The sequence below is a fragment of the Vipera ursinii genome (genome assembly GCF_947247035.1).
Source record: "Vipera ursinii genome assembly, chromosome: 6".
Classification (NCBI taxonomy): domain Eukaryota; kingdom Metazoa; phylum Chordata; class Lepidosauria; order Squamata; family Viperidae; genus Vipera; species Vipera ursinii.
This window is the reverse complement of record NC_139515.1, coordinates 41,246,539-41,390,717: the sequence shown is the minus strand read 5'-3', so window position 1 is coordinate 41,390,717 and position 144,179 is coordinate 41,246,539. Positions and strand designations below refer to the sequence as shown.

Genomic DNA, 144,179 nt, shown 5'->3' with positions numbered 1-144,179 from the left:
TCTCTTCTCGCAAGAGGCTATATGATTTCAAACACCAAACATTTCTTTCCAAACTGAGGATCTCCTTGTACGTAGTCACATCATGTTTGAAGCCAGCATGTATATTTTCTATTGCGTGTTTTGGAATTGCCCACAATGGTATCTTGCAACTTAACTTATGTCTATACTTCTTCCAAACTCTCAGCAATGCCTGTCTTAAAATATGCACCCTAAACACGTTGTCTACCTTCTTATCATACAACAAATATGCATGCCAGCCAAACAACAAATCATGGCCCTCAAGATTTAATAACCTCCCTTGCGTCAAATTAATCCAATCACTTATTCCTACTAATGCAGCAGCTTCATAATATAATTTAAAATTAGGCAATTTAAGGCCACCTCTCTCACGAGTATCCTGCATAATTTTAAGTTTAACTCGTGGCTTTTTCCCTGCCCAGACAAACTTATTGATACCTCGCTGCCATTCCTCCAAATTAGAATCTTTCTTAAGAATCGGTATCATTTGAAATAAAAATAAAAATTTAGGCAGGACATTCATTTTTACTGCTGCAATCCGTCCCAACAAAGACAATTGCAATTTTTCCCAACTCTCCAATTCTTTTTGAATTTTCCCCCATAGTTTTTCATAATTATTTTTATATAGCTTTGTATTAGAGGGCGACAAAATCACCCCCAAATATTTAACCCTTTTAACAATCTCAAATCCAGTTAGTCCTTCTAAGAGAGCCTTTTGCAAAGCTGTCATATTTCTGGCCAAAATTTTGGTTTTCTGTGTATTAACTTTAAATCCAGAAACCTTCCCATATTGTGTTATTATCTCCATCAGGTCCACAACAGAGTTCTCTGGCTGGGTCACTGTAACAACCAGATCGTCTGCGAATGCTCTCAATCTGTAGTCCTGATCTCCAATTTGTATCCCCTTAATTTTTTCCGAATTCCGAATTTTAACCAATAATATCTCTAATGTTAACACAAATAACAAGGGCGATAACGGACACCCTTGCCTTGTGCCCTTCTCAATATTACATACTTCTGTCAAGCTATTATTAACTATAATTCGGGCAGTTTGTTTTTGATATAATGCCCTAATCGGTTGTAAAAAATTTTCCCCAAAATCCATTTTGTCTAAAACTTTCAACAAAAATTTCCAATTCAATTGATCAAAAGCTTTTTCAGCATCTAAAAAAATTAGCACCGCAGCGATCTGGTTGTTCCTTTCCAAAAACTCTAACACATCAACTATATGCCTCACATTATTTTTCATTTGCCTACCACTAATAAACCCCGTTTGATCCCCATGAATCACCTGTTGCAGAACCCTCATCAGTCTATTAGCCAAAACCTTAGCAAATATCTTGTAATCTGTATTTAAAAGCGATATCGGTCTATAATTTTTAACTTGAGTAGCATCTTGGTCTTCCTTCGGAATCAAAGAAATAAAAGCTCTTCTCCAAGACGGTGGCACCTTTCCACCCCTCTGGATTGTCTGGAACAGTTCCTTTAACGGTTTTATCATCTCTAATTGTAAATTTTTGTAATAGGCCGCAGTCAAGCCATCCGTACCTGGTGCTTTATCCACCTTCAATTCCTTAATTGCTGTGAAAATTTCTTCTTCTGTAATCAGTTGATTAATCCCCTCTTTTTGTACTTGCGTAAGAACCGGGATGCTAGCATTCTCCAAATATATATCAATATCTTTTTCATTAATTTCCTCTTTAGCATATAATTTCGAATAGAAATCCACAAAAGCATCCTTAATAAGGTTCTGTTGAAACACAACCCTTCCTTTATACTCAATCTTATCTATATTAGAGGCCCTTTGTTTTTTCCTCAATCTATAAGCTAACCATCTGCCTGGTTTATTAGCGTTGCAAAAAGTATTATGCCTAGCAAACCGCAGATTGGTCGCCACTTGATCAGCCATTAATTTATCAAATTGTCCTCTTAACAGTCTAATAGCCTCCTTGGTCTTCACATCCTCTGGGTTCAAAATCAAAGCCTTTTCTTTTTCCTTTATTTCATTCTCCAGTTCTTTCCTTCTAGTTTCCACTGCACGTCTATGTTTATTATTCATATATATCAACACCCCTCTCATATAGGCCTTGCTAGCATCCCAAACCATATCCATAGAGGTACCCTTATTCATGTTAGTCTCAAAAAAATCCTTCATCCGCTGTTTGCATTCTTCCACATTTCTCTGATTTCTAAACAAATTCTCATTTACGCGCCACGAGCGCCTGTCTCTTTTCTCCTTATCAATCTCTAACCAAACTGGACTGTGATCAGAGATAGTTCTTGCACAAATCTTCACCTTTTTAGTCCTCAAAAAAAAATCATTAGTCAGCAAAATAAAATCAATCCTCGAAAAAGATTGATGTCTATCAGAATAAAAAGTATAATCCTTCTCCTGCAAATGTCTCTCACGCCAAATATCTCGCAATTCCAGGTCATCCTTCATTTCAAAAAAAGATTTAGGCAATCTAGCATGACTTGGAATGCGCTTGAAAACTCCAGCCTTGTACATCCAAAACACCATTCCAGTCCCCCATAAAAATAAAAGATTTATAATCCAACTGGGTAAGCTTTGTGTGAAGTAAACTAAAAAAGTCATCTTGTTGTTGATTAGGTGCATATAATCCAACTAAAAGCGTCTTTTTACCTTCTAACAGCAGCTCAATCATAACATATCTTCCATGCTTATCTGCTTCAATTAAGTCTGCTGTTAAGGCACTTTTAACATAAACAACCACTCCATTTTTCTTGTTCTCTGCAGAAGCAACAAATTGCGTACCCAACCTCGAGTTTGATAAATACTTTTGATCCAAAACTCTAATATGCGTTTCTTGCAAACATATAACATCTATCTTAAATTGTTTTAAATATTGAAAAACTTTCTTCCTCTTCTGTGGTGAATTTAGTCCATTAACGTTCCAAGTTAAGAATTTAGTTGCCATGCATATCCTCCCAAAGCTCTTGGAGCACAGCTTTGATAGGGCTATCTTCTTTAGGCCGTGCTCCTCCCACTGCTTGGCTATGAGTACGTTGTGAAGATTCTGAAGACTTTTGCTGGTCTTGTTCTTTTATTTTCTTTGCTCATTTTAAAGCAGCACGCGTTACTCTTTGCTCTCTAAGATCATCCAAAGAAGTTGTGGCTTGATCTCCTCCAGCACCACTTTCCTCTGTTTCATCCTCTTGATGTTCTCCTTCTCCAGATCCCTTTCCAGCTTCCAGAAGTGTTAATGGGGTTGCTTTTAAAACATTATTGTAGAAATCACGCGCTTGCTTCACAGTAATCAGCCGATACCTTTTACCTTCATACATCACCATCAGCCCGTCTGGAATCTCCCATCTGAACCTTATATCTCGTTGCTTGAGCTCTTGCACAAGAAATGTAAAGTCCTTCCTTCTCCTTAAAATCTTTGGAGGGATTTCTTTTAAAACCAAGACTTCTTGATCGGCAATCACAACTTTAGCATCATAGGCAGCTTGTATAACTTCATCTCTAATTTCTCTTTTTGCAAAGTAAACCACCACATCTCTAGGCAACTTTCTCTGTCTGGCAATCCATGAATTCACACGGAACACTTTATCCATAGCTGCTCTTATTTCAGATGCTGGCTGGTTCAATACCACTTCGAGAGCCTCAGAAACCAGCTGCTTTAAATCTTCCTTAATATTCTCTTTTAAACCTCTGATTCTAACAGCAAACTGCATCTGGTAATATTGGGCAAGGCTTAACTCCCTTTCCATTTTGTCTCTTAAATTTTCATTCTCCCGTACTTTTACTTCTAATATTGCATTCTTTTGGGTCAAATCATCCACTTTTTCATCTAAATCTTCCACACATTCCGCCACTTTATGCACTGAAGACAAAATGTCTACCTTCATCACGCTGAACTTCTGTTCCATCCTCTCTTCCATTCTCTCCTCCAGTTTCTCCAATTTCTCCTCCATCTGTGCAAATTTATCACCCATTGATTGATTAATTGATTCCAAAAGTACCTGGGCATGTTTATCCAGAGCATCTCGTAAGTCCTTCGGTGTCAGTACATCAGGAGGGTGCAACGCCTGTAATGATGATTGTTGCACCGGAGAAGATCCACCACTCCGAAGAGTTTTAGGGGGAGGTTTAGCCGCCATCTTTTACTTTTCAATTGTGACGCACTTTCACTTAAAGTTTAAAAAGTCCATCAAGCTCGAGAGTATAATAAAATAATCCTCTTCACCTTTTCCTCTTGTACCGCTCTGCCTGCTCCTTTAATCCATAGTCCTTTCTTCAGGCAGGGGTGGTCGCAGACGCCTGGCTCTGCTCCAAGAAATCCGGAGCAGAGACGCTGGCCAGCTGGGAGCAACCCAGGCTTCGGGGGAGTTCAATCCTTCAGCCGCCCAAGCTCCAGGCTCAGGCGGCCCCGGAGAACTCGACCCCTACCTGGGGCCTCACCCCCTCCTCTTCTCCCGAGGAGGGGGCTTCAAATTCACCCGAACAGCTGATCGGCGCTGTTTCGGGCGAAAAAACACACAGCTGAGCCGCGGGCAGCCCGGGAAGGCTGTCTCCGGCGCCGCGCAGCCACCGGAAGTCCAATTTTGCCATTTTTCTAGTTCTACATTGTATCCAAAATTTTTCACCCATCTTATCATTGTTTCTTTAACTTCTTCGCTTTCCATTTTCAAAGTTAATAAGAAATTATATTTTCTTAGTTTCTCATCAGAGGTTACAATATCTTATCAAACTGTTTGTTTCTTATAAAATCCATACAGTTTAAGATCTTTATCATACCTAGCTTGCATTTGTAAATGTGCCCACCATGATAGATTGATACCCTGATTTTCCATTTCTTGTTTAGATTTTAAATTCCCTTCAGAGTTTAGAATATCTCTATATGACCAGATTTTTTCAAAGTCCACTAAATTTGGGTGTACAAATGCTTCCATTGTTGACAACCACCCTGGAATTTTCAAATATATTTTACATTTTATTTTTTTCCATAATGCATTTCTTATATAGTGATTTTTGAAGTATCTATGAATTTTATTTTTCCCGTACCATAAAAAAGCTTGCCACCTCAATTGTAAATCATACCCCTCCAGATATAACAGCCTTTTGTTTCTAAGAGTTATCCATTCTTTTATCCATGTTAATACAGAAACTTGATAATATAAAACCCACTCTTGTAAACCAAAATTTCCATTTTCCTTAGCATCTTGTAACATTTTCATCTTAATTCTAGCTTTCTTTCCTTGCCAAATAAATTTCAAAATTAATGAATTTAAATCTTCAAAAAAAAATTCTCAAGTTTTATAGGTATAAAAATAAGATATTCGGTAGTATATTCATTTTCACTGTAGCAATTCTTCCTAATATTGACAATTGCAAGTTTTTTCATTTTTCCAAATCCATTCTTATTTGATTCAATAGTTTTGTATAATTATCTTCTTTTATCATTGAACATCTTGCTGTTAAATATATTCCCAGATATTTGACATTTTTAACCAGGGCTTTTTTCCTTAAAAAAAGGTGCCAGAACTCAGAGGTGCTGTCACTGGGAGCGATGCTGGTGTCTGTAAGAACTGACATTTTTAATCAGGGCTTTTTTCCTTAAAAAAAGGTGCCGGAACTCAGAGGTTCTGTCACTGGGAGCGATGCCGGTGTCTGTAAGAACCCCCTCTTGCTACAGCATCACCGCCTGTCCTTTGCATCCCCGCCCCTGCGGCTTGGAGCCACAGGCCGCGGGGATTCTCCTCCCCACAGCCGCCGTGGGGATTCCCCTCCCTGCAGTTGCCATGCTGCAGCCCGTGCTGAGCCCCCACCTGGAGCTGCTCTGAACCCCGACCCAGAGCTGTGTTCCTCGTGGCTGCGGTCTCTGGTGCTGAACAGCTGATGGTCTCCGGCACCGTACCTGACACCAGCTGAAGACGCCCCAGCCACGGAGCGTTGCATTGGGCCACCCAGCGTCTCCAGCACCAAACAGCTGATGGCCTCTGGCCCCGGCACTCGTTCACTTACTGCCCCGTTGCTTCCAAATGCAGTAAGTGAGCAAGCAAGTGGCATTTGGAAGCATTTAGAAGTGACGGGGCAGTGAGTGTGTGAACGAGTAAATGGTGTTTGGAAGCGATGGGGCAGTAAGTGAGTGAGCAAGCAAGAGGCCTTTGAAAGAGATGGAGTGAGTAGGGAAGAGCCTGAACAAGGTGCCTTTGAAAGAGATGGAGTGAGTGAGAGCGACTGGAGACTTTTGTGAGCAAAGTGTGAATGAGTGGGGGGGGGGGCTTTTGCAAGTGAAGGGTGAGAGAAAAAGGGAAAAGTGAGGGGGGAAAGGGAAGAAGAAAAGGCACTGACTTCTGACTTCCTCTGTTGCAGGAGTAGAAGGAAGCATTAACATTGAACCTCAACTTTTTACTTTTCTATAACATTATAAACTAGCCATTTCTATAATAGCATTTTCAAAATAGAAGACATTATGGGTGAGTGAGTGAGAGAGAGAAAGAGATGAGATTCTTAACTGAAATGTACAAAGAATATGGAAGAACTATGCAAGGACTTAATGTGGTTTTGGGAACACTTCCTGACACATAATGTCAGCTGACATTTAGGGCTGAGTTGGTGTCTTTCATTTTTTTTAATGTGGCTTGTTTGAACCTGGAACAAATCTGTTGTTCTTTTTGTTTCCAAAAGTTTATTTCTTCTGAGCTAATGTATGATTCACTTTTCCACTGGATGAACCATTTCTGTTTCTTGGACTTTTCTTTCTGTTATTTTTCTTTGTGAGGTTTTTGTTTTTTCTTTTTGGAGATATCAACTTTTAAATGTAGTGTGTTAAAGCAATTCAACATGGATTTTTCCTTTTTTTCACAATACAATAGCCTCTCATTATAATAATTGAGAGCCAGGGTTGCTAGCAATTGTAAGGGCTGAAGTTAATTTAAAGGGATTTGATAAAGTAAATCATATTCTCCTTTTTGATACAGTGGAAAAAATGGGCTTAATGGCCCTACTGTGCATGGATTCACAGTTGACTTCAGAGTCATCCTGGTGAGATAGTCAGCATATAAATTTAATAAATAACTTTTTTTTTCAAATGCCCCTATCAGGAATTGAATTTGAATGAAGTTTCAGAAAAGCAAATGTTCTGTGCTGGTGGTACTAAAGTCCCAAAATCTAACATGGGATAAATGAATTCTTCCTAATAAAAATAACTTCCTGCCTTTTTCTAATCATCCCTACAGCAATTTGAAAAGTAAAACAGTGAAACAAACCACTACTCCCTCTATGCAGGGAAAATTTCCTTGAGTCATTCTTGGATATCCTATTTGCAAATAATATCTTACTTATCTAGTTGAGATGGTGTAGTTGGGGAGCAGGGAGGAGTACAAAGTTCCTGCCTTCGCTGCAACTTGCCTGTGCAACATTTCCCTGCCAAGTCTTTTGGCAAGCTCAGCAGCAATTCCTATTGGCTTTCAAAAGCCAATAGCATAGCTGACTCAGGAATTCTGGGAGTTGAAGTCCATGAGTCATAAAAGAGCAAAGCCTGCAATAGGCTTTCGAAAGCCAATAGCAGCACAGCTTGTGCAAAAGCTTTTTTTTAAAGGTGCCGGAACGCCGTTCTGAACGTTCTATGAGAAAAAAAAGCCCTGTTTTTAACTATTTGCAATTCTATTTTTTCTGACATTTTTTTATCTGTAAGATTTTTAACTATTATTTTGGTTTTTTCTCTGTTTATTTTTAGTCCTGTCATTTCTCCATATTATTCTATCTTTCCCAGTAATTTAGGAATCATCTCCAAAGGTTATTCTAAAATAAATACCAAATCATCAACAAATGCTTGTAATTTATATGTTTTGCCTTATATTTCTAGTCCTTTAATTTTTATATCTTGTCTAATATTTCTATTTAGAACTTCCAAGGTCAAAATAAATAACAATGGAGATAATGGACATCCTTGCCTTGTACCTTTTCTTATCTCAAAGTTCTCAGTATAATCTCCAGTCAAAATCATTTTTGCTGTTTTGTTTATTATATATTGTTTTTATCATATTTATAAAGTTCTGTCCAAAGTTCATTGTTTTTAATTGCTGAATCATAAATTGCCAGGAAACATTATCAAATGCCTTTTGGGCATCCAGAAATATTACTGCCAGTTGTTTCTCTGGATGTAATGCATAATATTCCAATACATCCATTATCACTCTTAAGTTATTTTTAATTTGTCTCTTTGGTAAAAAAAAAAAAACCATTTTGGTGTGAATGTATAAATTCAGTTAAGAATCTTTTCAGTCTTATTGAAGTAAAAAATTTATAATCCACATTTAGTAACGATATTGGTCTATAATTTTTTATCTGTCTCAAATATGAATCTTTTGGTATTAAGGTAATATTTGCTTCTATCCATGTATTTGGGAATTTAGCCTCCAACAAACGTTCATTGGAAACATCTTTCAACGGTTCACTTAATATATCTTGTAAAGCTTTATATAACTCTGCTGGTAGTCCATCTGGCCCCAGTGTTTTCTCATTGTTTTTTTTTGTCTTCTTATGGCTTCTGTTATTTCCATCATTGTAATTTTATCCTCTAACATAGTCTTAGAGGTTTTTGAAATTTTTGGAAGATTATTTTCTTCCAGATATTGAATCATTCTCTCTCTTGGAATTTCTTCTATATCATAGTTTCTTATAATATTCTTATAATAGTTTTCAATTATCTTTTTTATTTCATCATTTTTAAGTTGTAGGCAACCTTTTTTATCTACTAAATTCTTTATCAGTTTCTTCTCCTTCTGTTTTTTAAGTTTATAAGCTAACCATCTTCCTGCTTTGTTTGCCTTTTCAAAAAAGTTTTGTTTTGCTCTTTTTATTTGCTGTGACAATTTTTCTGAATCCAACAAATTTAATTTGTGTTTGTTTCCATTTCTCTTTTCAGAATCTTCTTTTGCCGATTCATTTGTAGTTCTGATTCTAGTTTTCCAAATTTTTCTTTTAATAATACATATTGCTATCTTTTCTGGTTTTTTTGGGGGGGTTGCATGTATGTTATAGCTATACCTCTAAAATATGCTTTGGCTGTATCCCACACATTTTGTAATGTTGTATCTTCTTTATTTTCTTTGAAGAAAAACTCTATTATTTTTTTTGCTAGTTCTATAAATTCTCTTCCTTTTAATATAGATTTGTTCAAAGTCCATCTTGATTTTTTTGGTATTCCTCTCCATGTCACTTTTAAGGGGTTGTGATCTGCCCATGTGCCTAGTTCTATCTCAATTTCCTGCATACTTGTCTTCAGTTCAGATGTCATCCAAATCATGTCAATTCTGGACCAGGATTAATGACTGTTTGAATAAAATGTGTATTGTAATTTTCCTGGATTGATTTTGCTCCAAACATCTTGTACTCCCAATTTCTTCTATCTTGTTAAAAAAAAGTCTTAGGTAATCTTTTTCTTCCACTTTTCCCTGTTTTGCTACTTTTATAGTCTAATGTCCCATCCACTATTGCATTGAAGTCTCCTATTAAGCAAATATTTTGATACTGCATTTCTATTATTTTTCTATGGAGATTTTGATAAAATTCTTTCTGTTTATTATTTGGTGCGTAGATTACTACTAACAATGTTTGTTTTGGATGTAGATATATTTCTACCATCACAATTCTTCCTTCTTCATCTGAATAAATTATTTTAGAATCTATTGTCTCTTTAATATATATGGCTACACCTCTTTTTTCTGTTGTGCTGATGCATGGTAAAGTTTCCCAATTCAACAGCTTGTAATATTGTCTTTTTATATGTGTCTCTCGCAAACAAATTATATCTATATTTAATTTCTGTAGCTTTCTAAAACATGTGTCTTTTTGATGGGGAGTTTAGTCCATTTATATTCACTGAAAAAAATCCATTTTCTTTCTCCATTTCAATTATTTATATTTAGGTCTTATTGATCTTGTGGTCCTGTTTTCTGGGAGTTCCTTCACTCTCTTGGTCAAGTTTCTCTTTCTATTCTACTGTTTGTATAGTTGCTTCTTCAGTTGCTTCTTCTGTTTGTTACTGATCTTTTCTCTCCTCTTGTTGATATTGCACTCCTTCATCTAAGAATGCTCAATTTCTTTCATCAAAGTCTTCTGTTTTCCAAAATGAGTCCATTGGGTATTTTGTATTATTCCACTTTATTAAGATCCCTTCTGGCATTAACCATCTGAAATTTATGTGTTTTGCAATTAGCTTTGTAGTTAGAAAGTGATATTGTCTTTGGGTATCTCTTACTCTCTTGGGGATCTGCTTTAACACAATTTCCTTATTCTTGTATTGTAATGGCTCATCTCTAACTTTTCTCAATATTTCATCTCTTTGTTTTCTTTATAAATCTTACATGAACTTCTCTGGGTACTTTATATACTGCTCAAAAAAATAAAGGGAACAGAAAATAAGACATCCTATTAAATACAGTACATTGTGTTAAGTGTTCCCTTTATTTTTTTGAGCAGTATATTTCCTTGCGTAGCTTGAATTCATTCAAAATATTTCATCTATCTCCATGTGCATCCCTGCTCAGTCTGCTTTCAAAGCCTCTGCCAGGAGATTGATAATCACAACTGCTATATTTTCTTCACTGTCTTCAGGAATGTTTTGAAATCTTAAATAGTGTTGCGCTTTCTCCATTTCTAAGATTGCCACTGCCCCTTCTAGATTTTTCATTTTCTTGTATTAGTATTTCCATTTTTTTGTCAATATCATCTGATTTATTTTCCATTTTCTGACAATTATTTTTAACAATAATTTATTGGTGTATTCAAATTGTGTCTTTATATTCGACATTTGTTTAATTTATCAAAATTACTTTTTCTCTTCATAGATTTTTTGTATTGATTCTTGAATTGATTTTAATGTAGTTTGCATCTCGTTTGGAGCAGTGGTTATTTTCTCACGCTGCAACATTGTTTCAATAGATTCCTGGCTTGTTGGGCTGGATGTTCCAACAGAGGATGCACAGGAAGTCTTTTTCATAAATCTGGTGAGATTTGATGCACTCATTTTTCAAGCCAACTATCTTAGGCTAAAATCCAAACTGTAAAAAGAGCCAACTACTTTAGGCTAAATCCAAATTCTCAAGGAGGGAAAACAAGGTTAAAAAAAGAATAAGGAAAAAATTCAACAACAACAAAATCGAGCCAACTACTTTAGGCCAGATCCAAACCTCCATTCAAATCACAGATGTGACACGCCCACTGTCCCCCAATAATTCCTGTTTTGGTTATATCCAGAATCAACAGATATAACTGTAGAAAGTCTTTTCACTTACAAACTCACATAAAGACACTTCATTTACACCAGGTGTTCTTTCACAGTCAAACACTTTTCAAATTCTTTTATTTGGTGTTACTGTGTATCTCCTTTCACCACTAGATGTCCTCATACACTTTTTTGTCAATATCTGGTTTTAAAAGATTGTTAAAAAAATTTCTTTTAAAGTTCTTTGTAACTTATTCAGCCTAGAAAGTAGATCTATTTTTCCCCACATCCTGTAAGTTAAGCAATCTTTCTTTGAATCAATCTAAGTTCAATTTTTAAGAATTATTTTATTTTCCGTAAAATTCTTTCCCCTCCTGTAATTGCTCACTGCTTTAAACTCTCTTCTCCCCTAGTCCTTCAGGCATCTTTACTTCATAGCTTCTTCCAAATCAGGGAATCAACATAACTCTATAAGGAAAAGGAGTAAAAGAACAGGCTCACCCAGTTTCAGACGCTGTTGACAATCAGCTGTTTAGCGGAGCGCCACAGCTCCTCGCTTTCCTTCCGAATGGTGATGACTTGGGCTGTCTGGGCTTACCAGTCAGCCTTTCTTCCGTCATTTTGGAAGGTTTCTTCAGTCCATCTGGACCAATCAGCATCTGGTCCAGACTCCCGAAGCATCCCTACTTCTTCGTTGCCCCTCCAGGACAACTTTCCAACCCCTTGGGGTCGCCAGGAAGAACAAAATCGGACTAAGAAGCCGATGCCCTGGTTTCTTCCACCCATCTCATCAAATGCCAAACTGGAAGTCCCTTTTAGATCTAATTTTTAAAAGCTCAAATACTCCCTCTCTTTTTCTGGTGATATCTATTATAATCATAATATCTATAATATCATAATGGGCAAACAGAATTCTTATTTCCAAATATTTTATATTAGGTGACCAAAAATTCCCTTATTATTCAATTATGTTACTTTATTTTCTAAAAATTATCTAATTTCCACCATATTCAACCCTCTAAGTAGTAATATGAAATCCCCTCTAATAAATCAAACCCTTATTTTCTTCAGCCTTACTCTGGTTTTCTTCCTTTGCTTTTGAATCATCAAATAGTTCTCCCTCTATTATATATATATATATCATTTGGAATAAGAAAGACCATTTGGTTGCAGGTTTTTTGGAAGAACTAGCCCATTTGTATTTATTAGATCACCTCCCTTTTACTCCAATTTCCCACAATTGTCCTGATAGGTTTATCTTCCATTCAATCTGTTCTTCTTCCTTTCCCTCAAATTTCTTCTGATTTTTGTAAAAAGTCTTTTCTATTTTCAGTGTTGTCACTCCCTTTTCTGAGTTTTCTGTTGGCTGGATCTATTGGTCAATTGAATCCTCAGTCTTAATGTTTGGTTGTTCCACTCCTCCTGTTATTTTCTGCATTGTTAGTTCTTTGGTTGCAGTCAGGATCTGGGTTTGTATAGTTAAGCTGGCATCTTGTTCCTTTACAATGCATCTCATTTCGTCACAAGCTGAAAAAATGATTTCATGATTTGATTTCAATATGGAAAGGATTTTTTCCTGATCTTCATCCATATTCTCTTGATAGTATGTTAAGTTGAAGACTTTAGAATCAAATGTTAAAAATAGTTTTTTGTTTTTATAGCTAGATGTCCTGATGTCCCGTTGCCTGGAGGCGGTTCGGGTCTGGATGGGGAGGAACAGACTTCAACTCAACCCCGACAAGACTGAGTGGCTTTGCATACCTTCATCCCGGGTCTTTTCGGATATTCCATCTCTTTCTATGGGGGGTGAATTATTGCCCCCCGTAGATAGGGCTCGCAACTTGGGAGTCCTCCTAGATTCACGGCTCACTTTGGAAGATCACATGGTGGCTGTGACTGGGGGGGCTTTCGCCCAGGTTCGCCTGGTGCGCCAGTTGCGGCCCTATCTAAGCCGGGATGATTTATGCACGGTCACTCACGCGCTCGTGACCTCTCGTCTGCAACGCTCTCTACATGGGGCTTCCCTTGAGGACCACCCGGAGGCTCCAACTGGTACAGAATGCAGCCGCGAGAGTTGTGTTGGGAGTTTCCCGATACTCCCATGTCACACCTCTGCTCCGTGAGCTGCATTGGTTACCAGTTGTCTTCCGGGTGAGATTCAAGGTACTAGTAATGGTGTTTAAAGTCCTACATGGCATGGGTCCAGAGTACCTTAGGGAACACCTGCTGCCGGCATCAACTTCCCTCCGCCCTGTGCGTTCCCACAGAGAGGGCCTCCTCAGGGTGCCACCGGTCAGAGAATGTAGATTGGTGGCCCCCAGGGGGAGATCTTTCTCTGTGGGCGCCCCGGAGCTATGGAACCAGTTACCGGTTGAGCTCCGGACAGCGCCCGATCTTCGCTCCTTTCGCCGCGATCTGAAAACATACTTGTTCGAACAAACCGGCCTGGCCTGAGGGGGGATTGGTGGGGTTTTTACTATCATTTTATTGGGGTTTTTACTATGTATCAACTATTTTTATGGGCATGTATTTAATTACCTTTTAATTTTTGTAACTCTGTGTTTTATTCTTGCCCTGTACACCGCCCTGAGTCCTTCGGGAGAAGGGTGGTATAGAAATATTAATAAATAAATAAATAAATAAATAAATAAATATAGGACATCTATTTCATGTGTTATAGGTGGTCTTTATAGTAGAAATTGTTTTATCAAGTAAGTGTATAGTCCAAGATATTCCATCATCTCATATAACATATGCTTCTCATGTAAAGAAATAGGAAAGCAATTCCCCACATATAGCTCTAAAAGTCAGTAAATGTTTACATTCATAGTTCAAACAGACTAGATATGCCACCCATTAAGTTCCTTCTTTGTAGCTGAGTTTTTCACAGGTGGTAGCTGTCAAGGTCAAAGAAGTTTTTTCTGGAGTCTGGGCTTCAAGCCAAGTCTATTTTAGTCAATAACAAGTTGTAATACCATACTTCACCACAAGATGTCACTGATGCTGTTTAAAACTTTTTAAGTCCAAAGTTTTTATGATATCAATTCTTCTTTTTTAAGATAAAAACAAATGTCTCCAGTAAGAATAGGAACACTTTTAGTCCGCAAGTTTCAAAAGCATATACATCCAATTAGGTTGCTTATAGTTGCTCTGTTTCCCCTGGGTAAATTAATCGCTGCTTTTCTTAGAGGGTGGGGTAGAAATTCCCTTCACTCTCTCCTCAAAGGGGAAAAAATACTTTGGGCAGCTTTTACAGGCAAAAAATAATTAAAGTTTTTTTTAAAAAAGATCAGATTTCACCCAGTTTCATCCGTGTTGCTTTAAAGGTGCTTGGTGGTGATTTTGACTTCGGCTATCAGCAGCTTAGTGACAAGCCATATTGCTATGGCTGGTCTCTTCCTCCACCAGTTTGCAGGGCTTCCCCAGATCCAACGGAAGGGCTGCTGGCCTCCCACGATTAAGCGAGGGTCCCCTGCTTTTTTGTCTCCCCTACAGGGTGACTTTCGACCCTTTCCAGGGTCCCCCAGTAGGACAAAATCAGACGCGAAAGACAGAGCTCATCTTCCAGCATCTGTGGTGCCACGATGGGAAACTGGAAGCTGCTGATTCACCCTTTCAAAGAGGGACTAGATCCGAAATTTATTCCAAACATGCACCTACCGGGGAGTCCATGATCAGCTTCGGGAGTGGTAATACATGGCTGTGACCCTAGGCATCAAACTGGGTTGTTACCAGAGACCCGCCACCACTGAATCTAAACTAAAGCAGAGCCAAGAAAAGCACCTATTTGGCAAACGTCCCCAAACTACTGCCACCACCAGCTTTCTCTTAGCATCCACCAGACCTCCGATCAAATGTTTCCAGTGTGGGCAATCAGATCATTGGGCTGCTGTTTGTCCGGTTCCTGTTCCCTAGGCCAAAAGTGCACCTGCCACCACCACAAAGCCAAAGAGGAACCCGTGACCAGACATGAGAAGTCGAATTGGGCCTGTCAAGAGCAAGCTATTTGGGTCACTCCCCCTCTCCAGGGAGAAAAAGAAGCTCCACCTGAGCACCTGCTGATGCCAGCTCCTTATGACAGTGAAGAGGAGGGTGAAGACGACCCGATGGTAAGCCAACACATCCCACCTTTCACCATCTCTGCCTAAATTATAGTACCCAAAACAGGTGCCCAAACAGATTTAAACCTCCTAATAGACTCAAGTTGTACCAGATATTTAATCAAGCTCCTTACAGTGGTGAAGTGGGGGATCCCTGGCCATAAAATTTGAGCAGACAGATGGATCTCTTATCGAAGGAGCTCCTGCCATGCACCTGACTGAACCAGCGCATTTGGAAATGGGGAGACACTGGGAAATCATCTGTTTCATGGTAGTTCTTAAGATGATTGAGGCTGTAATCCTGGGTCTGGCTTGGCTCGATAAGTGGCGCCCCATAATTTGGTAGAAGGATGGAGTGAGGACTCTAAGGTTATCAATGTCAACCATCCACATCGACCAGCAAAGTACAGAGGCCTCCCACAGCTGAGACCCAAGGAACTCTTAAAGACTCTAAAAGCTGTTGTAGAACACGTTCCACTAATATCGAGCCAATATTGAGATTTGGCGGAGGCATTCAGTGAAAGGGAATGTGATGTCCTCCCCCCACACCGGGCGACTGACTGTGCCATTGAAATCCAGCCTAGAGCCAAGCTTCCAAAGCCCAAAATGTACTATATGACACCCAGAGTGATGAAAGAACTGAGAGTACATTGACAAGAACTTACCCAAGGGGTTCATCCAGCCAGCCAAATCACACGTGGCTGCCCCTGTGCTTTTTAAGGAAAAGAAAGATGGATCAATAAGTTGCAAGTGATGTAGCCATGGGAGCAGTACTTTTACAAAGAAACCAAAAAAGGAGACCTACAACCTTGTGCCTACACTTCTAGAAAACTGACAGACACTGAGAGGCAGTGGGCTATGTGGGAGAAGGAGGCTGTCGCAGTGAGGTGGGTGTTGCTAACTTGGTGCCACATCCTTGAAGGGAGCAAAGGGCCTTCTTAAAAACCTTGCATTTAGTTTGATGGGAGTTTTGGTGGCCAGGGATGAAAAAAGACAATGAAAGCTATGTAAAGAGCTGTGCCACTTGTGCAGCCATGAAGAAACGTCCTGAGATCATTAAGCAAATACATGATTGTTCAGTGAATTTGGCTTTCTCTATTGACTTTGCTTGTCAGAAACCACCTACAAGGCCGCAAATGGTGATCATGTTGCACCATTGTAAAAACATGCAGATTCCTAAATGCCACAATTTTAAGCATAACTATGAGTTGAACATGCAATGTTTGGCTGTAAAATCACTTTCTTCAGCTCTGTCATAACTTTGAATGGTTGCTAAATGAATGGTCATAAGTCGAGGACTATCTGTAAATTCATGGGGGCACAGTGGTGGTGAAAAAAACTAAGCATCAGCAAGGTAATGGAAAGTGATGCTCTCTCTTCAGTATGATACTATGGATGGACTGTGATATTTCTTGTTTGGCAAATCTAATCTGCAGGCAGTAGGTCTGTGACAAGCCATCTCACTTCAAGAGATTATAATTGCATGCCTTTATACCTCCCAGTTATACAACTCTAAGCACACTTTCAAAAAGCCAGAACTCTGGACCCAATTATCTGATACAAACTTTGCTTTGCTTTCAGTAATATAAGGTGAATGCAGAATAAATCAATTTTCATTTTGACATATAATTAAAAGAATTTAAAAAACATCTACTGATAACTATTGTCAAGCCCCGCCGGCTTGCCAACCACCGAGGCCCCGACACCGCCTCCGCCGTTCTCCACGCCGACACGGGGGAGCGGTTCCACCCTCCCCCAACAGACCGCCGTCTCCTGTACTCACCTGCTTTCCCGGGCTGCGGCATCCTGCTACCGGCCAGCAGACGCGCATGCTGGGGAGGTGGGCGGATGCCGGTTTGCTCTGAAGGGGTGGGGTTAGGGTGTAACTGCATGATAAAAGAGCGTTGAGGCTGGATGCCTCAACGCTGACTTTACCACGGTTTGTTTTGTGAGAGGTGAAGAATAAACCTTGTCACCCATACCTTTGGTGTGTTCGTGATTCTTCGCAGAGGACGTCGTGACAACTATCACAATATTACTTGTACTATCTAAAGCAGAGTTCTTCCTTGGCATCTGTTATGGATTTTACAATAAAAAATGAAAACAAATTATTGTTAAGGCAGGATTCTCTTTAATCAATATAGTTCATAACATGGCCAGTGAATATCTTCCAGATTGAAATGCTGACTATGTTAAGAACTCTGGATACAATAAAAAACCAGCAACAACATTCTTTGAAGGAATTCATACATATTCTTCTGTAAGTCACCCAGAGATGAGTGAATTGGGTGGCTATGTAAATTTTCTTAAAAAATAAATAAATATACAAGGAAGAAAGGCAGTGATTCTCAAAAAAACCTAAGATGGGCTCCAAAGTGTCTCGAAAATGTTGGAAATCCAGTCTTTGGTCAAGGGTATTACAAATTTTAAAAAATGTTTTATCATAATTTTTCACTTGTTGTAATATATGTACACTATATAATCACATAATTATGTCCACTGTAATCACAGAATTAGTCTTTAAGTGCTGTATAGTAGTACTTTAATTTAATTGGATTTTTTAATTTTTGCTAGTCAGTTAACTAAGGTATGTAGGAAGCTCATCACAATAGTAATGGGGGACTTTAATTACCCTGACATCAACTGGGAGACAAAACTCTGTACCAAATGGAAGATCAAACAGATTCCTGACAAACCTAGCAGACAACTTTTGTCTTCTAAAAAGTAGAGAACTAGAGGATCAGCCATATTGGACTTAATTGTCAAACAGAGATGAAATCATAGAAGTTGTTGAAACCACAAGAACCTTGGGGGGGAAGTGATCATGGAATATTGGAATTCAACATTATGCAAGCACAAGCAATACAACATAGTCAAACTAGAGTCTTGGACTTTAAGAGAGCTAATTTCAATAAACTTAGAGAGAGTTTGGGAAGGATTCCATGCATGAGAATCCTCAAGGGGAAAACAACTCAAGTAGCTTGGGATATTTTGAAAAGTGAGATTATAAAAGCCCAGTCTAACACAATACCAATGAAGAAGAAAAATAACATATCTCAAAAGAAAGCAGGATGGCTGCATAAAGAACTCTCTGATAAATTGAAAGATAAAAAGGACAAGTAAAAAAAAGTGGAAAGAGGGTCACATAACTAAGGCAGAATATCAGCAAATAGCCCGAGCCTGCAAAGATGAAGCGAGGAAAGCTAAGGCTCAAAATGAACTAAGGCTTGCAACAAAAGTCAAAAATAACAAAAAAGCTTCTTTCAATATGTAAAAAATAAGAAAAAGGGTAAGGAAATGATTGGTGCATTAGTGGGCGAAAGTGGCAAGAAGGTGACAAGCAACAGGGAGAAAGCAAAACTATTTAACTCGTTTTTTGCTTCCGTCTTTACACAAAGAGAAAAGACAATCCAATCTATCAAAAATAATACTGTAAAAAAACAGTTTAGAAACACAAGTTAAGATAGGCAAGAAAATGGTAAGTGAGCACCTGTCCAGCCTAGACGAGTTCAAATCACCAGGACCAGATGGATTACACCCCAAGGTTCTCAAGGAACTGGCAGATGTGATCTCAGAACCACTGAACTATATCTTTCAAAGATCCTGGAGCACTGGGGGACTACCAGAGGACTGGAAAAGAGCTGATGTAGTTACCATCTTCAAAAAAGCGCTGATGTAGTTGCCAACTTCAAAAAAGAACAAAAAATGGATCCAGGAAACTACAGACCTATCAGCCTGACCTCCGTATCTGGGAAGATTCTGGAAAAGATAATCAAGCAATAAATCAGTGAGCACCTAGAGGCAAATGAAGTCATTACCAAAAGCCAACATGGGTTTGTCAAAAATAGATTATACCAGACAAATCTTATTGCATTCTTTCACTAGGTGACAAAATTAATGGACCAGAGAAATACTGGATATAATTTACTTGGAGTTCAGTAAGGCATTTGATAAAGTAGACCACAACCTACTACTTGTTAAGATAGAAAAATGTGGGTTAGACAGCATCACCACCAGATGGATTCATAGCTGGCTGACTGGCCATATTCAGCATGTGATCCTCAATGGAACTGCATCTACATAGAAGGAAGTGTGTAGTGGGGTGCCCCAGGGCTCTGTTCTGGGCCCACTGTTCTTCAACATCTTCATCAACAATTTGGATGAGGGGGTAGATGGGGAACTCATCAAATTTGCAGATGACACCAAGCTGGCAGGAATAGCCAACACTCCAGAAGATAGGCTTAAGATACAGAAGGATCTTGACAGACTCTAACATTGGGCGCTATGTAATAAAATGAAATAAATGGTGAAAAAAGGTAAAGTTTTACATTTAGGCAAGAAAAACCAAATGCACAGGTACAGTATAGGTGGTACCTTGCTCAATAGTAGTAATTGTGAGAGGGATCTTGGAGTCCTATGGACAATCACTTAAAAATGACCCAACAGTGGCTGGTTGGCTGCCCAAAAACAACAACAGAGTGCTAGGCTGCATTAACAGAGGGATAGAATCAAGATCACGTGAAGTGCTAATACCACTTTATAACACCTTGGCAAGGCCACACTTGGAATACTGCATCCAGTTTTGGTCACCACGATGTAAAAAAGATTTTGAGACTCTGGAAAGATTGCAGAGAACAGCAACAAAGATGATTAGGGAACTGGTGACTTAAACATATAAAGAAAGGCTGCTGGAATTGGGCATGTCTAGTTTAATGAAAAGAAGGATGAGTGGTGACATGATAGCAGTGTTCCAATATCTCAGGGATTGCCACAAAGAAGAGGGAGTCAAGCTATTTTCCAAAGCACTGAAGGCAGGACAAGAAGCAGTGGATGGAAACTAATCAAAGAGAGAAGCAACCTAGAACTAAGGAGAAATTTCCTGACAGTTAGAACAATTAATCAGTGGAACAACCTGCCTCCAGAAGTTGTGAATCCTCCAACACTGGAATTTTTTAAGAAGAGACAACCATTTGTCTGAAATGCTATAGGGTTTCCTGCCTGAGCAAGGGGTTGGACTAGAAGACCTCCATGGTCCCTTCCAATTATTATTATTATTATTATTATTATTATTATTATTATTATTATTATTATTATTATTATTATTATTATTATTATTATTATTATTATTATTGATCATCGCATAGTCAGCCAGATGCTCAGACTGGATTTGGCATTTTTGTCTACCTATCGAGTCCTTACCAAGGACCTGGGATAGGCAGATGTGGATGTTTGATGGTATTACAGATATTATCGCAGGATGGAAGCAGTTCCTAGTAAGGCCGCCTTTTGCAATTGACTAATGGCGAATTTGTCAATGCCAATGTTGTTCAAGTGGTGCTCCAGTTGTTTTGGGATTGCACCCAAGGCACCTATTACTATTGGTACTACCCTTGCTTGCCTTTGCCACATTCTTTCTGTTTCTATTTGTAGGTCTTTGTATTTTGTTATCTTCTCCAGTTCTTTCTCGTCTATTCTGCTGTCTCCAGGCATAGCCATGTCCACTATCCAGACTTTTTTGTCTTTCTTATCGACAATTGTTAAGTCTGGGGTGTTATGTTGCAGGTGCTTGTCTGTTTGAATTCTGAAGTCCCAGAGCAGTTTAACTTTATCATTTTCTATGACTTTCTCTATTTTATGATCCCACCAGTTCTTGCTTACAGGCAAATGATATTTCTTGCTGATCTTCCAATGCACCATTGTTGCTACTTTGTCATGCCGCTGCTTGTAGTCAGTCTGTGTAATCTTCTTGCAGCAGCTTACCAGGTGGTCCACTGTTTCTTCAGCTTCTTTGCATAGGCAGCACTTACTGTCTGTTGCTGTCTTCTCAATTTTGACCTTGTATGCATTTGTCCTTAAGGTTTGGTCTTGTGCAGCCAGAATTAGTCCCTCGGTCTCTTTTTTCAACTTTCCTGCTCTTAGCCATTGCCAGGTCTTGTTATTATCTGCTTTCAAAGCTATTTTTTTAATGTACTGGCCATGTAGTGCTTTATCTTCCCATGCCTCTATTCTGTTCTTCATTTGGTCTTTCTTGTAGGCCAGTTTGGTCTCTCCAGTAGTCAGTAAGCCTTCCTGATATACTAATTTCAGTGCATCTTCATCATTGTCCTTCAGATATTCTTCCAAAGCCATTTTTTATTCTTCAACCATCTGATGTACTTGCAGCATTCCATGTCCACCTATTTGCCTTGGTAGATAGAATCTGTCAATGTCACTGCGTGGATGAAGGGCATGATTGTCATTATTTTTCTGGCCTTCCTATCCATTGCTTTTAGTTCTGCTTGAGTCCAGGCCACTATACCAGCTGTGAGTCTAATGACTGGAATTGCCCAGGTGTTGATTGCCTTCAAGATATTTCCTTCATTGAGTTTGGACTTTAAGATCTTCTTCACTCTCTTGATGTATTCACCTGTAATCTTTTTCTTGACTTCAGTGTGCTTGATGCTGTCAGCTTGAAGGATACCCAAGTATTTGTAGTAATCTTCCTCATCCAGACTCGTGGGGCATCTTTATTCCTTCAGTTTTCACTATTTTTCCTTGTTTGAGAGTAAGTGTGGCACAGTGTCCAAGCCAAACTCCATTGCTATATCTTGGCTATACATATGGACAGTGTTCAGCAGCGATCCTATTTCAGATGATGTTTTTTCCATACAGCTTCTGATCATCCATGTAAAGGAGGTGGGATATTCTGGCAGATGTTTTTGATGTTTGATAGCCATGTCCTGAGTTATTCAGTATTGTTGACGGAGGAAACAGTGCAATAACGAATAGTAGTGGTGATAATGAATATTGAAATATTGAATATTGAATATTGAAATATTCCTCTCTTGATATTAACCTCTCCCAGTCTTTCACCATTGACCTGCAACTGTGTCTTCCCTTGTGCCATCGATGTTTGCACAAATTTTCTGATGTTTCTACTGACTCCTGTTATTTCTAGGCACTTGATTATCCAGTCATGTGGCAGAGAGTCAAATGCCTTTTTGTAGTCAATCCATGCCACATTCAGGTTGCTCTTCCTTTTCTTGCAGTTTTCCAAGATCATTTTGTCTATTAGAAGTTGATCTTTTGTTCCTCTGCTATTGGGGTGGTTTCCTTTCTGCTTGGGTGGAAAGAGATTGTTTTCTTTTTTTTTTATTAAAGAGTTTTACAAAAACAAAATTTTACAATATATCCCCAAATCCCTCCCACCCCAAACCCACCCACTTCCCCCCCCCCACTTCCCAGAGCTAAATACAGGATTATAGTTACAATAATCATATTCTAAATAAAAATTATGCATAATATACAATTAACCAAATTCATAATGTGCTTTAACTCCCCTTTAACATAACTACAAACAAAGTACCAATAACAATATCCCACTAAAATCTACTCATAAGCTAAATGGAAATTTTTAGTCCCATATTTGTTCTGAATATAATTTATCCATCTCCTCCAAACTGAAATATATCTTTCCTGTGAATGATCTTTCAAATAAGCAGAAATCTTAGACATTTCTGCAAGATTCGAAACTTTAAACATCCATTCTTTTATAGTGGGCAAACTATCCTTCTTCCAATATTGTCCCACCAGTAACCGTGCTGCTGCTATCATGTTCAACATCAAGTTAGTTTCTTTAACATCACAATCTACCACAATACCCAATAAAAACAATTGTGGAGAAAACTTTATCTTTCTCTTAAAAATCTTTTGAATGTTCCACAAAATTTTGATCCAAAAAGCTTTTATATTTCTACAAGTCCATCACATGTGAAAATAGGTAGCTTCTAAACTACCACATCTCCGACATTTAGACTGTAAATTAGGATACATGTTAGACAACTTCTTGGGATCCAGATGCCATCTATAAAACATTTTATAAAAATTTTCTCTTAAATTTTTAGCCTGAGTAAATTTAACATTTCTAACCCAAATTATCTCCCAAGTCTCCAACGAAATTGGTTCCTGAATATTTTGTGACCACTTTATCATACAGTCTTTAACCAGTTCTGTTTCCGAATCCAATTCAATTAAAGCATTACATATCCTCTTTATATGTGCACAATTTAAATCTCTAATTTGTTTTACTAAATTTTGATCTGTAATTGTGATGCCAACCTTTTGATCTGACTTCCACCTAACTTTCAATTGGGTATATTGAAACCAAGAGTAACTTATGTTTTCTTGTCTTAACTCCTCTAGTGATTTAATTTGCCAATCAGTCCCTTGCAATTTAAGTAGTTCCTTATAAGAAACCATATACATACTCACTCGCATAGATACGCCCTCTATCGCGTGTCCAGGAAAAAGTATTATTATAAGTTAAATTACAAAATACCGATTTGGGATCGGTATTTTATAATTTAACTTATAATACCGGTAATACTTTTTCCAGACACGCAATAAAGCACTTCTAAGAATATGGGATTTAAAAGCCCTGTCCACCTTCTTATCGTAAAGCAAATATGCATGCCACCCATATACCAAATCCCATCCCTCAAGATGAAGTATTCTCTTGTTAGTTAAATTAAGCCAATCACTAACCCACGTCAAGGCAACCGCATCATAATACAATTTCAAATTCAGCGCCTTGAGTCCCCCTCTTTCCCTAGCATCTTGTAAAATCTTAAATTTAACTCTTGGTTTTTTCCCCGCCCAAATAAATTTGTTAATACCCTTCTGCCATTGATCAAGGTTGGCATCCTTTTTCAATATAGGTATCATTTGAAACAAAAAGAGAAACTTTGATAGAACATTCATTTTAACAACTGCAATTCTTCCCAGTAATGATAATTGTAATTTTTTCCAATTATTTAAGTCCCCTTGTACCTTCGACCATAGTGTTTCATAATTATTCTTATACAATTTTACATTTGAGGCTGCAATATATACTCCTAAATATTTAACCTTCTTCACTATTTCAAAACCTGTTAATTTTGATAACATATCCCTTTCACTCATAGATAAGTTCTTAGATAATATCTTGGTCTTATTGCTATTCACCTTAAACCCAGAAACCTTACCATACTGAGTTATAATTTCCATCAAATCTATAACTGACTGTAACGGTTGGGATATTGTCACAACCAAGTCATCAGCGAAAGCTCTCAATCTATAATCATTCTGTTTTATTTTAATTCCCTTTATCATAGAGGACTCTCGAATTTTGATTAATAAAATCTCTAATGTTAAAACAAACAATAATGGTGATAGGGGGCAACCCTGTCTTGTACCTTTTTCAATTTTAAAGGTCTCTGTTAATCCCCCGTTAACTATAATTTGTGCAGTTTGTTGTTGATATATAACTTTAATAGCATGTAGAAAACCTTCTCCAAAATTCATCTCCTCAACAACTCTTAATAAAAATTGCCAATTCAATTGGTCAAAGGCTTTCTCTGCATCCAAAAATATCAATGCTGCGGGGACTTGGTTGTTCTTAAACAAGTATTCAAGCAGGTTAACAATTTGTCTTACATTATATTTCATATACCTCCCAGATATAAATCCCGATTGATCACTATGAATCATTTGTTTCAAAACTTGCATTAATCTATTGGCCAATACTTTAGCAAAAATTTTATAATCTGTATTTAAAAGCGATATAGGTCTATAATTTTTAGGTTGAGTAAGGTCTTGATCCTCCTTTGGAATCAACGATACAAAAGCTGTCCTCCATGATGGAGGAACTACACCTCCAGTCTGAATTTCATTAAACAAAATCTTTAAGGGTTCAATCATTTCAGGCAACAACTTTTTATAGTAAATTGCGGTTAATCCATCCGTTCCCGGAGCCTTGCCCAGTTTCAACTGTTTAATAACTAAAGAAATTTCTTCTGATGTAATTAGGCAGTTCATCTCAAGTTGTTGTTCTTGTGAAAGTCTTGGAAAATGAGCTCCCTGTAAATACTTGTCTATATCTAAAGTTTGTATATTTTCTTTAGAATATAATTTCGAGTAAAAATTTAAAAAACTCCTCTTAATCAAATTTTGTTGGTAGACTTCTTTGCCTTTATATTCTATTTTATCTATAGTACGTGATTTCTGTTTTTTCCTTAATTGATAAGCCAACCATCTACCAGGCTTATTGGTGTTGCAAAAGTATTGTGTTTGGCATAGCGCAAATTAGTTGCTACTTGGTCAGCCAATAGCATATTAAATTGTTCTTTCAATAAATGTATTGAGATCCTTAAATTATTATCCAATGGATTCAAAATGAACTTTTTCTCCTTAGTTTTAATCTCTTCCTCAATATCTAAATGTTTTTGCATTTGCTTATGCCTATAAGCATTATTCATATAAATCAAAACCCCTCTCATATAGGCTTTACTAGCATCCCAAACCATTTCCATCAAGGTACCTTTATGCATATTTGTGACAAAAAATTCTTTCATATGTTCTCTACATTTCTGCAAAAACAAGTCATTTGTAAATAAATTCTCATTCAGCCTCCAGGATCTCCTACTAGCGTCTTCAGCGAAGAACTCCAACCAAACAGGACTATGGTCAGACATTGTCCTAGGAAAAATCTTAACGTTCTTAACCGAAGAAGAAAGATCAGTAGTAATCAAAATAAAGTCAATCCTGGAGAAAGATTTATGTCTATCCAAAAAAAAGTAAAATCTCTGTCTCTCATATTCCTTTCCCGCCATACATCTCTTAATTCCAGATCTTCCTTCAAATCAAAAAAAGCTTTAGGTAATTTTGAATTTAAAAAGTTTTTAGAAGATCCCTTCTTGTCTTCAGATGGCACCAAAACCCCATTCCAGTCCCCCATCATAATAACAGATTTGTAATCCAGTTCAATTAGTCTCTGATGTAAAAATTTTAATTTTTTTTGCTGTTGTTGATTTGGAGCATATAATCCAATAAGAAGAACTTTCTTTCCTTGTAGTATTAATTCAATACTAACATATCTCCCTTGTTTATCCGATTCAATCAATCTTGCCGAGAAGTCTTTTCTTAAGTAAATAACCACTCCAGCCTTCTTGTCCGGAGCAAAAGATGCAAAATGTGTTCCCAATCGGGAATTAATCAGATATTTTTGATCTTTTAATGCAATATGTGTCTCTTGTAAGCAAACAATGTCATTTTTATGTTGTTTCAGATAAAAAAATACTTTCTTTCTTTTCTGTGGTGAATTTAACCCATTAACATTCCATGTCAGGAACTTCACCATCTCTGGTGACCATGAGCCTTTGGAACAAGGCCTGAAGATCAGCTGTTGCTCTCTTAGGACGTGCTCCTCCCACAGGCTCTGAAACAGCCGCATCTTGCGTAGCTGGACCAGTTACAGGCTTTTGTTTTTGCTCTTTTTCCATACGCTTATATGCAGCTCTTGTCATCCTCTGTTCTTTTGGATCTTCCTTTAATGCCAAACTCTGCTCCATGGCCTCCGCCTTCTGCATCTCCTTGAGAGGCAATGACATTGCCCCTTCACTCAACTGTTTATCATCTTGTCTTGCTTCTGTTCTTTTAATTCGGAGAGACAGTGGTAAACCTGCTTTTAGGACCTTAGTATAGAAATCTTTTGCTTTTAAAATTGTATCCAATCTGTATCTGGTCCCTGCATAATTTACCACAATTCCAATAGGTATTTCCCATCTGAACTGGATTTGTCACTTCTTAAGCTCATCAGACAAAAAGGCAAAGTCTTTCCTCTTTCTAAGAATTTTTGAAGGTATCTCCTTTAAAATCATAATATCTTGGCCTGCAATCTGAAATTTTTCCCGATAAAAAGCCTGGATAATAGAATTCCTGGTTGATCTCCTGGAAAAATAAATCACTACGTCTCTAGGTAGACTTTTTTGCCTGGCAATCCAGGAGTTAACCCTAAATGTCTTATCCATTTCCTTAAGTAGTTCTTCAGGTTCACATTTCAAAACAGGAGCCACTGCTCATGCTATTTCCCATTCCAAATCTTCTTTAGGATTCTCTTTGAGGCCTCTGATACGCAAAGCAAACTCCATGTTCTTATATTCTGATATAGTAAGCTCGTCTTCTGTTCTGTCAATCTTGGCCTCTGCTCTATCAATCTTCTGTTCAGCATCAATAATTTTATTTTCCAAATTCTCCACATACTCCATAACTGAGTCCACACGAACATCCAGGCGTTCTATATGTGCAGCTAAACCCTGGAGTGCAAGCACTATATCTTCCCTAATCTGGTTGTTTTGATTAACAAATTCTTCCCTTGTTTTCTGTATTTCTTGCTGCAAAACTTGTGTAGACTGCATCACAACTTGCTGAATGTCTGTCAGTGTAAATGCAGGAGGTGGGGAAGAGGGTGGTTGTACTGTAGGTTTCATCGAGGTCTGCCCTGCAGCTTGTGGTATAGGTGAGGAAATAACATTCTTAGAAAGTAGAGGCCCTCCCCCACGTCTCGCAGCCATCTCTTAAGTTTCGATTTCCTCTTTCACTCAGCAGAATCAAAGTTCAGAAGAAGAAAAAAAAGGGGAAGAAAAAATAACAATTCTCTCAAAGTTCTTAACCTTCAATAAGAAGAAAAGGGAACAGGCTTTCAAATAAGCAAAATCCGATACTGGATAAAGTCAGTTGCAAATTGTGTCTCTTGCTTTGTAGCAAAATATAACAATTTTCAAACACAGTCACTTCACACAGGAGAGAAACATTCCAGCGCCATTTTTACTCCATTTCAAACTTGAAACTTGAAGAAGATAATGAAACTGAGTTAAAGTTAAAATCCAATTTGAAAATTCAGATCTTCCTGCTTTGCTCTGCCTGCTTTTCAAAGGAACAAAATACTCACAATCCCCTCTAAGCAGCAGGTGCAGTTGTCGCGTCTTGTTCCACTCCTTTTGGAGCGAAGATGTCCTGAGAGCGGAGAAAGCCTGGGCTCCGAGGGGGCTCACCCTGTTATCCCCCAAACTACTTGGGAGAATCGCAGGGGAGCTCTACCTCTACCCCGGCAAGCTCGCCTCTCCCTCTTCTCCCGAGGGAGAAGCTCCAGCGCCACGGAACAGCTGATTTTCGCTGCCTTCAGGCGTTTTGACGCTTCCCAGGATCGGGCGGCTTCAGAACGCCGCCATTCGGCACGGCAGCGCTACCGGAAGTCCGAAAGAGATTGTTTTCAACTAGATGCTGTTGTACTGCATCAGCTACCACACCAGTTAGCAATTTGAAAATTGCTGGTAAGCAGGTAATTGGCCTGTAATTGCCTGGTATTGCCCCTTCTGCTGGATTTTTCATTATTAAGTAGGTTTTCCCAGTTGTTAGCCACTTTTCAATTTCTCCTCCTTGTAGTATATTGTTGAACTGCTTGGCAATGAGTGGGTATATAATAGTTAGATGTTTCAACCAAAACCCATGCAGTTCATCTTCACCTGGTACTGACCAATTTTTGATCTTCCTTGCTCTTTTTTCTGCCATTTTTGTTGTTATTACTAGTTCTTTCAACTTCTTTTTTATTTACATCCACCTCTTTTAACCAAGCCACATCCTTGTTGTGTTTCTTTAGATTATCCCACATTTGCTTCCAGAACTGCACTGTTTCTTCCTTGTCAGGTACTGACTGATTCATTGCAGTTTCTCCATTGATGGATTGCTAGAAACGTTTCTGATTGGATTGAAATTGCAGGTTCTGCCTATAATCTGCAATTCCAGCTTCGTATCTACTGATTTTCCTGGCTATAACTGTTATTTGCTGCTTTATTATTTCCAGTGCTTCCTTGTTTCTAAGTGGTATTTCTTGATTAGATATTCTTTGGTCTTCTTGTTCTTCAGCTTTTTTTCTTTCATCTGTTCTAACTTGCTTGCATGTGATCTTAACTTGCTGATCTTATTTTCCAGTCTAACCTTTCATTTTTGTGGTGCACTGTTTGTTTTTCTTCTTTGTTGATTTTGCATCCCAGGTATTCAGTTATAACTGCAGCTGTGCTGTACATTAGTTGGTTTGTTTCTTGCAGTGAATTGGTGCTTATGCTTGATATTGCAGTATTTGCATCTTTTAATGCTTGTGCTAGCTGTTTCTTTGGAACAAGCTTCAATGCAGGCAGCCTTATTCTGTTGTTTTTGTGCTGTTCTAGATGCCCAGTTATTCTTTGTTTCAATTCTTTTATTTCTTTGAGTCCTGAGTCCTGGAACCCATTTTTCACCAAATATCCAGGAATTCCAATAACACACCTTAACCCGGGTGACATCCGAGCTGGTATGGCATTCTGAAATTTATGTCTCACCTTATTATTATTATTATTAATTATTATTATTATTATTATTATTATTATTATTATTAATAATAATAATAATAATAATAATAATAATTATTTAATAACTTTATATTATACAGTTTATGGAAGTTTTTAAGAAGAGACTGGACAGCCATTTGTCTGAAATGGTATAGGGTTTCCTGCCTGAGCAAAGGGTTGGACTAGATTAGGGCTTTTCAACCTTTTCACCCATTGTACCACTTTTAGGATATGGCAACATCCAAGCACCACCAGTCGCCTAGCAAGGTGTCAAAAACTTGATGACCAAAAAAAAAAACAACCCTGGAAAAAAGTGATGAAGTACAGGTAGTCCTCGACTTACTATAGTTTGCTTAGTGACTGTTCAAAGTTAAAATGGCACTGAAAAAAGTGGCCCCCAAGCCACAGCTGAGCAAGACCACTGCCTGCCTGTCCAGCGGCGCTCTTCCTCCTGTCCAAGGTTTTCACTGTTGTGAGCATTTCTGTTGAGGATTGGCAGCGGGGGTGGGGTGGTGGGTGTTTGGTTTTTATTCCTGTCTGCTGGGTGGTTGCAGGAGGTTTTGGTCACTTCACATAACCCTGGGACACTGTGACTGTCATAAATATGAATCAGTTGCCAAGCATCTGAAGGTAAATCACAATTCCAGCTGATTGGCGCTTCTTCTGGGCTCAGAAGCACTAGGATCAGCGCTGAGTTCCAGCTGGAGCCTAGCGCTGATCCTGGTGCTTCCACTGAGCCCTGACAGCCCTGCAGCTCCAGCCATCTCTCGCTCAGGCTTGTGCGGTTCAGTTCATTCCCCTCCCCCACTACCACTTTTCTAGGATGGTCGCATACCACCTGCCAGGTGCCAATGTACCACAGGTGGTACCTGTACCACTGGTTGAAAAGCCCTGGACTAGATGACCTCCAAGGTCCCTTCCAACTTATTATTATTATTATTAATAATAATAATAATAATCTTTTATCACTTTTTATCAGTTATCCAATTTCTAGAGCTATTAAATGCAGCATAGGAAAGATGGTTTACAGATTCCACTTCTCAGAATGTTTCAAGATGTGTACCAGACCTTGAATAGTACCTGAAAGCAAACTAGTAGCTAATGCTACTTGTGGATCAATAGTATTTATTGTGCCAAATAACAGCTGCCATTAATTGCCTTTGCCACCATATTTTGTATCACCTGAAGTTTCTAAACGCTCTTCAAGAGCAGTCCCATGTAGAGCAGTGGTCCCCAACCCCCAAGTTGCAGCTCACTACTGGGCCATGGCCTGTTTAAAACCAGGCTGTGGAAGTGGTGGGCAAGCCCATGCAAATGCATGCAGTTTCACTTGCATGCACAGCAGACAGGGAGCGCAGCCCCATTTCTGAGAGTGGTGTGCGTGCCCGCTACTTGCACAAATGTAGCTGCATGAATGCGCTTGTTCACCCATACACAGAACCATCCCCTCTCCCCTCCCCCCGCCGGTCTACAAAGCTGGAAATGTAGAGCATGCTGTAGTAGTCCAGTCAAGAGGTAACTAGGACATGAATAACAATAAGCAGGACTTCTGATCTAAGAACAAGTGCAACCAAACACAATCAGAAGCGGTGTATCCAAGGATATCCCCAGATTGTTCACTTTTTGTCAGAGACAGTGCAACCCCATTGGACAGCATTACGAAACACTGACCTTAATTAGGAGCTTTACATTCTCATGTACAGGCAGGATTTAGAAAAGGTACAGGAACTAGAGATCAAATTGCCAACATACGCTGGATCATGGAGAAAGCTAGGGAGTTCCAGAAAACTGTCTTCTTCTGCTTCATTGACTATGCTAAAGCCTTTGATTGTGTGGATCACCACAAACTGTGGTAAGTTCTTAAAGAGATGGGAGTACCAGACCATCTTATTTGTCTCTTGAGAAACCTATATGCACGTCAAGAAGCAACAGTGAGAACTGGACACGGAACCACTGATTGGTTCAAAATTGGGAAAGGAGTCCGGCAAGGCTGTATACTGTCGCCCTGCCTATTTAACTTATATGCAGAGCACATCATGAGAAAGGCAGGGCTAGATGAATCAAAAGTTGGAATTAAGATTGCCGGGAGAAATATCAACAACCTAAGATGTGTAGATACCACTCTAATGGCAGAAAATGAAGAGGAACTAAAGAGCCTCTTGTTGCGGGTGAAGAAGGAGAGTGCAAAAGTTGGCTTGAAACTTAACATTAAGAAAACCAAGATCATGGCATCCGGCTCTCTCAATTCCTGGCAAATAGATGGGGAAGAAATGGAGGTAGTGACAGATTTTATTTTCCTGGGCTCCAAGATCACTGCAGATGGGGACTGCAGCCAAGAAATTAAAAGACGCTTGCTCCTGGGGAGGAAAGCTATGGCAAATCTAGACAGCACACTAAAAAGCAGAGACATCACCCTGTCAACAAAAGTGCATATAGTCAAGGCTATGGTCTTCCCAGTTGCAATGTATGGCTGTGAAAGTTGGACCATAAGAAAGGCTGAGCACCAAAGAATTGAGGCCTTTGAACTATGCTGCTGGAAAAGACTCCTGCGAGTCCCTTGGAGTGCAAGGCGATCAACCCGGTCAGCCCAAGAGATCAACCCTGACTGCTCTTTAGAAGGCCAGATCCTGAAGTTGAAACCCAAATACTTTGTCCACCTAATGAGAAGGAAGGACTCACTGGAGAAGAGCCTAATGCTGGGAAAGATTGAGGGCAAGAGAAGACGACAGAGAATGAGGTGGCTGGATGGAGTCACTGAAGCAGTAGGCGTGAGCTTAAATGCACTCCAGAAGATGGTAGAGGACAGGAAGGCCTGGAGGAATGTTGTCCATGGGGTCACGATGGCTCGGACACGACTTCGTAACTAACAACAACAACATTCTCATTAGATAAAAGTTATTTGCCAAGAGGCAGTTACTATGATCTACACACAAAGGAAGAACTGTTGTATCTTTTAGCAATATAAAACACTGCTGGCCACTGTACTTCATTTTTATTAGCCTTTATCTCTCCTATACTATTCATTATTTAATAGCTCACACTGCATGAAGTTGTATTATGTCTACCACTAAAATGGCATTTGAGAACTTCTCTAATAGCACACATCTATTCTGTGAAACTGATAGGAATAAATGACCAGATAACAATAATTGGGTGGCAGCAGCATTTTCTGCTCACAGTTGCTCTTTGAGTATGACTGGAGACAGAAATGCAAATTCGCAACAGGGTTGAAAAATACCTTGCAATTGTACCTTATGGGAAACAGAATGAGTGAGCAGTAATAGTAATATTGCTGCTAAATAAAAACTAGGCTGCATCAAAACAAACATAATATCGAAATCATGAGAAGTATGATTTGTGTTCACTAAATTCTTTATTGGCTATATTCCACCTCAACATTGTGTCTACTTCTAAGCATAACAGAAGAATTTAAACAATAGATTAAGAGATGGAATAGATTTAAGAGATGGGCAATAAGTGGATCTGAAAACTAGATTCCATGATAAGAGACTGAAGTAAGTAGAAATGTTTAGTCTTAATAGATAAAGCACTTTTCAAGTTTATGGTAGGCTTTAACACAGAAGGTCTGACCTGTTTTTGATTTTCCAAAAGAGAGATGAGAAATAATGATTTAATCTATTAGAAGGTAGGTTATTATAGAACATTTGGAAAAATTGTTGTTAGCCGCCCTGAGTCCTTCAGGAGATAGAGCGGCATATAAGTCCCATAATTAAATTAAATTAAATTAAATTAAATTAAATTAAAGAGTTCCTTGTATTAGGAGCAATCTGGTAAAGGAATTAACCAGAGAACTGGCAGATTTCTGTTTACTGGATGCATTCAAGCAGAAGCCATCAGTTACCAATTAAACCACTATTTAATTTGGGTGCTTGCACTAAGCAGAAGACCAAATCCCATGGCTACATGGCTTCTTCAGCATTATGATTCTCAGTCTACGAAGATGAGGCCTTAGTGATCAGAACAGGTATCCAGTGTGTAATGCTTGTTACATACTTTTTTCTCCCCTAAAGCTTTAGTAATTTAAAAACTGGAACTATTCTTACCTAGCTTGTAGAGCATTTAGAATTCACACTTCCTCTCTCTCATCACCTAGTCCTCATTATCAGCTACTAAAGATTCTGATAAGCCATGTGTTCATGACTAATTTGCTGTTTAAATTTTTATAATTAAATCGTATTTTGTATTTCCCTGCATCCAAAGCATGATTTTCTCTTTCTTTTACAATCCTAAAATAAAGGCTTGGTGGAGCTTCTTTTTGCAGACTTCTCAAAATTTTCCTTCTTTGTCAAGCTTTGTGTTGACTTGTTGGGCAGGTGCATCTTTCATTGGACTGAGGACAGGTGCTTAGTTCTGTGTGGGCTGTCAAAGAGGGCACTCTAGGACTGAGCCCAAACTTGGGGATGGAGCTTTTATGGGTAAAATGGATGCTTTAAGCATCTGCAGTAGTTCATTCTGACTTTAAAAGTGCTGTCTTTTTATATGCAAACTAACTTGGGATTCATATATGCTGAGAGGTCAACAACCGGTTAATAAATATAATAAAAAGAATACCACAGGACCTAACATAAGAAAGACAAGCAGATCAGATGTTCTGTATGCATCCCTCCCTCATAATCTTGAAGCACTTTACAATGTAAGGATCAGGTCCCAGTACGTGTAACCTGGGAGAACCACGCCGCCTGTAAAAAAAAAACCTGCAAAACTAAACTCTATTCATAAAATCCGTTTAAAAAAACTCATAAAGAATTCACTAAGGGACAGACGACACACAGAGTAAAAAGAGCACCGGTTACATAACTTTAAAAATAAATACTCCCAACTTGAAAATTGCCGTGCTCCTTAAAATATTTAAGGCTGAGGGGGCAACCTACACTCACCTCCAGGGAGTGATTCAATTTAAGCGGGCCTACTTCCAAGCCGAGGTAGAAATGCGTGGCAACTTTCTATTCCGGGAAGACTAATATGGATTCGCCGTTTGCCCTTAAGCCAATTCCCTTCGGTTTTTTCTTCTGCCTCCCCGCCCCCTCGGCTTTCCCTACTCGGACGCGAGGCGACGCTCCCTGCCCGCAGCCAGGCCAACCACCGCCGCAGGATCTCGGGGACTGCATCGCACTGGCGGAGAGCGCGCTGCCGCAGCCCAAGGAGTAGGAAGTTCCCGTGGCCGACCAAGCCGGGCAGCTGTCGTCACGTGACGCAGCGCGTGGAGCCGCGCAAGCCGCTCGGCTTGGGTCGACTTCGGGGATCGGCGGCCGCCGTTGCTGTCCTGATAGCGCCACGGTGGCTGCTCGCCTCTCCTCCCCGGCTCGGCGGTTTCCGCGGGTGGCTTCCTCGCCATCCGTTCCATGCAGCCCTTCCGCGGTAGCAGCGTGAGACCTGCCGTGCCGTAGCCTCGCGCGCCTGCCCGCTTTGGATGGCCCTGTGGGTGCCGCGGACGGCGGGACTACTGTAATATGCTCACTCGGATGAAGTCTGCCATGGCCAATTTGGTGGGAGGCATCATGTCTGGCAGCTCGGGTTCGGAGCCCGGCGGGGGCTTGGATTTGCCTCCCCGTTTTCCTTACGGCAGACCCGAGTTCCTGGGGCTCTCTCAGGACGAGGTCGAGTGCTCCGCCGATCACATAGCCCGACCCATCCTCATTCTCAAGAAGGAGACCGAGCGCTTGCCCTGGACCACGGGATACGCCGAGTGAGTAGCCGCTGGGGGTAGGCTAGGCTGGGGTTGTCTGTGAAGGCAGAGACGCTCCCCTGGGCCCTCGGTTTGCTTAAGGGAGGCGCCCCGTGCACGCCGCCTTCCTGGCAGCAAGGACGCTGCAGCAGGAGAAGGGGGAAGAGGCGACGGGCCTGTCACCGGCTTGGTGGGAAGAGGGCTGGAAGCAAAGGGGGGCGGGGCGCTACTTTTCTGAACTAAAGGCAGTGCTGAACTTTTCAAATGAGAAGCGCTCAGGCCGGCTTGGAAAAAAAATCTTGCCAAAGATATTGCAACATATCTAGGAAAATATGCTTAATACCAAACCCATTTACTAAATATCAGGTTCAGTTGAAACTTCCTCCCCCAACAAGTCATGGAGTAGCTGTTATATCTTTGTTTTTCTTTCATTTTTTTCCTTAAGTGAGCGTGAAACACAGTTGGTACATCAATCGCTGCAGTGTTTTGGCTTTGATTCATCTTTAGTTTGAAGCAAGTCTTTTACCTGTGTGTAGTTTTGCAACCTTGACAGCCAGTTCTGTATACTTGCATGGAAGCAAGCCTCATTCTTAAATTGTTAAGCATATGTAATACATCAAAGTGCTTACTTTTGGCATGTGGTGGGTAGTTGTTTTTGTACATTTGTGCCAAGCAAATGTACAGTTTATAGTAATATTACTGGACTCCTTAAAGAGGGAAAGTACAATAAAGGAAAAAATGAATAAAAAAATAAAAAATCTTGCCATTAGATGTTCATTTCTATAAAAGTCCATCATAGAGCTGTGCCCCCCTCCCACCACTGTTTTGCCTTTGCTTCTGTAGAATAGCATTTAGTCCAGCAATTGGTGTTTGTGCAAGCTCCTGAATTGTTATGGGTGGATAAGATGTCCTGAAAGTATGTGTGTGTTTGTAGGATGATTTAGCATAGTTTTGTTTTCTTTATGTTTTGGTGATGACAAAATGGCATTTAGCTAAAACAAGCCTCCAATCCCATTTTCAGGCCTGTGCTGCAATGATGATGTCTAGAATGTTTGCCATTGATCCCTTTCATTCTCAAAATTTTCCATCTTCCCTCCACATGATCCCATGTTGCTGTGAAAGCTGTCCTCCAAAGGTGGAATGAAGGAGACTACAGTCCTTTGCTGGTTTTCCTTTTCCACATTCTTCATCTTTCTGCTTACATGTGTTTTAAAATTATTGTCTTAACTGATTATAACATTTTCTTAAAATTCAAGTACTAAGTTATTGCCACTTTAATTGTTTTAATATAAGAATAAGATGCAGCTTTTCAACTTGTAGCAAATGCCTTGAAAGTCCATATATTGGTTATATTTCTAGGGCTTTAGAGATTTCTGAAAGTTCAGTCAAGGAAAGACGATGAGGAAGAGACAGAATGTTTTGAATTTCATGGTTACCAAATCTGATCCATTTGGTGTACTGTATGTGCGTGGTGTTTTTTGTTGAAAATTTGGAGTGCTACATTACTTTCTCAGTGGCTGATATAAGTAACATAATTTGTTATAAAATATAATAACCAATTTTCTCTGAATATAATAGTGCAGAATGAAAAGTTCAAGAACTTTTCAAGCACCTTTTTTAAAACATGATTTCTTACATGTTGTTGATGTAGATTTAGAGGCTTACCTTCAAAGATCACCAATGATAGACTAACTTGAGACAGAAGGTTCCCTCTTATCACAGACAAAGCTGTTCAAGATGATTGACAGGAAAAAAAGTATTGGCTGATGTGAGAGTATTTTTATGAGGGGATCTAATTGTCCATTCAGTGGAAAAATTCCTTCATCCATATTATTGACATGTATTCAAGAAATGGCTTTATATTAACCAGTGAATGATGAATAGAATAGAATAGAATAGAATAGAATAGAATAGAATAGAATAGAATAGAATAGAATAGAATATCTTTATTGTCATTGTGTAATTCACAACAAAATTAAGTACCGGTAGCTCTTGAAATTGTATTAATGTGGGTATTGGTCTTCTGAGCGATTTCTTCAGGTATTTGCCTAAACAATTAGAACTAAGGAATAGGCATACTAATTTTGCCCTTTACTCTTTCTTACTTGCATATTCAGGCATCTGAAAGTGTTCTGTACTTATTGTTGAGCATTTGAGGACAGAACTCCTTGTAATTATGTTTTATTAGAACTCCATGTTGTGCAGGTTTATGTTCAATGTGTGTTCCTTTGAATTTACGATTTTTTTGCATATTATAACAAACTTTGTAGTAGAAATATGGAAAATGGAAAGCTTTCCTCTATATATTTACTGAATTCACAGATTTCTTAATAAATACATATGTAATAGGCTAACTCTATATCCAGATAACCATTGTTCTGAAAACCTATGCACATAATCACCATGTTTCTAGGGGTGAAAAGCCATATTCATTATTGTCTGCAAATGCATTCATTTTGTCTATTACTTCTTTATTGTTGCTCTTCACAGGGGCTTTTAAGCAAACTCCCTTGTGACTCACAACACATAGTTCCAGCTTTTAAGAGAGATGACTTGCTACTGTATTGATATCCTTGTATTACTGTCAAACTTCTATTTTTAATGTCCTTATAATTTGAGGGCTATTAATAGTCCTCTACATCTATTTTATGCAGTCTCCTGCTCAGCAATTATAGCAAATGGTGTTCTGCTCTTTCTTCATCTTAAAATGAATTCTTTAAAAACTGGCAACATTTATTTTGATTGAACAGCTGTTGATAAAACTGCTGAAAGATTTCTAGTTGTTGTTTTTTTTGGTCCGTTCCACTGTAATTTTCTGGCACTTTCAGTCTATTCTTTTCACATTTATTGTCCACAGAAGACAAAAATGTTTAATTCTCATTACTCATGTCCATTTCTCATTCAACAGCAGTCTGAGAACTGCAGGGGAACCCTAGTTCTTTACCATCATCTATCAGTATAATGAATTTTTATTTTGGAGCTTTGACTGTCTGCTCCTTTTTCATAGTAATGAAAAAATATAGTTTATTTTTATTATAAAGATAATGTTTAATCAGATTTTATGCCAAAATCAAAACTGTTTTTTCCAAGCCTGACTTGTTTTGCAGAAAGCATCTTTTTACTTACACAATGCATCTATATATTTGAGTCATTTTACAAAACAATTCCAGAACAAAAGCTTAAAGTATTAATGTATCATTTCATAACCATGTTTGTATTGACTATTAACTTAAGTGTAGCCCTGGAGTTTTGGGGGTTTCCTAGCTTCACCTGAGTATTTTTTGGAGATTGCCCAAGTTAAAAAAAATCTCTTTGCTTTGAATATTTTAGGTTGTTATAGCATTTGCCTTTCATTAAAGGCAGGGAGATCTTATTACACAGAATTAAATGAAACAACAGCTTTTTTAGATTAAAATGTATTTTATTTATTTATTTGTATTCTGCCTTTATTATTTTTACAAATAACTCAAGGTGGTGAACATATCCAACACATGAAATGAAAATGTATGCCTCTTTAGAGTCTGCACTGCTTGTATGTACAAGATATAAACTGTCAGTTCTGTAACAGAGAGATGTAAGTGGATTAATATTGTTACATAAAAAATGTAATTGCTTTTGTTCAAAGACATACTGTAACATTTTAAAGCTACATTTCATCATGTAGCCAATATAAGTATTGACTTTATCGTTAATATTTTTGTGGAAGCACAGTCCCTTTTCTATTTAATGCCCCCTTGGGCATTTGGTACTAGTAGGATTATACCATTAATGTCATTCTTCTGTTAAAATCAGAATAATTTAGAAGAATCAGAAGAAATATCAGAAGAAAAATAATCCCACCGTTCTTAAGTTTTTCCAGAATCTAGACTGTCTATTGTCAATCTCCAAGTCTCAGCTGCAGCTGAGTTACAACCCCTATTGTTGGTTGAGAGTGATAAGAACTGCATCCAAGCATATCTGAAGAATGTGGTTTGGAATATGAAGCTCTTGTGCTGTTCTTATGTCATGTTTGTCCATCATCAAATACATCTCATTTGCCTGCATTTCATTTTCTAAGCTGTAGAAGGCAGATGGTTATTTGCTTTGCCATGGATAACAATAGAAAGGAATCAATCGTTTAATCACGATGCTGACTTACTAGAAATGTGGACTTGTGACATGTTGTTGGGCAGCTCTTTTTTAAGTGCAGAAGATCTGGCCATTTTTTTTACCATATTTTCTGAGGCTGAAAACTATATGATGTCATTGAAATTAGGGATAACTTATTTCTAGGGGAATTCACATGCAAGTGCGCTCTGTTTCTGGGAGGTAATGGTTTGATTAGGAGTATTAAGATAGGGCTACTTCGCTTCACTTTCTAAAAGCCTTGTTGTGTTAAGGAGGAGAGCTAATACCCACCCCCATGTTCTTTGTTTTTGTTTTTAAACACATGTTTAAACTGGCTTTAACTATAACTTTGAAGTCTTCAAAGATTTGAAGTACATTAAAAGCCCAATTAAAAGATTTATGCTCTGATTGGTTCAGGGCATGATTTTTGTTTACCATAACGAGATATTAAAATCTACCCAAATTGTGCGTGTTTGTGTGTTTTTAAAGCTTTGTTTAGTAGTTCATTGAGGGGGATAAGGTAATCTTTGTACTGATCTGAACTGAACTGTGAGTTATTCACATATGGCTAGATCTTCCATCTGTTGAGTGGAGGAGGTTATGTAAGTGCAGTTGATGAATTTGGTGCACTCGGAAGGGCTTTTAATTGGTTGCTTTCTGAAATGCTAAGAAAATCAATTAATGCCACATCAGAGGGATGCAGCTTCCTTGAAAGTATTGTATTTTAAGAATGAGCAGTAAGAGATTCAGTAATATAATGTAGTGTTTATAGAAAACTGATGCTTACAATGGGTGATTATTTGCTAAGACAGTGTTTTTCAACCACTGTTCCGCGGCACACTAGTGTGCCGCGAGATGTTGCCTGGTGTGCCTTGGGAAAAATTGAAAAAACACTGACCTAGGAGACAGCGGTGAGAGGAGGAGGAGGAGGAGGAGGAACAGCCACGGGCGGAGTAGCGCTGCAAGACCCTCTGGCGGGGAGCACTGGGCACCGGAGCCTTGGCTAAGCTGACGGCCCTACTTCGCTGGAAGCAAAAGCCCGGGAAAAGAAGTGGGCTCGACCTCTCTAGGCACCAGGGCTCCACGGCAGCATAGCTCCGCCCCCTTCTCTGGCTTCGGAGGGTCTCTTGCTGAAGAGAGAGAAGCTGGGGAGAGGCGACCGGCTCGCTTATCGAAAGAGGATGGACGGGCGGCCAGCCCGGCTCGCCTGAGCTGTCGCGTGGTTGGTTGCCTGCAACGTTCGAAAAAGCTCTTCTTCCCCAGCACGCGCCGCTTACTCCTTACTCCCTGCGCGGCTGAGGATGCGAGACTCCCGCCTGGTCGGCTGCCTGGCTCCGCTTTCTTTGCTCGCCGCAACCCCTTACCCCAGCCCGAAATAGAGGGATCTGACCGCTTCGCTCTTGGAGGCTTCGCTTGCGTCTGAAAAATTACATGGCTGATTTTTTTTTAACCTGTCCTTTTGATACGTTGCATAATAAAATGTCCTTTGGACCAAAGCAATTAAAAACCTTTGGGGTTCCCCTCCCCCTCTGGAGTGAAGTGCTTTTGATGGTAAAGGTGAGAAAGAAAGAAAAAAGGAAGGGAAAAAAGGAGAAAGGGGGAAGGGGAAAAGGGAGGGAGAAAGAAAAAAAAGGAGAATAGAAAAGAAAGAGAGAGAGAGAGAGGAAGGGAGGGAGGAAGGAAGGAAAAAAAGCAGGAAGAAAAATTAAAAAGAAATGCAAGTAGCTTCCAGTTTCCACAACAAGTAGAAAGCAAGAAATTGAGAGAGGGAGGGAAAGAAAGTGGGAGAGAAAGGCAGGAAAGAAAGGAAGAAAGATAGAAAGAAAGAAAGAGAAAAGAAAGAGAAAGAAAGAGAAAAGAAAGAAAGAAGGAAAGAAAGAAAGAAAGAGAAAGAAAAATAAAAATAAATGAAGGAGAAAAATGCAGAAAGAAAAATTAAAAAGAAATGCAAGTAGCTTCCAGTTTCCACAACAAGTAGAAAGCAAGAAATTGAGAGAGGGAGGGAAAGAAAGTGGGAGAGAGAAAGGAAGGAAGGAAGATAAAGAAAGAAAAGAGGGAGGGAAGAGAGGGAAGGAAGGAAGGAAGAAAGAAAAGAAGAGAAAAAAGAAAATACAGAAAGATAAATTAAAAAGAAATGCAAGCTTTCCTTTTCCTTCACAGCAAAAACAAACAAACAAAAGCCCCAAAATAAAATAAAATAAAATAAAGAGGCTAATAATAATAATAATAATAATAATAATAATAATAATAATAAGAAGAAGAAGAAGAAGAAGAAGAAGAAGTTGGAAGGGACCTTGGAGGTCATCTAGTTCAACCCCTTGAGAACACAGGCCATCCTCGACTTACGACCGTTCGTGTAGCGACCATGGGGAGGTCCAACGGTGCGGAAAACGGTGGAGTGCCTCGTGATTTTTTTCATGAAACAAGTGTGCCTTTGCCCAAAAAAGGTTGAAAAACACTGTGCTAAGAACCTGTTTGACAGAACACCTTGCTTAGTATGGGTTCTTCCTGGATTTGCCAACAAACATTTGGCTTTAGAGAATGTTTACAATAATTAAGCACTGGACAGTTCAGAACAGCCATTATTCTGTTGTAGAGTTAATCCATTTTATGCACAGATCTGGGGAAAATATAATATTCATGCACACTAAGTTGCTTGGGGAGTTAGTAACTAGCCATGAGAAAACTGGTAGATCATGGTTGATCTGAGACTTGTATTCTCTTTATGTACTTGACCATATTGATTTGGCTTCATATCTTCCAAAGGATATGCAGTTTGTGAATAGATACACTATAATTGTTGAAGTGCTATTTTAGGTGTAATAACCAATCAAAGAATTTGTCTAATTGGAGAAAGATTTTTGACATGAATATATGGATAATTTAGTTAACTGGGTTTTAGAACTTTCGCTGGCTTTATTAGTTAAGGAATTCTTATAGGAGTTACATGATCCATTTCAGTACTTAATAAATAATTTTGAAGAATTTGGACATATATTAATGTCATATCTATGTCTTTGATAGCAGGAAACACATTTTTCTCCACTATGTAATCTACTTGGATATGATTTCCTGTATACCATTATTAAAACCCTCTGTATAAATACAATAATTTAGTCAAGTTTGTTAAAAAAGACTACAGAATCTTTGGTGCATGGTTTTTGTTTGCCAATCATGATAGTTGTTAGATGGTCAAAGGAATTGCATTTTTATTGTCATTATTTCTTGCAGTTCCTCCAAAAGCTTACTGTGATTTTTATGGAAATATTTATTTTATGATCATAGCAACCAACCTCATGTGTAAGTATCCATAGATGAATGTGGACTTATCCTGAGTCTCTATAGTCCTAATTCATCATCTCAACCACTACACTACCATGAGCCCTTTCCAAGGAAAATTATGTATATTCAGGCTAATTTATAGTTTCCATCATTTTACTCTCACATTAATTATAAATGGAACTGTTTGTGAAAAACGTCAGCATGTATAATTTGTATTTGATCAGAACCTGGTTCTTTCCTAGCTATCATGTTTGTTTTACATACAAGACCTCTCTATACTTGAGCTGTCCTTGAAGACTAAACAAAATTAGGTTTATCTACTGGGCACTTTCCTTACTGTCTTAATTTTGCTGTAGGAGCTGCATTGACTATTGATATGTTTCCATGTACAATTCAAAGTGTTGTTTATTATCTATAAAGCCCTATCTCACTCAATACCTAGATATCTATGAGACCATCTTTCCAAGATAAGCTTTGCCTGTTGACTTTGAGTGAACAGAAAATGTTTGTTGAAGATCTCCAGCTACCAAAAGATAAGAGTGGAGGGCACCCCAAAATGGTTATTTTCTGTGGTGGCTTCTCTTCTTTGAAATGGCTTGTTACCTAGAACAAAGATGGCCCCCATTTTCATGCTCCCCAGGTATTTTATAAAAACCTTACTGTTCTAAAAAATCCTTGGAATTTGACTTTCTGTTGGTGCCAGGTGTAAAGGCTGCTGCTATTATAACAATTATTATTATATAAGATTATTCTATGGTTTTTGTTATATATATTGCATTGTTGCGTTGGCTGTGTTGGTGTTGTATGCTATCTATGTGGTTGATGTTTAATTCTTATGATCTGTGAGTCCATGCTGGAGAAAGTTGGTCGTCTATAAGTGGTCAGATATCTTTCAGCCTACACCATTTTTTCTTTTTTCCGTTAAAGCCTTTTTATTTATTTTTTAAATCTGTGAATTAAAAAAAATCAGAAACTTATAATGTAATGAATAATTTCTTCAGAATAATATTTATATGCATATTTAATATATTTAAATTGCCAGAAAAATGTCCTGAATCAAGTTTTGTAAACATTCCTAAAAAGAATGTTCCTAAAAGTTCTTTTACATAAAAAGAACAGATCACATTTATGTATGCTTTGTGTTACAGAATTGTTTTTGTTAGGAGGATGGTTCTTGGCAATTCCACAGTTGTGGAACAAGGCTTGGCATTGCATCTTGCACCACATCTCTTAGTAAGGTTCTGTTTATTAAGCTTTTTAGAATTATGAAGGCTACTTTATCTTGATGTGCAGTACAAGAAAGGAAATTTCTGCTTTACCTTCTTGTAATATTTTGCTTTCTGTCCCACTACTTTCTGTCAGCATGATTTAACCTTTCTCTTCTTCCTCCCCAGTGATATTACTTGTACTATATGCTCCAGTTGTCATTATAGATTCATAACTGTTTGATATCAATTATTGCTACTTCACTGTGTTGCTAATGATGGCTGAGTAACATGATTTGTCAAGATAAATAAAACTACAGCCAAATGAGACATTATCTTTTGAGAATGGCAGCTCCTCGTTCTCCCTTCATGCTTTGATGTCAAAGGAAGAAGTAAAAGAAAATCTCATTTAAGATGTCTTTGAATTTAGCCATTTATATTTTGTTGATTATTGCTTTTCATTGATCTGCATGCTAGTTAGTATGTAAATAAATGCTCAAATACAGATGAATAGATAGAAAGAAGCTCATGTATGTGGAAAGCATTGTTGCTGGTATTGGAAGCAGAAATATAGAAGTCTGCTAACTTTATTAGTAAGTCTGGAGATGTTCACTTTAGCCATTGTGTTGGTGTTTTTAATCAACTTATAATTGAGAAGCTAATTTATTGGAAAAAATTATACTCAGTAGCTAGATGCCTTTTCTGAGGAAAAGGGATGGAAAACAGCTCATTATTTTTTTTAAATACGACATCTTTTTTCATACAATTCAATAGTATTTGTTCAACAAACGTGTTGTCTGAGTTTATCATTCAATAATACAAATTTAATTCCTAATCCTTTATTCTTTTCTCCATTGATAAAATAAGTCCCAAGTTTGAAAGTATTCTGTTTCTTCTTTTTCTTTCAACATCATATTAAGTCTGTCCATTTCCACACATTCTAGTATTTTTTAAAATTATTTCTTCCTCTGGTGGTATTTCTGCATTTTTCCAATATTGTGCGAATATGATTCTTGCCAATGTTATCACATGTAAAATCAAGTATACACTTTATCAGTCTTTTCTGGCATTATACCTAGTAAAAAACGTTCAGGTTTAAAATCTACATGTTTTCCCAACATCTTTTCTAGCCAAGTATGTATTTTTGTCCAGTACCTCTTTGCTTTAAAACATGTCCATCATACATGATAATAAGTACCTGACTTATGTTTACATTTCCAACATCTATCTGACATATTTGTAAACATTTTTGCTAATCTTGCTGGTGACAAGTGCCATCTATAAAACACTTTATATGGGTTTTCTTTATAAGAAGTTTACATTGTCAATTAGTAATTTCTTTCCCACAGGTTTTGCCATTTTTCTAAATCTATGTTATATCCAAAATTTCTTGCCCATATTATCATTGTTTCTTTAACTTGTTTATTTTCCATTTTCAAATTCAATAAAAAGTTATAAATTTTTTTTAATTAGTTTGTCATCAGAGGTTAATAATGTCTGATCCCACAAGGTCTGCTCTTTATAAAATCTGTACAGTTTAACGTCTTTATCATATCTAGCTTGCATTTGTAAGTATGCCCACCATGATAGATCCGTACTCTGATTTTCCATCACTTGTTTAGATTTTAAATTCCCTTCAGAATTTAGAATCTCTCTATATGTCCATATTTTCTGAAAGTTGACTAAATTTGGATGTACAAATGCTTCCATTGTTGAAAGCCATCCTGGAATTTTCAAGTATATTTTACAGTTTATTTTTTCCCATGTTACTTGCAATGCATTTCTTATATAGTGGTTTTGAAAATAATTATGAATTTTGTTTTTCCCATACCATAAGAAAGCATGCCAACCAAGTTGTAAATCATGTCCCTCCAAATATAACAACCTTTTATTTTTAAGAGTTATCCATTCTTTTACCTTTGTTAGTACAGATGCTTGATAATATAAAACCCACTCTGGCAAGCCAAAACCTTGATTTTCTTTCTTGTAGCATTTTTAATTTCATTCTAGCTTTCTTTCCTTGCCAAATAAATTTCAAAATTAGTGAATTTAAATCTTCAAAAAAAATATTTCTAATTTTATAAGTATTGAAGGGTTCTGGAAGAAAGGGAAATTGTTTAGTTTAATTGTTGCTTTCTTGCTTTTTGTAATCGGCTTTTGCACCAGGGAAATCTCATTCAAGTGTGGGAAACATATACATGGATGGGATATACTGAAGGAGGGAATAAGGGAGTGTACAGGAATGATTGATGTCTTCTTTATGGTATAATGACTCTGTTGTCTGATTTTCATTGGCTAACGAAGTTTATAAACCAATGCTACCAACTTTCTAAGGTGTGGCACTTCTGGATGTAACCCTGCCAGCATTCCAGATTGTTGGCCACCCAGTTGCTTAATTTGATCAAATAAAGTGCTGCTTGATAAAGAAGTCTCTGCTTGGGTTTTCTGATTAGATTGATATGGTATCTCAAGTTTAAGGAAGAGACTTACATTTCCATTTGAATTAGAAACAATATTTTTGGTATTATATTCATTTTCACCATAGCAATTCTTTCTAACATCGACAATTGCAAGTTTTTCCATTTTTCCAGATCCAGCCTTATTTGGTTCAGTAATTTTATATAGTTATTTTATTGCTGAACATCTTGCTGTTAAATATATTCCCAAGTATTTAATCTATTTGACTATTTGTAGTTCTATTTTTTCTGACATTTGTGGTGTTTTTTTTGTTTATCTGTAAGATTTTTAACTATCACTTTAGTTTTTTCTCTGTTTATTTTCAGTCCTGCTATCTCTCCATACTCTTCTATCTTTTCCAATAATTTAGGAATCATCTCTAAAGTTTCCTTTAAGATAAATACCAAGTCAACTGTAAATGCTTGCAGTTTATGTTTCACCTTTTTTTTAGTCCTTTAATTTCTGCATCTTGCCTAATATTTCTATTTAAAACTTCCAAGGTTAGAATAAATAACAATGGAGATAGTGCACATCCTTGTCTTGTACCTTTTCTTATCTCAAAGTTCTCTGTATAGTCTCCATTTACAATCACTTTTAGTTTTGTTTATAGTATATCATTTCAATCATATTTATAAAGTTTTGTCCAAAGTCCATTGTTTTTAGATGTTGAGTCATAAATTGCCAGGAAACATTATCGAACGCCTTTTGAGCATCTAAGAATACTAGTGCCAATTGTTTCCCTGGATGCATTTCATAATATTCCAATATATCCATTATAAGTCTTAAATTATCTTTAATTTGTCTCTTTGGTAAAAATCCATTTTGATCTGGATGTATAAATACAGTTAAAAATCTTTTCAGTATCTCCGCTATTATTGAAGTAAAAGTTTTATAATCCACATTTAGTAATGATATCGTTCTGTAATTTTTTATCTGTGTCAAATCTGAATCTTCTTTTGGTATTAAAGTAATGTTTGCTTCTGTCCACATCGACTATGAAGGCTACTCCATTTCTTCTGAGGGATTCTTGCCCGCAGTAGTATACCTGATGGTCATCTGAATTAAATTTACCCATTCCTGTCCATTTTAGTTTGCTGCTACCTAAGATGTCGATGTTCAGTCTTGTCATCTCTTGTTTGACCACGTCCAGCTTTCCTTGATTCATGGATCTTACATCCCAGGTTCCTATGGAGAGAAAGTCTTTACAGCATCAGACTTTCCTTTCACCACCAGACACATCCACAGCTGAGCGTCCTTTTGGCTTTGGCCCAGTTGCGTCATTCTTTCTGGCGCTACTAGTACTAGCCCTCTGCTCTTCCCCAGTAGCATATTGGACGCCTTCTGACCTGAGGGGCTCATCTTCCAGCATCATATTGTATTGCCTTTTGGTACTGTCCATAGGGTTTTCATGGCAAAGATACTGGAGTGGGTTGCCATTTCCTTCTCTAGTGGATCACGTTTTGTGAGAACTCTCTGCTATGACCTGTCCGTCTTGGGTGGCCCTGCATGGCATAGCTCATAGCTTCATTGAATTACGCAAGCCCCTCCGCCACGACAAGGCAGTAATCCATGAAGGGGCCAACTGCTTTAGGCTAATCCTAATGTTCCAGGGGACGCGGTGGCTCAGTGGGTTAGGACACTGAGCTTGTCGATCAGAAGGTCAGCAGTTTGGCGGGTCGAATCCCGAGTGCCGCGTAACAAAGTGAGCGCCTGTTACTCGTCCCAGCTTCTGCCAACCTAGCAGTTCGAAAGCACGTAAAAATGCAAGTGAAAAATAGGGACCACTACGGTGGGAAGGTAACAGCGTTCCATGCACCTTTGGCGTCTAGTCATGCCAGCCACATGACCACGGAGACGTCCTTGGACAAGCGCTGGCTCTTTGGCTTTGAAACGGAGATGAGCACCAGCCCCTAGAGTCAGAAACGACTAGCACGCATGTGCGGGGAAACCTTTACCTTTACCTTTAATGTTCCAGTTACTTTAAAGATGTAAAAAGCCCTCTGTTTTCAAATAGTTTCTGTTGTAGTTATATCCAGGGTCAGAAGATATTGTAGAAAATCTTTTCTGGCATAGAGTCACATAAAGGTCTTTTGTTTACACCCGGTGTTGTTTTAAGGTCAAGAGCATCTCAAGTTCTTTCAGTATTTTGGTATTGTTGTAATATCTCCTTTCACCACTAGATGTCCTTATTTACTGTATTGTCTATATCCGGGTTTAAAAAGTTCTTTTTAAGTTGTTTTCTCATAGAAATTAAATAGAAAAATTTTTTCCATGCCATTAGAGTTAATTAAATTTTCTTTAAATCAGTCCCAATTCCATTTTTATATATTTTTTAAATATTCCTTAATTTCATTCCCCCTGTTTATAATTTCTTGCCACTTTTAACTCCCTGGAGTCTTTGCTTTGGAACTTTTTTTCAATGGGGGGGGGGGTGTCTCTATTTCCAAGTACATAAGGAAGAATAAAAAAAATGGTCTCACCCAGTTCTCAGCACATTGTTGACAGTTACCTATTCTGCGGCTTGCCACAGCTTGCTTTTTCCTCAGTTGTTGATGACTTGGGCTGCCTGTGCCTACAGGCAGCCTTTCTTCTGTCCTTTTGAAGAGGTTCCTCGGTTCATTTGGACCAACCACCATCTGGCCGAAACTCCCAAAGCTTCCCTTCTTCGTTGCTTCTCCAGGGCAACTTTCCGACCCCTTGGGGTCTCCAGACAAAGCGAAATCGGGCTGAGAAGCCAGAGCTCCAGTTTCTTCCACCCATTTCGTCATGACATCCTTTGTGAATCCATAAGCTGACATCTCTTATTGAGGTGTCATTATCAAGGGAAGCTTAGAGGACTTCCTCATTCGTTTTATAAAGTTAAATCCAGAGCTTAGCATTATGCCTCTTTTTTTCACCCTAGAAGATGATTGGAGAAAAAAAGAATAACAGCTGCTATTTTACCAAGTTAGGGATCTGGAAGCTAAATCTGCTTTTAAAGTCTACCCACTGGAGTCTTCAAAACAGCACCTGTTGTGTCAAAAGTCCTATTTAAGATGAAGATCTTATTTGCTTCTCTTCACTTAAAAATCTAAAGCATAATTCCAGTTAACATTTTTAACAGACACATTTGTTATGCAGGTGTACTATTAGAAATCAGGGTTGCTGATAGTTGACAGAAAAGAGGGAAATCAAATAAAAGGAACCATCCTAATCAAACTCAAGACCTAACTAAGTCTCTAAACCCTTTTCCATGATGGTAAATAGGATGTTTATAGTGAGTGCAGGTGATGAATATAGTAGCCCCTTACCATTGCATCTAATCATGAAATTATCACATACAGTAGTCTTTCTTGATGTTATCACTGATAACTTTATCCCCTGTGTATTTGTTGAATCCCCTTTAAGACAATTTGTTGCTGTTACTGTAACTTGTGAGGATGAATTCCCTACTTTAATTACATCTGTAAGGGTCATGGGCCACAGTGAATTTCAGAGTAAGAAAAATGCACATCCTTTGAAATAAATACAGATGGTCAAAATGATATTAGGCAACATGGCAGTTTACTTTTTATACAATACATAGAATTCTAATTATTGCAAAGAAAAACCTCCCCAAAATTGTTTCCAGACAAAAATGTTATTTAGATATTTTATGTACAGGTTAGGCAGGAATAGATTTATTTATTTATTTTTGAGCTAGTTGAGACATACAGGTTTTTTGTTTTTTTTAATCCCATTTATGTCCCACCCTTCTCCGAAGACTCAGGGCAGCTTACAAGATTGTATTGTGCTTAGCAATACAATCTTATGTTCAATTAAAAGATGACAACAGCTAATGCTGGTGTAGTATTATTTTAAGCAGACTGTGTTTTTCTGTTTTGTGACTTACATGACGTTTAGAGCACATTTTATGGCCAATTCATGCAAAACTCCACATAATCCCAAAGGGTTCACACACTTTTTCTTGCAACTGTATCCATGAATATACTGGCTGTCAGTAAGAGAAAACAGAACAAATGAAAAGAAGATGATTTCTGACCAGATAAGAGAACTAAGAGTTGCTGTTTATCCAGTGTAGTCTACAGAAGTTGAACCTGCTGATTCATTTGCAGTTCTGCAAAGATTAACTACTGCTTCAAGGTCAAAAAAGGGCTCTAGAGCAGAGTTCACCAACCTTTGTCGGTTGGTGGACTGGAGGAAAAGGGAGAGGGAAGCATTTTACATGCGTGCGTGCATATGCGCATGGGGCCGCGAGCACATGCGCGCCGCAAATGGGGCAGGACTAGTGGCACAGCGCCTTGTTTCCGCGCCCTGTGGCATGGCAGCGGCCATTTTTGCATCTTGTATGGTGGTGGTCCATTTTTGCGCCCTGCGGTGCGGCAGTGACCCATTTCCGCACCCCGCAGTGCGACAGCTTTCAATTTTGCACCTTGTAGCATAGCAGCAGCCTATTTTTGTGCCCTGTGGCACAGCAGCACTTTGTTTCCGTGCCCTGAGGCACAGTGGTGTCCCATTTTTGTGCCCCAAGGTACAGCAGCAGCCTCTTTTTGCCACCTGTGGCGCTTGCGCAAATGAGGGGGTGTGCATACACACATGCATGTACTGGCCAGACTGCCCTGCAGCCCGGTGGCCAGCAGGCCACTTCCCACTACTGGGCGGTGGCCCACAGGTTGAGGACCCCTGTTCTAGAGAGTGTAGCAGTGCTATTTAGATGCTTCCTAGCTAAGTCTTAATTTGGCACAATCTTAACCACTTAGAGCCTGACGTTGATGGCAGTTGGCAACAATAATAGGTCATAATTCAGTTCACTTTATTTGAATTCAGTGTATTAATTGAAAGATATTTTTAATTGTCACAATAAATTAATACATTGTGACACTTTTTACTTCTCTCTTACTTGCTACCCTAAAATAGACAATTGTGCTTCAGATCTATCCATCATTATTACAACATCTTGCAAATCAGAGTTTTTCTGAATGAAGAAAGAAACAGCAATTTCGATTGGATCCATTGAAAACATGATATTTGTCTGTAAATTATTCTTTTAAGTTCATGTTAACTTCTGTTGTTCATGTTAACTTTTGTTTTTGTTTTCTCTTTGTTCAGCAAAAATCCAGTGTTGAATTTTGGAGAACTTGAAAGATTCTCTCCCACTCTCCTTCATTGCCTTGCATTTTGATTAAATTTTGTTCTTCAGTAGTCTTTTCAGAACCCATTCCTATTTCATTTCTATCTATCCCCTCTGACCCAAATCAAATCTCACCTCTCTGGATTCTGCCATCCTCGCTAAAGGGAGGGGGGATGTGCCCGCGGGTTTATTGCCTCTGCTTCCTCTATCCGCTACAATGTAACCTCTTGCTTTCGTTTATTACCTCTGTGTCCACTACTCACTACGGTGTAACAATTTGCTTCCTGCGTTATCTCTCTCTCTCTCTGAACTTTATCTCCCTAAACTGTCAGCTAGAACAAGGGAGGGAATAAGAAATGTATCCTCAGTGCCTGGTTTATTTCTACGCACTCAGAGGAAGGTGTGAAGAGCCTCCGACCAATACTGTGTGAATTGGAGACGGGCCGATGTTAACTCCCCATTTCCCACGATGGACCTAACACCTGGGGATTGGCTGTCTCATACCGGCCAGGCGGACTATGGGGTGGAGTTTTACTTGGGGATACCTTAATTTATTGTTCTGTGCAGGAAATCTCAGATCCTGTCTCTTATGCCTGCTATTAACTGCTTTTAATAAAAGTTCCTGTTGGAAGAAATTGTTTCCAAGAGTTCTGCTATCTTAAGATGTGGGGTCGAAGTGGGTCCTGACAAGTCTTTACGTTATTAATTTTGTTGAAATTCCCCTCACAGTCACTGTTTTTTGGCAGTTAATGAAGCAACCTTGAACTCTGTAAGTAGTCTGATACGACTTTAGGTCCAGGAAGCCTTCATTAAAAAGTCACAGACAAAACAGAAAACAAAAGCCTTAATTTAAAATACCACATGTTTATGTACTTTTCTTCTTAAAATTAATTATTTTGAAACTGGAAATATTTATTTTGCAAAACTATTTGATAAAACGTAGTTGTAAGCCCAAAGATTTCTAGATTTTTTCTTTAACCTGCTTTCCACTGTCATGTTCAGACAATTTTGGTTTGCTACTTTCATATTCATTGTCCACAGAAGACAAATATGTTTAATCTCACTAGTTATTTATTGCCTCCATTTTTCAAAGTATTTCAGCTTGCCAGGATATTCTGTGGCAGATCTCTAGTGACTGTGTTGGAAAAGCAGGAATTCAAGGATAACCCTGAGTGAGAAATTGATGAATATCAAAAGTTTTCAGGAAATCTCAACAAACCCATTAGTTCCTTAATACATTATAATTATTAATTGATAAGATACTAGTAATTTGTCTAAAATGTAACTTGCATGTGCATAACCAGCCCCTTCCCTTCTTCCTCACCCTAGCCCCAATGTAAACATCAGTCTTATATCAGTCATCACTTGTGCATCTGATAAAGCAAGTTGCATAGCTTATGTCTTTTAATAAAATTGATTAGTTGAAAGATGCTATCAAACATGAGTTAGAGTTAACCAAGGATTACGCGGAGACAGCAGGTTCAGCTTTTCGGTTTATTGAGGTACACCGAGGCAAAACAGTGGGGTTACAGCTCCCTTATATAGTCTGCTGAAAGTGGGTTCAGCCAATCCGAGGACCCGCTGCTTTCCCGCTTGGCGGCAGGGCCAATCGTCTGCGTTGATTCCTGACAGCTCGGTTCCTCGTGTGGAGCTGTCAAAAGCTGCGCTTGCGTGTTGGCTGCCGGCAATTTGACAGCTGTCAAATTGCCGCATGCTGAACTGTCAAGGGAGATTTACCTCACGAACCTTTTCCAACTTTGCTGTAACACAACTAATTAATATGTTATTAACATGTGAACTCTTATAACAATATCAGATGAATACATATCACCCCTTACCCCTCCCCTGAGCTGGTGTCGTTTCTCTCCCTCCGTTGTTGTGTTTTGTCCCCCCACTCGAAGTCTCGTAAATATGCTGGCGGTTGTCTTTTTCGGCAGGAGCGTCTTGGGGTTCCGACGTTCTCTAGTTCCCCTTCCCCCGGTGCTGGATGGTAAAGTGTGGGGATTTGTCGGGTCTGGGTTTGCATTTGTGGTGCTGAGCGGGTCGGGGTGGGTGGAGGAATGTTTTGGGGTTGTCGCTTCCGCAATTGATCAAGATGTCTGCGGATGTGTTCGTTGTGTTGGGTTTGTATAGTATATGAAAGTGGCCCTGTTTGGTCTATTATGGTACCTTGTAACCATTTTGGACCCGATGCATAATTACGTGCCCACACGGTTTGTCCAATTGAAAAAGTTCTTGATGGAAGGGGATGTTCAGTTTCGATGTTGCCTCTGTCCGGGTGCATTCTGTCTAAACGAGTGGTTAGTCTTCGTCCCCATCGTAGTTCCGCTGGTGATTTTCCAGTGGTGGTACAAGGTGTGGAGTGCTGGGCGAGAAGGTACTGGGAGAGTCTGCGGTGCCAATCGCCTTGAACAATTTTTCTGAGGGCGTCCTTAGTGGTTCTCACCATGACTTCAGCCATCCCGTTGGAGGAGGGGTGGAAGGGCGCTGATGTTACGTGTTTAATAGAGTTGCCCCTCATGAATATCTGGAATTCGCGGGATGTAAATTGTGGTCCATTGTCAGTGACAAGGGTGTCAGGGAGGCCGTGTGTCGCAAAAAACCCTCTTAAAGCCTGAATTGTGTTATAAGAGGTGGTGCTATGGATTGGGGCAATTTCCAGCCATTTGGAGAAACTATCTACTGCTATGAGAAATGTTTGTCCTTGGAACGGTCCGGCAAAATCCAGGTGGACCCTGGACCAAGGGTTCTTAGTTACCTCCCATTTGTGTGGTGCGTTTTGCGGTGGGGCCGATCTTGTCAGCTGGCAAGGGTAACAGCCTGCGACATACTTTTCGATGTTGGAATCTAGGTCCGGCCACCACACATAGCTTCTAGCTAAGGCTTTCATTTTTACGATCCCTGGGTGGCCCTCGTGCAATGTTATTAATGTCCTCTCTCTGTGTTTTTGGGGAACTACCACCCTGTTTCCCCATAGAAGGCACCCTAAGTGTGCAGAGAGTTCGTGACGTCTAGCATAGTATGGTTTGAATTCCTCTCCAGGGCATGTGGTTGGCCAACCTCCAGAGACCCATTGGTATATTCTGCTGCAAATTCTGTCAGTGGCTGTGGCTGTGGAAATGTCCTTAGCTGTCAGGGGGGTGTCAGGCAGTTCTGAGATTGCCAGGATCCGCCCTGCCGGGGCTGGGTCTGGGTCAGATTCCGGCAGGGGAAGTCTGCTGAGCCCGTCAGCGTGCCCTAATTCTCTCCCCGGTTTGTGGACTAATTTGAAGGAATACGCTGATAAGAAAGTTGACCAGCGTAATGTTCTGGGTGAGAGTATTTGCGGGGTTAGCTTGTTCCACGTGAATATGCCCAGAAGGGGTTTGTGATCTGTGAATATGGTAAATGTTATACTGTATAGGTAATCGTGGAACTTTTTAACCCCCGCAACGATGGCAAGCGCCTCTCTATCTATTTGGGCGTAATTTCTTTCTGCTTTAGTTAGGGTCCTAGAATAGAATGCTATGGGTTTTTGTTCTCCTGAGTCCGACAGATGACTTAATACTGCCCCAATACCGTATGGTGATGCATCGCAGGCGATGCAGAGGGGAAGGTCCTCTCTAAATAGTGTTACTGTAGAACTATGGCATAGGGCGTTTTTGAGTTTTTTTAAACTGGCATCGTGTTCCGATGTCCAGAGCCAGGGGCGACCCTTGTCTAGGAGGCGGTGCAATGGCTCGGCTAGGGTTGCTTTGTGTGGTAGAAATGCATGATAAAAGTTCAAGAGTCCTAAGAACGCTTGCAACTCCTGCTTATTTTTTGGTGTTGGGGCTGATTTGATAGCTTTAATTTTAGCATCGGTGGGGTGTACCCCTTGGGCATCAATTTTATAACCTAAGAATTCTGTTGATGGGACTCCTATCTGGCATTTTTGTTTATGAAGTTTGAGACCAGTTGTTCTGAATCTTGTCAGAATAGCTGACAGGCGCTCTGCTAAATTTTCTTCGTTTTCGCCTGCGATTAGGACATCATCAAAATAGGGGCATACCCCAGGAATTCCTTTTAACGTCTTTTCCATTATTTCTTGAAAAATTCCTGGGGCAGCCGAAATGCCAAATTGCAAGCGTTTGACTTTAAAAGCCCCGCGGTGGGTTACAATCGTTTGCGCATCTGCGGTTTCAGGAGTTACTGGAAGCTGCAAATACGCTTGCGCCAAATCAAGTTTGGCAAACATGGCGCCGGACCTGATCGAAGAGAGGACGTCTTTCACCGCGGGGACCGGGTAAGCATGTGCGTTGAGTGCCCTCTTTAGAGTAGCTTTATAATCCGCGCATACACGGATTTGGCCATTAGGTTTAATAGGAGTAACTATAGGGGTTTCCCAGGTCCCTCCGTCGGTGGGTTCTAGGACTCCTATTTTGACGAGGCGGTCCAGCTCGTCCTCAATTTTTTGTTTGAGGGCGAACGGGACCCTTCGGGCTCGAATTCTAATGGGAGGTATGTCTGGTTTTAACTTAAGGTTGATGGGGGGCCCTGTGTAAGTTCCTAGGGAACCGTCAAAGACGTCTGCAAATTGTTTGCAGACGTCTTCGAGGTTTGCGGCCTGTACCCTATTGATGCCTGTTAGTTGAATGCCAAGTGCCCTGAACCAATCTAGGCCGATTAGGTTCGACCTGTTTTCTTGTGTCACTAGGACTTTGAGGGGGCCTCGGAATTTTTTGAATTCCACTAGAATTTCTGCTTGGCCCCTCAGGGGTATTGGGGACTTCTGGTAATCTGCTAGGTTCACCTGGGGAGGTTTTAAGGGAATTTGCCTCTTGTTTATCCGGCAAATTTCCTTGAAGGTCTGCCCTGAGATGAGGGTGACGGCAGAGCCGGAGTCAACCTCTAGTTCACAAGGTACCCCTTGAAGTTTGGCTTTAATTTTTACTTTAGGGGTTAACTTGTGGCTGCCCCCCCGCCTTCCGTTTTGTTAATAGCCTGTACTAGGTGGCTTGGGGGCCTGATTTTTTTCCAGCTTTGGGGTGTCATACCTGGGGACGTTGTTTCCACTTCGTGAAGCTCCCCCCGGTTGCGGCTTCTGCATGCGGTTTTGATGTGCCCCAATCTTCCGCAGTTGTGGCACCGAGCGTTTCTAAATCTGCAGGAGGACCTGATGTGGTTCCCACCGCAGCTGGCGCAAGTGACTCGGGGGTCTCGGTTGATATTCTTGGGTCTTGCCCCTTCCTTGTTGTCGGTTTTTCGGCTTTGGAGCTTTTCGAATCGACGGTGGATGGCATCCACGTCGGTGAGATCTTCTATTTCGTCTTGGTCTCTGGGGACTGTTTCCCCATGAATTGCGGCCCTGGTTTGGTTTTGTTGAGCCTTGGTGAAGTCTTCCGAGTGGGTGTCTTCGTATGCCTGAATCTCTCTAGTGACTTCAGCTAGATTCAGGGCCGGTTTTGCCATTATTTTCTTTTGGAGGTGCTCATCTCGAAGGCCGATGACCAGTTGGTCCCTTATCCGGTCCTCCAGGTTTGGGAAGCGGCACCATCTGGCGGCCTGTCTCACTCCCGATACGAAGTCTGCTGCCGTTTCCCCGGGTTTTTGGCGACGCCTCGCGAACTGGACCCTCCAGTAGATTTCGGAATGGGTCGGCATGTAGTGCTTGCTGAGCTTCTCTGTTAGCTCCGCGTAGGTCACCTGCGCGACCGGCTCTGGGCTACACAGACCGACGGCCACGTCGTATACTGCGGTTCCGCTGAGGTACAAGAGTGCAGCCGCCTTAGCTCGGTCGTCTGTTATCTTGCTGACCAGCAGGTAACCTTCAATTTGGCCAAGGTGCGATTCCCAGCGCTCGGGAAATCGAGTATCAAACTCACGTATCTGACCGAACGCTGCCATGCTGTCTCGGTTCTCCTTCGGCTTGCTTGAGGTGGAAGTTACAACTTCCCGTGACTTAGCTCAGAGCCTCCAGAAGGAACCCTTCCTAAGCTCAGTGACTTCAGCTAGCAAGCCGATCCCACCTTCGTCGCCAGTGAGTTAGAGTTAACCAAGGATTACGCGGAGACAGCAGGTTCAGCTTTTCGGTTTATTGAGGTACACCGAGGCAAAACAGTGGGGTTACAGCTCCCTTATATAGTCTGCTGAAAGTGGGTTCAGCCAATCCGAGGACCCGCTGCTTTCCCGCTTGGCGGCAGGGCCAATCGTCTGCGTTGATTCCTGACAGCTCGGTTCCTCGTGTGGAGCTGTCAAAAGCTGCGCTTGCGTGTTGGCTGCCGGCAATTTGACAGCTGTCAAATTGCCGCATGCTGAACTGTCAAGGGAGATTTACCTCACGAACCTTTTCCAACTTTGCTGTAACACAACTAATTAATATGTTATTAACATGTGAACTCTTATAACAATATCAGATGAATACATATCAAAACACCTTCTAATTTTTGCCAACATGGACTAACAGAGCTCTTCTCCAGCAACAATCTGGAATCTGTGTACCAGTCATAGATCTCTATTACGTTTGCTATAATAACATAAAACAATAGTTTATCTTGTTTTAGAATACCCTTTCCTTTATATTTATTGCAGAATTTGATTCATTGCTAATTTCATTCATGACCAGTTGCATTAAAGTGTTGATTAATTTATTTATATATCCTGCTTTTATTATTTTTATAAATAACTCAGGGCGGCAAACACCCTCCTTTCTCCTATTTCCTCTACTACAACAACCTTGTGAGCTGAACTGGGCTGAAAGAGAGTAATTAGGTCAAAGTCACCACCTGGCTTTTATGCCTAAGATTGGAATAGAACTCACAATCTCCTGATTTCTACCTGCTGCCTTAACCACTAACCAAACAAAATATACCAGTTTCTTCAATAATTTTGCCCCTAGTTTCTGTTTGCAGTTGAATGAAACAGGAACACACAAAGTAAGTTGATACACAAACAGCAAAGAAATTTGCAACAATTATTCATGTAAATCTTGCCTATACCTACCCAAAACCTTTTCATCTAAGCAGCCAACAAAGTTAAAGCTTATATGTTTACTAAATCTACTCCAATAGAGATTGTAACATGTTTTTAGCAAGCTGGAATTCATGTTAAAGTTTGTCCTGATTTAGCATTATGCTAAAACCTAGCTTTAATTTATTAGATAGTATTGTTTTGAATGTTGATTGCATGCCAAGCTAAGAAGTTCCAGATCAAGAAATATAGTCCACATCCCCATGATCTCTCAATCATGCAGAGATTACACAGCGCTCTTCCAGTTGATTGATTGGTTGATTATATGCTATCAAGTCCTTTTCGACTTCTAGCAATCACATAGACTTCTCCTTTAAGAAAAAAAAACCCATGGAGATTTCTCCTTCAGTTAGTAAAAGAAAAAAGGTTTGATCATATTTTCAACAGAGACAGAAGTATAGAAAAGCTAGAGAAAGAAGCTGAGTAAAGATTGGGGATTCCAGGTAACCTTGGAATAACAAAAGCTTATAGCAGTTCAAGGAAGAAAGAGCATCATTTTGCTTCAGAAAGTATTCCATAGGTAAACTAAGAAATATTAGACAAGGTGTGATTTGTTTTGTGTGTTGGGTTAGATCTAATTCTCTGCAAATTAGACATTTTCATACTCTATAATCTGTAATATTAATTTGTAGAGTTCTTGGTGGCCTCTGAGCTTGGTTGTTTGCTTGCAATTCATTATCCATCAGTATAAGGAAGTATGGGATTTGCTGTCTATAATATATATGTAGTAGCTTCCCTTCTTAATTTTGGTTAGGGTGTAGTTTCCTCTTTAGTGGTTCCTTGATTATTGTTTCCTACCTGATAGTTTGTCTGGTCCTGATCCATGTTTATCTGACTGTTGGCTGCTGGGGGGGATGTGTTTTAGTTGATTTGTTGCCTTCCTAGTTTTTTATTGTCTCTTTTGAATGGTGTACAAATGTGGTTTATCTCTATGTGTCTGTTGATGACTGATTTGTCTGGCTTTGGCTTAGTTTAAGCACTAATAGTTTCCCAGTTAAAACTATGTTTGAAGTCTGTTCAGGTGTTGTTTAGATTAATAATTAAAATTAATAACATTAAAATGAGTACTCATATGATTTTGTGATAATATTTCATTTCATAATGGAGGAAACCAATGCCATGTTTTGGTCTGCTTGGAGCACTGGATTTTCTTTAGATATTACCTATTTTGTTGAGTTGTCAGGTTGAGAACTCTGTTCTCACATCATGATATTGAGAATTCTACAATTTATCTTTTTCAGCATTTAATATTTGCATTTTTAATATGTGAAGTTAAAAGAGAAGCTTGTCTTTTATTTTTTAATGGTTTCATTTTATGTCTGTTGATTTTGGCTTGTCTTCTGAGGAGAGAGGGAAAAGTTAAATGATTTAGTCACATTCCATATATTATCCACATTCCATAAATTAATATAGTTATCTTCTTTAATTGTAATACACCTTGCTGTTAGCTGTACTCCCAAGTATTTAACTTTCTTCGCTATTTGGATATTTACTTTCTCCATCAGGTCATTTTTCTGTGTACTACTCATATTTTTAACTATCATTTTTGTTTTGTCTTTGTTGATTTTCAATCCAGCTACCTCTCCATATTCTTCTAATATTTCCACAAGTCTTGTACCCGAATGTAGCAGTTCCTCTAAAATAAATACGAGGTCATCCGCGAATGCTTGCAGTTTGTAGACTTCTTTCTTAATATTTAAGCCTCTAATTTGACTTTCCTTTCAAATCATTCTAGTCAGTACTTCAAGAGTTAGTATAAACATTAGCGGCGAGAGCGGACACCCTTGTCTTGTACCTTTCCTAATTTGGAAGCTTTGTGTCGCTTCTCCATTGATTATAACTCTCACCTCTTGTTTATTGTATATGGCTCTGAATATCTTTATAAAATTTTCGCTGAAGTACATATAGCCTAACTTCCTCAACATGAAATTCCAATTTACATTGTCAAAGGGTTTTTGTGCATCCAAGAACATCAGAGCTACTTGTTTTTCACTGTGAATCTCGTAGTACTCCAAAGTATTCAAAATTGTCCTCATATTGTTTTGAATTTGCCTTCGTGGTAGGAAACCATTTTGATCTACATGTATAAATTCATTTAGGTATCTTTTTAGCCTTCCCGCAATTATTGCCATAAATATTTTGTAATCCAAATTTAAAAGCGATATTGGCCTATAATTATTGATTTTCGTTAAGCCCGAATTTTCTTTTGGAATCAGCACAATGTTCACTTCTATCCAGAATGCTGGCGTTTTTGCTTCTTTTATTTATTTTGCTTCCTAAAGAATAACATTTCTCTCTCTTTCTCTCTTTAAGTTTTGTGGTATCTATTGTTACCATTGATTATGGCCATTTTCCTGCAATAAATGCAATCTTCATAGTAGTAAGTGGTATGGTTTCTTTTAAAAGTCCATGTGATAATCACCTCCTAAAGAGGTTAGGTCATTTGATTATCATTTTTTTATGATAACAGATATTTATAAATTCATTTCACTTTAATACAGTAAATGGGTTTTATTTTATTTTTTTTAAAAAAATAACTTCTAAGTCTTACTGCTAAAATTGGAATTTTGAATAATCTACTGATGGCTTTTCTTTTTGTATACTTAATTTCATTCATCATATTTATTATAAAGTTAAGCTCAACATGCTTATTTCTTACAAACCTTCAATTTTAGTGCTCGAATTTCAATGGTTACTGTATGTAGACTGAGAGGGGACAGCCTACAGGCTTGTGGCCAATGTAGACTTCTGCTTAATTTCAAAATTACATTCCTCCAGTGACAGTGGTTTTATGTTTACCAAGCAGCCGATCCCTTGATAAGGAATAAGAACATGAATACAAAAGAAGGTGTATGTTTGTTATATAAGTGAAACAAGGGTTATATGATACACCTCTTTATTGTTCCTGTCCTTGACCAATATTGTTTTTGCCATCTCTCCAGTGAAATTTCTGATAGATTACCCCTAAAGGAATGCAGCACGTTTTTCCATGTTTGGTATAGATGGAGTCATTTACTTGAGCTTCATATGCAGCTTTGATCATGTATTTACATACAGCATGAGAGGTTATTATTAATGAAATGCAAAGCTTCATGACCAGTAGTCCTGAATATATGATTTCCTAGATATTAATCATTATCTTGCATGTTTAAATAATAATAAGAACAATTGGCCAAATCCATCCTGAAAACTGATATATAGATCAAATTGCTACAAAGCAGGTTGCCATCTGTTCATATTGTGTAAGAGAATCTTGGATTGCATTCAATTATGTTGCATAATTTTCACCACCCAAACCTGCATCTAATCTTTTCATTTTCACAGTTCACTGGTGTAATATGCAGTAATCTCTAATCATTGATTCCTACTTTCATATATCCACAATATGACACCAATATGTACATTCATATATATTTAGTCACTTTGTTTCTAATTAAACCTATAACATGTTCAATTTTCTATCTATATCAGTTCCATTACAGAAAATAAGACTATTTTCATTCAGATCTCTCACATTAGTCTAGTTCTCATAGCTTCACAGATATTAATTTGTTTTTTGTTCATTTCATTTGATCCATACTGCATCATTTACTCCTCTTTAATTTTAGTCATAATCTTCTATATACTATGGTTGTTACCAGAGGTTACCTGTCTATATACCACATATAGAAATGATTGTGAACCTTTTGGGCTTGGCAGAAATTCAGAAAATGCATACCTTGACTTTGCTGGTATGTCACACACAGCCTGCCCACCTTGAAGAAAAGCTGTCTTTCTGACTTTCTCTCTGGATTGTCCTTTCCTGTCTTCCAAATGTACCTCACTGGACCCTCTGGAAGTCCTGTCAGAGATACTACTGTTGGGGGGGGGGGACTGGAGTCCTAGAAAATAGTGTGAGAATGCTCTCATGATTTTCAGATGCCACAGGTTGCACAAGAGCAAGGCCTTCTTGTGCAACTTCCAGAGGCTGTAGAGGCCTGGTGTGTCACCAAAATGGCATGTTGTGTCATAGGTTTGCCATCACTGACATACATTATTCATTGCTAAAGTGAGCACAGTATAGGTCACTTTTGCATTGTTTGGCAACTGAAATCCAGTTTTATTCCTAACACGCTCTCACTGTTCTTTGCAGAATTAGATCTCAGATCTAAAAAAATGCCTTGCAAGCCATCATTTTGCACATCCCACTCACATGGCAGTATATGCAGTGTATTGACATACTTCTAAAAAAATAAGATAATGAACACACTGATTTAGAAATTTGTCCAGGATAAAAAAATAGGCATCATTATTTATAATGCGTTAATGAAGTATACTAAGAATGCATTAATACATAATGCATTAATGAAGTTAATATACAAGCTCAGCCCTTTTGTTCCAATTATGAATGTTCTTTCCTAGCCTATTTAGTTTTAGTTTCCTAGCCTATTTAGTTTTCATGATTTCATTGTTGCTCATCTCATTTATTCTTGCATAACTACCAGTGCCAGATCTTTTGTTACAAAGCAGAATTGTGCTGCAGGCAATTCACTAAGGAGATGGGAGCAGACTTTCAAAGCATTTAATGGAAAGCAGCAAGAATTCACAAATTATATGTGGTTATGTAAATTGACAATAGAAAGTAGCACATATACTTACAGCTAAAGCAGACCACGGAATATGTGAGAAAGTCCTTCAAAGAATTAAAAGCCCAACTGAAAGAGCACCCAGGGTCGGAAGAAGAAGCAGAGGAAGAAGAGCTAGCAGTGCTGGAGGCAGTGGCAGCAACTGCCCCCCCCCCAGCAGCACTACAACGAGGGTGTCCTTCCCAAGGACCCAGAGAGGGGCCACCCCAACCCACAGAGGTGAAACTGATTCTGTTGGGGGTGAAATTTGATGGAAATTCCAAATGCTTGGGATTCTTCCTTGCCCAGGTGTTCACCTACATGCAGATATACAGGAGAATGCTGCCAATGAATGGGAGAAGGTCAGGGTGGTTACTTTGGCACCGGAAGATGCTGTCGTTGACTGGATGGTGACCCTGTACAACTGCAACATGCCAACATTAAGAAATTTCAACCATTTCATGGAAGCCCTCTGCCATAGCTTTAAAGATCAATTGGCAGACCAAAAAGCCTGTCAACGCATAAAAACAGTGAAACAGCTGACAGTCGGTAGCTGAATACATGGAGGAGTTCCAAGAGATGGCTAGTCCTTTAAACTGGCCAGAGGACATGCTGGTAAGCTATTTCCAGGATGAACTGAACGAAGATCTGTACAATGCCTGTGTGGCCCATGGAGCACCAAGGTGATTGTATGATTGCTGTTTGTTGGCCAAGGAGGTGGAAATAGATCAATGCAAGCACTTGCACTGCCCGGTAAGAACGAACTTCAAGCCGCAATCTGAGAGGAGAGGAGAAACCGCTTGTACATTCCTGGCAACACCTGGCTCCACTGCTTGCTTCAAATGCGGAAAAGAGGGGCACCGAGCAGTCGACTGCCTCAGCAAAGTGCCAGCAAAGAGGGGAGACCACCAATCTACTGGGAGACCTATGAAAGCCTCACTGCACCTAAGGGAATCATCAATGAGGTCTGAGGAGTTTTTAGACCTTCCCCGAGCCCATGGGGCAGAAGGTCAAGCTCCAATTCCACTGAATGAAGACTCGGAGGCAGCTGAAAGCAACTATGAGAATGACCCCTTGGTAAGTGAGCCAATCGAACCCATAACTGTGTCCCTAGAACTGTCCATACCGGGCACTGGTAAAAGAGTAAAATTAGCAACTTTGCTAAATGCGGGGTGCACCCGCTGCTTAATCAGCCCAAAACTGGTAGGGAGAATGGGAGTGCCCCTCAGGAGACTCAAGACTCCAATCACTTTTTGCCAACTTGATGGGTCCATCACAGGTGTGTGTGTTTCCCACCAGTTTTGCCACCAGACCCCTCCATTTAACCATGGGAGATCACTCAGACACTTTAGCATTTGTTGTGACTCCTGGCATGGAGTGGCCGTTAATGCTGGGACAGACATGGTTAAAGAAATGGAAACCCATAGTTGATTGGAGGGAGGAACGCCTAAAATTCCTGAAGAGGAAGGCCCCTCTCCCATCCAAAGAAAAGAATGGTAGGCGTGGACTATGTTGCGAGTTAGCCTCTGCCCTCAGCGAGCTGGAATTACAGAGCCTCCCACCAGAATACCAGGACCTAGCCGAAGTGTTCAGTGAGCAGCAATAGGATGAGGTTCCGCCCCACCGACCCACATACTGTGCCATTAAGATTATCCCAGTGGCGAAGCTCCGAAAACCAAAGATGTACTCCATACCTCCTAGGGAGTTGAACAAACTTCACAATTTTATTGAGAAAAATTTGGCGTGGGGGTTCGTTCAACCTGCCAGACCCTGGGTGGCAGTCCCTGTGCTATTTAGAAAAAAGAAAGATGAGTCTCTTTGTCTGGGCATGGATTATAGCGGTCTCAACGTGATATGCATGGAAAATGTGTACCCCCTTCCACTAATGAGATTCTGCATAAGGGTTTTTTGGTTTATATTGATGATATCATGATCTACACTGAAACCAAGGCGGAGCATATCAAAATGGTCAGAGCAGTTCTAAATAAACTACTCTCTGCTAAGCTGTGTGCTAAATATCAAAATGTAAATTCCACAAAGATTGCATTGATTACTTGGGCAATCACATCTCTAATGCGGGGGTGGAGATGGACCCAGAGAAAATGTGAGCTGACCTGGAATGTCCCCCCCCCCTCGCACCAGAAAACAACTCCAGAGTTTCTTAGGCTTTGCAAATTTTTACTGGCAGTTTATCCCTTCCTTCACACAAATTGCACTCCCCGTCACTAATCTGTTAAAAACCAGAGGTGGGGATAAACCAAAACCTAGCCAGCTGTTGAAATGGATGGGGGAATGTCAAGCCGCTTTTGAGAAACTTAAGAGACTTTTCTCCGCGGATCTGGTACTGAAACACCGGATGTCAAGTTTCCGACGGACGAACTCTTCAAAGAACTCTGAGGCATTGTTTATCTTTAAAATCTTAAATAGAACAACATAACATCGGCAATACTTGGTTAAAGCCGAAATCTGGATTCCCCTCCCCTGAGCACAATAATATTAAAGCATATTTCCCTCCTTTAGTTAACCATCATAAATCACATTCTCCAATTAGTTTGAAAGGTAAGTTTTCCCTCAGTTTAACCCGCCAATTCTTATTTTATTTTTTATTCTTTACACATATATGTTAATTTTCCAAACAACGTGTGAACTGAGTTCATTAATACATATATATATACATATACAAATTTCACTCTTTCGTTCTTTTTTCCAACCATTTATAAAATTCCAGCTTTCATAATATTCTGTTTCTTCTTTGTCTTTTAGTCTCATAGTTAATCTGTCCATCTCTGCGCATTCCAATATCTTCTTTAGTAGCTCTTCTTCTGATGGTACTTGTTCATTTTTCCAGCATTGTGCATAGCTTATTCTTGCTGTGGTTATGATATGCAGAACCAAGTATGTATTTTGTTTATCAGTCTTTTCTGGTAATATACCTAATAAAAATAATTCCGGATTAAATGCTACATGTTCTCCTAATATATTTTCTAGCCAAGCATGTATTTTTCTCCAATAAGCTTTTACTTTATCACATGTCCACCAAATATGATAATATGTACCTATATTATGTTTACATTTCCAACATTTGCCTGATACATTTTTAAACATTTTTGCTAATCTGGCTGGAGGTAAATGCCATCTATAAAACATTTTATACAGATTTTCTTTATATGCAGTTGACATTGTCAATTTGTAATTTCTCTCCCATAATTTTTGCCATTCTTCTAACTCTATAGTATAACCAAAATTCTCCGCCATTGTCCCCTTAATTTGTTCACTTTCCATCTCTAAAGTTAACAAAAAATTATACAATTTTTTAATTAATTTCTCATCAGAAGTTAGTAATATCTTATCAAACACGTTTTGTTCTTTATAAAATCCATATATTTTCATATCTTTTTCATATCTATTTTGTATTTGTAAACGTACCCACCATGACATGTTGATACCCTGATGTTCCAATTCTTGCTTTGATTTTAATGTCCCATCAATATTTAAAATATCTTTATATGTCCACGTTTTTTTCAAAATCTAACAAGTTTACATGTGAAAAAGCTTCAATTGTTGATAACCACCCTGGAATTTTTGCATATATTTTCATTTTGATTTTTTCCCATACAGTTATCAAAGCATTTCTAATACAGTGGTTTTGAAAATATCTATGAATTTTGTTTTTCTCATACCATAAAAACGTGTGCCATCCAAACTGTAAGTCATGTCCCTCCCAGCATAACAACCTTTTATTCCTAAGCACTATCCATTCTTTCACCCATGTCAATACTGATGCTTGATAATACAAAGTCCACTCAGGTAAACCAAAACCCCCATTTTCTTTAGTATCTTGCAAAGTTTTCTTTTTTATTCTAGTTTTTTCCCCTGCCAAATAAACTTCAAAACTAAAAAGTCCAACTCTTTTTAAAAAAGTCCCCCAAGTTTTATCGGAATTGTCTGAATCAAAAATAAAATCTTAGGCAATATATTCATTTTAATTGTAGCTATCCTTCCTAGTAATGACAATTTTAAATTCCTCCATTTTTCCAGGTCTAACTTTACTTGTTTCAATAGTCTTATATAGTTGTCTTCTTTTAATGTTGAACATTTGGCTGATAAATATATACCCAAATATTTTACCTTTTTCACTATCTGTACTTCTGTCACCTCTGATAATCAATTTTTTTGCTTATCCGTAACATTTTTCACTATTATTTTAGTTTTTTCCTTATTAATTTTTAATCCCGCTACTTCACCATATTGTTCCAATTTCTTCCACAATTTTGGAATCATCTTCAAAGGATCTTCCAAAATGAATACCAAATCATCAGCAAATGCTTGTAATTTATATGTTTCAGCTTTCAACTCCAAACCTCTAATTTCTGTATCTTGTCTTATATTTCGATTTAAAACTTCCAAAGTAAAAATGAATAGCAGAGGGGACAGAGGACATCCTTGCCTTGTGCCTTTCCTTATTTCAAAACTTTCAGTACAATCTCCGTTCACCATTACTTTGGCAGTTTGTTTACTATATATTGTTTTTACCATATTTATGAAGTTCTGTCCGAAATCCATTGCTTGTAGTTGATAAATTAGAAACTGCCATGAAAGATTATCAAAAGCCTTCTGAGCATCTAAAAATATTAATGCCATTTATTTCCCTAGATGTAATTCATAGTATTCCAGTATATCTATTAACATTCTTAAGTTGTTTTTAATTTGTCTCTTTGGTAAAAAGCCGTTTTGGTCCAGGTGTACAAATTCAACCAAATATTTCTTCAATCTCTCCGCCATTATTGAAGTGAAAATTTTATAATCCACATTAAGTAGTGAAATCGGTCTGTAATTCTTAATCTGAGTCAGATCTGGATCGTCTTTTGGTATTAAAGAGATATTTGCTTCAATCCACGTCACTGGCATTTTAGCTTCTATTAAAAGCCCGTTACAAACATCTTTCAACGGATCACTTAGTATCTCTTGCAAAATTTTGTATAGTTCTGCCAGAAGCCCATCTGGGCCAATTCTTATCATCTCTTATTACATACAACCTTGAAAGTGCTCTGCTGCTATGTTATTATGTCTAACTAATCCCCCATCCATATTCTTCCTCCCCCCTCCCATCTTCATTTAACTCTAACTCTAAAAGTGATACACAAGTAGAAATATAAAATAGCTGCTGCTTCACCTTTTGTCAAAGCAAGAACATCTGATGTTAGCAGCGTTGACACTGGACCTGGAGGAGGCTTTTGTTATTCAGGCTGATGCTAGTGATGTGGCTGTAGGAGCAGTTTTCCTCCAAAGAAGTAAGGAAGGCCAATTACAACCCTGTGCCTACACCTCCAAGAAGTTATCTAAAACTGAACAGAGGTGGGCGGCCTTGGAAAAGGAAGCCTATGCAGTATGAAGGGCTCTCCTAAACTGGAGGCATTTTCTAGAGGGGAATAAAATACTGTTTCAAGTATGGCTGATCATAAGAATCTTGAAGCTATGAAAACCCCTAGGAAACTCTCCCTTAAGCAAGCAAGGTGGTCTTAGCATTTCCACTGGTTCAATTTTACCATCTATTATCTCCCTGGGGGAAGAATTTTCTGGCAGACACCCTGTCCAGAATGCCATAATATAACAGTGTGATATCTGAAGTAGTTAAACCATTTCTAACTCCTAAACAGTTAGCAGCACCTGTCACTACTAGAGCACAAATCAGGGCTACAGTGTCAATAGACAAAACAGAGGCCCAAGAGTTCAAGAAAGCATTGGATACCGATGAGTGGTTTCAAACCCATAAGAATTTGTGTGTAATAAAGGATGATCTGGCTTAGGTAGGAGAAAAAAATTATGTTCCAGCAGCAATAAGACTGAGAGTGATGCAAGCAGGACACAATTCAAAGATTGCTGGGCTCTTTGGCTTCATCAAAACCCTGCACCTCGTTAAGAGACAATTCTGGTGGCACTCTTTGAGAAAGGACATAGAGAGCTATGTGGCCTGCTGCCCCACATGGGCCACAGCTAAGCAGCGACAGGGAAAAACTCCAGAGCTACTCCAGCCAGTAGCAAGCCCTTCAGCACCCTGGAGAGAGATCTCTATGGATTTTATTGTGGAGCTTCCTGAAAGTGCTGGAAATACAGTTGTTTAGGTGGTTATGATTAGGTGTTCTCTAGGCAGGCCCATTTCATCCCGTACCTGAAGATCCCAATGGCCAAAACTCTGGCTAAACTCTTTGTGCAACACATATATCAGTTTCATGGAGCCCCACAATGAATTATCTCAGATGGGGGTCCAGTTCACCTCCACGTTCTAGAAGACTTTTCTGGACCTTTTGGGTTCTAGTCGGGTTGTCATCTTGTCATCATCCTCAAACGAATGGAGGGATAGAGAGACTGAGCTCAGTTCTAGAACAGTACCCTAGTTCTAGAACAGTACACTATCAACAAGATAATTGGACTGATTTGTTATCTTTTGCTGAGGTTGCTTATTATAATGCTGTGAATTTGAGTACTGGTTTCACCCCTTTCCATGTCGCAAATGGTCAGACATTTGTCCACATGCCTGAATTACCCACTAAAGAACGTGACATTCCCTCTTTGCAAAAGTGGATTAAACAGCCGGTAGTGCGAAAGGCCTTAGATTAGGCTAGAGAAGCCTATAAGGCTCAGGCAGACAAAAGGAGGGTGGAGCAAACACCTTTTAAGGTTGGAGACAAGGTGTATTTCTTTACCAAATACTTGCAATGATGATGATGATGATGATAATGATGATGATGATGATAATGGACCTTGGAGGTTATCTAGTCCAACCCTCTGCTCAGGCAGGAAACCCTATAGCATTTCAGACAAATGGCTGTCCAATCTCTTCTTAAGAACTTCCATTGTTGGAGCATTCACAGCTTCTTTAGGCAGTTCGTTCCACTGATTAATTGTTCTAACTGTCAGGAAATTTCTCCTTAGTTCTAGGTTGCTTCTCTCTTTCCTTAGTTTCCATCCATTACTTTTTCTTTTGCCTTCAGGTGCTTTGGAGAATAGCTTGAGTCACTCTTCCTTGTGGCAACCCCTGAGATATTGGAACACTGCTATCATTTCACATCTCGTCCTTCTCTTCATTAAACTAGACATACCCAAATCCTGCAACTGTTCCTTATATGTTTTAGCCTCCAGTCCCTTAATCATCTTTGTTGCTCTTCTCTGTACTCTTTCTAGAGTCCCAATATCTTTTTTACATTGTGGTGACCAAAACTGGATGCAGTATTCCAAGTGTGTCCTTACCAAGGCATTGTAAAATGGTATTAACACTTCACGTGATCTCGATTCTATCCCTCTGTTAATGCAGCCTAGCACTGTGTTGGCTTTTTTGGCAGCTGCAGCACACTGCTGGCTCATTTTTAAGTGTTTGTCCACTAGGACTCCAAGATCTCTCTCACAGTTGCTACTATTGAGCAAGGTACCATCTATACCAGGGGTCAGCAACCTGAAACAGTGAAAGAGCCACTCGGAACCGGTTCCCTCAAAAAAGGAAAAACTGGGAGCCGCAAAAAATGTGTGCGCATATGCGTACATGCGCGCATGTGCAGAAAAGGGTTTGACTGAAGAGTGGAGCCAAGGCAACATATGCACCTACCCTGCATGTTTGAATTGATTGGTTGAACTTTTTTAGTCCCACTTTTATTTTGGATTGCACATGGCAGAGAACTGGGAGCCACAGGAGACGGCTGAAAGAGCCGCATGTGGCTCCGGAGCCGTGGGTTGCAGACCTCTGATCTATACTGTACCTGTGTATTTAGTTTAGTTTTTCTTGCTTAAATGTAGAATCTTACATGCTGAGTACATCCAGGGAGCCAGCTACGAATCAATATGGTGAAGATGCTGTCCAACCCACATTTTTCTTTCTTATCAAGTAGTAGGTTGTGATCCACTTTATCAAATGCCTCACTGAAGTCCAAGTAAATTATATCAACAGCATTTGTCTCATCCACTAATTCTGTCACTTTTGTCAAAGAATGCAATAAGATTTGTCTGGCATGATCTGTTTTTGACAAACCCTTTTGGTAAGGACTTCATTTGCCTCTAGGTGTTTGCTGATTCATTGTTTGATTATCTTTTCCAAAATCTTCCCAGGTATTGAGGTCAGGCTGATAGGTTTATAGTTTCCTAGATACATTTTTCCTCTTTTTTTTGAAGATGGGGACTACATCAGTTCTTTTTCCAGTCCTCTGGTATCCCCAGTGCTCCAGGATCTTTGAAAATATAGTTCAGTGGTTCTGAGATCACATCTGCCAGTTCCTTGAGATTCTTGGGGTGTAATCCATCTGGTCCTGGTGATTTGAACTGATATAGGCTGGACAGGTGTTCACTTACCATTTTCTTGCTTATCTTAACTTGTGTTTTTATTCTGTTTTTTACAGTACTGTTTTTGATAGGTTGGACTATTTTTTTCTTTTGTGTAAAGACGGATACCAAAAATGAGTTAAATAGTTTTGCTTTCTCCCTGTTGCTTGTCACCTTCTTGTCACTTTCTCCCACTAATGGACCAATCATTTCCTTAACTTTTTTCTTGTTTTTTACATGTTGAAAGAAGCTTTTTTTGGGTTATATTTGACTTTTGTCACAAGCCTTAGTTCATTTTGAGCCTTAGGTTTCGTTACTTCATCTTTGCAAGGTCAGGCTATTTGCTGATATTCTGCCTTAGTTATGTGCCCCTCTTTCCACTTTTTTTACTTGTCCTTTTTTTCTTTCAATTTATCAGTTCTTTATGCAGCCATGCTGGTTTCTTTTGAGAGCTGTTATTTTTCTCCATTGGTATTGTGCTAGACTGGGCTTTTATAATCTCACTTTTCAAAATTTCTCAAGCTTCTTGAGTTGTTTTCCGCTTGAGGATTCTCATATGTGGAATTCTTCCCAGGTTCTCTCAAAGTTTATTGAAATTATCTTTCTTAAAGTCCAAGACTCTAGTTTGACTATGTTCTATTGCTTCTGCTTTCATAATGTTGAATTCCAAATTGCATGATCACTTTCCCCCAAGGTTCCTGTGGCTTCAACACCTTCTATCATTTCATCTCTGTTAGTGAGAATTAAGTCCAATATGGCTGATCCCCTGGTACCCTTCTCTACTTTTTGGCAGACAACATTGTCTGCTAGGTTTGTCAGGAATCTGTTTGATCTTCCACTTGGTGCAGAGTTTGTCTCCCAGTTGATATCAGGGTAATTAAAGTTCCCCATTACTATTGTGATGTGCTTCCTACATACTTTAGTTAGCTGACTAGCAAAAAGTTCATCTATTTCCTCTGTTTGGTTGGATGGCCTATAGTATACACCTATGGCAATGACATTTTCCCCCCTTTATATTGACCCAAATGCATTCAAATGCAGTTTTCATCATTGTTGTGCTCTATTTATGTAGAGATGTAGTTATTTCTTATATAGAGAGCAACTCCACTTCCTCTTTTATTTGATCTGTTTCTTTTAAATAATTTAAATCCCTCTAGCTGTGGGTTTCATCCCACCAAATTTCCGTAATGGCAACAATATCTTATCTCTACAATCTTCCAAAAAATTGGGTCCACGTTTGTAGGGCCCTTTCTTATTAAACGCATCATCAACCCAGTAATGTTGAATTAGAGCTCCCTAAGAGCCTACGATAAGTCCACCCTGTTTTCCATTGTAGTTTACTCAAACCTGAAACTACTTCTAAGCTTAGACTACCAGCACCTCTCGTCGAGGTGTGAACAACATTTTGAAGTACGAGACATTTTGGATTCACACAAAATCATGTTTCCACACAATATTTGGTGGCTGGGATCTTCCATCCTCTGAAAATGAATGGGTATGTAAAAACATATTAGGGCACCTAGGTTACTTAAACGTTTTCATGCTAAGTATACTGACAAACCTGAGCAATGTGATTGTTTTGTTTGTTTCTCCCCCTCACCCACTTTCTATGTTCAGCAGGTGGACATGTCATTTTTCTAGGAGGGCTGTATGTCAGGTCCCCAAAGAAACACCTGCTTGTGTAACCCATTTGGAGCTTGCCATTCTATTGGGAGGGGGGATACCGTGCGGATGCTTTGCACTGTCTGGCCACTGTGCTTTTCCATCAGGAGAAAGAATGCATCTCCCTTATCTAGGAGAAAGTTGGCATTTGGAGGCAGAAGGAAACAAAAGCGAGAGAGACCTTAAAGAGCGCACCAATGGAGCTAGTTACTAAAATACTATGCCGCTTGTGGATTGGCTGGATTTCAAACGGACCCTGGGACCCTGGGGGGAAGAGTAATAATATTGCTTTTAATATACTACTAGCACGGGTTTTTCCTCCAGATCTCGCTTTGTTTTCCCTGCTATCACTAACCCCTAATAAAAGTTCCTTTTGAGACAGTTTTCAAGAGTTCTGCTTTCTTGGGTGGCTTGGTTGAGGTAGGTCCTTACACCTGAAATTGATATAGCCTTAAAAAAAGTTTCACAATCTGACCACGGTCATTTCTGTTTCCTCATATGAATGATATCAAATTATCATTTGGGCACTTTAATGATCAACTGCAATATATATTAGTTTGTAAAGAAAAGTTTATTGATAGTTTTACAGCTAAACGTGTGCTTGCTTGAACTGATTGCAACTTATCTGGGAAATAAGTCTCACTAAAATTAATGGGCTTTGATTTTTCTATAGACATACAATTGCACTGCATGGCTGGTATTCTACTAACTGAACAGAATGTATTTTTACAATAATCATACATAAAATAAGGTACAAGTGGATAAATCTTATATTGATTGAGTGATTGAAATAGTGATGTCTAAAGAGGAACAAAAAGGGAAGAGAACTTTCTGATTTGCAGATTTCAGTAGTTCTGATGCATCCTGAATTTCTGGCTCCTCTTCCATATAGCCTGACTCCAGAATAGTGCAAATAAAACCAAGACACCTTTAGTTTTCCTGAGAAGTATGGCTTTCTGCATATGGGTATGTATGTATGTACTCTCATTTCACTGAGAATAGTTGCAGAAGTGTTTTAGTGCATGCACATGTGTGCATAAGTAGGACAACTTTCAAAGCAGTCATGTGAGCCTTCAGAAGGATCCTCCTACTTCAATGTTTTTGAGAAACAATGTTGCATTCATACCAATAGCTTTGTGTAACATCTGTTGTGGAATAATTTGCAAAGCTGTATTGAGTAATACTATCTAAGGACAAAGTTGCTCGGTGTATTTTGGAGCTCCTTGAGTGAGCAACTAAAAAAGAGGTCCCCCAAATATTTTACTTCCCCTTGATAGGCTTTTCAGGTAAGAGTTTTAGAACTGAATCTTTTGAAGTCTTTTAAACTATAGTGTTCTACAGTATTATAAAGTACATACTCACTTTGTCTCAAAGCAAATTGTATATTATATTTTAGTACTGTTTCCTATTATTAGTGCATGGGCATATTATTTAAAGTACTGTATTAAGTAACAAGGAATGAATGAGACAAAATATTGGTAGAACAGAAATGCGTATCTTTCTCCTGCCTCATGATGAATCCTGTTTTAAGTTGACCCAAGGCCCAAAGTTGCCCCAGTTGGGGAGATGTTAGAGGCACAAAAGCTTAAGACACCAATTGAATTGCCTCCAAAAAGTTAAAAAAGCCAGTTGTTGAGGCTTGGAAAAAGAAATTCTGTCAGGCTGTCCATTTTGTATCCCTCAGGTATAAATGAAAAATATTAAAGTTCCTTTAATAATTTAATCTCCAATTGTACACAAATCACATATCTGGTTTCTTAGTGGAAATACCGTATTTTCCGGCGTATAAGATGACTTTTTAACCCATGAAAATCTTCTCAAAAGTTGGGGGGTTGTCTTATATGCCCAGTCATTTTATACGCCGGAAAATAGTACATAAATCAATCAAGCGCCCCCGTTCTTGCAAAGCAACTTCAAGCCTCCTTAGTCCAGTCCCCCCTCCAACGTGACTCTCCCTTCCCACCCCCCAAGAGCCTCTAAGCCCCTTACCCTCCCCCTTGCAAATGCCAGACCCCGGGAGCTCTTGCGTTTATTCCAAAGGGTGGGTGGAAGGAAAAGCCCCTTTCGGTTCTGGTGTGGCTGCAAGTCGACGAGCCCGGGAAGGCATGCCCTCCCCTCTCACTGTGGAGGAAGCAGGGCAGGCTGGCGTCGGGTGGGAGCCGGCAGGGCAGTCCTGCGCACGGGCGCACTCCCCGGCTGCTAAGGAGTCCTCGGGGAGCCGTGGCAGGCGCCTCACGCCCTTCCCTCTCGAGGCGGCACCGGTGGAGCCGTCCGGCGTCGGGCGGGAACCGGCAGGGCTTTGCACCATCTGCATCAGACGGGTCTGAATCGGGCTTGTGTCAGACACTTGGCAACTGGCATGTAAGTATTTTCCAGCGTATAAGACGAAAAATCTTGAAAATCTTCTCAAAAGTCGGGGGTCGTCTTATACGCCCAGTCGTCTTATACGCCGGAAAATACGGTATTCACTTCAGTTTGAAAAGAAATAAATCTTGTTCAGATTAAGCAGCTTTAAGTCCAAAGAAAATACCTGAAAGAATACATCATTTGTTTAAGCTTTTTAGAGGGGACGGAACTAGGCTAATGTCTTGTAATCATTGTTATGATGCTTAATGAGTTCAGAGCAATCCTAAGCCTAATTATTTTTAAGATAAAATATGAAACTAATGATTTGAATGTTTCTTATTTTAGGATCCTGAAATTTCTTAATATTTCTAGTTATTAATACTATTTCAAATGGGTCCCATTCATCAGTTGTGAGTTACTGTCAGAAAATATGGATTTCTTTGGATTAATGTTCCATTTAAAATGTAAATTCAAAGTCAATTCAAAAGTTATAGAAAAGAATTTGATGCAATATAGAAATTTGAGTTTAGATAAATATTGGAAGGCATAAATATGGGATAAGGACACCATTATGTATATTTTGCAGGAAGTGTTCCCTGGTATGAATACAGATACAGAGATACATGTTTAGTTGAGTGAGACAGTTTCATCATTTGTAATAAATATTACTGTAGGAAGCCCCCCGCCCTGAATAAAATATTCCACAGAATAAGAAAAGAAACGTAGTAAAATATTTCCCCTAAAGGAGAAAAAGAGAAAAATCTCCTTAATAGAGGCAGAAAGCAGCCCTAATCTTTCCTCCACTAAAACAGCCTGCAGGCAAAGCTTAAAGGAATTAACTTTCATTCATAAAACAATGTATACATTGTAAAATCGGACTTGGCTAAAACAATCTCCAAATAGATGGCAGAATAGATCAACTGCTGAAACTGACTGACAGGATTAGATCAGGGAGACAAACACCCTAGGATTTGCATTTACTTTTTATCTTTAGGGCTGGTCAAGACCTTGCAGATCATAATAGAAATCTTGCAACACAATTAAATAATAAAGGACACAGAGACTCATTCATCTCAATTATAAAGCCCCAAAAATATATAAAAACTCATCTACTGACCAGACCAATTTGCCAGCTGCATCCAGAAATGCTTGCTGCTGTCACTGCTATTACTGGGCCAATAAATCTCCTTTCCAATTGCAGCCTGCCTCAAAGTTTTCCTTGGTCTGTGTTTCCCTCCTGGCTTTGAATAAGACATGGTCAGATTTAACTTCCAACATTATTTATATGCAAGATGTTTTGCAACCTTTTGTTTTTAATACTGTATAGGATTCAATATGTTTTCAGTGCACAAGAATTGTGCTGCATTAGGTTTATTTTTATCATTTGCATAGGATTGTGAATGCTATGAGCATTGGAGTAGGCATCAATCACTGTCAATAACAACATATTTTGGAAGCTCTGATTTAAACTGTCAGGGAGGCATCAAGTTACCTATGCTTTAATCAAGTTACTTAAAATACATTGTTTTAAAAATGCATAACTTTAACAAACTGAAAGACATCTATCCACACCAAGTAAAAATCAGATTATCATTTTAAAAAAATTCTAGCTTTGCTTTTAAGAAGAAAAAAAAAATCAAAAGAACATTTGAAATGATGCAGCATAACTAATTACTAGTTCCTACTGTATTTGCAGTCTACATTTTTGTAAGAATTAAGCAAAACAAAACTTTTAAGTTAATTTTTAAAAAATCATTTTTAAATTAGACTTTGAAAAATATAAACAAAGTAGAATGCATTGTAAGGTTTTCCACCTAGCCCAGGCATGTCAAACTGTCTGTCCGCGGGCCGGATGCATCACGACGAAACCGTGCCCTCCTCATTGCTGGCAACCTAGCCTCACAAACTTCTCTGGGCTACTCAGGAATTTTGAACAGCCAAAGCAACTCCTGAGCCGAGGTTTCAGCAAAGAAAACAACTTTATTTGGCCAAGACAGAGATGGGTAACCTTTTCTCTCTTCGTGGCTGCTTAGAGGGATGAAGGCACGCACACCCAGAAGAGACGTCTTCCACTTTTTATATCTTTTCAGAACAAAGAGATTCAAGTCTCTGTACCAGGAGCAAGGAAGCACAGACAAACAAACTCCAAGGTGATGACTCATACACATCAGTCCAGGCTAACTCACCTTCCCCCTCCCTATTTCCTGGACCACTGGATCTTACCTTGCTCCTTTCATGTAAGCAATCTCCTGTATATTTAGCATGAGACATTTACTTTTTCAATATACACTTGCTTCTATCTATAAAGCTGCTTGCATATAAAAATTTATATAAAATAGCTACAAAATAACACTGCTAATATCAAGCTTAAGCATAATAAAATCATAAGCACAATAAGATCCCTTCAATCCTCCCTTTCTTTTCGATAAAATCAAATAGGCTTAGGGACTCTTGAAGAGGGGAATGTAATCAGAAGGTAATGATCTTAAAATCATTGCTTTAGCTGGTTTATCATTATAGATAGGAGTGACAGGAAAAGTTAGTCCAGATATAGTGGATCTAACAATTCTCTGAACAAGCGGGATAAGGGATGGTATACACAACAACCCTCCCAAGGCCAAGACCACAATGAACAATATCCTTTTCCAATTATCAAATATTCCCGAAAACCATCCTCCAACATCCAGTGCTTCTGTCCATATCTGGACAGGGACATGAGCCAATGTTCGCATTCTGTCAGTGATTTCTGTGACATATTCCTTATGTGTAATGTCAGACTGGGGTCTAATAATGCAATTTAGGACCACAATGATGGAATGGAGGGCCCATTTGGTTGGACGGTCCTTTTCTTTCCAGGTCAAATTAAAATAAGAAGTGATGTTCTCCAATTGAATCTCTCGAGCTTCCCATGGCCATTGTTCCCCCATGTTAGTGCCTTCACATGTAACAGTCACATTTAGAAATGAAATAATTCTTTTGGGCCAGATCAATAAAAAGATTCTTTGATACTGAGGGAATCTCACTTGTGGTTTCCAGTTCATGAAAATCAACTTGAACCTATATTTGTATCTGGTTCAATCGATAGCTAGTACAAATGATGCTGAGAAATCTGCTGGTCTGGTTATCTCGAAGCACACCGGGTTGCAGGAATCCTTTGATTATGCCAGGTTATGTAGGATGTGCAAACATATTTGGCATTAAATGAGTAGGCCTGTCTCCACACTTAGTCCATGTAGCTTGATTATAGTCAAAAGCATTAGATGCATCAAAGAAGATTCTGGCACTTGTCCATAAATCTTGTGTTATTCTTCCCCAAGAGGTAGTGTCTGTATGTCTCTCCATATGTCCACATTTGAAGTTGTTGGTAAAGCTTCACTGTATTGACAGGAGCATAACAAGTGACCCTATTCCCCCTTTGCAAGTGGAATATGTAGACTTGTTATAAACACAACTCCCTTTTGTTCCTGTAAGTATTGGGCCCATGGTCCTTCCTTCTACCAAAGAAGGTACAAGGGAAACAATAGTAGCAGAATAAAAATATTGCAGTATGTAGTCCAGTTTCTAGGAACACGATTTCCAGGGTAGTCCAATCCATTGAGGTTTTTCTCCTACTTAGATGGAAACAATTCAACAGGTGAGGCAGGTCAAAATGTCACTTTCAGGCCGTCCAGCTGCAGAGCTTGTCACTGGAGAGGGAATGATGGGACTTTCCATTGACTCACGCCTTGATTCCTTCACTCTCGCTGCAGTTGAGATCAGGAGGACCTAGCATGGTTGGGACCACTCAGGACTGGTATTTCTAGGTGACAGTTCTTTTCACATGAACCCACTCTCCAGAAACAAGAATGGCCAGAGACAGGTGGTAGGGCAGCCTGGCCTTGTACTGAGATAGAAGACAAACCTGTGCCAGATTATGCAAATACTGAGTAACTTTCTTCTCTTCTTCATTGAGATTCTTAAAACTTCATGTAACAAAAGCCTCCCATACATCATTTCAAAGGGACAAAGACAGCTTTCCAGTTGAGGCCCATACTGAAATAGCCTCACCACTAAATGTTGTAGAGCTTTTTTATTTACTAATTTACATGTCATATATTAATCAACCATTGACCATAGAAAAATATCAACCATCCCTCCCTTCAGTGGCTGTTTCTGTGTCTTAGCTATTGCTTTATTCAACATCTGTCTCCCATCTGGCAACATCCACCTTCCACTTTCTTCTACTTTCCATTTTTCTCTCTTTCCATCATATGTTTGAGCTGACCACGTTAATGGCAGTCTTTCTGCTTAATGCATGCAATTCACAAGTCTGTGCAACTTAAAAGCAACTTTCCTGCTTCTTCCTTCTATTATCCATTCCTTCACTTCGCTTCTACCACATACTTACTTCTTTCTTTTCTTCTTCCACAAGTACATCTTCTATCAATTTTACATGAGCCAACTCTTTCCCCTTACTATTAATCAATCCTCTTCTTTATTCAAGACTCCATAAAGCATACTTGGAGTCAGTGTATATATTCTCCTTCTCCCTTATTAACCTCAGAGCTGCCATAAGGCATAAAATCCACATGTTTGAGCTGACTAAGGGAAGGAAATTCTTCCAGCCTCCACTCACATTTTCTCCTCCCCATCTACTATTGCATCTATGAACAAGTGTTTTCCTCCTTTCAGCTTTCTGATTCAAAATTACCCACACTTGATAAGAAATGCTAGCCACCAAGACTTCCCCAAATGCCAATTTTAGACAAAAATGCTACTGGCTGCTTCTTTTCCCCCACTTCTGGTCAAACCCCCTCCCCAAGCCATTCCTTTGTCCGTATTTACAAGCAAATTACTTAATAAATAGCCAACAAAGGAGCGCTCACCAAACTCTGCTTGCGTTTGTTAACATAAGCTCTTTTTCTAACAGTTTTGCATACAAATCTTTAGTTAAAACAACATAGCTATTTATAATCCCAAAAGTTTTCTCAACTCCTTCTTCATTTTAGGCAAGGATTGAATTACAATTCCTTCAATTCTCTTAGGTATTATTTTCTATCACTGTGTCCTGCATACAGACATAAAAACATAAAAGAAAAAAAAGAAAAAAAAGCAACTCCACAAAAAAAATAAACAAGCTTAATGAGATATTCTGAGTTACTGAAATAAGCCACTACTAGGCTATTCCAAAAGCTAAAGTTTTGTATCAATCCCTAGTATTGCTTTTAATTTAAATTTAGTCAAATTCCAATTTAATCAGATTTCATTCAGATGGAAGCAAATTTCTATTAAGTAGGTTAAAATATTTACAAATCTAAGTAAAACAATTCAGAGTCATTTCTTTTGGTTGATGAATATATAGATCTAACTAAAACTCAAAAGATTTCCACAAAAGATTGTCCAACAATTACTGTCTCCTCTTTCCAGAAAAAAAATGCAAGCTGAAACTGCAAAAATGGGCATTAAATTTCACATCCACCCCACCTTCCTCAGATTAAAATTCTAAGCAGAGGGAAAAAAATAGTTAAACTGAGCAGCCCCCCATTTTCCTATCTGTATCTCTTGCTCTTAAAGCAACAGCCAGCGAAAAAGGAGACAGGAAAAAGAAGAAGAAATTACACAAAAATCTGACCATAAAATAGTTTTCTCTCCTTCACATGCATTTTCCATGAATTCTCTTACAACAACAACAAAAACAACAAAATCTGCAATTTACTCAGCCTGGGGTTGAGGGTTTGAGGGCTGACACACATTTCCATATCAACAGATTTAACTCATTCAGTTCCATTCTGACTGCTTGCATAAACAATTTCACATACAGATATTTCATTTCATACTTTCTCCAGGCAAACCATTTATCTTTAAATTAGGCCTTGTCGTTATCAGAGAGGGTTTTGACCCTCTTCCAAGTCTTGGAAACCAGACACAACAACACAGTCATATATGCACAGATACTATTAAGACAACTTTTTTTTAGACGTGTGACTTGTCCTGCAAGAAGTGAGAAAAATCATGAGGTGATTCCAATCAAACATGGTTTTTATAGGACCCTTTAACCATCTCTTATTTTTCTAACCATTCCAAGTCCAAGCTTAATGTTCTGGATGGCCAAATATGTAAAAACATTTATCAATTTGGGGTTTGAGGCCAAAGCAGGCCTCCCTTTTAATTAAAAGGGAGGGGAACATTTACAGTTGCTTCCAGTTTTTCCCAGCAACTTCAAAGGACAGTGGGGAAGGACTAAAATGAATATTGAACCTGGGGTCTTTGGCAGGTGTGAAGGGGGAGGGGAAAACTAGCAGCCTCCTCACATCTGACAATAGGGATAATTTCCCAGGACAGTAAATGGTGCCATTGTCTAACAGAGGGGAATTAAATAGTCCAAAGAGCCAAATTAAAAGGGGGAAAAAGAGGAAAAAAACTTGCTTTCAGTTCTTTGAATTTTTCTTTTCTTTTCTTCCATGGCTTTAGTTGTTATCAGATATATTAGCCAAATGGAGGTTTACAAAGTTTTTCAACATTGCCTTCTTAAAGATTATTTTTACTGCCACACATCAACACAAAGTACCACCAGACGTTGTTTGGCAGGGTTAAACTTAACAACCTCTTGAGGTTTCAAAACATCCCAATTTTTCAAAACTCCTTGCAAAGGAGTACATTTTGATTTAATTTCCTTTTCTAAATTACTCTGACGATTCCCCATTCCTGTATTATAAGATAGTTTCTTGGCCCCCTCCCTTCTTGACTTCCATGGGGATGCTTGGCAATGAAGGGGCCAATTGGGGCCGATTGAAACCACTGCAGGATGGCTTTGAGTGGCACAGAGAGACACAGAGAGACGCAAACGCATCTCCACAGGAGAGGCAGCAAGCACAGAACATGAGGTGGTGGCTCGCTGGTAAACCAACGGTCTCTCTCTCTCCCTCTCTCTCTCTCTCTCTCACACACACACACACACAGAGAGAGAGAGAGAGAGAGAGAGAGAGAAGGGGGAAAAGAAGGAGGGGGTCTGGCAGTGCCCGAGACTCCATATGCTGCTCAGAAACACCACCACCACCCCCGCATGCCCCATCTGACCAACCCACTCACCTTTCCAGCAGTCTTCCTGTCTCTTCCTCCGCTGCCGCCACGTGCAGTCTGAAGAAGAAAAGAGGTTTGTGCACAGTCCCACAAACCAAAGAATCAATCAATTCAAACTTCACAAGTTTTTTTCTGTGAGAAGTTTGAATTGATTGGTTGAACTTTTTTAGTCCCACTTTTTTTTTCTGGACTGCACATGGTGGAGGAGGACTGGGAGCTGCAGGAGACAGCTGAAAGAGCCGCATGTGGCTCCGGAGCCACAGGTTGCCGGCCTGTGGCTTAGATGGATGAAGGCACACCCAAAAGAGACTTCTTCTACTTTTTATAACTTTTCAGAGCAAAAAAATTCAAGTCTCTGTACCAGGAGTAAGGAAGCACAGAAAAACAAATTCTAAGGTGATGACTCTTACACATCCAGGCTAACTCACCTTCCCCCTCCCTATTTCCTAGACCACTGAATCTTACCTTGTTCTTTTCATGTAAGCAATCTCCTGTATATTTAGCATGAGACATTTACTTTTTCAATATACATGAAACACTTGCTTCTATCTATAAAGCTGCTTGCATATAAAATTTTATATAAAATAGCTACAAAATAACACTACTAATATCAAGCTTAAGCATAATAAAACCATAAACACAATAAGATCCCTTCAGCATGAAGTATAAAATTGAGGGAAATACTTAAATGTTGTGTGAAAATGTTAATTGGAAGTCATTTGCCTTCACAGCAAATGACTTCTAAATATTTTTCCATATTCACACTGTGCTGGAACCTTTTGGAAATTAGTGGTTAAATTGTGACAACTGTTATATAGTCTGCAGGAATTGATGCATAAGTATAGAAAAAAGTCGGTGTAGTTGGTGCTTTTATGTGAGGTATACAAAGAAATTTGTGGCTAGAAGATAAGAGAAGAAACTCAGTGTACTTCTAGTTTGGTATGCCAAAAATATCAAGGAAGAAATGGTGCTATTTGGAACATTCCTATGAAGTTACACAGTAACTATATTGGTTTTAAAAAGACAATCAAAGTACCACATGTCAGTAAGCCAGAAAATGGCTGAAGTCTCTTGGGAAGCTGTGGTATTCTGTGGTGCCATTGTATAAGACAGGGTAGGCTAAATATGCTGACATAAGAGAAAGAAATATTTTTTACCTTATTTGAGCTACTTATAAACAATGGACAATGAGTAAAAAAGTACAGTACAAATAGATATGCTCATGCCAATTAATATACAATCAACAGATATGGTTTTTTTTAAACATACAACTAATATATAACTAACAGATATGGCTTTGCCAAAAGTGTAATCCATATTAAGTAACATAACAAAGATAGTAAAAAGTTAATACAAATATATAAACAGCACAGTGTGACATCTGATTACAATCTGAAAAGAGATCATGGATGATACTATTTCAATATAAAAAGATAGGACTCAGAATATTACTTGGGCTGTTAGAGACGACAGACCTAGAAAGGATCGCACTGGATAATATCACAAGTTTGCCTTCTGATAGGTTATTTATGAATTGTTATGAGTAAATGATGAATATACAAACAAAAAAACACTAGGATAGTTGAATGTATATCTTAAAAGGTGTTAACAACATTTATTAAGAAAGTTTGTGGACTATTAAGCTTCATGTCTCAGGTTTTACTAAACAAAATACCTGAATCATAATCATATTTGAAATAGTAATTTTTTGGACTGGGAACACATTTAATTTTTTGAGAAAATATTGGGCCTAATATGGTAGGTCTAAACATCTGACTGTGTGACCATAACAATGCAATTAAAAATATCAAATGGCCAAAATTAATTATCAAACATCACTAGAATTTGAAATACTCAACTGAAATCTTATAAGATATTAGAGAGCAATCCTAATATTGCATAAAGTTTGGCAATTTTAAGAGTTTCTGGCATTTTAATTTTAGTGTTCATATCTGGGACTACAGGTATATTTTACAGGTTGTAAAATGGTATCTCAAATTATTCAAAGTTTTGGATGCCTTTTCATTCTCTTCTTCAGAATTTCTGAATGGCTTGTTAATGTTTGAGGGAGTCACACTGAAGTAATCTTGCAGATCCGATTTCTCAAGCACTGGATGAAATTTCTATTTTAAAAAGAGCTTCTTATGAATGCCAAACTGCATTCATAAGTGAGTTTCTCTCAAATCTGAGTTGCCTTGCCCAGGAACTACTGTAAATCCTAAAATGTTTTTTTTCATGTGTTATAAATTTTATAAATTACAAAGTTTTGTTCAGTGGGGCATTTAATTTTCAAGGAGTTGAATATATACAAACAAACTAGGTTTTTTGAAAATACTCTTTTGATTGTTCCTTTTTCTTCATAGGGTGATCAATGCAGGGAAAAGTACACATAATGAGGACCAAGCAAGTTGCGAAGTGCTTATGGTGAAGAAGAAAATGGGGACAACTAATTCAACACCAAACAGAAATTCCTCAAGTAAGCGAAGATCGTCATTGCCCAATGGGGAAGGATTGCAGTTGAAAGAGAATTCAGTAAGTCTCTGTGTCTTCTTGGTGATCCAGCAAGACAATTGGTTCACCTATAAACATTTTTGTACAAGAATACACATACATACATACATACATACACACACACACACACACACACACACACACACAACTAGTGTTTTCTTAACAAGTTTATCTTCTTTTCAAAAATGTGGGAAATACTGCTGTGAAACATACTACTAGAGGGCACTATTACTCTAGAAGTAAAGCATTTTGTTTTTTAGTCCATACTACAAGTCTGGAATGATGAAACCGAATAATCATAGCATAATTATTATTACACTAAAAGTGTAATAATGCATAATTACATGCTGCTGGAGGTGAGAGTTCCTCCACCCTAATGCATTTGTTTTATCTGTGTGATAAAGATCTTCCTGTGTGCTGTATTAACATGTAGCAATACAAGTGAGACATTCTAGGTAGGGTATTTAGAATTATTAGTGAAAGTTCCCTAATAGCTTGATGAGTTTTTAAAGAAAAGGTACTCCTGGATTCTTGACAAACCTGTATGAATTGGATCTGAGCCAAATGCAATTGTTGATTCAACTTGAACAGATGAGTTGAGCTGATTTGATAGTTTAAGATTAAATCTCCAAATTATATATAGACATATTCACATCTGTGCAAAATAAAACTTTGAATGTTTTTCAGAGTTTGTTCACAAAATGTTCTTGTACAAGCAGAAAACAAGGGAAGTAGATTGTAGAGCTAGATCAAGAATTATGTTGTGCTTAGATTTTCTCCATATATTCTCCCTCAAAATTATCTCAATCATTTGGGGAAATGTATGAACCTGCTTTATTCTACTAATGGGAGAGTCAATGAAATATATTTCCTAAAAAATGCTTCTTTCCTTAAACAGGAATTGGATAGCATCTCTTTTCATTATTGGTCATTATTTGATGGCCATGCTGGATCTGGAGCAGCTGTGGTAGCCTCCAAGTTGCTGCAGCATCATATTGTCGAGCAGTTGCAGGAGATTGTGGACATCTTGAAAAACTCTGCTGTTCCTCCCCCAACTTGCCTGGGAGAAGAACCGGAAAGCATGAATGCCAACAGCAGAACGCTAACCCGGGCAGCCTCATTGAGAGGAAGTGTCGGAGCTCCAGGTTCACCTGGCACTCCATCTACTCGCTTCTTTACGGAAAAGAAGATCTCGCAGGAATGCCTTGTCAAGGGAGCTGTTGAAACTGCATTCAGGGAAATGGTAAGTATAGTTTGGTGGTTTGGGTGTCTTTGGAATAACACTTACTTATAATGGTAAACATATCATAAATATAGTAAATGGCAATGGGAACTGACATCTAAATACATTGATAATCTAATACATTTTTAAAGGTTGAGCATATAATAAATGTTTGGCTCTGCAATTGTAAACCAGATGATCATTGCCAAAACACATAAATGGATTATACATCTTCCTAAGGTTGGTGACATTGGATGTACCATTTGCCCTTTTCTCTCTAATGAAAGGCAAGATGTATGAAATTAGGTGCATGGAGAAAGTTAATGATACATTTGTTTAAAATTACTGGCTTTTTCCTCACTGAATGTTGCTGTGGGGAAAAAGTATGTTGTAAACATCACTTTGTGCTCCTAGAATAAAAATTTTAAAAAATATTTAGTGAGTTTGAGAGGATTTGCAAGGAAGAATGGCAAAAATTCCCCAATCCAGGTGTGCAAAGCTTATCACTCTTACCCAGAAAGATTCAAGGCTGTAATTGCTACCAAAGGTGCTTCAACAAAAAAATGAGTGAAGGGTCTAAATACTTATGCCAATGTGATATTTCCATTTTTTTTCTTTTTAATAGGTTTACAGACATTTCTAAAATTCTGTTTTTACTTTGTCATCATGGGGTACTGAGTGTAAATTAATAAGAAAAATTCAATTTCAACAACTGTAGAATCGGGCTGTAACATAACAAAATTAACAAAAGTGAAGGGGTCTGAATACTTTCTTTTTTTTTAATTGAAAAGTTTTACAGTAAATTTTAACTTTAACAATCCCCCCCTCCCCCCCACCCCTACCTAACCCTCCCTATCCCTCCCACCCATACTTTCTGAATACTTTCTAAATGTATTGTACATGTATAATAAGACTATGTCCGGTTTCTGAAACTGATCCCTGACAGTTCATCTAATGCAAAAATGCAAAAAAGTACACAGTTCACACATGAGACAGGAGGTGGCCTCATTAGTTAATGTAGCATTTGCCATCAAAGAGCTATAATTGATTAAATGCTATTAAGCCATCTGTGCTGAATAGTGCTGAATCTTATTTTTGAGAAATGTTATTATCACTGCAATTCGTACCCTATTTTAATCAGCTTTGAGAGTACTGCAAGGACCTGTTGAGACACTAGTCTTGTCTTTCTAGTGTAAGAATATAAAAAGGCTGAACGGGCACCTTTTTACAGGTTTTCATACACGTAAAGGTATTTGTATAAGGAGTGTATCTGTGTTGTGATTCAGGGTCAGCCTGTGGGTTCGGCAGTTGGGTCGGACGACTCAGAGGATGAGGAGGAGGTGGGTGTTGAAGAGCTTGCTGATGATGGCCTTGAGGCTCCGCAGAGCCCTCAGCCAGGCCCCTCCCACCTGGTCACGACGCAGACCCAGCTGTGTGAGCCTGACAGCGTGGATGAAGATGACCCATAGCTGGCCCTGTTCAAGGATGCCCGACGCAGGAGGCAGTCAATCAGGAGTAAACAGAGGAAGGCAATGGGGCACCTCGGAAGGAGGCAGAGAGAAGCCACGCCCTGAACTGTATAAAAGGGGAATGCGTGGGAGGGCTGGTTTGCTGAAGGCAACCGCTTGAATAGTTCCTGTTTCATAGCTCCTGTTTCATGGTTGGTGTCTTGTTTTGCTATGTTTTATGTTAATAAATTTGGCAGGCTTTATTCCAGCCTCTTGCCGTTTGTAAAGGGGTTGTCCCTGCTTTTTCTGCAGGGCCGGTAGCAGGCTGGTACAGAACAATCTGTAGGAACTAGAAGTAGATGAAGCACAGCCCCTGTTTGACATTCAGCTTCTCTGAATACACATGCAAATACACACACAGACACACACAGACACACAGACACACAGACACACACACACACACACACACACACAGAGAGGGGGGGAGGAATAATAGGCATGTCCCATGCTTCTCTCTTTAACCCCATTTGCATGGTTGTTGTCTACTCTGCATTTTCTGTACCTTGGAAAGAACATTTCTATAATGGGGAATCTACTCTATTTTGTAGATCCCTCATGTGATTTAAAATCCTGGGTTTCTGGTTTTTAGATCAATAAATGAGTTTAACCATAGATGCTCAATGTGTAGACCTAGGATTTATGTGAGTCACAAACTTTGTTGTGTATCAGGATGGCAGAAAAACTAACATAAAAATAGTATTTTAAAAAGCAATTCCTGTTCTTCATATTTGGTAAAGTGAGATGATTTTCATTTGAGGCTGCTCAACTTGCTGCAAAACAGAAAGAACAGGAACAATAAGGAAACTTTATAAACAACTATAAACCAATAAGTGAGTAGAGGTAGTCCTTGACTTATATCCATTCTTTTAGTGACTGTTCAAAATTACAATGGCACTGAAAAAAGAGATTTATGATTGTTTTTCACATTTACCTCCTTTGGAGCATTCCCATGGTCAGTGACAAAATTCAGATGCTTGACAACTGGTTCATATTTATGATGGTTGCAGAGTCCAGAGGTCATATGATCACCTTTTGCAATTTTCTGACAAGCAAAGTCACTTGGGAAGTCAGATTCACTTTACAGCTGTATTACTACCTTAATAACTGCAATATTTCACTTAACAACTGTGGCAAGAAAGGTCATAAAATGGGGCAAAACTCATTGAGCAACTGTCTCATTTAGCAACAGAAATTTTGGGCTCAATTGTGGTTGTAAGTTCCGTATTCTGCTTTCTGGCTCTAAGGTTTTGGTTCGAAGGTAATATATTCTTGCATCTACCATTCTTTTCTGTTGCAGAACTTATTTTTGGAGTACTCTTCTCCTAAGCTGTAGTTGGCTCTAACTCTGATAGCCTTTAGAAAGGCTTTAAAATTAGGATTTCTTTTCTCCCATGGACTTTATACAAGATCATAGTGATATATTTATTGCTTTAATAGTAATTTGGGTTTTCTTCTAGTTTTATTGCTTACACCACATGCAAATGTGATCAGGAGAGTTGGGGATCAATATAACTTCCTAATCACTTGGTCAATCAGTATAGTCCATTTTACCACCGTGCTAAATGCTGCTATGAGTTTAGTTTGTATAATGTTATGGTGGGGGTGGGGGCGGGGGCAAGAGTTAACAGCAGTTCTCCTTACTTCTGCTAGTGAAAAATTGTTGAATCAAGATATGAACTAAGATTAAAACCATTGTATTTGACCCCTTAGGTATGGACATGCAAGAACCATTCTGTATCATACAACTTAAATTATTACAGTCCATGTTGTTACTCCTATTACATAGTGTATCTTTCAAATAAATGTTTAATAGTACTTTCTTTCTATCTTCAATCAGTTGCTTTTTTCTGCTCAAGAGTTAAGCATTCATTATTTTTTATTGTCCTAGTATGCCAAAGGCAGAAGAAAAAACCAAGCATGATCTACTTTTCAATCTAAGTATCACTCAGATTTATTATGCATGTTGAAATTATTTTCTATATCATGATGTAACTTTTTTTTCTCCTCAGGATTTGCAGATAGAACGTGAAAGAACTGTCTTCAATATATCCGGTGGTTGTACAGCTCTTGTGGTAGTGTATTTACTGGGGAAACTCTATGTGGCAAATGCAGGTGATAGCAGGTAAGCTAAATTTGTCTTTGGTTGGAAAGTTGTAAGTAAAGTTTTTTTATATTTACATGTGTGTGTGTTCAACTAAAACATAAGATGTATTTGTGTCCTCTTTCATGAATTCCAGTTTTCACAAAAAATTAACTAGTTCTAAATGAAATGTCTCAGTTGTGTCCTTTGCCACTTTCTGGTGCTAAATCTCTCAGTTCTGACATCCTTCTGGTTCCTTCTGCCAGTATCTTAGCTGACCTGAAGTTTCTGGGACAATCTCTGAGATTTTTCTTCTCCTACCTTTGTTTATTTTAATGTCCTACCATTTCTTCCTACTGCATCACGTTAAATATATTTCAGTATTTGTTCTTTTTTTGTCAGTTGAACCAAATAGGCCAGCAATCCAGAGTGAATGCATCAATTTAAAGTATTGAAATAACTTGTAATTTATATTTTATGTGATTGATTTTTTTGCCTTAAAAATAAAACGTTGATTCATTTGGTGAACTCATATATTAAAGTATCCTTAAAATGGGATGAAGTACTTGGGTGAAGGCCAGGCCAATTCTCCTGTCCCCAGTGGAAAAACACTTCTATAGTTCTCTTTGTGTTGTGGTTTGTATACTCTAATTTTTAATGATTTTTAATTTTTTTCCTTTTTTTAAGGCATGGATTTTAGCATTATTTGCACAAAGTTGCATTGCTGTTGTGCAGCAGCATTTTTTATTAGTTCTGCTAATGTTTCAGCAGTACATTACAACATAAATACAATGCATTAAGAATAATGCATGTCAAGTGCACTGGCTGCCGATCTCTAAAACTATTCTTATAAATGCAGAATTTACAGCAAAATTCTTAGCCAAAGATTTGTATTCTGGATCAATATATAAAATTTACTCGTCTCCATAATCAATCATTTCTTTTATAAGAATTTTCTTAGAAGAATATAAGAATAACACTTCTTTGACTGATTTCTTTATCTGAGCCTAACATGCTAGACTATTATGAAAACAACAGACTTTCTACAACAGTGTAGGAAAATGCTTTCAGTAACTGCAATGTTAGAGCAGTTCAGGTGGTAATTGGGAAGTGGCCTGGCGGAGCAGCAACAGTCAGTAAATCCAAATGAAACAAATTTGTTTTAAAGAAATCCAGAACAAAACTTCTCTAGGTGTACATATATGACTGGTACTAGTCATATTACGGTAGAAATGTACATATTTACTACAGTATAATTTTTAAGCCATTGCTCAGTTCTACCTGGAGTCAGAGGAGTCCTCCATTGGTGGCTAATTTCAGACAATCTCCCTTCAGATGCAGCATTTCAGAGAAGCAATTAAATTACAACAATGGGATAAACTCTGAACTAAATCTCTAACATTTACACCATCATAACTTAAAGAAAATTTATACAAAATGTTTTGCTGCTGCTACACAACTTCATCAATAATATGTAGGATGGTCAAATCATACAATAATCTTGGAAATACCGTGACAGAGATGGCATGTTTCATCACATATGGTAGACATGTAGAAGAACTGAGATAATCTCACTTGGAAGTGTTCTCTTTGTGCCTCCCTCTCCAATATACGTTATCATCACTGGAACATTAATGCCTCATAGGGAGTTCACCTTTGTACTCTTTGCATCTAAGGTGCCCAGGCATGACAATTGCAAACAAAATTAAATTTGAACTAGTCAAAGTTTGGAAGTTATTCCAAACCTTCATGGGCTGCTCCATGGGCAGCCCCAGAGCTGCAGTGCTCCAAGAAGTCTGAGCTTCAGAGTACCATGAATCCCCAGTCAACCTTACCTAGCCCAGTAGCCAAGCACAAAGCAGCAGCTGATCCTTCCCAGCTGAGCAGCATAGCTCAAAGCCCCAGCATAGATAGCCCTGTGATGCAACATCCCTGCCCCAGCCACACTGGAGTCTAAGCTCCTGCTACCCATCTTCTGATCTTTACCATCTTCTTGTTCCCATGGCTGCTGAGTCTACTTGTCCTTTGCAAGGCAGTTGCTGACCACACAAAACTTTGTTCTTGAGGTGTTGCAAGGAAACTGTTGTGTGTGACCTCAAGAGGAAGGCCTGCATCTGCTTTCTAAAGGACCCAGCCTACTGTGCTCCATCAACAGTGGCAGCCAGAAATTGGCAAAGGTCAGTTGGGGATGGCAGAGCATAGGGGGTAGGGACTGTGGAATGGAGAGGGCCAAGAGGTCAGAGAGGGGGAGAGATAGGCAGTGGAGATGACTGAAGTGTGGTTGTAAATATTGTGGACTGCCAAGTGCCTGAATTTTGATCACATGAGTGCACTCCAACTGCTATAACTCTGAGGACTGGGCTTAAGTACCATTTGTTCAGTGCTATTGTAACTTCAAAGGATCACTGAACAAATGGACATTACACTATAGTCATTGCCTAATGTAACACATAATTTATGATGCATATAGATATATACAGAAGACAAGAAAATGTTGCATAGCAGCCTAAGAAATGTGTGTGTCCTGTTTATCAACTACATTCTTAAGCAACAAGGCAAGAGTGTGTATGTTTCTTTATTAAATACACTCGAAGAATAATTTGGGAACCAATTTAGGATTTTCACAAATGCTTAGTGATAATTAGTCCAAATTCAGTTCTTGCATTCTTAGTATCAACTAGTGGTCACAAAGGGTCTGACAGTTGCTGTTTGAAGGGCTTCTTTTGATAGCTAGTTTAGAATGTAGAACAGAATGGAGCTGGAAGGGACCTTGGAGGTCTTCTAGTCTAGCCCCCTGCTCAAGCAGGAGAACCTATACTGTGACTGTCTAGCCTCTTCTTAAAAATCTCCAATGATGGAGCACCTACGATTTCTGGGGGCAAGCTATTCCACTGGTTAATTGTCCTTACTGTCAGGAAGTTTCTCCTTAATTCCAGGTTGCTTCTCTCTTTGATCAGTTTCCAATATTGTTTCTTGTCCTGCCCCCTTGTGCTTTGGTGAATAACGTGACCCCCTCTTCTTTGTGACAGCCCCTCAAATACTGGAATACTGCTATCATGTCTCTCCTGTTTCTTCAGACTAGCCAAACCCAAGTCCTGCATCCATTCTTCGTATGTTTTAGTCTTCAGACCTTTGATCATCTTAGTTGCTCTTCTCTGAATTTTGTCCAAACTCTCAATATCTTTTTTGTGATATGGTGACCAAAATTGGCTGCAGTATTCCAGGTGTGGTCTTATTAGGGTTTTATAAAGTGGTAGTAATACCTCCCGTGATCTTGATTCTATGCCTCTGTTTATACAACCCAGGATTGTATTAGCTTTTTGGCTGCTGCTGCATACTGCTGGCTCATGGTTAAGTGATCATCCACTAGGACTTCAAGGTTCCTCTCACAGTTATTGTTTTTAAGCCAGGTCTCGCCCAATCTGTACTTGTACCTTTGATTTTTCCTACCTAAATGTAAAACTTTGCTTTTCTCCACGTTTTGTGGGATAGGGCCCATTGTTCAAGTTTATCAAGATCTTTTTTGATCCTGAGCTTGTCTTCTGGAGTGTTGGCTACTCCTGCCAGTTTGGTATCATCTGCAAATTTGATGAGATACCCTTCAGTTCCCTCATCTAAGTTATTGATGAAGATATTGAAGAGTACTGGGCCTAAGACAGAATCTTACCCCACTGCTTACTTCTCTCAATGTGGATGTAGTGCCATTGAGGACTACTTGTTGAGTATAGTTTGCCAGCCAGCTACAGATCCATCTGGTAGTGATGTTGTCTATTCCACCTTTTTCTAGCTTACCAAGAAGTACATTGTGTTCTACTTTATCAAATGCCCTACTGAAGTCTTAAGTATACTACATCCACAGTATTTTGCTGGTCTATTCGTTTTGTCACTTTGTCGAAGAATGAAATAAGATTGGTTTGGCATGATCTGTTTCTAACAAACCTGTGCTGGCTACTAGTTATAACTTTGTTTTCTTCTAGTTGTTTGCAGATCCGTTTTTTTATTATCTTTTCTAGGATCTTCCCAGGTATTGATGTTAAACTGATTGGTCTGTAGTTTCCTGGTTCTGCTCCCCCCCCCCTTTCTTGAAGATGGGAACCACATCAGCCCTTTTCCAATCTTCAAGTATTTCCCCGATGCTCCAGGATTTTCTAAAGATATGGTGCAGTGGTTCTGAGATAACATCTGCTAGCTCCTTCAGAACTTAGATGTAGTCTTTCGGGTCCCGGTGATTTATATTCATCAAGGTTGGATAGGTGTTCTCTTACCGTTTTCCTGCTTATTTTAATTTTTGTTTGTAGTTTGTTTTTTGCAGTGGGTTTTTTGGTATGTTGGGCTGTGGTTTCTTTTTGTGTGAAGACTGATGCAAAGTATGAGTTAAGCAGTTCTGCTTTCTCCCTGTTGCGGAGGTAAAGAACTGGTATACCAGATCCCCTCTCCCCTACTCTGCCTGCTGATGGAGGGCTGGCCCGGTATTTGCAGTGGGCTGCGGAGCCTCAGAGTGCGCTGGTCGAGGGGCCGACAGACTGTGGCTGCTGATGGACACAGTTGGTCTACATGCGCTCGATGTGTGCGGGGGCCAATGGTGTCAGGCAGCAGCCACCCCCGTCCCTGTCTCACCTTGCCTTGCCGTGTGGCAATGGCACCCCTGCCCTGTCCCCTGCCTGGCCTCGACTCACCCTGCAGGACAAGCTTCCTGCCCACCATCCCACCTGTCAGAGACTCCCCCAACCCTGCCGGGCCCCACAGGCATCCCTCCCCATGAGCAACATTGAGGTGGCCACACCCACCCCGGCCACGCCTACCCAGTCTGCCATGACCACTGCAGCCACGCCCACCCAGTGGCCATGCCCATCCACTGGGCCATGCCCACCCGGCACCTGACGATAAATAAGTGGGGTTTGGGTTGCAGTTTCGGCACTCGGTCTCTAAAAGGTTTGCCATCACTGCTCTAGCGTATTTGAAATTGGTGAGTGCAAAAGCCTCTTTCAGTTTTTGCAGCACCGCAAAGATTTAAGGCTTTTCTATTTCTATTAGGGTTGTTACAGCCAATAACTGTAGCAATTTCATGTCTCTAAATAAAGAATTCTGAGGAAGTAGGTTGATGTGTAATCATCCCAACTAGGGAGATTTCTCACCTCATTCAACTTTCTCTGATGCCAAACCAATAACAAAACCAATAATCAAGCAGCACAAAGCATGCTTTTCCACAATAACACTTAATTGTCATTCTGATCTTAGCACTGTAGAAAAACAAATGGGAAATAATGAACTTATCTTTTAAAGCAATCCTTGAAATAAATTATTTTTAAAGTCAGTATCGGGCTGTTTCTCCATTGGGTTCTTTGTTAGGCAATATAGGGGTGGCTATCTTTCCTTCTGTCTCTCCTTTAAAAGACTGATGGAGAATATTTCAAATTTTTTATTGCAGTGAAATTCTTGCAAAGCATTCAGTCAAAAATTTGTGGGGCTAATACTTTCTCTACGTGTCTGCTATCTTTGCCATTTTTTTCCCAATCAACTAAAATAATGAAGCAGATGCTAGCGCTTCCCCATTTTATGGATATTTATTTTTATGGATATTTTTTAATCTATACGTTTGCCTTTGAATCAAAAACATCTGTTGGGTCCAAACCTAATCTCCACCTACATCTCCACAACCCCCTTTTTCATTCAGTTCTCTTTAAAAAAGAATTGTATGAAATATTTTCCCCGATCTAGTGCAAATTGGGACAAGGGTTTGGGATCAGACAGCTTAACTTAGGCAAAAGGGAATAAAAATGAGCATCATTCTAAAGTGGTGAGTGTTTTTTTGGTCTTTTGTTTGAATAATACGTCATTTTACACCATGTTGAATAATACGTCATTTTACACCATGTTAACAAGATATTTGATCTGAAAGATGCATAGAATTGAATTATTGTTTGAGGGAAAACGTATTTCACAAAGCTGCTTTGTCACTGAGGAGTTTTCAGTTAGTGTTCACATTCTCCCCAGCATGCATCATTTTGCCTCATATCACAGCAAGTCCCCAAGATTTAATTGTGCTTATAAAATAAGTTAGTATCTATAGTCAGCATTACAGAGTGAGTGGTGAAGCCTCTTAATATCTAGTAATAACATCCAGATGTTTCCTTGAAACCCTTCTTTATAAGGAGGATTTATGTCACAACTATATTTTTACATCAGTGTATGACATAATACTTTGAGTTGCATTTTGTCAGTCTGCTCCATTCCATGGTCCTGCAGAAGCACTGGACTTCAACTCCCATAATGCCCACCCAGCACAGTTTCCACATAGCACTACTGCAGAGCTCTAGATAAATGAATACTTTTCAGATCCTGAAAATAATACCCTCAACTTTAGAATATCAAAATTGTTAAGGCCATTGATTTATATACTGTTTCTTCAAATGCATGATGAAAAGTGGATATTCTTTTCAGAGACCCAAGGTAGTTTCCTTTTGAAATAGCTCATGTAGTAGTATTCTTAGGCATCTATTTCAGTTAAACAAATTGCTCAATTTGGTCCTTTTCATTAAATATAGTATTATGTAAAGTGATTTAAGAATTCATTTACAGAATTGTTAGTGACTGAAAAAGGAATTCCTATTGAATGATCTCAATAGAGCTGTTGCTGGCAGTTCTGAATAATTAACAGTATCTGCTGAGACTGTTTAGAACATTAACAGATGATTGAATCACACATGGCAGTGCAAGTATGGTGATTGACCTGAGCAGGTTCATTTAAGACAGTACTATAAAGTTGCTTAATGATCAGAGACCTTCGTTCAGTATTCACAGGATTCATGGTTTCTTTCTTTATAACAATAAAGAGCATAACAATAAACTTCAATTCCAAAAAGAATTGCATGGGTTTTGGCACATGTGAAATAAGCAGATACCCAAACATCTTCCTTTCTGCTAGTTAGAAATAATTTTCTATTCTAAAATTAGACTGAAATTGCGGGATGAGAGTTTATAAACCAATAAGATTTATGACTCCTCTTAGTCTTAGAGTTAAGGTGAAATTTGCAAGAAGTAGGATTTTACACATAACAAAATACAGAAATAACCTGTTCCAAGGGTTACCTATTCTGCTGAGTAACAAGAAAAGATTAATTATGAACTGCACTAAATTTAATTTCTTTTCTGTTTGGTAGTAGTTTAATTATTTTTTTTTGCTTTTGTATTTTATTTGTTTCCTCAATAAGTTATATGTTTTTATGCAGTTTAGCAATTCTTTATATCAGAATGACTTATTAATTGGTAGTGATTTTATTATGTTAAGTTTGCTCATAAAATTATGTGGTCTTTATTTTTATTTTTTTAAAATAGGAGATTCCTTTGAGCTGTTATTAACAATTATAGCAGCTCTGTGTTATAGGAACAGATCCCTGATGCTGTAAGTTTAGTTTGGATAGCAAGATATGAGAAATACACTTATTACAGATGTGGTCAGGCAGAAGACGATTTACAGTTGTATGCCTGCCTGCCTGGCAAGTTACTGGTATTATAGCAAAATAATCTGCAAACAACTCTTTTATTAATCTTTTTTTTATTAAAAAGTTTTACAAAAACAAGATTTTACAATATATCCCCAAATCCCCCCCACCCCAAATACGCCCACTTTTCCCCCCACTTCCCAGAGCTAAATACAGGATTATAGTTATAATAATCATATTCTAAATAAAAATTATGCATAATATACAATTAACCAAATTCATAATGTGCTTTAACTCCCCTTTAACATAAATACATACAAAGTACCAACACTAAGATCAATAACAATATCCCTCTAAAATCTACTCATAAGCTAAATGGAACTTTTTAGTCCCATATTTATTCTGAATATAATCTATCCATCTCCTCCAAACTGAAATATATCTTTCCTGTGAATGATCTTTCAAGTAAGCAGAAATCTTAGACATTTCTGCAAGATTCAAAACTTTAAACACCCATTCTTCTATAGTAGGCAAACTATCCTTCTTCCAATATTGTCCCACCAGTAACCGTGCTGCTGTTATCATATTCAACATCAAATTGGTTTCTTTAACATCACAATCTACAACAATACCCAATAAAAACAATTGCAGAGAAAACTTTATCTTTCTCTTAAAAATCTTTTGAATGTTCCACCAAATTTTAATCCAAAAAGCTTTTATATTTCTACAGCCATCACATATAGGTGGCTTCTAAACTACCACATCTCCAACATTTAGACTGTAAGTTAGGATACATGTTAGACAACTTCTTGGGATCCAGATGCCATCTATAAAACATTTTATAAAAATTTTCTCTTAAGTTTTGAGCCTGAGTAAATTTAACATTTCTGACCCAAATTATCTCCCAAGTGTCCAGCGAAATTGGTTCCTGAATATTTTGTGCCCACTATCATACAATCTTTAACTAATTCCGTTTCCGAATCCAATTCAATTAAAGCATTATATATCCTCTTTATATGTGCACAATTTAAGTCTCTAATTTGTTTTACTAAATTTTGATCTATAATTGTGATGCCAACCTTTTGATCTAACTTCCACCTAGCTTTCAATTGGGTATATTGAAACCAAGAGTGACTTATGTTTTCTTGTCTTAACTCATCTAATGATTTAAGTTGCCAATCATTCCAATCTAAGTAATTCCTTATAAGAAACCATATCCAAACTCACTCCCATAGATACGCCCTCTATCGCGTGTCCAGGAATTCCCGAAATCGGTATTTTATAATTTAACTTATAATAATACTTTTTCCAGACACGCAATAAAGCACTTCTAAGAATATGGGATTTAAAAGCCCTGTCCACCTTCTTATCGTAAAGCAAATATGCATGCCATCCATATACCAAATCCCAACCCTCAAGATGAAGTATTCTCTTATTAGTTAAATTAAGCCAATCACTAACCCACGTCAAGGCAACCGCATCATAATACAATTTCAAATTCGGCGCCTTAAGTCCCCCTCTTTCCCTAGCATCTTGTAAAATCTTAAATTTAACTCTTGGTTTTTTCCCCGCCCAAATAAATTTATTAATACCCTTCTGCCATTGATCAAGGTTGGCATCCTTTTTCAATATAGGTATCATTTGAAACAAAAAGAGAAACTTTGGCAGAACATTCATTTTAACAACTGCAATTCTTCCCAATAAAGATAATTGTAATTTTTCCAATTATTTAAATCCCTTTGTACCTTCAATCATAGTGTTTCATAATTATTCTTATACAATTTTACATTTGAAGCTGCAATATATACTCCTAAATATTTAACCTTTTTCACTATTTCAAAACCTGTTAATTTAGATAACATATCCCTTTCACTCATAGATAAATTCTTAGATAATATCTTAGTCTTATTACTATTTACCTTGAACCCAGAAACCTTACCATACTGAGTTATAATTTCCATCAAATCTATAACCGACTGTAACGGTTGGGATACTGTCACAACCAAGTCATCAGCAAAAGCTCTCAATCTATAATCATTCTGTTTTATTTTAATTCCCTTTATCATAGAGGACTCTCGAATTTTAATTAATAAAATCTCTAATGTTAAAACAAACAATAATGGTGATAGGGGGCATCCCTGTCTTGTACCTTTTTCAATTTTAAAGGTCTCTGTTAGCCCTCCATTAACTATAATTTGTGCAGTTTGTTGTTAATATATAGCTTTAATAGTATGTAAAAAACCTTCTCCAAAATTCATCTCCTCAACAACTCTCAATAAAAATTGCCAATTCAATTCGTCAAAAGCTTTCTCTGCATCCAAAAATATCAATGCTGCGGAGACTTGGTTGTTCTTATCCAAATATTCAAGCAAGTTTACAATTTGTCTTACATTATATTTCATATACCTCCCAGATATAAATCCCGATTGATCACTATGAATCATTTGTTTCAAAACTTGCATTAATCTATTAGCCAATACTTTAGGAAAAGTCTTATAATCTGTATTCAAAAGCGATATAGGTCTATAATTTTTAGGTTGAGTAAGGTCTTGATCCTCCTTTGGAATCAATGATACAAAAGCTGTCCTCCATGATGGAGGAACTGCACCTCCAGTCTGAATTTCATTAAACAAAATCTTTAAGGGTTCAATCATTTCGACCAACAACATTTTATAATAAATTGCTGTTAATCCATCTGTTCCCGGAGCCTTGCCCAATTTCAACTGTTTAATAGCTGAAGAAATTTCTTCTGATGTAATTGGGCAATTCATCTCAAGTTGTTGTTCTTTTGAGAGTCTCGGAAAATGAGCTCCCTGTAAATACTTGTCTATATCTAAAGCTTGTATATTTTCTTTAGAATATAATTTTGAATAAAAATCTAAAAAACTCCTCTTAATCAAATTTTGTTGGTAGACTTCTTTTCCTTTATATTCTATTTTATCTATAGTACGTGGTTTCTGTTTCTTCCTCAATTGGTAAGCCAACCATCTACCAGGCTTATTAGCGTTACAAAAAGTATTATGTTTAGCATAGCGCAAATTAGTTGCTACTTGATCAGCCAGTAGCATGTTAAATTGTTCTTTCAGTAAATGTATTGAAATCCTTAAATTATTATCCAATGGGTTCAAAATAAGCTTTTTCTCCTTAGATTTAATCTCTTCCTCAAGATCTAAACGTTTTTGCATTTGCTTACGCCTGTAAGCATTGTTCATATAAATCAAAACCTCTCTCATATAAGCTTTACTAGCATCCCAAACCATTTCCATTGATGTACCTTTATGCATATTTGTAACAAAAAATTCTTTCATATGTTCTCTACATTTCTGCAAGAACAAGTCATTTTTAAATAAATTCTCATTCAGCCTCCAGGATCTTCTACTACCATCTTCAGCAAAAAACTCCAGCCAAACAGGACTATGATCAGACATTGTCCTAGGGAAAATCTTAACGTTCTTAACCGAAGAAAAAAGATCAGTAGTAATCAAAATAAAGTCAATCCTAGAAAAAGATTTATGTCTATCCGAAAAAAGGTAAAATCTCTGTCTCTCATATTCCTTTCCCACCATACATCTCTTAATTCCAGATCCTCCTTCAAATAAAAAAAAATTTAGGCAATTTCGAATTAAAAAAGTTTTTGGAGGATCCCTTCTTGTCTTCAGATGGGACCAAAACTCCATTCCAGTCCCCCATCATGATAACAGATTTATAATCCAATTCGATTAGTCTCTGATGTAAAAATTTGAAGAATTTTTGCTGTTGTTGATTTGGAGCATATAATCCAATAAGAAGAACTTTCTTTCCTTGAAATATTAATTCAATACTAACATATCTCCCTTGTTTATCCGATTCAATCAATCTTGCCGAAAAATCTTCTCTTAAATAAATGACCACTCCAGCCTTCTTGTCCGGAACAAAAGATGCAAAATGTGTTCCCAGTCGGGAATTAATCAGATACTTTTGGTCTTTTAATGCAATATGTGTCTCTTGTAAGCAAACAATGTCATTTTTATGTTGTTTCAGATAAAAAAATACTTTCTTTCTTTTCTGTGCTGAATTTAAGCCATTAACATTCCATGTCAGGAACTTCATCTCTGGTGACCATGAGCCTTTGGAACATAGCCTGAAAATCAGCTGTTGCTCTCTTTGGACATGCTCCTCCCACAGGCTCTGAGACAGCCGCGTCTTGCGTAATTTATTTAGTTATATTTATATTTAGTTATATTGGACCAGATACAGGCTTCTGTTTTTGCTCTTTTTCCATACGCTTATATGCAGCCCTTGTCATCCTCTGTTCTTTTGGGTCTTCCTTTAATGCCAAACTCTGCTCCATAACCTCCGCCTGCCATATCTCCTCAAGAGGCAATGACATTGCCCCTTCACTCAATTCTTTATCTTCTTGTCTTGCTTCTGTTCTTTTGATTCGAAGAGACGGTGGTGAGCCTGCTTTCAGGACCTTAGTGTAGAAATCTTTTGCTTTTAAAATTGTATCCAATCTGTATCTGGTCCCTGCGTAATTTACCACAATTCCATTAGGTATTTCCCATCTGAACTGGATTTGTCGCTTCTTAAGCTCATCGGACAGAAAGGCAAAGTCTTTCCTTTTTCTAAGAATTTTTGGAGGTATCTCCTTTAAAATCATAATGTCTTGGCCTGCAATTTGAAATCTTTCCCGATAAAAGGCCTGGATAATCTAAAGCTATTAGGTTATAGTGAGTCTCTTGCAAGCCAGCAAAGATCAAGAGCCACAAGATTACATAGATCTTATAAAGCAGGCATGTCAAACTCGTAACATCATGTGACATCACATGACATATCGTGACTTTTTCCCCATTGCCGGCAGTGGGGTGGGCGCGGTTTCGGCATGATGCATCCAGCCCGTGGGCCGGCAGTTTGACATGCCTGTTGATCAAAAACAGTTTGAGCATCAATCTTCTCTAGCAGACAATCCCAGTTACAGTTGCATTACTGCTGATAAGGGAATAAAGGAAGACGTAGATACCCTTCATGTGTGAAAACATTAAACACATTCCTAGAACAGAGACATAACAACTTTCATAAGGAACTTGTGCCAAGGCTGTAATTGTTATTCTAAGAAGTAGCTAAACAAATGCCTCAAATCTTCTGTTTGGTTTTTTTTTCCAAAATGTGAACTTTAATCAGTCACTACCAGACAGATTTGTACAAATTAATAATGTGTGTGTGTGTGCTATTGTGCTTCATAGAAATATTGTTAATGGTCCCAAAAATGCATAAACAAAACCACTATTGAAACAAGTGTTTGAGTAAGTTGTGATTTTGTCCTCTTTTGTCAAATTAATTAGAAGCTCCAGATGTATTTAAAGATGCAAAGATTCTCTGTTGTATCTTTATGAATTAAAGTGTCCTCTGGCTCAGCAAAAGACTTAGATTCATATTCATGGTCAAACTTTATTATTTCAGAAAGAATTAATTAATAAATTGCTCCACTGATGATATTTCAATTACTGTAGTTTTAAAAAATTGAAGGCAGTTTTAACTATAGCATGACATATTAAGCAGTATATACTCATTCTTTCTGTTGACAGATACCTAGTTTGGGTTTTTTTTGTCTAAACATGGTTTTGTTTCTGCTAAACATGCATTCATTTCTGCTAAAATGGGTATTTTCTGAAATGACATGTGACTATTCAATTCTGAATAAATAAGCCATTTACATAAATCATGTGGAGCCAGAGACTGAAGACCCCTGAATCCTCATACAAGATCCTAGCCTGCAGAGAGCTGTTCAGCAATGTGATTTGTGCTATACGTTTCCTGTGGCATAGGCAAATGTGCTTCTTATATTTTTTGATGCAATACATAGTACAGATAAATACTTCAATTTCTTAAAGAAAGCCATCTTTCTTTAGGGACTGTTCTCCACCCTCTTACTTTGTGTTTTGATTTTTCAGAGCCATAATAATTAGAAATGGAGAGGTCATCCCAATGTCTTCAGAATTCACACCAGAGACAGAGCGTCAGCGGCTCCAGTATCTGGTAAGAGGCCTAAATCATTATATTAGTAGGTGGTAAGAATGGATTTTCAAAACCGAGATAAACATCGTCAAATGTGCTAAGCACATTGATTTGTGCTTTAGATTGTAAGCCGCCCTGAGTCTTCGGAGAAGGGCGGGATATAAATGGGATTAAAAAATAAATAAAATTCCTGGATTGTAAACTGTCTCCAAAGCCCAGAATTGTTGCTAAATTATTGCTTTTTAATATATCTGGAGATGATTACAACGTTTCCCTGAAGACCCACCCAGAAAATAAGACCTAGCATTTTTAGCATGCGCCTAATATAAGCCCTACCCCTAAAACAAGTCCTAGTTAAGAGCCAACCCACTCTATCCCACCATCTGTTTGCTTGCTGCTGCAACGAGGCAGGAGGTGCACGATGTGCCAAAGCCGCTGTCACGAGTTGAGGTGAAGCAGGTGGGGTGGAGCTGCCCCACATGCCCCGCACCCGTTTATCTCAGGGCCCCCGCAGCCAGGCCACTCCCTGCTAGGCAAATTCCCCCCACCTTCTGAATGACCTAGCTACCTGCCCACCTCTTCCCTTTCACTCCCCTCCCAAGCCGGACTGCCATGCAACGGAGGATGGGTGGGGGAGGCTTGGTCGCCTTACCCATCCCCCTGTGCTGTTTCGGAGCCAGGGAGAGTGATGGTGAAAGGCCTCCGCCGCCGCTGTGCAACAACTGCGTCCGCTGCTGGAGAAGCTTTCTTTGATCCCTGCCAGCCCCGCCCCACAGATCACCTGCCCGGTGGCAGCGTCCTCCTCCTCCACCTGCCAAGCCTTCATTTTCCATCCTCTGTAGCATGGCAGTCCAGCTCAGGAGGGGAGTGAAAGGGAAGAGGCGGGCAGGGGGGCAGCCCGGTCATTGAATGGGCAGGGGGAGGGCACCGAGTGGGGAGTGGCCTGACTGTGGGGGCCCTGAGATAAGCAGGTGCAGGGTGCATGAGGCAGCTCCCCTCCACCTGCCTTGCCTCACCTCGTGGCAGCAACACGCGTGCAACACTCTCCTACTCCGTTGCGACCGTGAGCAACCAGACAGTGGGATGGAGTGAGCAGGTGGCCGCAAAGTCAGACATCCCCCAGAAATAAGCCCTAAAGGGTCTTTTGGTCCAAAAAAAAATACAAGACCCAGTCTTATTTTCAGGGAAACACAGTAAATACATGAAGACTGCATACTAACTGCAGAAGTTCCATGACTTTAGAAACATATCCAGTTCCTGAACAATATAATAATCCACACATTCAGTGTAGTGAAGAGCTGTGGCACAACACTAATTAATTATGTGCCATCAAATTGGTGTCCTCTCTTAGTGATAATATAGATAGACTTTCTCGATGACGATCTTTTCTAACCTGGTCTTTCAGGTCTTTTAATAGTACCCCTCATGCCTCTGTAACTGCCACTGTCCATCCATCTTGCTCCTCTTCTTCCCATTCCTTCCACCTTTCCCAGTATTAGATCTAGTTCTTTGCATAATGTATCTGAAGTAGGATAATCATTTGAGCTTTGAGTGTAAACTCTGGGTTGATTTGTTTGATAATACATTTGTTTATTTTCTTGGCTGTTTATTTTCTTGGCTGATATTCTCAGGACTCTTCTCCAACATGGCAAAACTTACAAAGCAATCATCATTGCTCGAACTCATTGCAATTAAAAGCTATGGCAGAACATACTGCAAAGCAATAGAGAATCTATGACACTAAACACTAAGAGACCAGTATAATAAAATGTTCATATACCATCCCTGCATTACACTAAATACTACTATATTTTTATTTGTCAAATTCAAAGTGGACAAAGAGTCTGGTATATTATTCCCTCTGTGCCTTTGCAGTTATAAGAATATTGATGGTGATCTCTGCCCTTCCTGTATCCGTTTCTTAAAGCCAGAAGAGCCATCTCTTTGTCAGGTTGAGAAATCTGCCAAGTGTGGCCTTTATATAAATTTCCCGAAGGTATAGCTAACTCCTACGCACAGATCTGTTTCTCCCTCCATTTCTCCCTTGTGTCCCTTGCTTTCACCCATAATCTCTAGTGCATCATCATTTTAGTCACCGTTCCTCCCACTGAGGCTGATTGGGGCAGGTTTGGGAGACCAGAAATCTTTTCCTTTTTAGAAATGCTTGCTCTTTAGAACATCGGTTGGCTGGCTATAAAAAGCAGGAACGAAGGACATAGGGAGAGTGGACTGATTTTTATAAGTGTCTTAAATGTTTTGGAAGAGAGAACTACTCATGAGGTTTACAACAACAAATACAAAGCAAATGTAATGAATATTCATGCCTCTGTTATTTAAATATTTTGTGTGCCTTTAAAATCAAGGAAGATCTGTGGCATTTTAGAGTATCATCTTACCTGAAGGAAACAGAGTCAGAACATTATCTTTGAAGGTCTCTTCCTTTTTTCTGGTTGGATTTAAAAACACTTTTGCCATTTCCCTAAAATTTATGTATTTAGTTCAACTCCATATGTAGCAAATATATAATAAAGGTGAAATTACATTAGAGAGAGTTTCAAAAGCAATGGAAGTTATACTGTACAGTATGTATATAATGAAAAGAAATGTTATATTATGCAGTACTTATTTTTCCCCCTTTGTTTTGTGCCCCAGTCTTATTGCTGCTTACCACAAGTTGTTGGGATGAGACATGTGCAGTCTAGATATCACTTTTCCCAATAGTTTCATTTTCCAAGAAAAGCTGAGGGTATTGGCAATCTATTAGTCTGGCAGGCTGCCAACAGCTCTTATGTAAGATGAGAACATGCAAATTAGTATTACTGAATTGTGATGCTCTGCCCTAACTCAGTGTAGGATCAAATGTATAAGCAGTTTTCCCGATCATAAATGCTAGAAGAAAGTGCAGCAATTGTGCAAACCCAACAATGAAAAGGTGTAACAGGGATTTTGGGATAGTTTGATGAGACAAGGGAGAAGTGTGAGTTCCAATTATGGATTTCTGGGATTATTGCCCAGTCAATGTCCTCTCTTAATTTACAGGCATATATGCAACCGCATTTGCTGGGAAATGAGTTTACACATTTGGAGTTTCCAAGGAGAGTTCAGCGAAAGGAAGTTGGGAAAAGAATGCTTTATCGAGATTTCAGCATGATTGGCTGGTAGGTGCATACCCCTTTTTGGAAAAATGAAAAATATGCTTTAAAAACCTTCCTACAGATGTGATCATACATATGCAACATTTAGAAATATAAGGGTATGATAATATACATTTCAATTACAAAACTAAAGAGATTATATTGGAACCCAGATGTGGAAAACTGGTTGTGTCAAAATGTGGGAGGGGGTGAAAACAAAAGTTTATCTTGTATTTTTTTCTCCAGTGAAGGATGATTGGAGGGGGGAGGTTGATAGGTGGGGGAGTGCTGCAGCATCTCTGGGGCCAGGCATAAGGGTGAAGGACCACAGGGTGTGCTGCAATGGCTGTAACTCCGGATCATAAGTAGATTTTGAGGGGTCCACTGTAACTTTAAAAAGCCACTAAGTGACATATAAGCACTTTGTCTACATATACATCTACAGCAGAGTTTCCCAACCTTTTCAGGTTGGCGGCCTGAAGGGAAAGGGAGGAACAGAGAAATGTGTGTGTGTGTGCGCCCATGCACAAATTCTTGTGCATGTACAAGTGGACCATGTGCACCCATGGCAGTGCTGGTGACAGCACTGGTGCTTGCACACCCGCGCAAGTGGGACTCTAGCACCCACAAACAGGCTGCTAGCGATGGCATGCATGCGCATATGGGCTGCTAGCGACTGCATGATGCTGGCAGCGCTAGCACTTCCACACGTGCAAATAGGGCCAGTAGTGTGAGTGGGGGGGGGGTCACGCACTTGCCAGACATTCCTGTGGCCTGCTGGCCAACAGGTTGGAGACCCCTGATCTATAGTATATCTTTATTTTTTATTTTTCTTAGTTAATAGGGGTGGTGCTTACTTTTCTATGGAAACATATTTTAATCTAGTTGGTTTTCCTAACATGCCTGATAAATATGATACCTCATGTCAGGTTATATAGAGATATTTGGGCTCTAGGTCTTTTTTGGTTTTCTGTAATTGCACACATGGCAGAGGAACAGAAACAGTGGCATTGGGGCAAGATGAGCTAGAGAAAAAACAAACTTCACAGATATCTCTCTAAAAAGATGAGGAACGAGTTAATCATCTAAAATTTAGGGATCATCTTCACACCATCCCTGCCAAATTGGCATGAACACACAATAATTTTTCTATGAGTTCCTGATCACGTTGTCTACACTCATCCCCGACCCGCAGCTCAAGCAACTTCCAAGCCCAAAGGGCTGTTACAGGCTTCTTTTCCTAGGGTTGCTGCTGCTGCTGCTGCTGCTGTCCATGACCATTTCAGCTGGGGCTTTGGGAGGATAGAGCCTCGCTTGAGCAGAAGCACCTGGCCCTTTTATGGAGACTGTACTTTCTGAAGCCCTTTCCAGTTTTAATGGACATCCTTATTGTATACCATTTTAACATTCATTTGAGAGCACTAGATTTCCTTTTTTTTGCCTTCAAAATACGAGTTTAGTCTCTTTTGAAAGAGTATTAGTGCTCTTTTTAAAAAACAGCATTCTGTTTAGAAACCTGATTTAAGCCTGAAACCAATGATAGTTTCTGTGAGCTAGATGTTGCTGGCTGTGTCACCAGCAACAGCTTACATGGCCATGCTATTGGTTACTTTGAATGGGTGTGGATGTGCTTTTTTTCTACCCCTTCTCTGGTTTTTGGCTATTCTTTGGTTGCTGGACATGCTTGTAGTGTTAGCTGAGGATGAAGCTGTAGATATTCACTCCCCTTAACTTGTCTCACATTTTAAAAAACGTAAGGACAGGACCACTTGCAAGTCTTGAGACAAAACAGGGATTCAATAAATCAATCTGTTTATTACAGCCTTAAGGCCAGACACAATCAAAATATATAACAGCAGTAACAATCTTACATCCATATTTACAGGATATAAAACCACCAAACAATCAGTATAATACAATCCAAAATTCTCAAAGTAAAACATCATATTAAAAATTTTTCAGACCTTAATAATGGTGCGACGTATTGTGCAGATTGGTGGCACAAAACTGGGCAACCTGAGTTGATATTTTCGGATCCTTATCCGAAAGTAGTAGCATTAAATAAAATTCATATCCCCTGCCTGGAAATTTCTTCAATATCGGATATATAAAAATCTGTCTAGAATCTTTATATAGAGAACAATGAAGCAGCATATGGCTTAGAGTTTCTATAGAGCCATGACCACATGGACACAATCGAAGGTGCATAGGAATGCCCAAAAAGGACTGCCGAGGGCAATGCATCCAGCCTGGCTAAGGTGAAGGCTTTACAAAATTTCAAAATTGTGATGGAAAATAGATAAGAGGCTGGGAAGAATCCTTCTGGGAACAAGTGACAAATGTTGGAGTGTGCCACCTTACTTAGATTTGTTTGGCTTACACCACTATGAGTTGGAACTGCTTTAGATAAATGTCCCCAGGGGGTACATCTAATTTTTAGGGAGGTATTTGAATAGAGTGACTGAATAAGAACCAACAGCCTTTTATCAATCGTGGAATGTCTTAGAGACTTAGACTATACCACAATCTCTCCCTTGGTATTAGATCAAAAGCTGACTTAAAATCAACAAAGGTTGCATAAAAGAAACCACGAGAAGGGGTAGAATATTTTTCAGCCAGATGGTGCAGAATTAGACAATGATCCAATGTTGAACGTTCCTCCCTAAATCCAGCCTGTTCTTCAACAATAATGTTTTCATTTTGTACCCAATCCACTAACTTTGTATATAAAAATCTGGCATAAAGTTTATTAATTGTATTTAATAAACTAATAGGCCTATAGTTTATAGGATCAAGTCCTGTTATAGGACTGTTCTTATTAAATGATTCTGCCAGTTTCATTTTCATTTTTATAATCCTTGTAGGAAAATTTAGCTGCTTAAAGGTCAACAGGATTTTTTTAAATCCCTTGAACCAGGCAAATAATAAAAATCTCCCAGATCAATCATTTTGCTTTGACAGTTTAACAGCTGTGATAGCAAGAGCATGATTGCTTTACGATTGCTCCACCTGTGAGCATTTTGGTGAATTTCTAAGAGGAGTTGCTTCTCTTGTAGCACAAGGTGGTAATTCGGTGTATCTAGTGCTCTTGAATTTCCCAATGACGACAAAATGGGAGGGGAGGAACAAGCCTCCAACAACCCAGCATCTAGAGAGATTTTAAACCCTCGTCTGCTCTGCATATCTCGCAAACCCAGTGATTGTTGAAAATTGTCCACCTTTAGACTAAGATCATTTAATCTTTGCAGACAGCAGACAGAAGGCATACCTCTTGAAGACAATTATATGAAGTGTTGGAAATTTGTTCTAAATATTTGCTTTTTTTATGGATTGAGGATAACAGACACTCCCAGTTAATACAATTGTAATTTGGAGGAAAATGTAACTGATGTCATCCTAAAATGGCTGCAAGGAATTCGTTGTCAGTGATAAACCTATCATTTTACCTATTTAGAAAGCCAAACTGGAGGGGTGAAAGACAGATTCTACTTGCATGAGGAAGTTGGTAAAAAAAATTGGTACTAGCTGCCCAAATGAGAACCACAGGATTATTTCTTGTTCTTTTTCTTAATCATATTCAGGAATACTTTACAAAGCCTAATTACACATTTGTGACCATTTAGCCAGTTTAATACATTTCTTTGCTTCTTGAACTCTCTCTTGCTTTTACCTTGCCTTCATTCTCCTGGTTACTTCAATCTCCCTGCTCTTGCTAACTTGTTTCATCACCCTCTTCGATCTTCATCCTTCTATGTGTATCTGCTGATTGGGAGCTGCTGGGCCAGCAGCTGGGATAATCAGTAAGGGATCTAGCTTAGTTTCCCATCTTTTATTATACCAAGGAGTATATTTTTATTCATAAAATTTATATCATACTCCTTATATTTACTCTTGTACAAGTATTATAAGCTGGTGGGGGAGCGCAAAAGAGGTAAAGAAAAACATGGGAATATGTTGCAAAGGTGAAGCAAATAAATATGCAGAGAAAGAGAACAGGGAGAAAACGATGTTCAAGGACTGGATTGATACATGAGTCCAAGCTTTACAAAGTTCTTTTATTCCTTCCTCAGGGCATACAAAACCATTGAAGAGGATGACCTGAAATTTCCCCTTATATACGGAGAAGGCAAGAAGGTGGGAATAAGCCTTGTGTCAAAGGAACTTGATTGCTGCATCATATTTACTACTCAGTTTAGCCCTAAGCTGTTTGGGGTTTTCTACTTTCTTCACTTTATTTTGTTTTTCTGACAAAAGAATATTGTGTTTCTAATAATTCAGTTCCTAGGTTCCATGACAAACAAGAAGCCTGTTTCAGAGAAAAGCAGTTTCATTACTTTTACTGCGGATCTTATTTTGCTTTTTGTTTGCTTTTTGTAAGTATGCCTTTGAAGGCAGTCAGGATAGAGAGATTTTGAAAAGAAAAAAGTTTGGATAGGTAGTTCTGCAGTTTGATTGTATAGTTACATGTGATCTTTTAAACTGGGAAAAAATAAAACTTTTTTATTGGTTTTGAGCACTTTTGGAGAGTTGTGGAGATCAAATAAGTTTAGGGCAATAAGGATGCCTGCTGAATTTCTAGTTACTAGAAATTTTAGCAGCATTCACAGTTCATTCTTGGAATAAAATTTTCTTTCAGGGACGGGGATCAAAGACAGAAATAATTCAGAATTCAAATAATTCAAAAAAAATGGAGAATTAGATAATAAATTACCGGTATTAGCACTGATCCCTGCAATTCTGAAGGTGTGGATCTGTGATTAATGTGAGGACTCTGATCTCAATATTGTTTTTATTTGCTCATCACATTTATAAGTCCTTCTCCAATGGCTTGATTGCTTATTTCAGTTGATCATACAAATTTCTGTGTTGGTCTGGCTATTCTGGTCAGCTCTCATGTAACTTACCTGTATGTTTTGATGAGAATTTTGTTTTTTCAGCTGTATTTCTGCACCTTTCTTTTCTCTGTGTATGTCTGTAACAGTTCTTCTTCTCATTTGCTACATATTTTAGAAGAGTTTAGTATCTCTGAAAAGCAAATTCTTCATAAGTAACCTGAGAATCCCACATTGTAGCTAGGGGAATTGGAGATTACAGTATTATAACAGTGGTGCTAAAAAGTGTCAGTCTTTGAGAAAGAAGATCCAAATTCTGTTTTCTCTTTAGATTGCAAAAAAGAATATTGATTGGTTCTCAAACATTTGGTCGGAGGATCCCTGGGATCCACAAGGTCAAATATTTTAAAACTTAGCTTTAATATCTAATACAGTAAATATTGATAAAAATAACCTGCATAAATCAAAGCACTTTGGGGTCCTCAATAATTTTTTAAGAAGGTAAGGGGCTCCTGAAACCAAAATGTTGGAGAACCACTGGTTTATGCTATGAATTTCTGACACCTGATTTTGAGTCCTCCTAGTGGTGACAAACATCCTACTGCAAAGTGTGCATGAGGACATGGCCAAACATATGCTTATGATCTTTTCTAGTTCTGTCAGTTGACATCTAGTTGACATCTGAGAACTAAATTTTGAATAAGATTAGCCCTTGGTCTGATTAAATATATAAGAGTATAAAAGGATTCCTACAGTGAAGGGAAAATGTATTTGATCCCCTGCTGATTTTGTACGTTTGTTCACTGACAAAGAAATGATCAATCTATAATTTTAATGGTAGGTTTATTTTAACAGTGAGAGACAGAATAACAACAAAAATATCCAGAAAAACGGATTTCAAAAAAGCTGTAAATTGATTTGCATTTTAATGAGTGAAATAAGTATTTGATCCCCTATCAGTCAACAAGATTTCTGGCTCCCAGGTGTCTTTTATACAGGTAATGGGCTGAGATTAGGAGCAGTCTCTTAAAGGGAGTGCTCCCAGTTTCAGCTTGTTACCTGTATAAAAGACACCTATCCACAGAAGCAATCAGTCAATCAGATTCCACACTCTCTACCATGGCCAAGACCAAAGAGCTGTCCAAGGATGTCAGGGACAAGATTGTAGACCTACACAAGGCTGGAATGGGCTATAAGACTATCGCCAAGCAGCTTGATGAGAAGGTGACAACAGTTGGCGCGATTATTCGCAAACAGAAGAAACACAAAATAACTGTAAATCTCCCTCGGTCTGGGGCTCCATGCTATCATAGTTCTGACAGACAGAGACGAATAAAGCAGAACTCTGAGGCTTGAAAGTTCAAAGAACATGTTTATTAGTTACAAAGTATCTGCACGGTCAAAAGTGAAACCAAGGCTGAATACACAGGTAACAATTGCCCAATTACAATGTTAAAGGTCTCACCACAAAACTATGCAAGCAACTACCTTCCCCAATATACTTATTTGGCAGGCTTTTTATACAATGCCCAGTTCCTAGTCTCGGGAGCAGCAGATGACCTTGGTTCCCATGGGACAGAAGATTATTTTGACTAATGAAGCACCTGGGCAACCCCCCTCCTCTATTCTATGTGGCATCCTAGAAAGAGAAGAAAAAATGGCTGCAGCCATGCTCATTGTAAAGTTGATACATGCAAGATCTCACCTCATGGAGTTTCAATGATCATGAGAACCATGAGGAATCAGCCCAGAATTACACAGGAGAATCTTGTCAATGATCTCAAGGCAGCTGGGACCATAGTCACCAAGAAAACAATTGATAACATACTATGCTGTGAAGGACTGAAATCCTGCAACGCCCGCAAGGTCCCCCTGCTCAAGATAGCACATGTACAGGCCCGTCTGAAGTTTGCCAATGAACATCTAAATGATTCAGGGGACAACTAGGTGAAAGTATTGTGGTCAGATGAGACCAAAATTGATCTCTTTGGCATCAACTCAACTCATTATGTTAGGAGGAAGAGGATTGCTACCTATGACCCCAAGAAAACCATCCCCACCATCAAACATGGAGGTTGAAACATTATGCTTTTGGGTGTTTTTCTGCTAAGGGGACAGGACAACTTCACTGCATCAAAGAGACAATGGACAGGGGCATGTACCATCAAATCTTGGGTGAGAACTTCCTTCCCTCAGCCAGGGCATTATAAATGGGTTGTGGATGGGTATTGGTGGAGGGAGCTGAAAGTTTGAGCTGCCAAACATCAGCCTCAAAACCTTAATTATTTGGGGAGGATCTGCAAAAAGGAGTGGGATAAAATCCCCCCTGAGATGTGAGCAAACCTGGTGGCCAACTACAAGAAACACCTGTGATTGCCAACAAAGGTTTTGCCACAAGTACTAATTCATGTTTTGAAAAGGGATCAAATACTTATTTCACTCATTAAAATGCAAATCAATTTATAACTTTTTTGAAATGTGTCTTTTTATTGCTTTGTTGTTATTCTGTCTCTCACTTTTAAAATAAACCTATCATTAAAATTATAGACCCTTTGAGAACTGTATGCAACGAAATTTCATTTTAATGTATGCCCGTTAGTGTACATCCAAAGTGACAATAAAGTTATTATTCTGTTCTATATTTTATTGTATTTCTTTGTCAAAATCAGCAGGGGAACAAATACTTTTTCCCTCACTGTAGCTCTTCAAAGCAAAATTCATCTAGACTTAATTTGTGTCATAACAACTGTTAGTTTATATATATGTATATGTATATGTATGTATATGTATATATGTATGTATATGTATATATGTATTTATGTGTATGTGTTTTCTGAGGTTTTCGCGGGTGCCTGTATGTGGATCCTTGGTTTTTCGGGTTTTTCCCCGCGTAGAATTAAAGGTGTAGGCGCAACGTTTCGACGGAATCCCATCCGTCATCATCAGGCTTCTGCTTCCTTCTTCTGGGAGAAGCATGTGGCTCTTGCTCTTTGTTCCTCTTTTTTAAACTGCCAGAGGGGGTGTGTTCTGTGGAGGTGTGCTCTGATTGGGTAGGGGACCAAGTGTGTTCTGATTGGGTGGGAGTGTGTTTTGAATGGTGGGTGTGTTCTGATTGGGTGGGGGTGTGTTCTGAGTGGATGGGCTGGTCTCAGCTGCCAGCTCCAGAACTGAGCTGGTGAGTTGTGCTGCTTTTGTTCGGCTTCGTGTTTGTGGTGGTGCCATGTTTTTATAGTGGGTGTCAGTTTGCTTATTGTGTGGTTTGGAGGGGTTTAAAGTGGCTGATGTTGCAGCTGTAGTTAGGTTTCTGTTTTGTGGTTGTGTGTCTTTATCGTTGTGGGTTCGGATTTGCTTTTTGAATGGTTGTGTGGTGGTGATGTCATGTGATGTTATCATGAGTTTGGGTCTGGTATCATTCTTGGTGGTTGGGCTTCGTCTGTCAATCAAGGCGGGTTTCCAAATGGCTGGTAGACGAGAGGTATCATCTCGTTTATTCATGCTGTGGGGGCGTTTTTCTATCTCAATGGCTTCTCTGATTATTCTGTTGTTAAAATGTTCAATTTTGGCGATAGTTTTGGTTTTTTTAAAATCAATTTCATGTCCCGTGGCTTCAAAGTGTTGGACCAGGGATGAAGTTTGTTCTCCCTTTCTGAGTGAGTTTTTGTGCTCTTCAATGCGTGCACTTATTCTTCTGTTGGTCTGTCCGATGTATGTGGTGGGGCAGGTGGTGCATGGGATTTCGTATACTCCTTGGTTTTCTAACCCAATTATGTCCTTGGGGTTTCTTAGGATGGTGGATATTTTTCTGTCTGTGTAGAATGCTGTTTTGATGTTGTGTTTTTGGAGGACCTTGCTGATTCTGTCTGTGGTCCCTTTTAAGTATGGGAGGAGGGCTTTGCCATTTTCTTGTTCTCTGTCTTGGGTTTTTGTGGGTGTCTCTCTTCGGATTAAGTTGGTAATCGTGTTTCTTTGGAATCCATTGGCTGTTAGTACATTAGTGAGAGTGTGTAGTTCGGTTTTTAGGTGTTGTTCGTCAGCTAGGTGTTTTGTTCTGGAGATGAGTGTCTTGGCTACGGAGTTGATCTGTGCTGGGTGGTGGTGTGAGAGTGCGTTCAGATAGCGGTTTGTGTGTGTTTTTTTATGGTAGATAGTGTGTCCTAGGGAGCCGTTGGATTTCTTGTAGACTAAGACATCAAGGAAGGGAAGTTGATTGTTAGCTTCTGTTTCCATGGTGAATTGTATTTTGGGGTGTAGGCTATTGAGGTGTATGAGGAAGTCATCCAGTTTTTCTTTGCCGTGTGGCCAGATTACGAAGGTGTCATCTACGTATCTGAGCCAGAGTTTGGGTTTGTGGTTGGATTTTTCCAGAGCGAGGGTTTCAAAGTGTTCCATGTAGAGGTTTGCGATGACAGGTGAGAGGGGTGATCGCATGGGTGCTCCTTCCATTTGTTTGTATCTTTGTCCATTGTAGATGAAGTATGTGTTAGATAGGCAGTGGTTGGTCAGATCTAGGATGTGTTTTGGGGGGTTGTATTTATTTAGGATAGCTGTCAAGGCTTCTTTGATTGGTACTTGGGTGAAGAGGGATACAACATCGAAGCTCACAAGTAGGTCCCAGGGCTGTAAGTTTAGTTTACTTATGATCTCTATGAATTGGAATGAGTTTTGTACGTGTGAGGTGATGGAATTTGCATAAGGCTGTAGTTGTTTGGCAAGAAATTTGGCTAGATTTTGTAGAGGTGAGCCTATGGAGCTGACTATGGGTCTGAGTGGGGTTCCTTCTTTGTGTATCTTGGGCAGACCATAGAGCTTAGGACATCTGGATGATTTTTCTCTGGGAATGATTGTTTTCTGGATCTCTTCACTGATGGGGGTGGCTTTTATTTTTGATTTTGTGGTTTTTTCCAGGTAGGTGGTGGGATCTGTCTTGAGGAGTTTGTATGTGGAGTCTCGGAGTAGGTTGGATAATTTGGTATGGTAGTCAGATGAGTTCATTACCACCGTGGCGTTGCCTTTGTCTGCTGGCAGAATGATTATGCTGGTGTCATTTTTTAGGTTAAGTAGTGCTGTCTGTTCCTCTTTGGGTAAGTTGCTTTTGGGTGGTTTGCTGGTGCAGAGGATGTTGGTAACTTCGAGTCTGATTTTGTTGGCATCATCAGGGTTAATTCTGGTCAGGCTGGATTCGACTCCGCATATAATGGTTTCCGTGGGAATGTGTTTGGGAGTGACTGCAAAATTAAATCCTTTAGACAGGACGTTGGTTTCGGCTTTGGTGAGAATCCTATCTGAGATGTTGTGCACAGTTTGTTTCATGTGTTGCTGTGGGAGAGGAGGGGTTTGTTTCTGGCGTTCCTTTAGTCTTCGGAGTTTATTGGTGTGTGTGTCTGTTTTGTAGGCAGTCTCTGTTTCAGCTCTCCAGACGGCGATTTGTTTGAATTTGTCCCAAAGTGTGGGGTGGATCTTGTTGCTGAGTTTGAGGTGAAGTGTGAGGAGGTCTCTGTTGATTCGGTCCAAGAGGAATCTTTTTGTGTGGAGTTCGTTTCTGATTAGGGCCAGTTCTGTTCTTATCAGGATGCGTTTGATGGCTGCAGAGTTGGAGTGGAATTTCAATTGGAAGGATGTGGGGATTAAATTTTGGTCTCGGCAGTTGCGTAGGAATGTGAGGTCACACAGGATGGAAGCTCTTCGTACTTCGAGTTTTTCGTAGGTCTTGGTTAGCTGGTAGATTTCCTCCTTGGTTAGCTGGTAGATTTATGTGTATATATATATGTGTGTGTGTGTTGGCTGATTTGTAGCATGCTGGGTAATGGGCTGTGTGATGACATCCTGAGCTCTATTGTAGTGATTTCCTGAGTTCTGTGTTACACCACAGCCCTCTGCTCGGGACATTACATCAAAGAATTCAGGAGGTTACAATGCTAAAACCCAGGATATCACAACACAGCAAACCACCCAGGATATTTCAACACAGAACTCAGGAAATCACTACAATAGAGCTCAGGATGTCATCACACAGCCCATTACCCAGGTCGTTACAACACAAAGGACTAACGAGCACACAGCCAGCACCTCAGCCACACAGGATGCTACAAATCAGCCAACTAATCCCCTAACAATAACCCCATCAATCAATCATGATGTAACATCACAGCCAGCCAATCCGCTTAAAGCAACAAAGCCAGCACCCCACACATCCCCACCAGTATTTATAGAGAGATGGCAGCTCCAATCACGCTTCGCTCGCACAAGCACAAAACCGAAGACACCAGCCTGAAGATGACGAGTGGGACCTCGTCGAAACGTCGCCAAGACACCCTCAACCCAAATACGCCAAGACCTACATACCTATACCCGTGAAAATCTACGAAAACAAATATATACATATGCATATACATATACATATACATATACACATACATACATACATACATACATACATACATACATATATATATATATATATAGAGAGAGAGAGAGAGAGAGAGAGAGAGTCATGGCCGAAATTGTTGGCACCCCAGAAATTTTTCCAGAAAATCAAGTATTTCTCACAGAAAAGTATTGCAGGAACACATGTTTTGCTATACACAGGTTTATTCCCTTTGTGTGTATTGGAACACAACAAAAAAGGGAGGAAAAAAAGCAAATTGGACATAATTTTTTTTATTTTTTAATTTATTTTAATTCCATTTATATCCCGCCCTTCTCCGAAGACTCAGGGCGGCTTACAAACAAAACTCCAAAAATGGGCCGGACAAAATTATTGGCACCCTTAACTTAATATTTGGTTGCACACCCTTTGGAAAAAATAACTGAAATCAGTCGCTTCCTATAACCATCAATAAGCTTCTTACACCTCTCACCCGGAATTTTGGACCACTCTTCCTTTGCAAACTGCTCCAGGTCTCTCTTATTGGAAGGGCACCTTTTCCCAACAGCAATTTTAAGATCTCTCCACAGGTGTTCAATGGGATTCAGATCTGGACTCATTGCTGGCCACTTCAGAACTCTCCAGCACTTTCTTACCACCCATTTCTGGGTGCTTTTTGATGTATGTTTGGGGTCATTGTCCTGCTGGAAGACCCAAGATCTTGGACGCAAACCCAGCTTTCTGACACTGGGCTCTACAGTGCAACCCAAAATCCTTTGGTAATCCTCAGATTTCATTATGCCTTGCACACATTCAAGGCACCCAGTGCCAGAGGCAGCAAAACAACCCCAAAACATCATTGAACCTCCACCATATTTCACTGTAGGTACTGTGTTCTTTTCTTTGTAGGCCTCATTTCATTTTCAGTAAACAGTAGAATGATGTGCTTTACCTAAAAGCTCTAGCTTGGTCTCATCTGTCCACAAGACGTTTTCCCAGAAGGATTTTGGCTTACTCAAGTACATTTTGGCAAACTGTAATCTTGCTTTTTTATGTCTCTGTGTCAGCAGTGGGGTCCTCCTGGGTCTCCTGCCATAGCGTTTCATTTCATTTAAATGTTGACGGATAGTTTGCGCTGACACTGATGCTCCCTGAGCCTGCAGGACAGCTTGCATTTCTTTGGAACTTGTTTGGGGCTGCTTATCCACCATCCGGACTATCCTGCGTTGCAACCTTTCATCAATTTTTCTCTTCTGTCCACGACCAGGGAGATTCGCTACAGTGCCATGGGTTGCAAACTTCTTGATAATGTTGCGCACTGTGGACAAAGGCAAATCTAGATCTCTGGAGATGGACTTGTAACCTTGAGATTGTTGATATTTGTCCACAATTTTGGTTCTCAAGTCCTCAGACAGTTCTCTTCTCCTCTTTCTGTTGTCCATGCTTAGCGTGGCACACACAGACACACAATGCAAAGACTAAGTGAACTTCTCTCCTTTTTATCTGCTTTCAGGTGTGATTTTTATATTGCCCACACCTTTTACTTGCCCCAGGTGAGTTTAAAGGAGCATCACGTGCTTGAAACAATCTTGTTTACCCACAATTTTGAAAGGGTGCCAATAATTTTGTCCGGCCCATTATGAGATATATATATATATATATATATATAGATATATATATATATATATATATATATATATATATATATATATATATATATATATATATATATATATATATATATATATGCAAATTATTCAAATTGCTAATAAAGAATTTGGGAGGCTAAGATGATCATTTCGAACTCTTTATGTTCTCATCAGTTAGTCATACCCTTTATCTGAGATATATATATTTAGATTACCTTGCTAGGCCCCAAACATGGGACAAATCTTTATTTCCTGTGTCAGCCTAACCTGAAGGCCATCGACAGGCAGTAGTCACACCGGTGACAGCTCATATTTGTGTAAATTTTTATTTTATTTTATTTATTTTATTTTATTTTATTATTTTATTTTATTTTATTTATTTTATTATTTTATTTTATTTTATTTTATTTTATTTTATTTTATTTTATTTTATTTTATTTTAATTTATATACCGCTCTTCTCCCGAAGGACTCCTATCATAAGTCAGATAGGAAGACAATAACTTTCTCCAGCTGTAGATATTTAAGGTATGCTAGTAGTGTCAATTGATAGCATACAGCACTTAGGACAAATAGCTCCTTTGGAATCATTTAAATTGGTAGCCATTCAATAATATCTAATTGTATCATTTTATTATGTTTTGGTTTTTTTTCCTCCTCAGGAATCTTTTCCCTAGTCTTCTCTGGTATTCCCATACTTTTATGGTTTTCATCTCTTCCTAGGCCCGTGTCATGGCAACTATTGGGGTTACAAGAGGACTTGGAGATCATGACCTGAAAGTGCATGACTCGAACATCTACATCAAACCGTTTTTATCTTCATCACCAGAGGTAGAATATTCATATATCTATTATGGGGGAGCATGAATTAAACCAATATTTTCCTTAAAAACCAGTGAAACATGTATAAGCTTCCTTTGTATTATTATTTGTGCATGTAAAAGATTTAAAGTGAAAATACTTAAGAAATATCATTACTTGAGGAAGAAATGATCAAACCAAGTATTTAATGAGATTTATATACATTTTCTAACATAAAACTATTAGAGCAAGTAGGCATGTCAAATCTTTTTTATTGTAAATCTGCAGGCATAATCTCTTTTTTAAAAAATACTTTATGATATTAGTGTTGATTTTATCTGAAAACTTCTATGAGCCTTTCCAATTGAAAAAGAGGACATATGTGTAACTAAATAGATATGAAGTCATTTTGAAAACCCTTTAAAAAAAAGTAGAGGTAAATGCCTTGAAAGGCTCTGACATACTGTACACGTATTATACATATAGAACGCTAGTCATAGACAGCATAGCTTTTTCTAGGAGTAGCAATTCCTTCTGGCTATTGACACTGATGTTTTAAGGTTGAAAGGGTGGGCATAAGATGAGGAAATTCTATTTTTATGAATTGTTTTCTGCCAAGATTGACCTAGTATCAGTGAAAGATTTGGAAACATATTACAATTTTTTGCCTATTAAGACACAATACTCCCAATTGCCTACTAGGTGATCAGAAGCATGCCATAAGTGTAAGTGGTTTCTTCCTTCTCTTCACTACACGGAGTCAATTTAAGGCAGCTTTGTGTGTGATCCTGTGATTATGTACAATACGATGTTTGGCTCTTAGTTAATGAAGTAAATGAAGCAAATATTGCCAATCACTTGTCTTAATAATTCTGTAATTATAACTTGGTTGACATTTTCACATGCCACAAATTTAGTAATTTATTTATTGCTTCTGGAGGCCTTTCAGGAGAAAATATTAAATGTGGCGTCCTGTCATTTTTCTGATACATATGTGATATCTATGTTATCTCGCCCCTTCAAATAATCTTTCATCAATGTTGTAATTCAAAAGTCAATTTATCAGTCGTTCAAAATTACAGTTCAGTTGTCAACGCTGCTAACATCGAATGTTATTGTTTGACAAGAGATTTAGTTTAAGGTTGGGAGGGGGGGACAAGTAGGATTGCACCTTTCAAGGCCATCTCTAACTAGAGAAGATAAGACCTTGGTGTTTTTCTAACGGAAGGGAAACTGATTCTTTAAATTAATTGGAGAATATGATTAATGACAAAATTAGAAAGGTGGAGAATTGTGTTTTAATATATTGTGCAAGGGGCGGAGATTTCAGATTTCAGCTTCCTTCGAGCAAGCATTTGCTGGTGTATTAGGCTAATAAAGGACTTTTAAGGTAAACAATGCCTCAGAGTCACTTGAAAAGCTCATACGTCGGAAACTTGACATCAAGCTGGAATCCACACTACTTTTTAAACTAATTAGGGAGTCTCAACCTCCCGTCTTTTGGTACTGGCCATAGGGTAACATACGCTGGATCATGGAGAAAGCTAGAGAGTTCCAGAAAAACATCTACTTCTGCTTCATTGACTATGCTAAAGCCTTTGATTGTGTGGATCATAACAAACTGTGGCAAGTCCTTAAAGAGATGGGCATACCAGACCATCTTATTTGTCTCTTGAGAAACCTATATGCGGGCCAAGAAGCAACAGTGAGAACTGGACACGGAACCACTGATTGGTTCAAAATTGGGAAAGGAGTCCGGCAAGGCTGTATACTGTCGCCTTGCCTATTTAACTTATATGCAGAGCACATCATGAGAAAGGCAGGGCTAGATGAATCAAAAGTTGGAATTAAGATTGCCGGAAGAAACATCAACAACCTAAGATATGCAGATGATACCACTCTAATAATAGCAGAAAGTGAAGAGGAACTAAAGAGCCTCTTGTTGCGAGTGAAGAAGGAGAGTGCAAAACTTGGGTTGAAACTAAACATTAAGAAAACCAAGATCATGGCATCTGGCCCTCTCAATTCCTGCTTGCTCCTGAGGAGGAAAACTATGGCAAATCTAGACAGCACACTAAAAAGCAGAGATATCACCTTGTCAACAAAAGTGCGTATAGTCAAGGCTATGGTCTTCCCAGTTGCAATGTATGGCTGTGAAAGTTGGACCATCAGAAAGGCTGAGCACCAAAGAATTGAGGCCTTTGAACTATGGTGCCGGAAAAGACTCCTGCAAGTCCCTTGGACTGCAAGATGATGAAACCGGTCAGCCCTGGAGGAGATCAACCCTGACTGCTCTTTAGAAGGCCAGATCCTGAAGTTGAAACTCAAATATTTTGGCCACCTAATGAGAAGGAAGGACTCACTGGAGAAGAGCCTAATGCTGGGAAAGATTGAGGGCAATAGAAGAAGAGGACGACAGAGAATGAGGTGGCTGGATGGAGTCACTGAAGCAGTAGGCCCCTGAAAAGAAAACTGCCACAAAATATTGTTTTCAATGGTGCCTTGACAATTGGAAACGTACTGGATTATAAAACCATTATATAAAGACAAGGGGCCTTATAATTATCAGCCAGTCAGGATTCAGTTCAAAGTATTTGACCATCTAAAAGTTTTCCAATAATTTCTCCTTGAGAAGATTAGCCAAAGGCCAAAAATTTTCTTTCTTTGCAAACAGTTCTTAGGTTAAGATTTAAGAATGCAGTTTATTTATTTATTTATAATTAGATTTCTATACCGCCCTATTCCCGAAGGACTCAGGGTGGTTTACAGGGCAGCATAAAATACAATATAAAAGATAATATAAAATTAAAATAAATTAAATTAATTAAGCCCAACAATTAAGATTTGGCTGTTTGGATTTTAAGATGGACTGGTTTGATAAAACTAATTAAAAAGATTATGACACCGGTGGAAAACTACTTGGGGAGAGATAAAATGGATATTATATACCTATCTAAAAGTAATATAAAACCATATCTAACACTTCTTCCTGAAGAACCCAGTTTGGAGCTTCAAAGATCTGCAGGTACATTGACTCAAGACGATACAAATACATTCCAGGAGAAAATATACATAATGCTGTGACAGATTCAGACGATAATTGTTTCAAACCATGATGAGATTAGAAATCAGTTGACAATATAAACAAACATATCTCTAACATAAACCTACAACTAAATGACACTCAGAAAATTACAACAAAGAATGAACAAACAAATCAGACAACAGAATATAAATTAACTGAAAGTGACTTAAATAGAAAAGCTACAAATGAAGAAAACTACAATTTAATACAAAAAATATATCTGCAAAACCTTACTATAATAAATAGGACAGATGGCTTATCCTCCAGTACTTCAAAACAAATTTGAGGATAAAAAAGAACAACAAATAAAATGGATTAAAGAATTGTCAGAAGAATCATCAAAATGTGGGAGACAAAAAACCTGATATCTTACTTGATTTGTCTTACTTGATTTGTAACACTTACAAAAATACAACCTGGCAAGCCAAATTTACTGATTGGAAAGCAACTTGGCAAAAGAAGATCAAAGTTGGAGTCAAGAGACGTGATTCAACTTATCAGATGGAATATTATATGACTAAGCATTTGTTTGAATATGGTTAATATATATATAAAGTTTGGATATAGAGAGGCCCTAGAGAAAGATTATTAGATGGTGTATTATAGGATTAAATATTGTTGGAATATAGCCAAAAGAATAGATAAAGCTTGTAAAGGGGCCCTATAGCAAGAGGAGTATAAGTAGTATAATACTTTTAGAATATATGAAATGTTAAAACATTGAGAGGGTCTACAAAAGTTTGGATATTTAAAGGTAATGAATTTTGAGAAAACTATGATAAGAGTAGTTTGAATACTGAGGGGGAACTAAGCTTCAATAAGAATCTTGAAAATAGGACATAATGATTTAATAAGATGACTTTTATGAATACAATGGAAATAAGCTGATATATATATGTGGATCCTTGGTTTTTCGAATTTTTCCCGCGTAGAGCTAGAGGTGTAAGCGCAACGTTTCGACGGAATCCCATCCGTCATCATCAGGCTTTAGCTTCCTTCTTCTGGGAGAGAAGGAAGAAGAAGGAAGCTAAAGCCTGATGATGACGGATGGGATTCCGTCGAAACGTTGCGCTTACACCTCTAGCTCTACGCGGGGAAAAACCCGAAATACCAAGGATCCACATACAGGCACCCGCGAAAACCTCAGAAAACATATATATATATATATATATATATATATATATATATATATATATATATATATATATATATATATATATATATTCATTCTCATAGATTTTCACGGGTACAGGTATGTAGGTCTTGGTGTATGCCAAGACATACATACACACACACACACATACACACACACACACACACACACACACATTTGCATTGAAATGTGGGTTCTTGACCAATTTTGCAGTTGTTAGCATGTTAGTGCTATACTGTTACAAAGAGGCTAAAGCAAATATGCCCTCAGTATGGTGTCTCTTGGGGTTCTAGGAAAGTAAATAGATTCTGCAAGCTTGAAGGAAGAAAAGATACGAGTTATGTGTGTTAGTAGTGAACTTTCCAACTTCTGGACTATAGTTCTACCATTTTGATATTTTTAATGAGGATTGAATAATTATATGTATGTTGAGTAGTTTAATAGGTACCACTTTGGTGGAAGATAACAGCATTCCATACGCCTTTGGCATATAGCCATGCTGGCCACATGACCATGGAAGTTGTCTTAGGACAAAAACGCTAGCTCCCTCGGCCAAGAAACAGAGTTGAGCAGTGTGCCCTAGAGTCAGATACAACTGACAGGGAAACTTTTACCTTTAGTTCATCGGTGTTTAAATTCTTGGTTGATTCTCCCATTTCAGCAAATCAATTTAAAATGACACTTCTTTTAAACTCTATTTTGGGGTTATTTAACAGGAAAACAAAAAGTAAGTATTGAGACCAAACTTCTTAAAGTGTTGAAGTTCTGTTTCTCTCTCCTAGATTTCAAACATGAATAGAACAAAATACAATGAATGGCTCTTTTCTTGCATTGTCAAAACATATCTCAAGCCATCAACTGTCAATTACAAGGTTAATGTAATATTACAGACAAGGTGCATGTTATTCTAAATCCTGGTCTAAATAGTAAATTCCTCTTATCTGTTGTGATAAGGTTACTTCACTTCTTTAAAAATAGTGATGAAATAATTAAAATCCTTGATAATTCAGTGATTTTTTTTAAATCAAGGAATCACGTGATTTGACAATGAAGGAATACATGTAGGCAGTTAGAAACTAGTGTTTTACAAAACAGGCAATGGAAAAAGAAAGTATTTAATCTGCATGTGAGAATAATTTTAAACGAGACTGTATTTTTTCAATATGTGAGTATGTGTAATCTAAACTTTGTAATGTTCTCCTGATAAATTTATTTTTAAGGTGGAAGGTTTGTTTCTTTACAGATTCTGATCCCTGAATTCTTTCAAAGCGAAGAACAGCCTTTTTAACCTGGTGTTTCCCTTTTTGATTTGAACTATTTCCCCCACCTCAAGTCAACTTGGTCAAAGGCTGAAATTACAATGATTGGATTACAAAACATCCAGAGAAAAGTAAATTGGAACAGACTGAGGAATCACCTTAGAACTTGGGAAGAGAATTTTATGCCCAAATTTTGATTTATTGATAATGGAATAAAGCATCATTGTTATGCTGAAACAGGTAGACATAATGGACATTTCCTAAAAACTTTTCTCTTTTTCCTTTCCATGGGTTATTTTTCAGGTAAGAGTTTATGATCTTCTCCAATATGAGCATGGACCAGATGATGTCCTCATCTTAGCTACCGATGGACTATGGGATGTACTATTAAATGAAGAAGTAGCGGAAGCCATCACTAATTTTCTGCCAAACTGTGACCCTGATGATCCACACAGGCATGTAACCTCTCTTCTGTAAAGCTGTCTTTGAAATTGTCTCGCTTTTTCCTGAGGATAACATTGAGGGTATTTTGTTATAACATGATTAGCTTATCACATAGAACAAAAAGCATTTTCAGTAAGGTTTTCATACTATATTTCACAAGAGGCTAATTTTAGTTCTACAATTTTAAACTGAATACAAATAGATACAAATTTAAAAAATGATTGTAAACAAAAATGTGATAGGAGCAGTTCAGTTTGCACCAAAGCAAATTTTTCTGATTTCTGAATTCTGAAAAGTTAGACAACGAAATAAAAGATGTATTCCTGTCTGCACATGCTTATAATTAAGAGATGCACTTTTATGAAGTACAGATTTAGGAAATTCAGCTATTGCTTATAACCTAACCAAAGCTGTTCTGTGCCCTGTAGGGAAGAAGATCAATTTTAAAACACATTTAAGCTGATCTGATTTCTGTCTTTGATATTCAGTTACTTTTTTTGTGCTGTAAAGACAAATATGAATGCCTGCATAAAGCAGTGAATGATGGACTGATTGTATAGACATATTCTGAAAAATGCAAGCAGACAGAAATCCTAGAATACAGTATTACCCAAGAATGAAGTTCCCTCCCCCAGATACAAAGTAACAAGTTGTAATTCCCACCCCAGAAAAACTGTCATAACTCACATTCACCAATTATTCTAAAACAGGGGCTCTCCTCCCAACTTCTCAACCCGCCAAAGCTTTATCTAACATTGACCTTGAGTTCACACACATTATTATTATTATTATTATTATTATTATTATTATTATTATTATTATTATTATTATTATTATTATTAATTATTATTATTATTATTATTATTTAAATTTAAATTTAAATTTAAATTTAAATTTATATGCCACCCTTCTCCCTAAGGACTCAGGGCAGCTCACAACAATAAAAAATTTAAAAAAACATAGAATACAAAGATTAAAAAAGAATTAAACAAAACAGAGAAATAAAGGACAATTTAAGCCTATAAAAACCAAATTTAAAAACCATGATCAGTCCAGGCCTGCTTGTTGGAACAGCCATGTCTTCAGGTCACGGCGGAAGGATCGAAAGTCGGGGGCCATCCGCAGCTCCGGAGGCAGTTCATTCCAGAGGGTCAGCACGCCCACAGAGAAGGCTCTCCCCCTGGGGCTTGCCTACCGGCATTGCCTGGCCGATGGAACCCTGAGAAGGCCGACTCTGTGGGAGCAAACTGGGCGATGGGAGGTTGACATTGGCAGCAGGTGATCTCGTAAGTACCCTGGGCCTAAGCCATGTAGGGCTTTAAAGGTAATTACTAGCACCTTGAAACGCACCCAGAGGGCAACCGGAAGCCAATGCAGCTCGCGCAGGAGTGGTGTAACATGGGAGTATCTGCAATCTGCAATTGTGATGGCTAACTGAAAACTCTCAAGCATTCCCCTCATCCTCCCTTCTACATCTAAACATCTCAAACAGCAGAAAAAGCACAGTAAAAGCAAAAGGTAAAATGGTTGCAGTTTCTTAGTTGTCACAACATTGACATCTGGCCCTCCTTAACAGAAAGGAGAATTCTGCAAATCAAAAAAAAACCACAAGTTGAGGATTTCCCCTCTGTTTGGATGTTTGTCATAAAATTTAAAAATAAATTATCAGCTTTTACATCAGTACATTTAATCCAAGTAGCCTCTGATAAGGGATAGCCTTTCCACTGCACCAAATATTGTAGTTTCCTCTTGTATAATCTAGAATTGAGAATACATTTCATGTCGCCGGTGGCAGTCAGGACTCAGCAAATACCAACGACAGTTGGGGCTAGCACGCTGCTGCCGACGATCTGGGCTTCTCCTCTGCACTGGGCTTGAGGTTAAAGCTGGTGGCTTCAGTCACGGGGAAGCGGCTGGCCCCTCCGACGGGACTGGGCTTCTCCTGGACTGGGAACGGTCTCGGAATCACCTGTCATCTCGCTCACTGGTCAGCAACGGGTGGGTGTCCTGCTCCTTAATTCCCATGTCTAGCCCTTCAAATATCTCCCTCAAACACTCGACTGACTGGCTTCGGATTGCTGTCAGATACTTCCACTCACCTGACTCATCCAATAACGCCACCCACTTAGCTTCTCTATGATCAGGAGAGTGCGACTCCTGGGAGGCAATCAGTGGAAATTCAACTTCAGCAGCCATTGAAGAACTCTTCTTCGGCTGGGCCATCTCTGAACACCATGAGTCTCTGCTAGGCAGAGTCCATTCCAACAACCAGATGTGCTCCCTGTTGCTGGAGTCTCAGAAACCATACTCTGTCAGTGCAATGGCCTGCGCTCCATCCGCCGATGTAGTAGCTGTTGTTGTGCTGGTGACAAGTTCCTCTTCTCCATTTTGGGATCTTCCCTGAGTCTTTGTCAGCCTTCCTTCTGCTTTGGCTAGGTGACTGGAGCTCAGGACCCTGTAAAATTAAAGAAAAAGGCAATTTTCAGTTAATGTCATGGTTCTGATAGATGAAACCAATTAAAAGAACTTCAAGGCAAAGATTTCTTCCTTAAAGAACATTTTATTCAGGAAATAATGTATTGGCACTTACATAGTTGAACCCAAGACTGAAGTTCCCTCCCCCAGATGCAAAGTAACAAGTTGTAATTCCCACCTCAGAAAGACTGTCATAAATCACATTCATTATTCCAAAACGTTCTCAACCCCCCAAAACTTTATTTAACATTGACCTTGAGTTCACACACATCTGCAATTGTTATGGCTAACTGAAAACATTTGAGCATTCCCCTCATCCCCCCTTCTACATCTAAATATCTCAAACAGCAGAAAAAGCACAGTAAAAGCAAAAGATAAAATGGTTGCAGTTTCTTAATTGTCACAACGTTGACAATAGCATTCTGAAATTTGAGCACATCTTTTGGTAAATATTTTTCTTAAATTGTCTTTAAGATCCACTCATGTATTATCACTTCTTAGTGACATTATAGGAGTAGATTTAAGGAGAGTTCAAATGAGAGCTGTGTCTCATTTTTCTTCCTGATCTTCCCTTATTATTGTTTGCAATAAGCGTTACTTTTTCAAGGGAGTAAATAAAAATGAACAGTTCAGATTGCTGGCCCGAAGTGCCCCCTGTTATCTTTGCAGTAGTTCCATGATCAATAAATTTCAGGAGGAAGCAAATGTATATTCTGAAGTGCTATACCAATTAGGTACTTCATTAGGGATGACTGCTTGAAAGCTACTTCAGCAATTTTGTAAAGTTGCTTTAAAAGTTGCATCTCAAATTCACTACATTAGAGAAGAATTTTTTTTATTAATATTAATCCTCAGATTACTTGAAACATCTTCTTCTTCATGTATTGCCAAGAGAGAAAGCAGTCTTCATTATTTAAATGCTTTTATCTATTTTCTAAGATTTTTTTACTTCTATTTACTTGCTCTTATTTAATTTTAGTATTGTTGCTTCTGTAATATCTGTATATTTTTAACTATTGAGAATCTTATGTTCCTTAATTTTCATTACACTTAAAGCAACCATATTTAAAGGATGAAAGATTATAAGCCTTTTTTAGTTCTACTGTGCTGGTTATACTTATTCTAGATTACAAGTAGGCAACTTGGTTTGTTCCAGATGCTTTGAACTTGTTGGCTTCAACTAGTATGGGCAAGAGTAGAAATTGTGGGAAATAAAGCTCACAATATCTGAAACAGATGAATACTCTGCTATATATATCAGTATGTTTTTGCATATATATCTGTGGCTCTTGTTGCAGATTAGTTGCCTCTTGGCCCGTGTAAATTATCCTTTGTCTTCTGCTATATTTTTATTTGATAGCCCCAAAAGAATTATAATGTTGATACTTCCGGTGGCTCCGCGGCGACGGAGGGAGCCTTCCCGGGCTGCCCGCGGCTCAGCTGGTGTTTTTTCGCCCGAAACAGCGCCGATCAGCTGTTCGGGCGAATCTGAAGCCCCCTCCTCGGGAGAAGAGGAGGGGGTGAGCCCCCAGGTGGGGGTTGAGTTCTCCGGGGCCGCCTGAGCTTGGAGCTTGGGCGGCTGAAGGATTGAACTCCCCCGTAGCCTGGGCTGCTCCCAGCTGGCTAGCGTCTCTGCTCCGGACTTCATGGAGCAGAGCCAGGCGTCTGCGACCATCCCTGCTTGAAGGAGAGACTATGAAAGGGAAAGAGCAGGCAGAGCAGTACAAGAGGGAAAGATGAAGAGATGAAGAAGATTTTATTTTACTCTCAAGCTTGATGGACTTTGCTTAAAACTTAAAGTGAAAGTGCGTCACAATTGTAAGTAAAAGATGGCGGCTAAACCTCCCCCTAGAACTTTTCGGAGTGCTGGAAATTCTCCGGTGCAACAACAATCATTGCTGCAGGCGTTGCATTCTCCTGATGTATTGACATCGAAGGATCTTGAAAAACATACCCAGTTAATTTTGGAGTCAATGGGTGTTAAATTTCTACAGATGGAGGAGAAATTGGAGAAATTGGAGCAGAGAATGGAAGAAAGGATGGAACAGAAACTTAGAGAAATGAAGGTAGACATTTTGTCCTCAGTGCAAAAAGTTGCTAAATGTGTGGAGGTGCTGGATGATCAAGTGCAAGATTTGATTCAAAAGAATGCTTTATTAGAAGCAAAAGTATTGGAAATTGAAGATTTAAAAGACAAAATCGACAGTGAACAGAGCTTGGCCCAATTTTACCAGATGCAGTTTGCTGTGAGAATTAGAGGCCTAAAAGAGAATATTAAGGAAGATTTAAAGCAGCTGGTTTCTGAGGCTTTTGAGGGAGTATTGAACCATCCAGCATCTGAATTAAAACAAGGTATGGACAAAGTGTTCCGTGTGAATTCGTGGATTGCTAAACAGAGAAAGTTGCCTAGAGATGTGGTGGTTTATTTTGTAAAAAGGGAAATTAGAGATGAAGTTATACAAGCTGCCTACGATACCAAAGTTGTGATTGCTGGTCAACAAGTTTTGGTTCTAAAAGAAATTCCTCCAAAGATTTTAAAGAGAAGGAAGGATTTTATATTTCTTGTGCAAGAGCTCAAGCAAAGAGATATAAGGTTCAGATGGGAGATCCCAGCTGGGTTGAGCTTCATGTATGATGGCAAAAGGTACTGTTTGAGTAATGTGAAGCAAGCGCATGATTTTTATAATAATGTCTTGAAAGTAACCCCATCAACACTTCTGGAAGCTGCAGAGGGATCTGGAGAAGGAGAACATCATGAGGATGAAGATGCACAGATAGACGAGAAGGGTACAGGAGGAGTTCAAGCTGCAACTCTTTTGGATGATCTTAGAGAACAGAGGGTGACGCGTGCTGCCTTAAAACGCTCAAAAAAGGAAAAAAAATAAGACCAGTAGAAATCTATGGAACTTCCACAAAATATTTATAGTTAAGTGGTAGTTGTGTTTTTTTTTTAAAAAAAAAAGTTTTGGGATGCTATGTATGGTAATAGATTTTTTTTTTTTTAATTTGGAATTAATGGATAACTTACTACAGAGGAAGAGGAAGAAAGTTTTGTGGGTTAATGTGGGTTAATTTGTGTAAGAACTATTTATTAATGTGCAAATGAGAATATGTTAAGGTAATAGTGAATTGTGGAAGAACATAGATGGGAATGATGCTAGTTTTCTTTTATTTTAGTTTTTTATATATATTTAGTATTATTAAGGATTGGTTTACTATATACAAGCTAGAGAGTGATGGATTTTAGAGTTTATAATTGTTAGTATATGATTGTTTATGATTGCCTTTTAGATATATACCTTGTATTTTGCTCTGGGAAGTGGGGGGGGGGGGAGGGGGGAGGAGGGGAAGTGGAGGGGGGGAGGTAGGGGAGGGAGGAGGGGGAGGGGGTAGGGGGGAGGTAGGGAGGGGAGGAGGGAGGGGGAAGGGGGGTTTTTTTAAAGGAAAATTGTATTTTATAAAACTTTTCAATAAAAAAAAAAAAAAGAATTATAATGTTGAAATTAATTTTCACATTCATCATTATCACTGTACAGTTGCAAGAAAAAGTATGTGAACCCTTTGGGATTACGTGGAGTTTTGCATGAATTGGCCATAAAATGTGCTCTAAACATCATGTAAGTCACAACAATAGAAAAACAGTCTGCTTAAAATAATACTACACAAACATTAGCTGTTGTCATGTTTTAATTGAACATAAGATGGAAACATTCACAGTGCAGGGTGAAAAAAGTATGTGAACCCCTAGCCTAATGACTTCTCCAAGAGCTAATTGGAGCCAGGAGTGAGCCAACCTTGACCCCAATCAGTGTGATGATATTGGATGTGTTGCTGACAGCTGTCCTGCCCTTTAAAAACACACACCTGTTTTGGGTTTACTGGTCTCAAGAAGCACTGTCTGATGTGAACCATGCCTCGCAGAAAAGAGCTCTCAGAAGACCTACGATCAAGAATTGTTGACTTGCATTAAGCTGGAAAGGGTTACAAAAGTATCTCCCAAACCCCTGATGTTCATGTGTCCACGGTAAGACAGACTGTCTACAAATGGAGAAAGTTTAGCACTGTTGCTACTCTCCCTAGGCGTGGTCGTCCTGTAAAAATGACTGCAAGAGCACAGCGCATAATGTTTAATGAGGTAAAGAAGAATCCTAGAGTGTCAGCTAAAGACCTACAGAAATCTCTGGCACATGCTAACATTTTTGTTGACACATCTACAATAAGGAAAACATTAAACAAGAATGGAGTGCATGGGAGGACACCATGGAGGAAGCCATTGCTGTCCAAAAACAATATTGCAGCACGTTGGAAGTTTGCAAAAGAGCACCTGGATGTTCCACAGCACTACTGGCAAAATATACTGTGGACAGATGAAACCAAAATTGAGTTGTTTGGGAAAAACACACAACACTATGTGTGGAGAAAAAAAGGCACAGCACACCAACATCAAAACCTCATCCCCACTGTAAAACATGGCGGAGGGAACATCATGGTTTGGGGCTGCTTTGCTGCCTCAGGGCCTGGACGGATTGTTGTCATTGATGGGAAAATGAATTCCAGAGTTTATTAGGACATTTTGCAGGAAAACGTACGACCATCTGTCTGCCAGCTGAAGCTCCGCAGAGGATGGGTGATGTAACAGGACAATGACCCAAAGCATACAAGTAATTCAACAAAACAATGGCTTCAACAGAACAGAATACGCCTTCTGGAGTGGCCCAGTCAGAGTCTTGACCTCAACCCGATTGAAATGCTGTGGCATGACCTTAAGAGAGCGATTCACACCAGACATCCCAAGAATATTGCTACACTGAAACAGTTTTGTGAAGAGGAGTGGTCCAAAATTACTCCAGATCGTTGTGCAGGTCTGATCTGCAACTACAGGAAATGTTTGGTTGAGGTTATTGCTGCCAAAGGAGGGTCAACCAGTTATTAAGTCCAAAGATTCACATACTTTTTCCACCCTGTGCTGTGAATGTTTCCATCTTATGTTCAATTAAAACATGACAACAGCTAATGTTTATGTAGTATTATTTTAAGCAGACTATGTTTTTCTATTGTTGTGACTTACATGACATTTAGAGCGCATTTTATGGCCAATTCATGCAAAACTCCACGTAATCCCAAAGGTTTCACATACTTTTTCTTGCAACTGTATATCCCTTCAGCTTCTGTCTCCTTATCTGTATATCTCAACCTTCATCCAATATTGCCTTATACCAAAATCTAAATTGAAAGGGTCATCATCAGTTTCTGGATGATCACACTATAGATGTTAGATTAAGGCTGGATCCCAATCTACTGTTAGACTTTAGGATGATTTGCAGGAGATAGGGCAAGATTTCTGAGTTCTATTTTTTTAAAATTTACAACAAAAATATTCTTTTTTTCTAAATTAAAAGAGCAAAATGAAAAATACTTGGAATTATGTTAGTTCTATCCAGAAAGGCTATTCGTTCCATCCAGCTCTGGTACTGAAAACAAATGTGTATACAGATAGTCCTTGACTTACAACCATTCACTTAGCGACTGTTTTAAATTACAACAGCACTGAAAAAAGTGACTGTTTTCACACTTACAACCATTGCAACATCCCATCACATGATTAAAATTCAGACACTTGGCAACTGACTCATTTATGATTATTACAGTGCAGGGTCACCAGGTGATCATCTTTTGCATCCTTCTGACAAGTAAAGTCAATGGTGAAGCCAAATTCACTTAACACCTGTGTTACTAATTTGACAACTATGATTCACTTAATAATGGGCAAGAAAGGTCATAAAATGGGACAACTCACTTAACAAATGTCTTGTTTAGCAACAGAAATTTTGGGCTCAATTGTGGACATAGGTCGAGAACTACCTGTACTTATAGGTTACCATATCTGGAAGGCTATTGGTTTTATATTCCTATTTTACAACCAGTGTAGAGTTAATTAAATAATAAGTCTTTATTGATTAGCCCTTGGGCCATATCAAAGTGCAAAGTTCCAGCAACAAATTGTTACTAAAATTTGATAAAAGCAATTTAAAATGGAATTTGATAAAATACAATTCTTCTTCGGAGAAGGGCGGGATATAAATGGAATTAAAATAAAAAATAAATAAAAATGGAATTAGAATAAAATACGATTTAAAATGAAATGGTAGTAAAATACAATCTAAAATGAAATTGTAATAGTGTACAATAATTTAAGATATAGATAAAATATGATAAAATTATATTTCGGAGTCACCCTTGCAATCTACCCCAATCAGTCCCACATATGCAGATCTCAACTGAACCATTTTGTTTAAGTACTATGCTACGTTAAATGTTATTTTCAAGTTCTGGCCAGACATAAGGTAAGTTATTTTGATGTGGGGATCCCAATGGGTCATTCGTTTGATATACAGACCAAGATACCTGTCTCTCATCCTCTTATACAGGCAACAGTCAAATAGGATGTGAGCCAGGTCTTCTACCTCTGCCGTTCCGCAAATGCAGAGACGCTCATTGTAGGGTATAGCATGAAATCTCTCATATCTGACCACTGTGTCAAGCTGTTTGAATCTAGCTCGCGTAAATATCTCCCTAAGATGTTTTGGGAGTTGTGACTTCAAATAACTGTCTACTTGAAAAGTACGTTTGTATTTACTCAGCCTTTCAAGTTATCCACCTTACTAAGGATAGCCAGTCTTCTGCTATATGATGTAGGATAAATGGTCTCTTCCTGCTCCTCTTGGAAAAAAAGTAAAGTTTAGAGACATTAGACAAACAATAGATATCTTGCATTTATAATACACGTATTATATGAAATCTTATGTCTTACACATCTTATGATTGATGTTTTATTTCAGTTTGTTTTCCAAAATGAAGAAAAGATTTAATTTCCTTCTTTTGCAGCATTCAAGCCCTACTTCAGTTTGGATTCCTCCAATATAGCAGGAAATGTAATAACAGATCTTTCAGTATCTTCTCTAGTTTAATCTGAGGACTTCAGGTTTGCAGCTTTGCCTCATGTGATCATAATTACGTTTCCTAGTGTCTAGTCAGACTTGCCCTACCTTTCTCAAGATCCTAAGGGTAATAGCTTTGCAGTGTTTAGATTGGAACACTTTTTCCTTCCACATTGGAAATTGTGCGCAAACTATGTTCTTATCTGTTGAGCTTATATAGCTTTTTTCAAAATATTCAGAACATTTGGTATTGTCTGAGGACTGTGAATGAGGTAGCTAAATCTGAACGATAAAGCATATTTATGGTGATTAATATGGTCCATCTATCAAATAATACCTTTTTAACAGCAGTTTTCAATATTGGCTTTTCCTTCTTTGCCCACAGGTACACACTAGCAGCTCAGGATTTGGTAATGCGAGCTAGGGGAGTGCTGAAGGACAGAGGCTGGAGGATATCCAATGACCGATTGGGCTCAGGAGATGACATTTCGGTCTACGTCATTCCTTTAATACATGGAAATAAACTCTTGTAAAAGCAGTATCAGTGCTAGTAACAGGAAATGTTTGATTATTAACAAGCTCCTTTGGAAAAGACATTCCTCTGATAAATGAGAGTAATGGTTCAAACATTCTTTTAAGCTCGAGTAACCTGAACTCTTTGTACCTGAAATCTAGGGCTAATTTGTACATAAGCTCAGCTTCCCTAAGCTTATATTATCGGTACATATCAGGACCAGAACTTCAATGCTGCTAGTATATTTAGTGCTTTCTTTTTAATGTCCCTCCTGGTGAGGACACTGTTGTGATCTAACTGAATTTATTTTTCCCAGTTTAATGTAGCCTAGAATGCTAAATAAGAGGTGAATTGGGAAGACCATAATTGAAACTGGATAGGCAGCTTTTCTTTTCCCAATTTCTGTGCTAGCTGACTTAATTTAGAAGACATTTAATTTATAATTATTAAAATTACAAAACCTGATATCTATTTAGGTATTGTTTGCTGAAGGTAGTGATGTTTCAATGGAGAGGTTTTGGAGTTTTGCTGATGCGTATGAATTCAAGCTTTTTTATCTTCATTGAAATGAAAATGTATAGATCTTTCTGTGTGCTTGGGTGGTGAAATTACGGTAGCTTTTTTTCTGGTTTCAGTCTTAGCACCTGTCAATAAAATTGCCTAAGACAATAGGGAAACATTGGGTGGTAAGTCTATTTTTGTGTATCTTTTTGCCAAGTATGTAGCTATGATGTAGCAGACTGGGAGATTATTTTTACTTAATATTTATTTGTTATCAGATTTTTCATGCATTGGATACTTTGGCCTCCTCTTTCAGTAGGATACTGTATTTCTATTGAAAGAATTTTCTTAAAAATTCTGTTGATTTGGATGTACTGGATAAATGTGTGTCTTGTTTTTTCTTTAGCTGTTTAATGGTAGTATTAGAACATTCCTTTAGAACAATAAGCTTCTCCCATTTTCCTACTGTACTCTTTGAACACTAATTTCTTTTATTGCTTCTATTATATTCCATTGCCAGGATGCAGTAGGTAAAAATGTAAATTATAAATCCATGTCTGAAGAACAAGCTTCATTAGTTTATTTGTAATTGTCAATATTAATGAAATATCAAAATAGGAACAAATATTCCAGTAAGAAACTTACACAAGCAAAGTATTCATAATTATACATACATACATAATACAAGCCATCTCTTCTGGAATACGATGCTTGAGTTGGATTCCTCAGGTATTATCTTCTCAGTCGAGAAATCTAGTAACATACTTTGTATCATTTAAAAAATAAATGATATAGCTGGAAAATAAGAGATTAACCTTTGAGAGATCTCAAATATTTTAAATATTTTCCAAAAAAGAAATTTTCAGCATAACAAGGAAATGGTTCTATACGTTTTCATGTCTTTTTTCTTTAACATTTTCCCCTCTTCATAATATTAAGTTGATATATTTTGTGGGGCAGGCATATCATATACTGTCTTTGCATCAATACAAACATTTCTCTCAGTAGGGTAGTGCTACTGTAAATAAGTTTGAATCTATAACTGAACAGTTCAAAAGATAATCTATGGCATTTCTAAATATGTATGCAATAATGTATTTTACAGCAGGCTTCATGAAACTTACAAACAATGTTTCATGGTACATAGTCTTCAATTGTGTAAAGAAATCTGGAAGTGGATATTACGCAGAATGTATTTCTGCATTCACAGTATGTACTTTTCAGCTCAGGTAATTCTTAATTGTGTGTCATTGTTGATGTTCAGTTTTATTTTATGCACATATGAAATCAGTGTTTTCTGGGTAAAATACTGTCACTAGTTCATCACTTTCTAATGTAGCATGTGTATGGACAAAATGTGCTGTTGTCTTATTTGTCTTCATTTTGCTTTTAATATATTCCTCACTTCCACCACTAAAGCTCTCTTTAGATACAAATCACCCCACTAGGTAATTAAAAGTACAGGTTTAATTTTTATGTTGCTCTACCTCAGAGGTCCCCAACCCCCGGCCTGTGGACCAGTACTGGTCTGTGGCTCATTGGGAACTGGGCCATGCAAGTGGCAGGCGAGAGTGCAAAGTTTCATTTGTGCATGCACCAGAACTAGGTTATGTGCGCAAAACTATCCCCTCCCCCTTGCTGCCACTGCTGCTGCTGGTCCCTGGAGCTGGAAAGTTTGGAATCACTGCTCTGTCACATGGACACGTTGTATTTTATTACAGTCCTATTAGACCCCTCGGCATAAAAATGGGTCAAAATAGTCAATAGCAGGAATTGTATGCATTTGCCACTAATACATTATCTGTGCAGTTACTTTTTTCTGTAATTGCTGGTTTTATAGTAATCTAATACTAGACAACACAGATTTAATTCCAATGTTGTGATTTTACATTAGTTTTTTGTGATTGCTACTTAATTTGCATAAAGAAAAACATGAGTATCTGTAGAAGCTTCTTGTTTTTTATCAGTTATGAAAGCAACATCCTGCCATTGTGCATCTTTTGGATGTACATGTGATCTTATGCCATATGTATAAAAGGGATATGGTTTGCATCATGACAGTGCTATATTGCTTTTGTCAGTCTATCCCCACAGTAATATATCCATTAGTAATATCTTCAAAAGTAGTTTTAGAATTGACTGCCTTGTTTTTCCAGTAGCAGTAGCAATGACATATCAAAATAATATATGGAAGCCAATTATAAATATATTTGTAATAGATTTGTCTTAATAACACTGTAAAGGCTACCAAATACTTCCTGGAAATACTGAAAGTTCTAGTCAGGAAAATTTTTTTTAAAAATGTAGTCATGTCAATCTAAGCCAGACATATCAAACACAAGGCCCGGGGGCCGGATGCGGCCCGCGAAGTGGTTTCATGTGGCCCGCGAAGCCATCCTGGAAACAGTGAGGGAACGGCCCCCACTGCCTTGGCCCTGGCCCAGAGACCCTCCTTCTGCCAGAGACCCTCAGATCTGTCCCACTCCTGCCCAGGCCCCCATACGTACCCTTGGTGCCAATGATGTAGAGCTGGCCATGCCCACCCAGTAGGCCATACGCACTCTAGCCACGCCCACCCAGTAGGCCACGCCCACCCTGGCCACACCCACCCGGCCCCCTGAGGGCAACCGCAATGCTGATGCGGCCCTCCATGAAATTGAGTTTGACACCCCTGATCTAAGCAAACGAAGTAACATTGACTCCCTTAACTAAATTCAGAAATTTAAGCTGACACGTTTCCCTCCATCTCTATTGCTGCAGAGCTTCTTCAAATTTTTGATCTTGTTCAAAAGATTGCTTTTGAGTCAACAATGATTCTCTGCCCCTCCCACAAAGAAGTGTTTTTTATATATGTCTTTGAATATCCAGATGAACTTAAGTGGCAGCTACAGTGAGGGGAAAAAATATTTGATCCCATGCTAATTTTGTACGTTTGCCCACTGACAAAGAAATGATCAGTCTATAATTTTAATGGTAGGTTTATTTTAACAGTGAGAGATAGAATAACAACAAAAAATCCAGAAAAATGAATTTCAAAAAAGCTATAAATTGGATTGCATTTTAATGAATGAAATAAGGATTTAATCCCCTATCAATCAGCAAGATTTCTGGCTCCCAGTTGTCTTTTATACTGGTAACAAGCTGAGATTATGAGCAGTCATTTAAAGGGAGTGCTCCTAATCTCAACTTTTTACCTGTATAAAAGACACCTGTCCACAGAAGCAAGCAATCAATCAGATTCCAAACTTTCCACCATGGCCAAGACCAAAGAGCTGTCCAAGGATGTCAGGGACAAGATTGTAGACCTACACAAAGCTGGAATGGGCTACAAGACTATCGCCAAGCAGCTTGGTGAGAAGGTGACAACAGTTAGTGTGATTATTCGCAAATGAAACAAACACAAAATAACTGTCAATCTCCCTCAGTCTGGGGCTCCATGCAAGATCTCATCTTGTGAAGTTTCAGTGATCATGAGAATGGTGAGGAATCAGCCCAGAACTACATGAAAGAGTGAAATCCTGCAGCACCTGCAAGATCCCCCTGTTCAAGAAAGCACATGTATAGGTCTGTCTGAAGTTTGCCAATGAACATCTGAATGATGCAGAGAACTGGATGAAAGTGTTGTGGTCAGATGAGACCAAAATTTTGTTCTTTGGCATCAACTCAATTCGTTGTGTTTAGAGAAGGAGGAATGCTGCCTGTGACCCCAAGAACACCATCCCCACCGTCAAACATGGAGGTGGAAGACACATTATGCTTTGGGTTTTTTTCTGCTGAGGGGACAGGACAACTTCACCGCATCAAAGGGACGATGGACAGGGCCATGTACCGTCAAATCCTAGGTGAGGACCTCATTCCCTCAGCCATTGTGGATAGGTATTCCAGCATGACAATGACCCAAAACACAAGGCAACAAAGGAGTGGCTCAAGAAGAAGCACATTAAAGTCCTGGAGTGGCCTAGCCAGTCTCCAGACCTTCATCCCATAGAAATCTATGGAAGGAGCTGAAGCTTTGAACTGCCAAATATCAGCCTCAAAACCTTCATCACTTGGGGAGGATCTGCAAAGAGGAGTGGGACAAAATCCCTCCTGAGATGTGTACAAACCTGATGACCAAGTACAAGAAATGTCTGACCTCTGTGATTCACAACTATGGTTTTGCCACCAAGTACTAAGCTGTGTTTTGCAAAGGAGCAAAATACTTATTTCCACTCATTAAAATGCAAATCAATTTATAACTTTTTTGAAATGCATTTTTCTGGATTTTGTTGTTGTTATTCTGTCTCTCACTGTTAAAATGAACCTATCATTAAAATTATATTGATCATTTTTTGTCAATGGGCAAATGTACAAAATCAGCAGGGGATTGAATATTTTGTCCCCTCACTATATTTATAAATGTTTGCAAAGTATTTGGTCTTCTAGAACAATGCACGATTGAAGGAATTATATCAATTCCTGCAGTTTCTGCATATGATAGTTGGAGTGGATCTCATGCCTTTATGTTATTAGACCAGGGCTTTTCAACCAGTGGTACGTGTACCACTGGTGGTACGCGAGCACCTGGATGGTGGTACATGGCGTTGCCTTCCTCCCACCGCCTCCCCCCCCCGCTCCTTAGCAGCTTACTTGCTGCCAGAAAACATGCTGCTTGCCTGCAGGTGAAGAGCGCAGGCGCAGAGTGAGACCCCCGCCCTCCCCTTGGACTCATTGTCAGCAACCTTCCCCCAGAAGCAAGCCTGAGCCTGAAGGGCACAGAGACATCCTTGGCAGGTAGGTGTTCTTTTCCTCCTCCCTCTCCTTCCCAATGTTCTTTTTGGAGGGGAAAGCAAAGCAGCATTGAGTCCCCAGGACTCATCCCACAGCAGCCAGTGGGAATCAAGGCCCACATTTTTTTCTGATCTGCGCCAAGGTAGGCAAAGCCATCAAAATGTGGAGGGAAAAATGTGCCCGCCTGACTCCCTCCCCCCTCCACTGTTGGTGACTCTGTACAGCTGGCCCTGACCTCTGCCGACTGGAGCCCATTGGCAGAGGTCAGGGCCGGTGGTACAGAGTCGTCAGCTGATCAGTGGCCCTGTGTATGCGTCCTCCTGGGCCCATGGGATCTCTGGCGACTCCGTAAGGCCGGCCCCGACCTTCACAAGTGGAAATCGAGGGAGATTGCCAGGAGCACGAGATCGGCATTTCTCAGCCCGCACTGATCTCACACTCCTGACAGTCTCCCTCTCTTTGTTTCAGTTTGCTTTCTGCAACAGAAAGCAAGCTGCAACCGAACGGGAGAGATTGCAGGAGCATGAGATCGGTGATCTCGCGCTCCTGACAGTCTCCCTCTCTTTGTTTCAGCTTGCTTTCTGTTGATCAGCATGCGCGGAGAAACACCAATTCCCTTTGCTGCGCCGTCCCAACTGCTTTCCTTGCAGCAAGGCAAGCAGTTGGGATGAAGACTCGGGATCCGGCGTTTCTCCGCACGCGCTGATTAGTGCATGCAGAGAAACGCCAATTCCCTCTGCTGCATTGTCCCAATTGCTTTCCTTGCTGCAAGTATTTACTGGCCTCACATAGTAACTTCAAGCTCCCAGAGAAGGGAGGGAGAGAGGAGGGAAGGGGAGATGGGAGGGAAGGAAGGAAGGGACAAAGAAGGAGGTAAGAAAGGAAGAAGGAAGGGACAATGGGAGAGAGGGAGGGCACCCACCCCAGTCCCACCCCCCTCCACCAGAGACCCATGGATTCCCCCCACACAGGCACCCTGCAACCTGAGTGATGAGCTGCCCCCCCAGCCATTTACTTCGCTTGTCAAAAAGTTGCAGAAGGTGATCACATGACTCTGGGACACTGACCATCATAAGTATGAATCAGTTGCCAAGCATCCGAATGTAAATCACATGACCTTGGGGATGCTGCAACAGTCATAACTGTGAAAAATGGTCATAAGTCACTTTTTTCAGTGCCATCGTAACTTCGAACAGTCACTAAGTGAAATGTAAGTCGAGGACTACCTGTACTTTATTATTTTTTTTCCTTTTGTTTTTGGTCACGTTTTTGACACCTTGCTGGGCGACTGGTGGTACTCGGAGAGTGCCTTATCCTAAAAGTGGTACAATGGGTGAAAAGATTGAAAAGCCCTGTATTAGACTGCAAATGAAGTCTTGCCAAGCTCAACAGAGAGATAACAAATCTTTCTTTTCTATTTGAGAAGAGAAAGTTCCACTGTGCTAGCAAAACCTAGCTTATACATACATAACATTACTAATAGATGAAAGCATGTGAAATAATACTCCAATAATTAATTGTATTGTAGAATTTACCATTTTTAAAGCAGGTTTCTCTAGATATACTAGACTATATTTTCCAAATTAGTATTTGGATTACTTTGGGCTTTGATCATTTGGGGCTTTGGAAGAATTGTCCAGAACATATGGAGCAAGACAAGTTAAGGAAGACAACCTTAAAAATAATGCTATACACCAAAATATTGAAAATTAACCAGATTATAACTTCATTATTATATATTAAAAATCTTGAAGAAGTGTTGTTAAACAAAACCAAATACACAACCTCACTCTTCTACTCACCCCCAACTGAGGAAACATGTTTTTTTTTAATAATGACTGTCTCAGTTAAAGTCTAACTGAAAACATTTCTAGGAAAATATAAATTCAGCTAAAATATATAATACATAATAATAGAGCAATTTAAATTATTCATAATGTTCTTTGCCTGGTACTAACTCAACGTGTATCTTTCAAAATTCCAAGAGATGTATTAAGTTTAGGTTTGACAACTGAGTAGTCAAAACTTTCTTTTATACTGAATTAAGCAGTATTTGGGGTGATTCTTCTAATATCTTATTTCCAATTGTAGCTAACAATTGTAATTTTTAATGAAATATTCCAATTCAAATTATCTAAGGTCTTGTTTCATTATTCACTAGTGCCCATGAAAAGGATTTATCTTAATTACAACCTAAAACTAGCAGCACAGGATCTTGGACTTCAAGCAATATTGAAATGGTTTTGTATCAAGAATTGTCAAAGTGCTGAAAGTAAAATAGTCATTGTATGTTTTTTTCTCTGAGGTTTGATTCTTATTTTTTAATAATGAAGCATTGCAACCCTACAAGTCCATTTTAGTACTTTTGTCCTTTGTACATGCACGTTCTCAATTTATTTTCTTTTAAAGAGATGTTGTAGACAGTGGCCAATACCTCTACAATCATTCTACCAAATTACACCTGTATGTTACTTGAAAGAACCTTTTCCCTTCCAATCTTTGCTTTATTTGTTCCATTGTATTTCATTTTAATTCCACAGTTGCCCATTATTTTAGTGGTACAGTGTTGTATTTATGGAATCTAGGCTCAGCATTCTAAATGATGAAAAGAATTTGATGGATAAAATGATTTAGATTAATGTAATTAACATTGTGACTGTGAAATGTCAATTTTTTTGTAATTTAAGAACAAAGATGTTTAGCAAAGGGATATATTTTGTGTGTTTTGAAAAAAAATTCAGTGTAATGTAATTAAGAAGAAAGCTGAAAAATCAGAAACATGTATGCACAATGAAGCTTTAAAATGAAATTGTAAAAAAAATAAACAGAAAAACTCATCTTGGCTCTTTATATTGGTGGTGTTTCTGTGAGATTTATAGCTGATTGGTAAAAGCATAGCAATTTGCCAGGGATGATATGAAATCAAATGAAGAAAGTTCCCAGTTAAGAACAATCTAAATTCAGTACCATACTTTATTGTGAAAATTGGTGAAAAAGTGCTAAAGAAAACCAACAGGAAGGATGCATTACTTATTGTTCACAAAATTGTATTCATTTCATTAATCTGGCCGTCAGAATTTTATTGAGTACTATCAGAAGTCATCCAAGTCAGCTTTTTCTTGCTAGTTTATTTCAATTTATTGAATAATGCAGAATTTATTTATGGGTTCTGGTATAGAAAATGCATGACTACTGA

At 38.7% G+C, this 144,179-nt stretch overlaps 1 protein-coding gene across 1 annotated transcript; it reads left to right on the top strand.

The window, feature by feature from the left end:
* Nucleotides 1-33,873: 33,873 nt before the first annotated feature.
* Nucleotides 33,874-138,519, top strand: PPM1H (protein phosphatase, Mg2+/Mn2+ dependent 1H). Its single transcript, XM_083365453.1, has 10 exons — nt 33,874-35,203; nt 84,672-84,840; nt 85,718-86,062; nt 89,559-89,671; nt 103,002-103,086; nt 106,105-106,223; nt 110,270-110,333; nt 119,767-119,874; nt 125,645-125,796; nt 135,584-138,519. Exons 1-10 carry the CDS (start codon nt 34,968-34,970, stop codon nt 135,729-135,731), a joined length of 1,539 nt encoding a protein of 512 aa, XP_083221579.1. The 5' UTR covers nt 33,874-34,967; the 3' UTR covers nt 135,732-138,519.
* The last annotated feature ends 5,660 nt before the right edge of the window (nt 138,520-144,179 follow it).

What these genes read in the sequence shown, in the direction of transcription:
- PPM1H (XM_083365453.1), top strand. Translation starts at nt 34,968, where the DNA reads ATGCTCACTCGGATGAAGTCTGCCATGGCCAATTTGGTGGGAGGCATC. An exon ending in TGGACCACGGGATACGCCGA is followed by an intron (nt 35,204 to 84,671) that starts GTGAGTAGCCGC and finishes TTTTCTTCATAG; the next exon opens with GGTGATCAATGCAGGGAAAA. An exon ending in AAACTGCATTCAGGGAAATG is followed by an intron (nt 86,063 to 89,558) that starts GTAAGTATAGTT and finishes TTTTCTCCTCAG; the next exon opens with GATTTGCAGATAGAACGTGA.